This window comes from Thalassophryne amazonica, chromosome 7 (genome assembly GCF_902500255.1).
Source record: "Thalassophryne amazonica chromosome 7, fThaAma1.1, whole genome shotgun sequence".
In the NCBI taxonomy this organism is placed as follows: Eukaryota; Metazoa; Chordata; class Actinopteri; order Batrachoidiformes; family Batrachoididae; genus Thalassophryne; species Thalassophryne amazonica.
Window position 1 is genome coordinate 104,218,173 of NC_047109.1, and position 144,179 is coordinate 104,362,351.

The 144,179-nt window shown below is 41.2% G+C and overlaps 2 protein-coding genes, 1 long non-coding RNA gene and 1 other non-coding gene across 5 annotated transcripts; 3 read left to right on the top strand and 1 right to left on the bottom strand.

Annotated features, from left to right (window-relative positions):
- Nucleotides 1–12,858: 12,858 nt before the first annotated feature.
- Nucleotides 12,859–12,930, bottom strand: trnae-cuc. Its single transcript has one exon. It is a non-coding gene; the product is annotated as a tRNA-Glu (tRNA).
- Nucleotides 12,931–13,425: 495 nt separating this feature from the next.
- ice1 (KIAA0947-like (H. sapiens)) lies at nucleotides 13,426–41,175 on the top strand. The gene is made up of 19 exons (XM_034175259.1): nucleotides 13,426–13,620; nucleotides 13,759–13,817; nucleotides 15,568–15,679; nucleotides 15,841–15,911; nucleotides 23,559–23,596; nucleotides 23,723–23,805; nucleotides 24,184–24,260; nucleotides 24,367–24,466; nucleotides 24,686–24,722; nucleotides 25,013–25,069; nucleotides 28,658–28,741; nucleotides 28,920–29,332; nucleotides 29,902–32,484; nucleotides 33,715–33,880; nucleotides 36,365–36,525; nucleotides 36,991–37,181; nucleotides 39,356–39,456; nucleotides 39,584–39,682; nucleotides 40,394–41,175. Exons 1-19 carry the CDS (start codon nucleotides 13,531–13,533, stop codon nucleotides 40,570–40,572), a joined length of 4,701 nt encoding a protein of 1,566 aa, XP_034031150.1. The 5' UTR covers nucleotides 13,426–13,530; the 3' UTR covers nucleotides 40,573–41,175.
- Nucleotides 41,176–42,912: 1,737 nt separating this feature from the next.
- Nucleotides 42,913–84,365, top strand: LOC117514698 (terminal nucleotidyltransferase 4A-like). The gene is made up of 12 exons (XM_034175260.1): nucleotides 42,913–43,781; nucleotides 62,240–62,363; nucleotides 70,023–70,069; nucleotides 73,116–73,236; nucleotides 74,042–74,149; nucleotides 74,239–74,367; nucleotides 75,647–75,860; nucleotides 76,166–76,292; nucleotides 77,896–77,999; nucleotides 78,475–78,695; nucleotides 81,429–81,566; nucleotides 81,761–84,365. Exons 1-12 carry the CDS (start codon nucleotides 43,132–43,134, stop codon nucleotides 82,199–82,201), a joined length of 2,424 nt encoding a protein of 807 aa, XP_034031151.1. The 5' UTR covers nucleotides 42,913–43,131; the 3' UTR covers nucleotides 82,202–84,365.
- A 21,591-nt stretch (nucleotides 84,366–105,956) lies between these two features.
- On the top strand, nucleotides 105,957–117,002 carry LOC117513370. 2 transcript variants are annotated; one of them, XR_004561590.1, is made up of 5 exons: nucleotides 105,957–106,370; nucleotides 113,073–113,184; nucleotides 115,279–115,536; nucleotides 115,659–115,921; nucleotides 116,031–117,002. It is a non-coding gene; the product is annotated as an uncharacterized LOC117513370 (long non-coding RNA). The 2 variants fall into 2 exon arrangements; XR_004561591.1 differs by having other exon boundaries at nucleotides 105,957–106,312.
- The last annotated feature ends 27,177 nt before the right edge of the window (nucleotides 117,003–144,179 follow it).

Consider the following 144,179-nt stretch of genomic DNA (forward strand, 5'->3'; position numbering starts at 1 on the left):
AAATAAGGGAGAGACACTCCTTCTTGTCTCCTTCTCCTGTCTGTCTGGTCTCTTTGTTCTCTAGGACTTCTGCACTTTATCCAGGGACCATCGTGGGTACCCACATACTGTGAGGGCTTTCCATACAAGTTGTTGTTCTTTAGCTCTTCCCTCTGGACTTCCCTCTGCAGATAAGACAGTATTCCAACCGAACAAGACAATGATTCAGGTGTAGATATAGCTCAAGACCACCTATTTTCTTTGGGCCAAATTTCGGTCCATTGTTCGAGACCCTGATCCGAGGTAGCTTTCACACTTGCTAATTTGAGTTACACCAAAATGAAAAGCTCGAGGGACCAGACCAAGCAAGGTCCATGTGAAAGCGCTCATAGACTCTCACTTGCTTCACACTACAGAATCCAGGATTAGACTCTCACTTGCTTCACACTACAGAATCCAGGACCAAGTACCGGCACCAGTGGGCATCAACCTATATAGGACTTCCTTCTTCTGACCTACAAATGTCATTGCACATCTGGTCAATAAATACATGTGACTCATAGAGCTCCTGAGTTGATGGAACTGCGAATTTACATGAGTTTTGCTTCTGGGCTGGACTGAGGATACTGTTTGTACTTTATTTAAGGTGTATTGATGGGGTCTCCATCTGACAGGGAAATTTACAATAGGAAATAAGGAGTGTAAACAAAGGCAAATGTGGGTGTGCATCAGTGACGTTAGTCCAACCAGAAACCCTGAGTCCTGCAGTTTGTGATATACAGTATAGTCAACACCTACTTTTTTAGCTCCCACGACTTAAGGTACTGCTGTAGTCATGTACTTCCTTCTGAAACTATATTAAAGAAAGGGTGATAGTGCCTCACTGCAGAGTAGGATTCTCTCCATATCATGCTAGTGGAATGCAGATTCACAGTCTCTGAACTGACAGCATACGTCCATCATCATCATTGGACTGTCGAAAGTAGCTGGAAGTCCTCATTTAATTGATTAAAACATAAGTGGCAGTGTCCAAAATGTTTCAAAAATGTAGTGTCAGTGGTATTTTTCTTACGAAGACTCAGATTTCAAAATATTAATTTATAATCAGCTCATCAGTATAGGAAGTAGCTTGTTGCCCACTGCATCATTATTAGGAAATGTGCACGTACTTTTAAAAATGTCAGCTTAAGCACATCTCTCTGCTGTTAACAGTACGCTGACTTTGGCAATGCCTCCTCCACCACACTACCACTCGTTGGTCCCTGTCTGGTGCTTGGGGGTGTAGGCTCCTCATCCCTCTCTCCTTCCAATGGCAGGATTCAAGGTCTGTGTACGCCGATGATCAGTTCTTTGATTTTATGAAGAATCAATTGCCCATGTCCTCTGTGGTGATTGAAGATCAAACTGTAGAAGTGGTAAAGCAATATAAATACTTGGGCATCCTCACTGATAATAAGCTCACTTTGGAAACCCAGGTAGATGATGTTCTTAAGAAGACCCATCAGTAAATGGGCTTCCTGCATAAGCTTCATAGTTTTAATGTTGCCAGTGCTTTTACAAAGATGTTTTATTCATGTTTCATTGAATCAGTCCTGGCCTTGTATCCTTGGTGATCTGTCTGAGTCTGTTGACACTAAAAAACAGAAGCAAGCTCAAGAGTATTACGAAAGTATGCAGGAAGATCGTGAGCATACCCTGAAGTAACCTGACAAGTTTACGCGACATCAGGTCTTTGAAGATGGCTAGAAAAGTTTTGGCAGATTCAAGCTGTCCACTGTTCAAAGACTTTCAGGTGCTTCCTTCTGGCAGGAGATAGAGAAGATTTACAAGATTTTATGTAAGTTTAAGGGTTTTTTTCACCAATGGAAGTGTGTGTGTGTGTGTGTGTGTGTGTGTGTGTGTGTGTGTGTGTGTGTGTGTGTGTGTGTGTGTGTGTGTGTGTGTGTGTGTGTGTGTGTGTGTGTGTGTGTGTGTGTGTGTGTGTGTGTGTGTGTGTGTGTATCTAAACTGTTGACTGCACATTATTTACACTTTGGATACACAATAAAGCTTTGAAGTTGTAGTTCATGACGGGGACCTCCAACAAATATAATTCCAACATATTCTGTTCATTATCACAATCATTAACTTTATTTTTGCATCCTGACTCTGATACAACTTTCTAACTGTGACATCTACAGTCACAGCTCACTTATGTCTTTCTTGGCCAAGGTTCTGCACAGGTGCCAAAGTCCATAGACAGTTGTGTTTTTTCTTGAAAGCCTGTCTTGATCTTTAATTGCGTCATTTCACCTGAGGTTGCATATAAAACAACAGCAAACAACTGATCATGAAAAGTTGATTTCTGCTGGTGGATGTGTCATTCTACTCTGGGCGCTACCACCAAAATAAATAAATACAGAGGCCTTTTCCACCTGGTTGGATGAGCTTTCTTCAAAGCAGTGTGCTGCTCCCTTTTCCTTAGTGTTACATTTTAAAGTTGATGTAAATTGCAGCATGTAAACCAAGACTTCAGCTAATGTCATTGTGGTATGAGTGATTTCAACACCTGTGACATACGGCGTCTCTCCTTACCCTTTACTCAATTTTCAACAACTCAACAAAACCACCATTGTCATAATCCCTGACAAGCAACATGTGAAGGAAGAGTGAGAGAGTATAAAAGATGTGTTGGAAGACAAAAAGTAATTGACGCTAGAGGTGGGCGATACTGGGAATTTTGGTATTGATCCGATACCAAGTAAATACAGGCTCAGTATCGCCAATATCGATACCGATACTTTTTCATATTTAAGCTTAGATAGATCCAAAGGATCCAAAAGACCTAGGATAGAATTTCACCAAACATTGTACAGTAGTGTTCAGAATAATAGTAGTGCTATGTGACTAAAAAGATTAATTCAGGTTTTGAGTATATTTCTTATTGTTACATGGGAAACAAGGTACCAGTAGATTCAGTAGATTCTCACAAATCCAACAAGACCAAGCATTCATGATATGCACACTCTTAAGGCTATGAAATTGGGCTATTAGTAAAAAAAGTAGAAAAGGGGGTGTTCACAATAATAGTAGCATCTGCTGTTGACGTTACAAAATATGACGCTAAAATATCACTCAACACAACTTAAAACAAAATCTCCTGAGGTAAAGGGCTGACTGGAGGAGAACGCTGAGTGGGCGGGCCAGGTTGAGCCTACCTGCATGGCTGTTGGCTGGTGCCGCTGAGCCACGTGACGGAGCAGCAACAAAAAAGCAGGGGGGGTGCTGCTCCGTGTTGTGTGACAGCGCAGCGCTGCTCTTACAGACAGAGAGTAGACTTTGATGAATCTGCGTGCGCAGCAGTCAGTGCGTGCGGGAGAGAAAAAAAAGGTTGAGTATCGAGGATTGTTCAATATCAATACCAGCATTGGTATCGATATTATCGATATTAGGATCAATCCGCCCACCTCTAATTGATGCAAGAGAAAATTAAGAAGAGAGAACATCTGTGTATCTGTTGCTGTCAATGAAAACTGCAATAAGGGCAATAAGGAGTGAGTCAGAGGGTGCAGAGAAACTCAGAGAGATTTCTCCTTCTCACCTACTGATGAGGCTGAACTGCAGCTGATCACCGCGTACGTATGTAGCTCAGCATCGGGGCACTTATGCTCACAAGCAAAAGTGTGCAGGAGGTTGCAACATACAAAAATATTTGAGGTTTTTGTGAATGGTTTCAACAGTTGTGCTGCATTGTGGGACTTCAAATTCCAGACAGACAAGCAGCTGCTGGCCAACCAACCAGACAAAGTGGTGGTTGAGAAAGGACAAGGTAACCTTGTTGTGATTTGGCACTATATAAAAAATAAATGAAAGGGAACGAAAACCACAGTTGTGATCGATGTGGCAATCCCAGCTGACAGCAACATCAGAAAGAAGGAGAATGATAAAATAGAGAAGTAACAAGGGCTCAAGGAGCAACTGGAACAGATGTGTAAGGTAAAATCCAAAGTGGTCCCAGTGGCAATCGGCGCGCTAGAAGCAGCATCCCCAAATTGAAAGAGTGGCTCCAACAGATTCCAGGCACAATACCAGAGGTCTCTGTCCAAAAAAGCGCAGTCCTGGGAACAGCTACGATACTACGCCGAACCCTCAGACTCCCAGTCTTCTGGTAGAGGACCTGAGTTTGAGGAACGAACAAACATACCATCCTCCCTAGTGGGGGTGAGAGAGAGATTGTGTGTGAGTGTATATATATATATATATGTGTGTGAATTTTGAAGTTAAAAATCAAGTTTTTCAACAGCAGCAGGTTGATTGTTTCTACCTTCTCCGCTAATCTCTTCCTCCCATGTCGGCACCTACTGATTAGCTCACTAAAGCTTAAACTTAAGGTGGAAACAATTGACTATCCCGGCACTTAAAGACACTAACATGAGTGAAAAGTTCCAATTAGAACTCACCATTTGTTTTGCAGTCCTCCAACACTTCCAGGATATCGAAGAAGAATGGGAAAAACTTAAGAACTGTGTAAATGAAACTGGCAAACACAGAGGCACATGACATGAACAGTGGATTAGCCAAGAGACCTGGCAACTCATAGACAAATGAAAGGAAGTAAAAAAAAAAAAAATCAAAGGGCCCAATCAAAGACAGACGAGGACAGAGGCTCTCTATCTGAGAGGTAGTCCACCATTGATGAAAGGGGGAAAAGATACTGTAGGAAAGTTAAAATGTCCTGGCTACACAAAAAGGAACAAGAGGCAGCACACAGAAATGACTCAAAAACTGTGCAGGCTCACTAAAAAACGCTGGTATCTGAAGAAAATCAAAGATGGGTTGAACACTTTCAAGAACCAACTGGACCCACCAGCAATCCAGCAGTTCAATTTTTTGGACACTATGGACCCCCTTGGCATGGACCAAAATCAGATCAGGGATGGTGAGGTCTCAAAGCCATTAAAGCATTAAAATGAAGCAAGGCACCAGGAATCAACAAAATTCTGCCAGAGCTGATGAAACAGTGCAGAGACTGACCCACCTTTTTCAACATGAGCTGGAATCCAGAGCAGGTATCTGCAGAGACTGGAGGAAAGGAGTGATATTAAAGCTACCTAAAAAAGTAGACTTGAGGGACTGTAACAACTGCAGAAAGATAACACTTACATCTACCCCTGTCCAGGTATTTTGCACAGTGCTTCTAAACAGGCTAAAGGATGTATTGGACAAAAGGCTGCGGGAGGAAAAGAGGGTTTCTGCTCAGGAAGCTCTTGCACTGAGCAGATCTTAACTCTAAGGAATATCATCAAGCAAACGTAGAATTCAACACAAAACTGTACATGAATTTCTTTGATTTTAGAAAGGTATTTGATAGGGTACACAGAGATACTGTTTGGAACACTGCAATGACATATAATGACATAAAAGTTCATCAATATCTTTCAAAGTCCGGCTCAGGACTCCGGCGAGGGAGGTCGTATCTCATCCTCTCTCCTTTCCTCCTGTTTTGTCTTTATCTCTGCTCCAACCTTCAAAAGTCCCAACTTCACCAGACTGTGAATTCTTCAAACTACATTTGGAATAACTATGGAATTGATCAGCTGGACTCTCAACGCTATTGACACAATTTTTTCAACAAGGAAATCAGGGCTGGGGGATCCTGAGTGTCCAGATGGAACCTATCCTGCGGGCTATGTTCTTGACACCTGGGAGAAGTGGCGCATTGCGTGCTTGGCACCACTCTCCATGGAAGACAATGAGGACTTATTTTTATTAGTTTTTATGGGAGGGGTGCTGGTGCATATTGGCTTATGCATTGCCCTGACCAACCGGAAAATTGGCAAGACGGTTGCTACCAGAACCACAACCCCACACTTGTCCATCATGATTAACGAGGTGGGCAAAGTGGTCCAGTCTCAATCTTGTTTCTGTCCACCCCAGCCTCCGCACTGCCACTCCTTTCCCCCACTGGAAGGCAGTGCGGCTCAGTTGCTGCAGCTTTCCATTTCCCCCCGAGTTTGCGGCTGTGCGGGATACTGCTGCGGCCACCCCACACTCACATTGCCTCAATTCAGATGACAGACTGTCTTAAAGTTTAGCGTACATAAACAATCAAAAGTATATGCATGGTTGTTTTAATTCTGATGTGTGCCATTATTGCATTCAACTAGTAATAATTGTGGATTAATTGCTGTATTTTTGTCTGAGGTGATTGGGTGTGAAGATAATTTCGTTGTACTTGTAACTTTGTTGTACTTGTTGTAATGACAATAAAATCTATCTATCGATCTATCTATCAAAGCCTTGACCTTGACTTATCCTGCTGCATCCGAAATGGCAGAAGTCACACAGATTACTTCAGAAATGTTTCCAGCATACGACAAAGGTGTATCCTGCCACCACTACTTTTCCTTCTCACCACTGACTTTGTAATGTGGAGATCAGTGGCACATCCATCCTTTGGGCGTACCGGGGCATTTTCCCCCAGAAAAATTTTAAACACTATTTCCTGCACTTTCAGTGCCAAATTTTGTGATGTAAAGCCATACTTTTTATTTTATCTGTGTTACAGCCTTACTTTAAAGCCAAAAGACACGAGGCATCAGAAACAGAAGAGTGTAGAAATGTGGGTCAGGAGCAATGAACCAGGTGTAGAGACCTCTGGCACCCTCTTTTGGGTGCCCTGGATCTGTTCAGTAATTCTGCCCTACAGCATTTTTGTAAATTAAAAATACTAGTCTTTCATTCTAGGAGGGGGATTGGTCCTTGTCATTTTCACCAGTCTTATAGCCATCATTATGTTGCGGTTTTAATTGATACCCAGCCCTAGTCTTGATTGACATGGGAAAGACCAAAGCAATGTCAATCAAAGAAGACCATCCAATCTGTGGAAGAAGTGGCAAATTTCACATACTGGAGTAGCAGCATTTCCAACAAAGGAGATGCCCCAATAGTAGACTAGGTAAGGTAAGCAGTGTTTCCTGAAGACTACAGGAAATCTGGGTGTCCAAGCACATCAGCCTCAAAAATAAAACTGTATTGTATAGTTCACTTGTCATACCAGTTGCAATATAGGAGGGCTGTCCGTAAAGTATAGGTCCTTTTTATTTTTTTCAAAAACTATATGGATTTCATTCATATGTTTTTACGTCAGACATGCTTGAACCCTCGTGCGCATGCCTGAGTTTTTCCACGCCTGTCGGTGACGTCATTCGCCTGTGAGCACTCCTTGTGGGAGGAGTCGTCCAGCCCCTCGTCGGAATTCCTTTGTCTGAGAAGTTGCTGAGAGACTGGCGCTTTGTTTGATCAAATTTTTTTCTAAACCTGTGAGACACATCGAAGTGGACATGGTTCGAAAAATTAAGAGACGTCGCTCAGCGCTCTCAGGCAGCGTCATCAGCCTGTTTCAAGCTTAAAACCTCCACATTTCAGGCTCTATTGATCCAGGACGTCGTGAGAGAACAGAGACGTTTCAGAAGAAGTTGGTTTCAGCATTTTATCCGGATATTCCACTGTTAAAGGAGATTTTTTTAATGAAAGACGTGCGGACGGGTCCGCGCGTCGGGACGCAGCCGACGCGGCGCGGCGGCACAGGAAAAACACCTCCGTGTTGATAACCATTTGTTAAAATCCAGTTGGCTTTTGATGGCTTTCAGTGGAGTGAGTATATGAGAAATTGTTTATCAGCTGGAGATGTTCCAACTTGTCCTCAAGGCTTCCAACAGAGGTGTTTTTCCTGTGGCGGAGCGTCGTGGCGGCTGCCGACGCTGCAATCCTCCCGCACGTCTTTCATTAAAAAAATCTCCTTTAACAGTGGAATATCCGGATAAAATGCTGAAACCGACTTCTTCTGAAACTTCTCTGTTCTCTCACGATGTCCTGGATCAACAGAGCCTGAAATGTGGAGGTTTTAAGCTTGAAACAGGCTGATGACGCCGCCTGAGAGCGCTGCACGACGTCTCGCTCCATGGGAAGTCCTTAAAACGACAGAATCACCTCAAAATCTCTCATCAGCTGTTAAAATTTTCACTGAAGACCAGCTTAATTTTTCGAACCATGTCCACTTCGATGTGTCTCACAGGTTTAGAAAAAATTTTGATCAAACAAAGCGCCAGTCTCTCAGCAACTTCTCAGACAAAGGAATTCCGACGAGGGGCTGGACGACTCCTCCCACAAGGAGTGCTCACAGGCGAATGACGTCACCGACAGGCGTGGAAAAACTCACGCATGCGCACGAGGGTTCAAGCATGTCTGACGTAAAAACATATGAATGAAATCCATATAGTTTTTGAAAAAAATAAAAAGGACCTATACTTTACGGACAGACCTCGTATGTTAGAGAAATGTGGAAAATGACTAAGAGAACTGCAGGCAGGCTTGACATGTTTCATCAGAGATGTCTCTGGAAAATCCTAGATGTGACATGGAGAGACAACGTAACAAATGAAGAAGTCCTCCAAAGAACAACCCAAAGATCACTCAGCCTAACTCAAAGAATGCAGAGTTAAGATGCTGGGACACGTCCTCAGGATGAGAGAAGAAAACATCCCAAAACCTCTTCTTCTTCTTCTTCTTCTTCTTCTTCTTCTTCTTCTGATGGCCAGAGGGACAACAGAGTTTTTCAGTCTGTTGCTCCTGCACTTGGTCCTGTAGCTTCTTCTTTGTTTTGTGCCTGCACAAATACCAACACATTGGTAGTAAAGGTCCACACAAGTATTGCTTATTTAAAAGCTGCTGTGTATGAGTAGCCAAGATAGATCTTAGACATTCTCCTCACGCAATCAAACCACATGTTTCTTCACCTGAACCATAATTACCCCTGCGTGCAACTGTATAGTAGTTGCTACGCAAGGCAACTGGGAATTAAGTTTGAAACAAGTTGAATCTTAAAATTCAGGCATTTTAACTTTAAGATACCTGCAATCATACAGGTTCCACATCTGTAAGATGTTGTGTGAAAGAGAAGGTTAGAATGAAGAAAGAATGCACAGCCCCCTTCCCACTTTAAAGAAACTATGCTATCTCTCAGTCTATCTGTTTGCACAGAGACAGGTCTTGAGCCTTGAGGCGGTATTCCTAAAGTTACAGGAAATTTATGATCTTTCTAACGGGATGCAACTTTAGTTTCTTCTTTGATGTCTTGGAAATAGGCTGGAGACAACCTGTTATCATAGCAATCAGGACCATTTTGAGTTCACTGTGAAAGAGATCAGGTCGCTGTTTAAATGGAGAAGACAATGTCAACAAGACGTTGGGACCAACAAATCCCCACCACTGGGAAAAATTCTCCAGTAGATGACTTCAGGACCTAAATGGTAGGACTATTGTGTGCCTTAGAGTCAGTTGTAGATTGTCTCTAAACAACATAATTGATAAGTATTATATCATAGGTATTAAAGGCACTGCGCTGCGGTGGTTTAAATCATATTTATCTAATAGATTACAATTTGTTCATGAAAATGGGGAGACTTCTTCACAGACTAAGGTTAATTATGGAGTTCCACAAGGTTCTGTGCTAGGACCAATTTTATTCACTTTATACATGCTTCCCTTAGGCAGTATTATTAGAAAGCATTGCTTAAATTTTCATTGTTACGCAGATGATACCCAGCTTTATCTATCCATGAAGCCAGAGGACACACACCAATTAGTTAAACTGCAGGAATGTCTTACAGACATAAAGACATGGATGACCTCTAATTTCCTGCTTTTAAATTCAGATAAAACTGAAGTTATTGTACTTGGCCCCACAAATCTTAGAAACATGGTGTCTAACCAGATCCTTACTCTGGATGGCATTACCCTGACCTCTAGTAATGCTGTGAGAAATCTTGGAGTCATTTTTGATCAGGATATGTCATTCAATGCGCATATTAAGCAAATATGTAGGACTGCTTTTTTACATTTGCGCAATATCTCTAAAATTAGAAAGGTCTTGTCTCAGAGTGATGCTGAAAAACTAATTAATGCATTTATTTCCTCTAGGCTGGACTATTGTAATTCATTATTATCAGGTTGTCCTAAAAGTTCCCTGAAAAGCCTTCAGTTAATTCAAAATGCTGCAGCTAGAGTACTGACGGGGACTAGAAGGAGAGAGCATATTTCACCCATATTGGCCTCTCTTCATTGGCTTCCTGTTAATTCTAGAATAGAATTTAAAATTCTTCTTCTTACTTATAAGGTTTTGAATAATCAGGTCCCATCTTATCTTAGGGACCTCTTAGTACCATATCACCCCAATAGAGCGCTTCGCTCTCAGACTGCAGGCTTACTTGTAGTTCCTAGGGTTTGTAAGAGTAGAATGGGAGGCAGAGCCTTCAGCTTTCAGGCTCCTCTCCTGTGGAACCAGCTCCCAATTCGGATCAGGGAGACAGACACCCTCTCTACTTTTAAGATTAGGCTTAAAACTTTCCTTTTTGCTAAAGCTTATAGTTAGGGCTGGATCAGGTGACCCTGAACCATCCCTTAGTTATGTTGCTATAGACTTAGACTGTTGGGGGGTTCCCATGATGCACTGAGTGTTTCTTTCTCTTTTTGCTCTGTATGCACCACTCTGCATTTAATCATTAGTGATTGATCTCTGCTCTCTTCCACAGCATGTCTTTTTCCTGATTCTCTCCCCTCAGCCCCAAGCAGTCCCAGCAGAAGACTGCCCCTCCCTGAGCCTGGTTCTGCTGGAGGTTTCTTCCTGTTAAAAGGGAGTTTTTCCTTCCCACTGTCGCTAAGTGCTTGCTCATAGGGGGTTGTTTTGACCGTTGGGGTTTTTCTGTAATTATTGTATGGCTTTTGCCTTGCAACATAAAGTGCCTTGGGGCAACTGTTGTTGTGATTTGGCACTATATAAATAAAATTGATTTGATTTGATTTGATAAGTGATACAGTCTATATATAGTCTATAAGGGAAAACATCATTTGGCAGTTGTTGACCCTGTGATCTAATTAATAAACAAATCAAGTCATTGCTACTATACTGATGGTTATCCCCATGCACCAAGGATGTCTGCCCTAGTCAGTCACTGTGGAACTAGCCTGGGTGCTGGATGGCAACCACTCAAGTATACCTCGTATACCCACCTCCAAAAAGTAGCCATCTGTCACAGCCACTCCATACATGGACAACCTTTAGCCCTTTCCAATTAGTGGGGTCCTCAACACTATGGCACCTGTTCATTAGATCATGGCCAGAGAAGCACTCCTCATGTCCAAAAAGCTGTAGCTGACATTCCCTTAAAATGCAAGTGATAGCCCTTGTCTGAGACTCAAGCAACCACTCATTGGACACAAAGTTGTCCCACTGGTACCAAAGCATCCTCTGAAGAGACCAAGCACCAAGAACATCCAGTCGTCACAGGTCACTGGTTAGCGTGCAAGTCTCACAAATATTACACTAAGACTAGAAGCACCAGGACCTTTGACTTTAGAAGGACAAGGTGTGACCATTCTCCATTATGTATTGATGGCTCCGCTGTGGAGATTGTCAAAAGCACCAAATTCCTTGGAGTTCACCTGGCAGAGGATCTCACCTGGTCCCTCAACACCAACACCATAACCAAGAAAGCCCAGCAGTGCCTCTACTTTCTGCGAAGGCTGAGGAAGGCACATCTTCCACCTTCCATTCTTACCACATTCTACAGAGCAACCATTGAGAGCATCTTGAGCAGCTGCATCACTGCCTGGTTTGGGAACTGCACAGTTTCGGATTGCAAGACCCTGCAGTGGGTAGTGAGGACGGCTGAGAAGATCATTGGTGTCTCTCTGCCCACCATCACAGATATTTACACTACACCTTGTATCCGCAAAGCAACTAGCATTATGGATGATCTCACACACACACGCCTCACACACACTCTCCACTCTTCTACCGTCTGGAAAAAGGCACTCGGGCCCTCAAATCCAGACTATGTAGCAGTTTCTTTCCTCTAGCTATTAGACTCTTCGATAGTCTGGTCTGAATAACTGCATACATTGTGACTTTTTTAGTGATTTGCGTATGGCATTTGGTTGTTTGTAGTGGTCTTGTGTGCTTGTTGTGCTGGTGATCGTACTTGTGTCTGTTGTGGGTCGCCTTGCATCAGCGAGTATGCTGCTGCAGGTGTAGTCTTGTTGGAATTTTTGATGGTTTTATGAGGCATCTTGGTCCTGGAGAAACAGTGTTTCGCTTCGCTGTGTACTGTATATTGCTGTGCATAGACAAGATGACAAATAAACTACTTCTACTACGACTACTACTACTACTATTACTACCGTAAACACTTGGACCTTTGTTCTCCTATTGCCAAACACCACCGAGTACTTCATGACTCCATAAGATCTCCGCAGAGGACCTAGAAACATGAATGTCACTGACTCTACAAGTTGAACACTTTGCAAAAATCAACACAGACTGAAAAGAAGTGCTGCAGATACACACACTTGAGTTCAATGAGTACCCTTCAGACAAAAGACCCTTGATGCTTTCTGGTGGTTTTGTCTTTGGCAGCAATGAAGCGCCAAACTGCCTCAGGGCCTCTACAGGACCAATGAGAACAACATCCATCATAAATGCATACAATCACAACTTCGGCAAAGGACCTGACGCGTTAAGTCAAAACAGGGCGTTGAAATGCAAGATGTTGCTGTAAACCTTAAATTTATAGTTAAAATGCAACAAGTTGTATTTTCTGTGGCGTTATATCAAGTAACCTGCAGCTCCTGAACTGAGGTTCCAGAGGTCAGCGTTCAAAAATATATTTTTTGTTCAACAGTGCCCTCTTATGGTTGTATGTAACAATCAAAAAGCCACTTTTCTGCATTGAAAATAATATCCGTGGATTTTCTCAACTGTCATAATTAGTTTACTAGTGTAAATATATCAATATATTACAATGAGTAAAAGCTTGTCATGAGAAAAAAAAAAAAGTTCTTTTCCCTGACCGGGAATCGAACCCGGGCCGCGGCGGTGAGAGCGCCGAATCCTAACCACTAGACCACCAGGGACCAACTGCAAATATCATCGCAATCTAATCTATTTAAAACTGTAAGATATATCTAACATACTGTAAATACGCAGAAACTACAATTCAAACATACATCAATGAAATTCGAACATACGGATACGATATTACGCAGTAGATGCAGTAGATTGTACTGCCGCCTCTGGTCACTGTGAGAACAGCAACTCTTTGCTGTCCAATCACATGTAATCCATGTGATCCATGAGTCCATCACAACGAGGAAACACCTCTGTATGCCTAAAAGAGCTGCCTACACAAAACAACGTAAATAAGCACACAACAACAGGCAAAACACATGAAAATTAAACAACTGTTTTATTCAGATTCACTTGAATAAAGATGAATATTGACTCTGCTTATACCGTAAAAGTTAAAAACATTTAATACTCTTTTTTTGACGGGCTTTTGTCAAAGCTACCTCAGATGGGTCCTAATGTGGGTCCTTAGTCAACGTGGGAGACGCGAAAGTGAGGATTTTTGTTTTGAGCCTGAGTGGAAAATACTGCGGAGCTGTTCAACAATTTGTGTGCTTAAAACAAATCAGGATTTTTATGCTTCACGGTGGCATTTGTCTGATGTTGTCATGATGCCTGGAGAGAATCAGTCCAACGCTGTACCGATCGCAGCCGACGCGATTGTTGGAAAGTGTCAGAATTGCTCTGTTTTACACCAGGTAACTGTCACGGTTAAATCACAAATTCAGTTAAACATAGCTGCTTTTAAAATGTCAACTTTGGATTTTTCCCTTAAAGAATACCAACCGGTTTCACTTTGTTTGTCCTTTGTTTTTGTTTTCCTTGTGTTCTGTCAGAGTCTGACGGAGTACGGCGCGTCGCTTGTGGCTCTGAAACAGAAGATCACCGTTTCGGAGTGAGTAGAAACAAATCCTTCCTTTACTTTGAGCTGAGATTTATTTATTTATATGCAAAAATCAGAGCAGCAAGAACAACAAAGACAGAAACGGACCACAAGTGATTGATTTTTGTCTATTTCGGTTGCTGCCGTTAGGAGTCGCCAAAGCAGGTCATCTGTTTCCAACAATTTGGTAAAAACTCATATAGAAGTAACACAAAGTACTTATTTCCAGTGTGGCCCTCTTGATGACAGCAGATAATAAACAACAACAAATATATTGAATAATAATTTGTATTGTGTTATCCATGTATTTTAATGTCCACTATACATATTTATGTTTTGTACATTCTTGCACTAAATTAAAAAAATAACCAGATTGTGCAGGTGATATTTAAAACCCTTTGAGGTTTGTAAGCGGTATCTCACCTCAATAAACATAAACAAATATAAAAGTATTGAAATCTACTAGAGCCCAACCGATATGGATTTTTTGAGGCGATGCCGATAACGATATTTGGATGAAAAAAATGCAGATAATCGATAAATCGGCTGATTTGCCGATAGCCGATAAATCAGTCGATATTAGTATTATTATTTTTTAGTGAGTTAATGAATAGTGAGTTAATAAAAACTCCAGGTACATCTTCTGGGTTCAAACTTGGTTAAGAAGTACCGCATCCCTCTATATTTACATCCATGAATGCCCTCCGCCCTGCCTTCATTGCCCATGCGTTGTTTGGGACCACAGCAGCAATTCTGAGACGGACTTTCTTCAACCAAAGCGATCAAAAGGAATAATGTGATTATTAACCATCAGATGACAAGGTAAAGCCTCTTAAATCATTCTAAAGTCAGTTTTAAGCAGAACGAGGCTGTTTTAAGCAGAAACGTGGAAATAATCACCTCATTTCGCTACTGACACGCTGAAATGACGTAGACAAAGCTGCACGTCACACGTCTGCCGTGCAGCTGCTGTAGCGCTGTGATCGGTCTACCGTCTTTTATTATGAAATAATGCTGAATTTATGTGGAAATTATTGTTGTACTAAAGTTTCAGATGTCTGTTGCTGAGATAGATGATCGCAGCTGATGCTTAGGGCCCCTTCACACATAGTACGAATAATCACAGATCAGGGCGAATCACGGCAGAACAGCTTGTATGAGCGAACCACGAAAACATCGAGCCGACGGGCGGGCGTGAGTGATCCTGCTGCAATGGTTTCGTGCATGCGACAGTGTCATGCGAGCAGCTGGGATGTGATGCACCACATCGCGCCACTGATGTGGAGAAAAATAAAATAAAAACCAGCTGTAATAATTAGTGAATATCACTGGGTTGATATAAATAATAAATAAAAGGGGACGCAATACACAACCCCACAGTTAAATAACACTGCTTAATTAAAAAATAAATGCCACTCAGGGGATTCAAACCTGCAATTTACAAACACTCTGATTATCAGATGGAATCTTTACCACTGTGCTAGCAGGATGATGCAGAATTTTGTAGATAAAAATACAAGTCAGTCACTGCATATTCGACTGTGAAACTTTATGTTCTGATGGATATAAATGAAGACCAGTCAACCTCCTATTTTGTCCCATGTTGGCATCTTTTAACATGCACAACACCCATAACATACCAAGACACACAATTACAAAATTTTCAGTGTTTCAAAGTCTGACATCAGAGCCTACGGTGCTTTTGTGTTAAGTTACACAGCATTAAACTTGTATTTATATGTCGAATGTGTTTTTTGTCCAGTGATGCCATCAGACTTCAACAGCAGCTAGAAGAGCTGCAGATTCAGTTAATTAGTTTGCAGACAAAAGCAGCTGATGAAGAGTTACTGCGAGCAGAACTGGATAAAAAGAAGGTATGGCAACACATTTAAAGGATATTCTTTATTCTGTTCATAAACCTTTGAATTTAATTTCCCATATGGCCTGTACTCTATTTTATTGCATGTTACATCACTTGCTTTTCCTGGAATTTAATTCTCCCCTTTGCCATATATGCATTTTTTTTCTTTTCTAGAGTCAGGCCTATGAACAAATGTCACAACAGATGGATAAGTTGAAGCAGGATCTCAGTAAGACATCTGCAGAGTAAGTTTGCGCTGGTGATTATACATACTTTGGATGTAGGAAGACTAACCTTGGGCTTTTACACTTTTTAATTCCTTTATGCTATTAAAAATAGAATACTAATTCTGATATCTCTGTATTAAAATTGCAAAAATAATCACCTTTTACACTCACACACCAAAGGCAATATCTACAACATGTTCTGAATTAAATAAAAAAAAAATACCAAAGCCAACATAATGGGTTTCATATGTAAAGACACCCTGAATTATAACATAATGAAATTGAAAGTTTTCATTAGATAACTAAAGAAATGGATACATGAACATTTTCAAGTGACTGTATATGTATTGGGATTTAAATTTAATTTTTTTTTTTTTACATTTTAGCTTATTTGAAGGTGGTTGTGAGGAATTGTGTGCTTGCTACGGGAAACAGTTGGTGTCTTCTGAGTAATTTTACAAGGTTGTGGTGGATTATTGTAGCCGGTTCGAATGGGGAAGCTCCAAACCACCGGTGGAGTCATGAGGCTGCACCTGCTGCTGCTGCTGTTTCTGCTACTCTGGGCAGTGAGCGAAGCCACTTGCAAGAGCTTTCCATCGGCACTCTCAACAACATCAAACTACGCCCGACAGTAAATCTACTCGAGAGAGTTTTGGCTGGATTTTCGGTACAAAGGCACCTCGCCCCCAAGTGGCTTACCAGCGGAGGTAATGTGCAAACCTGCTGCCGGTTTGAAGAAACAGCGAAAGAGAGGTAAACGGGGGGTGTCCGGCAGCGGCTTCGGAGGAGAGGGAATAAACCACCGCTCCCCTCTATGATTTTAAGTAATGTGCGGTCATTGTCCGGTAAGATTGATGAGCTGCATCTAAACTGTCGTTACTGTCACGAGTACAGGGAGTCATGCGCTATTGTGCTAACAGAGACATGGTTAAAGCCAGAAATTCCAGACAATTTAGTTGACATCGATGGCTTTTTTTGTGTGCGCGCAGACAGGACTGCATCATCGGGAAAGACCAGAGGAGGGGGGCTCTGTGTCTATATTAAGAGTGAATGGTGCAAACAGTACACTGTCTGTGAACGGTCATGTGACCAGGACTTGGAACTGCTTTGTTTGTCCCTGCGTCCGTTTTATTTACCCCGGGAATTTGGTAACATCTTAATCTTAGCAGCTTATGTTCCGCCTGATGGGAACGTAAAAAGAGCTGCAAATCGGTTGTCTGAGTGCGTACAGAATCAGCTTCAACATACCCCTGCAGCCGCTGTCTTTATTCTGGGTGATTTTAATCACTGCCACCTGGAGCAGGCTTTGCCTGGTTTTTATCAGTACGTTAAATGTGGCACTCGGAAGGACAAAGTTTTGGACAAATGTTTTGGAAATATAAAAAGTGCTTATAGAGCAAAGGCACTTCCTCCACTTGCAAACTCAGATCATGCCACTGTCCAGCTAATGCCCACATATAAAACTGTGCTTAAATCATCAAAGCCACAGCACAAATCTGTGCTGGTGTGGACTGAGGACAGTGTGGAGACACTGAAAGCATGTTTTTCTTGCACGGACTGGAGCATTTTGCACAAGTTGGAGTTAAATGAAGCCACAGAAACTATTACAGACTATATAAATTTTTGTGTGGACATTGTTGTATCAAAGAAACAAATTACACACTTTGCTAATAATAAGTCTTATGTAACTAGTGAAGTAAAAAACAGCATAAACAAAAAGCGACTGGCTTTTAAAAACAAGGATAGAATAGCAGCAGCTGTAGCCCAAAAGGAACTAAATGTTGTGCTTAAAAATGCAAGAGAAAAGGAGCGTGAATGCTTGGAAAGGAGCCTGAGCACCATGGACAATAAAAAAACTTTGGGGCTCAATGAAGAGGATTATAGGCATGAACACAAACAAACAGCACTTGATAACTGTGAATGATGAGGAATTTGCTAACAGTTTAAATGATTTTTTTCTGAGGTTTGATGTTGAGAATGACATGAACTTTGCTTTTGATTTAATGGTGGACATGGATATTAAAAGTTTTGACATTGATTTACATGAGCCTCAAGCTATTTTTAGCAAAGTCTCCAGTAAAAAAGCTGCTGGTCCAGATGGTCTGTCAGCCTTTCTTCTCAAAAACTGTGCAGCGCAGCTAGCTAAGGCCTTTTGCCCTATTTTTCAGATGTCTGCCACAAGTTGTTTAGTTCCACAATTCTGGAAAAAGTCAATTATCATACCTATACCAAAGATTTCTTGTCCAGCCACAAAGATTATAGACCTGTGGCCTTGACAAGTATTGTCATGAAATGTTTCGAGAAAATTATGGTGAACAGGTTGAAATCAGAAGTGTCTCCTCACCTGGATCATTTTCAGTTTGCATATAAAGAGGGTATTGGCACGACTGATGCCATTGTTAGCATGTTGCATATGATCTGTAAACATCTAGAAAAGCCAGATGCTTATGCACGTGTTCTATTTGCTGACTTTACATCAGCTTTTGACACAGTTCATCCTTACTTACTTATGCAGAAATTAATTGACCTAAATGTTAGCCCTTTTCTTCTAAAGTGGTTTTATTCTTTTTAACAAATAGGTCACAGCAGGTGAGGGTAAATAATTCTTTATCTGAAGCCAAAACATGTAGCACTGGAGTGCCCCAAGGAGCTGTAAGTTCTCCTATTCTTTTTTCATTGTATACAAATGAGTGTAGGAGTGAACAGTCAGATTACAACAAAATTTTGAAATTCTCTGATGACACAATCATTATGAGTTTGCTGACATCAGGTGAGAGTCCGTCCATATACATGGATGAAATAGACTCTTTTCATTCATGGTGTGTGAGGCACCACTTGACTCTTAATGTTGTAAAAACTAAAGAGATGGTCTTTGACCCCAAAGGGCTCCTGTTCCATGACCCGGTCATTATTGGAGGTAGTCTTTTAAATATCTTGGTGTCTATGTGGACTGTTTTCTCAAGTGGAATGCGCATGTGGATTTTTTATGCTGCAAATTGTCCCAGAGGCTTAATTTTTTAAGAAGACTCAGATTGTTTGGTGTGAGTTCAACAATATTGGCTTCCTTTTATAATGCTGTGCTGGAGAGCCTAATAAGATATGGCATGGTAGCTTGGTTCGGCTCTCTTACTGTCCAGAGCAAATCCAAAATTGAGAAACTAGTTCGATAAGCCATGAAAATTATTGGCAAGAGAGCGTATCCTTCTTTAAAAACTATTTTTGAAACCTTGGTCCTGGTGCAAGCTAAAAATATTCTTAAGGAGCCTTCCCACACGCTTTTCAGTGAATATGAGCTCTTGCCATCAGGGAGAAGGTATCGGGCTGTCAGGTATAAGAGCAATAGATTTAAAAAATCCTTTGTTCCTTTGTCTATTGCTCTGTTGAATAAATCTAGATAATACCTACAGACGCATTACCGGACATTGAGGGGCCTCACTGAAGATTATCTCATTTTATCTGACTGTTTCCTGTGATTTGTTTTATTTATGTAATGGTATATTATGTGGTTGTTGCATGATTGTGTGTGGTTTTACTTTTTAATTATGGCATTGCAAGCTCAAGACAAATTTCCCTTGGGACAATAAAGTAAACCTTGACCTTGTCCTTAAATCCATCATTAACCATCTGGAGTCTTGGCTATTTTGGGCGTTTTTGACTACTGTTGGTTTTACCTTCATAATTTACCTTAAAAAAACTGTTTACCTTGTTTAGTGTCATTTTTTTTCAGCACAACCATACCTGTGTGACTTTAGCTTTTCTTTCATTCTGACATACTGCATTAAAACAGTGACTTAATATTCACCCCAAAACATAAAATTCGAATCAGAAAAAAGTTAGTTTTTTACTGTGAAAACCAGAAATATTTTTAATGAACCATTTTCATAACTTCAAATGTAAATATAAATTGTAAACTTCAAAAATATATGTAAAATGTAGCATAAACAAAGTTATATACAACAGTTCACATTAAAATGGAGGAAATGCTTCAGGTGTTATTTGTGGCTATTTACAGTTGTATGTAAAAGTTTGGGCTCCCCTGATGATTTCCATGATTTTCCTTTATAAATCATTGGTTGTTTGGATCAGCAATTTCAGTTAAATATATCATATGGCAGACAAACACAGTGATATTTGAGAAGTGAAATGAAGTTTATAGGATTTACAGAAACTGTGCAATAATTCTTTAAACAAAATTAGGCAGGTGCATAAATTTGGGCACCCCAACAGAAAAAATACATCAATATTTAGTAGATCCTCCTTTTGCAGAAATAACAGCGTCTAAATGCTTCCCATAGCTTCCAGTGTGAGTCTGGATTCTGGTTGAAGGTATTTTGGACCATTCTTCTTCACAAAACATCTCAGGGTTGTTGGTTTCTGAGCATGGACAGCCCTCTTAAAATCACACCATAGATTTTCAATAATATTCAGGTCTGGGGACTGAGATGGCCATTCCACAATGTTGTAATTGTTGAACTGGAATGCCTTAGTAGATTTTGAGCAGTGTTTAGGGTCGTTGTCTTGTTGAAAGATCCAGCCCCAGCGCAACTTCAACTTTGTCACTGATTCATGAACGTTGTTCTCAAGAATCTGCTGATATTGACTGGAATCCATGTGACCCTCAACTTTAACAAGATTCCCAGTACCTGCACTGGCTACACAGCCACAGAGCATGATGGAACCACCTCCAGATTTTACTGTAGGTAGCAAGCATTTTTCTTGGAATGCTGTGTTCTTTTTCAGCCATGCATACCACCCCTTCTTATGTCCAAATAACTTTTAGTTATTTCATTTCTTGCAAATAAATTTTAGTTTCATCAGTCCACAGCACCTTATTCCAAAATGAAGCTGGCTTGTCCAAATCTTGCATTTGTCCAATGCTTTTGACAAATACTACAGATTTTATTTATTTTTATTTATGTCCAGAGATCAAGGATACAGTGACCAATTTAAAATGTTGTTGACATAAAAAAACCTGTAAAGCCTACTTTTAGTACACAGAAAATTCACAGTAGGAATCGATAAGGAATCGGATCACTAAGCGGAATCGATAATGGCATCGATATCAATAAAATCTTATCAATACCCATCCCTACTCATGATTGGATTCACCTGTGTAAAGAGGTCAAGGGTCAATGAGTTTACCAAACCAATTTTGTGTTCCAGTAATTAGTGCTAAATGTATTCAAATCAATAAAATGACAAGGGTGCCCAAATTTATGCACCTGCCTAATTTTGTTTAAATAATTATTGCACACTTTCTGTAAATACTAGAAACTTCATTTCACTTCTCAAATATCAGTGAGTTCGACTGCTATATGATATGTTTCACTGAAATTTCCGATCCAGACAACCAATGATTTATAAAGGAAAATCATGAAAATGATCAGGGGTGCCCAAACTTTTGCATACAACTGTACATGCAATAAGATGCCACACAAATTATAGTTGTGTCACTCAGAAAAATAATTCCTGTTCAATGCACATCAGAAGCTTGTAGCTTGTACAGATATTCCACCTCAATATCCATGTGTATTTTTCCCTAATTCCTTGTTTTTGTAGCATTTTTATTGGTATTATCAGTTATCAAGTTGTTCACCAATGAATATGGCTTTATACACCCTTCAGAAAACCATACACCCTGAGGCTGAAGGTCGAAGGGTGTATGGTTTTTGGCCGAAGGGTCTATGGTTTTCTTAAGGGTGTATAAAGCCATATTCATTGGTAAAACAACGATAACGATTTTATCATATACCTATAAATGATAAATGCACGCAGAAGACAATGCGCGTGCTCTCCCTTCGCTCACTGCCTCCGGGGGTACGGATGCAGGACCCGCAAAGAATCCAAGTCATGGCCACGGAGCTCTGCGACTGCGGTTACCGGGACCATGCAGTGGGCGCTGCGCATCAAAACAGCGAGCGTAGTCTCTGGACCTGTTGCTGCATGCAGCTCGGCACAGCAGACAGGGGGGGCGGTGTGAGTGGCCCGCTGCGGCGCTTACCGAGCCCGCAGACTCAGTAAGCGCATCGGAGGCAGTGAGAGCAATCGCGGTGATGCTGAGCGGTGTTGCTATTTATTCTTTAGTGTTTTATCCAATCATATTGGCGTATCATTTATAGGTATATGATAATGGTACAGACTGTCCTGGTTGTGTTAGTGGCCAAAAAAAAAAAAATAGAATAAGGTGTTTTGGACTTTGGGGGGGAGGAAAGTGTCGACCTGAACTCCTGTGTTCTCCGCTCCTGGAGCCTGCTTAGTGCTGGGACAGTGTATGTGTTTGCATTCTGCTGTGCTCCAAGACTCGGCGCTGGAGCAGAAGGAAGGAGAGGCACGCGGTCTGATCCATTGAGCTGATCTGTGCACACTGATCAGTGAATCCACCTGCTCTCGTTCGTCTCGACCAGAACAATAAAGTCCACTTCATCATCAGATTGATTACGCTCTGGTTCAGACTCTGATGACACGCTTCGCAATTCGATTGTCTTCATGCAGTTCAACAAAAAGAGAGACTTTACGCGCTGTTCCAAGACGCCTGATTATTTTGACGCACTAAATAAATCAAAAAACTATACCACACACTAACTGCACACGGTAAAACACTCCACCACACATACTAAAACACACTCCAAGTACGGCAAATATCACAACTTTCAAAACTGTTTTTGTCTGCTTTTCGCTCCACACAAAACCACAATTTTCTTCTCAGCAAGCAAATTATGTGGATTGGGGATCATTGTTTAGTTGGTAATATATTTTACACCAGTGATAAAGAAAAATTCATGTATTTTTGTTTTTTACTTCTTTCCTGTCACAGACAGACACACACAGAAGAAAAGTCCTGTTCGCAAAATGCACACACACACAGACTCACCCACGTGGGGTCTGTGCGATGTCATCAAACCCACGTGGAGTTGGTGAATGTGATTGGTTAGCTTCTGTTTTTTCCACCAATGGTAACACTCCTGCTGCAGTTGAGGGAGTCCTGTTTCATTCTAGCCCTCTCACTCGTCTAGCTGAAAGGAGAAAATGAGTCGTTTTCTCTGCAAAATGCACAGCGAATATGATAATATTATCCCCCCCAAAAAACTTGCATATATTACGAATCATAATTCAAGTTATACTTGGCCTATTAACAAAATTTAAAAAGTGGTTTGGAGGTTGAAGTCTCCACGTTCAACACACATTCAAACAGACACTCAGTGTGGAGCCGGTTGTGTGCTCCTTCCGCTTAATTAGGTCATGTGACTTGGTATGTTAACTCTGTCTGTAGTAGGCAGTTCACAAAAACTGAGTGACTGTGCAAGAAGGAGACTGGTGAGGGAAGCCACCAAGACTCTGAAGGAGTTGGCTTCTGTTATGATTAGAGAAATTTTGCAGAGGGAAACCATGAAGCTGTTACAGAGAACCCCCCCAAAAAAACCCTCCTGAACTTGAAATTTCAGTTACTATTTCCCAGAAGGCACATTGGAGATTCTAGACTAGATTTGATTGCTTTTCTTGGAAGAAAGTCCTTTTGTGTAGAATTACACATTTTTCCAGTGACATAAAAAGCTTAAAAGGTGTAAAAGCCCAAATATAGAAAAATATCATCTTCTTTTTCCCCACTTTCCATAATGATATGTTTATGTTAAATGTTAATTGTGATTTTTTTTTCATATGTGTTAGGAATAAGAGGCTTGAGGACCAGCTAAATGATATAAAAGGTATTTTGTACTCGCCTGTTGCCAGCAAATAAGAGAATAATTTCCTATTATTGTGACTAAAAGATTACAAGAAATGGATTTGTTATTATTATTTTTAAATGTATCTTATTTTATGTGTGGGTTCAGAACTCACAGAAACACAGGCCCTGGAAAATGCGCAGCTGAAGAGGGAAAAGGCGATGATAGAAAACAACTTGCTGAAAACGCAGGTAATTATTCAAGTGTTAAAATTGTAATGAAATGACATGCACATCCGAGTCTGTATTGGCGTGCAGGGTGAAGCAGACGAATAGCACAAAAAATGAAGTAAAGATCCGCCCTTCATCAGACATGTCTGATGAAGGGCTAGGCCCGAAACGTCACCCTCGGTGTTATTAAAGATTTGTTTGGGAGCTAACCGGCTGTGCGGATCTTTACTTCATTTTTTGAGTTATTCAAGTGTTGCCATTATACTCAGGGTACATTTAAAATTGAAAAAGGAAGCCAACGTGCAAGTGCCAAATCCTGCAGTTCCTTGAATGGCCACTTGAGGCATGCCAGTTCCCATAGAACCTCATGTTAAAATGTCCAGCTTTTCTTTTTCTCAGGCTTCTTTGAAAATCTCTCAGGCACAAGCAGATCAAGTTGAAAAACTGATAGAGGAGAACACCAAGAAAACAAGCTTGTAAGATCCTTTTCACATTGCAGCCGTGACTTGACACAAGATCAGTGATTGGTGCACGATTGTGTTTGTGAAACAGAGTTAAATAAGTGCTGTTCTCACTCAACAGAAAAAACAGCCTTGAACATAAAGTTAAGCTTCTTGATGGTCAAATATCCCATTTAATGAAGGAGAAGAGCCAACTGGAGAGAAACGTTGATGACCTTCAGGTACTCACTCACTCATCTTCAACCGCTTCACAGAGCAGTCATAGAGCGCGAGGCAGGGTACACCCTGGACAGGATGCCAGTCTATCGCAGGGCCACATATAGACAAACAAACCCATCCACACCCGCACGCACACCTACAGACAATAGAGGTTCCAGTTTGCAGTGAAATTGCAGAATTGTGATTTCAGAGATGATTTAAATTCATTTTCTTCGTTGCAGGTACAACTAACGAAACTGGAGAGAGAACAGAATAAAGGTAAGTATGTTTTAAAATTTGTTTCAGCAGCAAGTCATCCTTTTAGGAAACAAAAACTAGGCCACACTTTACTGTACAAGTTAAATAATAATTCATTTAATTTATAAAGTGCATTGCATTAAAACAGAAATCTCAAAGTGCTACACACACAAATTAAACAAAAAAACCTCATAAAACATACATTAAAAGAATGTCAGTTTGATGGGTTGTTGTATCATACCAGTTATTACAGGACAACAGTGTGTCTATGTCATCAAGCTGAAGCACAATGTGAACTTGTTTTTGCACAGAACGTCGAAGTTTAGCAACTCAAGCAAGTGCACCCGAGGAGCCAAAAGTGGACAAAGGTATGCCGTGGATGTTATTGTGTATAACATTAATTGGATGAACGTATCACATGCATTAAATGATAAATTCGTTTTTTTACAACCTTCATTACTGATCACTTTGTGAGGATTTTTTTTCCACCTAAATTTAGCTTCAGAAATTGATCTGTGAAAGTTGGTCGCTCAGCTTGGTAAAGATCCATGTCATAGTAGCAGTGAAAGAGCCCATGCAAGCTCCTTTTTTCTTCTTCTTTTTAAGTCATCAATAATAATAATAACAGACTTTATTGTCATTGTACATATTCAAACATACAACGAAATTTGTGATCTGCATTTAACCATCCTAATTGTAGTTGGACACAATCCAACCACTAGGAGCTGTGGGCAGCCACGGTCTGGTGCCCGGGGACCAACTCCAGATGTAGAGACGCTGCCTTGGTCAGGGGCAGAGAAAGGAACAGACCCTAAATAAGCATGTTTTTGATTGTGGGAGGAAACCAGAATGCCCAGAGGAAACCCACACAGACATGGGGAGAACATGCAAACTCCACACAGAAAGGGCGGGAAGTGATCCCACGACCTTCTTGCTGTGAGGCATCAGTGCTAACCACTAAGCCACTGTGACACCATTAATTAGTGGTACATGAAGCAATAATGGTACAAAAAACATCCATTGAATTATGGCCAGTTAGTTTGTATATACAGTGCTGCTTGAATGTTTGTGAACCCCTTGAGCTTTTACACGTTTGAAATTTTTAGGACATCAAAAAAAATTCAGGCTTTTTATATTAAAATTCCTGAAATTCTGCCTTTTAAACTCAGAGTGAAAAGTAATCTCTACACCATGAATTAAAAGAAATAAAAATCTAAAAGCCAAAATAATGGTAAAATAAATGGTAAATGGACTGCATTTATATAGCGCTTTTCCATCTGCATCAGACGCTCAAAGCGCTTTACAATTATGCCTCATATTCACCCCAGTGTCAGGGTGCTGCCATACAAGGCACTCACTACACACCGGGAGCAATAGGGGATTAAAGGCCTTGCCCAAGGGCCCTTAGTGATTTTCCAGTCAAGCGGGGATTTGAACCCATGATCTTCTGGACTCAAGCCCAACACCTTAAAAACTAGACCATCACCTCCCCTTATGGTGTGAATAAGTAAGTGCCCCCTTTAGTAGAACACATATAAACAATCACTTTTACATCCAGTCTTCTTCAGACAAGTCAAGTGATGGATACATGAACATTTCCAAGACAGTGATTATGTGTTGAACTTTATTTACATCAGTCATGAAGAAATATAAACAGTCTGGCACACTATAATAAATGTGTTTGGAGCAGACACTTCTCAAAAACTATAGGAGATAAGTGAGGAAAGCTACAAAGACACCCAGGCAACCCCAAAGAAATTACAGGCTTCCGTGGCTGCGACTGGAGAAATTGTGCATAGTGCAAAGTTTTGCATTTTGCATCACCACTCTGAACTTCATAGTGGAGTGGAGCAGAGAAGAATTTTCTTTCACCAAAACAGATCGTACATAGGCTTGATCTCTGATGTGTCTTCTGGCAAAAAGCAACCTTCTCTAGACCACTTCATCAAGAAGCTGGATAAGTTCTTTTTGACCACTTCATTCAGTCCCCCTCTGCAACACCTATGACTATTGAGGATAATTGATAAGATTTTATTTTATTGATTCTGCCTTTTTAATCACACCAGTTCTTTGTTAATTCCCTTGATAATTGCTGATCGAGTTGCTGTGTTGAAAATTGAAAACCTACAGAGATTTTCAGTGTCAGTGCTGCTGTGTTTCCTGTTTGAGAGACGCAGAGTTTGACATCATGACTGTAAATCTGAAACTATGATTAGATTAGACAGAACTTTGAGCCATTGGGAAGACTCCATCAGAGAAAATGAGGTTCCAGCAGCATTGTATACAGACAGGGTAAGAAGCACACAGAGTATCAAAAGTGTAAGTAAAAAAGAAAAACAGTATAAATACCAGACATACTGATCAATACTGGTTTACTGTCTACTACTGTTACTCTCCTTCCCATCCTCTGTCTTCCTGTTACTCCTCCTTCCCCTCGAGTGAGGAGTTGTACAGTCTGATGGTCTAAGGGACAAAGGAGTTTTTTAGTCTGTTGGTCCTGCACTTGGGAAGGAGCAGTCTATTGCTGTGGCAGTCTATGGCACATGAGCTGGCAACACAGAACTGTCAGAATAATCCATGCTGGCATTGATTACCTCGATAATGTTTAAGACAAACAATTCCAGTGGATTGAAAAAATTTCAAAGGGTTCCTATCCCTAATGACTGCAGTTTCATGCTGCGTTTACACATAATGACAGCAAGTCACAAATGCCACGAAGTACACATTCTTGGCCGTTGATCACGAATGTGATGATTTGAGGCAGAGGCATCAGGTGTCCTCAGGAATTGCTGCAACCTGTTACCACGCGTTACAATTAATGGCACGTGTTGCTGGAGAATTATAGGAACCATTACGCATGGTCAAGAATGTTCCACATTGTTGCGCACTATCGCACGTAACAGCGCATCATTACGTTCTGTCACGTTGTGAATGAGGCGAATTGTCTCCACACACACCCCCATATTCATCCCACTGTCAGTTTCTGAACAATTCAGATCGCTCCAGTTTGCTCCTCAAAATCCACAGCACAAGAACTTTGTGACTGCATGCTTAGTTGGGCTCTGTGCCGTGGAGTGGTGCAAAGAAGAGAAGGAGACTGAGAGCCAGATGTGTGGCTCCACGCAGCTCTCGTCTCGCCCGTTTTCCCAAATCAGGCACAGCAGCAGGTGGAACACCTGCAGGAGCGCGCTGATGAGCATTGGAAGGAGACTTTTAGCTGACTTGGTGTCACTGTCCTTCACCATACTGCAGCAATGAAACTGAATGCGGTGCAGCAGGGTTTAATTGTGCACACGTCAGAGCAGAATGCTGTCACGCTCTATTAAGGATCACCACTAATCAAGACTGATCAACAGACATGCTCAGTTGCGACTTCCACGACATGAGGCGAAATGAAGGTGGTGCGTGACATTCGTGGAAAATTTTTTGACAGCCAGAAACATGCTCCATGAAAATCACGAATATCACGCACTATTAAGAAACCTATTCAAATGCATTAAGTCACATTAAGAATGTCACAAATGTGCCAAGAATGACACAAATATGACATTCATAACGCGTTTTGCCTATGTGTAAACACACTGTTAGTCATTTGTTTTGGTTTTTTCCTGTGTGCTTGGGGTTGCGGTGTTGATTTGGCATGTTTTCCTTCTCGTGCCCTTCTTAACGCAATGTTAAGGTTCAGAAAAATCCAGTTGAGTTCATTTAGGACTCTGCTGAAGGTGCCCTGCTCACACCCCTGTATTTACCTTTCTGCAAGTAGTTTGTTTGTTTGTTTGTTTGTTTTTGAGAGCAAGATTTCTCTCATGATACCTAAATGTGTCAGCAGTAATTACAGCACTCTGGGGCTTTTTGCTAATAATCTTTAAAACATGACTATGGTTTCTTACAAATAATGTGATGTTAGATACATTTTCCAGATATTTTGCCATCACACAAATGTTTGTTTTTCACAGAAAAGATCAGGACGTTACTCGAAACCTTGTGGGCTTGTGTTCAACCTGAAAAGCAGCAAGCAGCAATCCTGCTGCACCTCCCTGGTGAGGCATTCTTCGGTTACTCTGCAGTCTTGTAGCTTCTTAAAGTGCATCAGTGGTTTATTGCTGGTAGAATTTACAATTTTGTGGGACTTTTTGGTCACAATTTGGTATTTCTTTCATCTTTTTCACATCAATATGCCTCTAATCTTTTTTTTTTTTTTTCTTCATCTCATTTCAGTCACCAGTTCCAAGAAAGTTCTAACAACCTCTCCAGCCATCAGTTCGGACTCTGGTCTGACTGAGTCGAGCCCGTCGCAGTCTCCCACTAACAGGACGCTTGAATCCATGCGTCATCCCACACAAACAAAACTGTCTTTTTCAAAGTTAAAAACTTCTTCACATGGGGAGAAAGGCACCAAGCACCAAACATCTCATGTGTGCCCCAGTGGTGAGAGGCAAACATTCACTCCCAAAAAGGACAAGCAGTCATCCAAAGAACAGGAAAACGAGAACTCGTCCACTCCCTTAGATAATCCTGAATTATCCACTGAGGAAAAATCCACTCCCTCAGCTAGTCCAGAATTATCCATCGAGGAAATATTGGAATTATATAAACCGTTGCCTCCCTGTCTATCCCCTTTACGAGTCTTGGTGAGTGCCGATATAATTTACATAAATCCTATTACTAATCATAAGTGTAAGATAATTTTACACACATTTCAATTATGTCATGGTTACTTCCATGGTCATATGGACTAGTCATTTTTACTCTTTGTGCTTGGTGCATACGTGGTTTTTATGCAGTGGTGTCCAGAATATTCCAGAAAGGGCCAAGAGGGTGCAGGTTTTCTTTGCAGCCACTGACTCCAGCACATGATTTCACTGATTAACATCACTTTGAGCAGATGGAATGAGATCATCAGTGAAATCACCTGCTGGAGTCAGTGGCTGCAAAGAAAACCTGCACCCTCTTGGCCCTTTCTGGAATACTTTGGACACCACTGTTAATGCAGTTGTAAGGTACCCTGGTTGTTCTCATAGTGCCATGAAAATTCAGTAAGGTACATCTTCTATTATGCATTCCAAATCTACGGTGGAACTCCACTAGTGTATACTAAGGTACATCTAAATATCTAAAATAAAAAAGGGTAGAACCACTTAGGCTCTACCCTTTGATCAGTTGTCAACAAATGACATGCATGAATTCTCATTTCTTGCAGGTGAAAACTGTGGAATCCATGGAGACTGAGAGCATAGATGGTGAAAACCACCCAAAAGCATCTCACAGTCTTCTTCCTTTTCAACAACAGGAGTCATTACTCACCACATCATCAGCATCCAGTCATCCAAAATCCATTGAACACACAAAAGAGGACTGTGCAGACTTGCCAGAAATTGCATCAGGAGAGGTGGAACAACTTTCAAATGGAAAACAATCCCAACATTTGGGAACTATTAACTTGAGTGGCATTACTGAGATGGAGTACAAAAGACACAGAATTGATGAAGAAACTCATCTTCAAAAAAAGCAGAAGATTGAACAGGAGCCAGCAGTTCCACAGTTAACACCAACAGTGTCGTCTTCTGCATCAGACATAACGGGTCTGTGTGAAAAAACCTCAACAACTGCTGAGAGCCAAGAACCGACCCCCAGTGCAAGTCCAAATAGTGGTGTCAACAGCACGTCTGAAACGCCACATGACACAGAAAGTCCAACAAGAGTATCATCAGAACTTCCTCAGAGAGAGACGGGTGAGGATTTGACAGCGAGTATTGAAATGGATGCTGTGGCATGTCCTGGTGATGACAGTGATGTTACATTAATACCTCCTGATGGTAGAGAATCACTAAGAGAAAATAATTCTGCAGTTGTCTCTGAAGAAGCATCGGCTGTACCGCCGGATAATTCCAGTACTCCTGACTCAAAAATCAATGACTCTTTGCAAAATGGCAAAGGTACGTGTACTGAAAGTGGTCCAGAAATGGGGATAACACATCAGGAACCTTGTGATTTGGGACTGGAGAATCAAGACACCACATTGTTCAAATCCCAGGAGGAGATTGCAAGTTGTTTGAACGTGCAACAAGGGAGCCCCTGTTTGTCAAAGGAAGCTGTGAGCAGCAGCATCCCTGTTGCGTCCACTGAAAATGGCACATCCATTCAACTTGATCAGAAGGCAAATTTGATTGAACCACAAGAAACCGCCACAGAAAATAAAACGGCTTTGCCCTCAGAATGCAGCCTTGATGCAAGTCATCCTGGATCTGTATCCCCTTGTAAGCCTTCACTGTTGAAGAAGGCAGATGAAGATCACCAGAAATCTGTGAGGGCAAGCGATGAGCCTCCCTCAACAAGCCACAATCACATAGAGACAGTGAACAGTGAAAGCATAACCGATCATCGTGGTCCTCCTCCTTCTGATTCCCAAGAGACAGAGACGTTAGACTGTGAATCTGTGAAGGAAAATACGCATTCTCAGAGTCTGTTACCGCCTGTGACGCTTCCATCTTTAAAAACACAGGAGCAATCAGATCATGTGAGCAAAGACGTCAGCAGTGAAAATATGGCAACACATGAACAAACTGAGCAGCCTGAGCCTGATTTAATGGAGCACAGTGATGTGGAAAAAACAAATAACGGTCAATCACCACAGGACAGAATGGATTCAGATGACTCTGGGAAGCTCATGAAGGCAGGAAAATTGTGTGTTACATCCAGCGTTAGTCAGGATAACGCTTTTAATGGGCAAAATAAATCTTTAGATACATGTCAAGAATGTTCTGAAAAGCAAAGCTTTGCAGTCATGACAAGTGATGCCTCCCTAGGAAGCCCAGCAACACATTTGTCTCCCGAAAGTAGAGCTCAGCCACCAGAGTCCATTAGTCACCTCCGGTCTAAAATGGGCCCACCACTTCCACCTGCCCTGACCCCCCTAAAGGCAACACCTCCAAAAGGTGTGAAGCCAATCAATCCAATGCAGGCAGTTGAGAAAATCTCTTTTCCATCGCCCATGAAGACATTGGCTTCTCCTACTTCTGTTCAGTCTCCTGTAACATCCAACAGGCAAAAGCTGAATTCCTCATCTGTTAGTAGTCCAGTCTCACCAAACGGAGTCCCTTCATCTCCACTTCAGTTTGGCTCTGCCACTCCCAAACACGCTGTGCCCGTTCCAGGCCGCCTGCCCTTAACAGCTGGTAATTCTGCCTCTTGTTCTTCATCCAGTCCATCTCAGGAGAATTCCATGAGGATTCTGGACACCATGTACCCAGAGCTCTCCGCCCGCGCAAGAACTCTGAGCATTCTCAGAGGAAACGTCAGTCTCAACATGTGTTCATCAGAGAGCGGAACATCACCCACAACAAGTGACACTCAGGTGTCTGGCTTTAAAACAGTCAGTTCCACTTCAACAGCTTTCATGAAGACGGAGATGAGATGTGAGAAAAGGCCTGCTACCAACTTGCCCCAACCAAAAAACAGCAAACGTCTCAGGCTTGAAAGCTGCTTCCCAAACCTCACCCCGAGATCGATGTCTTCCTCCTCCTCCAACAGTGGAGAGGACAGTGCCTCACCTCGGACTTCCAGACCTGCGCACCTTGAAAATGAGATTTCCCCTCAATTAGTGGAAGATGGAAAGCCCACAGGGCAAACGCTAATAGATGATGCCTTGACTAAAATTGGAAACTCGTGTTTTGACCTGTTGCCTGTGATCAGGAGCCACCTGCATGTTGGTAACCTGCCCAAAAAGCCTGTCCTGAGACAAGAAGAGAAGGAGGTCATCTCAGATATCTTTCAAGCCAACTTGGTAAGTACACAACATTATTGTGCTTGTTCCTCTTAATGTCTATTTTTGAAACGTATTTTGGAAAGTACACATTTATTTGACACCTAACTGTTATTACTGAAACCACAAAACATCTTGCCAAGCTTATTGAGCCAATCACTGGCAAGAATATTCTAAAACTTCATCAGAAACTATACTGATTGTGGAGTGCAGTCAGTCTTTATCTCCGAGAGCATAAACATACGTGCATACATTACTGTAATATAAACAGAGCTAAGACTTTGGTTGCTAACTGAAATAAAATAATTCTCACTCAGATTCTGTCCAGTTCTCCTGCAGTGACAACCACAAGACGTGTAAAGTTGTCCATGTTAATTTTCTGTTAGATGGAAAAAGCAAAAGAGGCAATGTAAAAATATATATATATATATATAAAAAAAAAAAGGCAAATAGGTATCGGTATGTACCAGATATACTCTACAGTGCCTTGCAAAATTATTCACCCCCTTAGGCTTTTACATATCTTAATTTGTTTATGCCATTTCGAACACAAATTCAGGCCTCTCTGTTTTAAAATTTCTAAAATGATCCCCCTTAAACTCAAACTGAAAGCAGATCTCTACACCAAGATCATGGGTTGCATAAGTAAAGGCCTATTTTGGTGTAACACATGTAAATCATCAGTTTTATGGCCAGTTTTCTTTAGACAAGTCGGGATGGATACATAAACATGTTCCTTCAGTTAGTTATTTTTTACAAGATCAGGTCCCAAAGGCTTCAGGTTCACAGACAAAGTAACCCTCACCATCTTATAAATGTCTGTTGTCACACCTGTCCAGGTATTTATGGTTTGTCCATCCTGTATCATCCACCTTGTAGAAGTAACTATCTGCCTCTGTAGCTTTGACTTCCTGGGAGATGTATCCTAAACACATGGTTTTAAAATCTAGCAGCAAATGTGTGTTAAAGATGTTTTGTATTGCTTCATGTGTTTCTTTCCAATCATTTTTTTCTGTTTTGACAAAAAGATCAAATTCAGTGAGATCTACGATGTGACATGATGATGCTGTTGCAGCAAATTATATTTTCTGATGGACGAAATGAGCCTCTGGTACTTTTGTTAATATAAAATTGAATCATCTCAGGAACTGAAGGGAATTATATTCCACACTTATCAAAGCAGTGCTTGGTTGTTGTTTTTTTTTTTCTTCACACAACATGAATGTCGGCTTTTGTTTCTTTTGTCTGCAGGTTAATGCAGACGATATGATTTCAGCCATCTCGAAAAAACTGAAATCCGAGAAAAGGGTTCTCAGCAATTATCACCTACAGGCCTTATGTCGTGTCTATACCGGGATCTGTCGACAGAAGAGAGATTGGGAGAAGGCCCATATTCTCGCCTACATGATTCTGACTGGTGATTCATTTTATGCCTGAATTATCCAAAACGTTTACACATCTGTGGTGCAAAACTTTTACACATCTGTGGTGTACTCACTTCACTCATTGTAATCTTTCTTTCTTTGTACATTAATATAGGGGTGGTCCATACAGGACACACATATATACAGTGCATCCAGAAAGTATTTACAATGCTTCACTTTTTCCACATTTTCTTATGTGACAACCTTATAACAAAATCAGTGAAATTCTTTTTTTTTTCCCCTCAAAGTTCTACACACAATACCCCATAATGACAATGTGAAAAAAGTTTATTTTTATTTTTTTAGATTTTTGCAAATTTATCAAAAAGAAAAAAAAGGAAATCACATGTATATAAGTATTCACAGCTTTTACCATGAAGCTCAAAATTGAGCTGAGGTGCATCCTGTTTCCACTGATCATCCTTGACATGTTTCTACAGCTTAATTGGAGTCCAACTGGAGTAAATTCAGTTGATTGGACAGGATTTGGAAAGACACACACCTGTCTACATATAAGGTCCCACAGCTGGCAGAGCCTGTCAGAGCACAAACCAAGCATGAAGTCAAAGGTATTGTCTGTAGACCCCCAAGACAGGATTGTCTTGATGCACAAATCTGGTAGGGTACAGAAACATTTCTGCTGCTTTGAAGGTCCCAATGAGCACAGTGGCCTTCATCATCCATAAATGGTCAAAGATTGGATCCAACAGGACTCTTCCTAAAGTTGGCCACCCGTCTAAACTGAGTGATCGGGGGAGAAGGACCTTAGTCAGGGAGGTGACCAAGAACCCGATGGTCACTCTGTCAGAGCTTCAGTATTCCTCTGTGGAGAGAGGAGAACCTTCCAGAAGGACAACCATCTCTGCAGCAATCCAACAATCAGGCCTGTATGGTAGAGTGGTTAGATGGAAGCCACTCCTTAGTAAGATGTACATGGCAGGCCACCTGGAGTTTGCAAAACTATGCTTGAAGGACTCTCAGACTATGAGAAACAAAATTCCCTGGTCTGATGAGACAAAGATTGAACTCTTTGGTGTGAACGCCAGGCATCGTGTTTGGAGGAACCCAGGCACCATTCCTACAGTGAAGTATGGTGATGGCAGCATCATGCTGTGGGGATGATTTTCAGCAGCAGTAACTGGGACACTAGTCAGTATTGAGGGAAAGATGGATGCAGCAATGTACAGAGACATCTTGGATGAAAACTTGCTCTTGAGCGCTCTTGACCTCAGACTGGGGCGACAGTTCATCTTTCAGCAGGACAATGGCCCTAAGCACACAGCCAAGATATCAACTTAGTGGCTTCAGGACAACTCTGTGAATGTCCTTGAGTGGCCTAGCCAGAGCCCAGACCTGAATCCAATTGAATATCTCTGGAGAGATCTGAAATTGGCTGTGCACCGACACTCCCCATCCAACCTGACAGAGCTTGAGAGGTGGTGCAAAGAGGAATGGGCAGAACTACCCAAAGATAGGTGCACCAAGCCTGTGGCATCATATTCAATAAGACTTGAGGCTGTAATTGCTGCCAAGGGTGCATCAACAAAGTATTGAGCAAAGGGTATGAACATTTTTCATGTTGTCATTATGGGGTGTTGTGAGTAGAATTTTGAGGGAAAATATTAATTTACTCCATTTTGGAGTAAGGCTGTAACATAACAAAATGTTGAAAAAGAGAATACTTTGCAGATGCACTGTGCATGCGTGCGTGTTGTATGTATGTGATGACAGAAGAATCTATGTCGCTTTGTGTTTTTTGATCCATTTGGATGCAGCAGAGGGATGGGAACATCTTGTGTTCTGACTGTATCAAGCTTTTTGCAATGGGTAATAATTGGTTCCATGCTGAAATTAAAGCCCTGCTCGTGTTCCATCCTGAAACAAGACAACAGAAATGAAGCTTTCAGCATTGAAAACTATGACTTATCAGACTCTGAATATCACAGGATGCTCTTTAAATAAACTGGAACCAATCAGCTCCTGTTTGTGAAGTAAAGCCATCATTCATTGGTTAATTCAAGTCATGTGAACACTGACCATGAAACACAAGTTCTATTTGTTGTTTGAGATCTTGCTGTATGTTAGTAACTGTCTAGTGTACATTTAGTGCTGGTGTGTGTTTTGAATTCAATTAATTTATTTCATTTATATACCGCCTAACCACAACAAAGTTGCCTGAAGGCACTTCACACATGTAAGGTCTAACCTTACCAACCCCTAGAGCAAGCACAATTTCTGTAGATATTCAGAATTATGTATTTACATATCATGGTTGTCAATTTTTTTTTTTTTTTTTTTCCACCAGTTCTGCATAGAATTCAGTTGTTTTCAGTGTGATGCTCATTTTATTTTGGAACACTGACATACAGATGAATGTTCACATACAGTCTGAACATTCTTAACAGCCCCATCTTTTGGCAGCTTTTAAGATTACTTATAAATGTTATTTTTCAATCTCTTGTGTATTTTTTGTGCAGATTTTCCTGATTCTGCCAAGTTGATTTTATTTATGGTATCATCTTGGCCCAGTGTTCTGTCACACAGCAGCTGTCTCTGTCAGGCCATACATGCTGTCACCAGACTGAAAGCTGCAGAAGACGTCCTCAGTTGCCTCTCAGCATACCTTGGCTGGGAGAAGGTAGGGATTTTATTATGATGCAGTATTTCAACAGCATTTTTATTTTTTTGCCTCTGTTCATCAACACAGTGGATTTGAAATGAAGCCATCAAGATATAGGTTTAGTGTAGACTGTCAGCTTGGATTCAAGGGGTTTAGCAAAAATATTTCACAATTTCAGCCATTTTTATACACAGTCGCTCTATTTTTAGAAGCCATAATTAATTTATCTGTTTCCTTGTTATTTGATGGTGTATAAAGGAGATAAAAGGTCTGGAGTGTTGAATTTCCATTTGATGTGTAACTCTCAAAAGAGGAGATGATGCAAGGGAAGGAGGCCATAATTAAGCTTAAAAAAAGAACTCACAAAGATAGCCGAAACATTATGAGTGGCTGATTTGGTACATTCGTAAAACAAAAAACAGAATGGCCTTAAATTAAAATTAGACAGAATGATTTATTTAAAAACTGCCCATGTTTCTGCAGAGTCCTCCTCGTGACATTGACCAGCTGATCTACCAAACACTGTCTGAGATCCGGTCTGGGTCAAGGTTGGCGTTCACAAAACGCAGCCGCTATGGAGACGACCTGGGGGATGAGGCCTGGGAGCGTGTCTTTGCACTTGAACTCCTTTGTTCACACAAGAAGTGGAAGTGGACTTTTGAAAACCTCCTGGGGTATGTTATTTTCTTTGACTGCTTCTTTTTTAGTTAAATATTACATACATGCCAACACTCTTCTCCAGTCATGTCGGCTGTGAAGGTGTCGTAAATGTTCACTGTTCCCTGTGCTCTTTCAGTCTATCATACAGTGTAAAACGTGAGTATGTCCCCTTACTGGCTTCCCTCCCTATTCCAGGGATTAAAGTTCTCCGTTGCTACAATGGATTTCCGTCAATTGGGCTACCAAAAGGCCCTGACGACGTCCTGATGAAAAATCAAGGCTGGACGCAAGATATAAATATTACCACGTTCAGAATATTCAAAAATGGATTTTTAGAATCACACTTCTGTTTTTCTTTTGTTGTTTTCCTCCTGGCAGAGAGTCCCTGTGTCTGTTCCTGTGTGTGTTTGAGTGTCTCACAGCACAGTGACAACCAACAGCAAGCAAAGAGCGGAGTTTTACAAACAAATTTTTTAACTTTGCTATTCCTTCAAAGTCTGCTCTGAGTGTCTCTGTGAATGTCCTCGCTGTGGTTAAACTAAAAACACAGCTTCTGACCCACAACACAACAACAAACACTAACACTTTTTTCTCAAAACAAGCTTAAAATCTCTTCCTGAGGTCGGCATGACATAAAATATTTTCATAAAACCTTCTTACCTTTCAGTCAGGTCAGCTTTTCACACAAATACACAAATTCTTGATTGTTCCTGCTCAGGGACTGCAAACCAGGGGCACATCCACACGGAAAGAGGGCATTGTGGGGGCAGGGGGCTGCCCTCCACAGCACCCCTTCATTAAAGGTCCACTTTTGAAGACATTCTTCATACTACTACTACTACTACTACTTATTATTATAATAACAATGATGATGATGATGACAATTTGGGGCAGTACGGTGGATTAGTGGTTACCACTGTTGCCTCATAGCAAGAAGGTCATGGGTTTGATTCCCACCTGTGGCCTTTCTGTGTGGAGTTTGCATATTCTCCCCAGGTGGTCTGGTTTCCTCCCACATCCAGAGACATGCAGGTTAGGTGAATTGGAAACTTTAAACCGTCCATGATTTAATCAGTATTACCCTGGGGCTACGTTTTACTAATTTTTACTTAATTTAACTTTTCTGCATAACAGAAGTGGGATGTGAAGCAATGTCTTTTTTTACATAATGTCTAAGCTTGATATTACTGGGTCTATTTAGGGTTCTAGCTTTAAAATCAGGTTAATTAGGATGAGGGAAGCCAAAAATATGAAAGTGAGTGCAGCTCTTGTGGTTAGTAATCTTATCAAGCAAACATGTAGGGTTGCGATATAAATTTTGGTTAAAGGCAAAGAAAAGGTGAAAATGTGCAAAAGAAAATACAAATACAACACACATTAAGCAGTACAGCTAAACTGAGGGGGATTGGGGGTAAGAAAATAGTAATCAAAAAAGGTCGATGTGGCCACTAGTTGATGTGGAGGGCTGCGTGTGTCGTTTTGAGCATTTTAATGACCAGTATCTCGAAAAATAGGGCTTGTTGTGTGGTGAAACGTCCTAACATCTAAGACATCCCTGCTGCAATATTCACACTGAGTGAAATTCTCATCTTATTTAACATTGTGTAATAATGCCATTAGCACTTTTAGCAGCTGGCGGTAGCTTCAGCCGTTAAGTCCTGTTCATGCGCAGTTACTGGGAAAATAAGGGGCTTAATGCCCACACATGTATCCATTCCCTGACATCCCTGAAGAAAACTGGCAATTAAACTGATTATTTACAGGTATTATACCAAAGTGGCTGATTACTTATGCAACCCATCACCTTGGCTTTTATATTTTTTAATTGATTTACATCAAGTTTTACAGATTTACTTTCAGTTTGAGTCTAAGGAAGATAATTTTATACATTTTTATATTGAGAAGCCTGATCTACTTTTTTGTATTTGAAATGCCATAAACAGATTAAAATGCATGAAATACCAAGGAGCTGAATACTTTTGCAAGCCACTGTTATTTGGAATCATGTGACGTTTCGGTGATATTGCACAGGGGGCGTACCTGCTTCTGTTGTGTATTATAGCTGTCTTTGCTTTCTTCATACCTTCCTTCTGTTTATTCCTTCTCCTAATTACACTTGGTTTAACATAATTCCTTGTTTTTCAAACAACCAAACTTCTTGTGCTGACTTGTACATTGTGCTTAACAGCAAAGAGTTGTGGCCTTTGATGAACACTTGGGTCACGCAGCCCCGAGACCAACAAGCCCCAATTTCTGACGTAACTGTTGCGACTGTCCTCCGACTCATTGGTTAGTTGTTTTTATTCCCATATTTACTGATTTTTGCACACAACTCGATTTTTGCACATAAGTAATGTTTAACTCAATAGTTTGTGAGCATTTCCGTAATTTTTTTAAATTACTTTTTTTTTACTAGGACGTCTTGGTGTTATTGGAATAAAAGAGAGGTGCATTCCCACTGTGATAACTGTTGCTAATGTCATCAACACTTTTGGTCGTCATGGACATACTGAAGGTATGAAATAATATTCGCCTTGTTGAATAGTATGTTCCATCTTTGACCTTATGAAACATTCGTACCATTGAACTCATTCATTGTTTATATATAATGGCGAAAATAGATCCTTGTCATTTGATATTTTAATAATTTATAAACAACAGTAAAGGGACTTACATTTTGGTCTTCCTCACTGGTGCTTAACAGTCCAACATGAACTTTAAATAGGAGTCCAAAGTTGTTCTCAGTAGTCTGTAATGCCATCCCCTGACTTTGTGTGCAGACTGCTGTCTGCTTTCCTCACTTCAGTGAAAAATCGCATCAGAAATTTGTCTAGCTTTTCATCTTAACAGCTCTTTATGCCTCCAGACAGCTAACGGCATGGTGGAATTGTTTTGTGTGTCATTTCGCTCCTTCAAATCGTCGCCCGCCAGCAAAACAGATTCCGCTATGTTTAGCTAAACACCTCCCCCGGTAGTGGGAGTATGCGCGATAGCACATTTCCTATTGTGCACTAAAAAGAACTATTGCACGGTCAATGAAACACAATGGCAAATGGTATGAATAATCCATGTCACGTGACATACAAGCCACCAATCAAATGACAAGGATCCACTAAGCCATTATATAAAAGAAACTTGCTCAATACAGAATAATTTTGTTGAATAAAGTAAAATGGATCTCATGAGACAGAAGGTGATCTCACCATGTTATGCCTTGTCACCCCAGGTGTGCCGTGGGAGGTGCAGTTAGCAGCCGTCTACTGCATTTTTGACCTGTCACCTTCAAACCCAAAACAGGCCATGGAGGCCCTTGCAGGGTGGCGAGGAGAAACGTCCTGCATTGTTCCCCCTGCTGTAACAAGCTGCCTTAACCAATTAGCGTCTGTCTGTAGACAAGTGAAGTGAAACCTGACTATGCATATTTTGCTTTTTGTTAAATCACAGAATAAATACCAATGCCTCAAAATACCTCAGAGATGAAACGTTTTTAAGTTATGTTTAGTTGTCATAGTTCAGCGGTTCAGTCACCTCTTTAAATGTATTAAATTGTTTATAGTGAGGGTTGAGGGATTTCGTAGTTGTTCAACTGAGCTTTAGGATCATAAAAGTGGTTTAAAAACACTTTTTATGTATTTCTGTCTGAAATGAACATATGTAATTATGTGTCGATTCTGATATTGTAACAGATATTTCCAGCATGTTTTATTCTTATAAATGTATAAACTCTCTTCTCAAACTTTTAATTAATTTGCTGTGTCCATCTCAAATCATATAACAGATGTAGCTGCAATAACATCTTGCCCTTTTTCCTGTACTTGGGTAGTTACTCTAAAAATATTGTAAAACTTGTACATGATTTAATTATGGTGCTACAGTTTTTCATTCATGCTTGTAAATACAAGGTTTCAACATTTGTATAGATGGAAAAATAAGGTATTTAATAAATGCCTTGTACAGTTTATTTCAGATGTTATTTAATTTTTGACATTAAAATTTAAACATTTAATAAAATTGAATTTGTATGTTTCTTCTTACCATCATTCTACAATTTCACATTCTGTATGTAGTTTGAATTGACTAATAGAACATTTCACCAATTTTTTTTTTCTTCTTGTGATGTCAACTTTGACCACCTTCAACTTATGGCTTTGACATGACCTGTGTTGCGAGTAGACAGTCCTCTTGACTTCATCCACCAAGTTTGATTAAAATTGCTCTTTGTGTTTTAGAAGAACCACTGCAGACAGTAAATTATGTCCTTTGATTTCACCTCAACCTTTGACCTATGACATTGACAATACCTGTGTTGACAGTAGACAGTCTTGTCAAATCAAGTGTTTGTACTCCAATAAGACTTAATTTTAAACTGTGAGAGTATATTTAACTCTATTTGGACTGGGACCAAATGTTATGGCAGCAGAGTAAATTTTACTCTGTAAAAATAAAATTTACTGTGTATCCATGTTTAATTCCACCGTGGTCACGTTTCAGGTGCCAACCTGACCATAAACTGCCATTTACAAAAAATCTAAAGTGCTTATCGACTCCACTTTGAACAGGATCAATTTATCTTCAGATCTGAAATGGTTATCCAACATCATGCCAGTCCTGAGAATGTGAACATAATGGCAGTGTGACCATTTAACCTTGGCCAATGATTGGATGAACTCTGGTGCTTTGGAGGTCCTTGATTACCACTGGAATCACTGTTTTAACTGTTACTTAGGGAGACTCAGTTGAGGTGTACCATTTGCATGGTGAAGGAACATCAGATACAATATTTTGGCGAGAGTGTACCAATGTTCCAAGGGCCCTACATTCCCAGAGTTTGTGATTCTGCAGTTCAGTTTTCTGTTAACACACACTAGGGGGATGCTGACCTTTTTTAAATACTTTTTTTTTTTTAATAGAACTGAGAAATGTAGGAGCCTGGGACCATAGGACCCTTTGTCATGATTATTTACTGTAGGTATTAATCTGAAAAACATAGGCCCTGGGAACATCCAGGCCTTGGGGACATGGTGTGTTTCTCTGGTATGAACCAGCATGCAGGTGCATCAGTGTTGATGCTGGGCTCCGAAAAAAAAGCCAACGTGATGCCCACCTTTTCATGTGTTTGCGGTAGAAGGCTACTTTCAAAAGATTGTTTGGTTGGGCGGTTGCTGTCAGGACCCAAGGCACTTCTAGTAGTTAACAAGAGCTCTGCTCTTGGGGAGAGGTCTGTTTTGGTTAAAAACTTGACCCGGGCTAGGTGTACGGTTTGCCCAAGCCCAGTTCACACCTGAAGCTGAGTTTGCACTGGGCCGACTTTTCCTATATTCATTACAGTGTAGTGAATGCAGTGATCCCAGTGCATGCTCCCAATCACTACATTTAATCTTGACATGAATTACTAAAAAATGTTTTATATTAAAAAAAAAAAATTGTTCAAAAGTACCAAGTTTTTTTATTAAACCTCTAATACAGAAGACTTAATTTTGCTAGCAAAGAAGCAAACAAGCTAATTGGTGCGAGATACTTTTTCAAAAACCTTTCAAGATATATTTCATTAATAATGTACACAAATGTGTAAAACCTGATGGCAAGTTTTGTCACTAAGATCTTTTTAGCATTTTGAATCACAACAAAGATTGGAAAGTGGATAAATCAGGTTTTGGCCGTTGTTGGTTTTTTTCTTTCCGCGGGGGGCGCGCTCAGCCTGAAGGGGCGTGTTCAGCGATTTAAATCCCAGGCGCATGCGCAGACGCTCCACCGTACTGCTCGCTGCGCCATGTTAGCTGGCTGATACGGGGAGTGGAGTTGGGCAAACCGCTTGTAAAAAAGAAGAAGAAAAAAACCAAACCACTTTCCCAGACATGAAGCACTCCGAGAGCCAGTAAATCAACGGGGTAGGATTTCTTTCTTTCCTTCGCCGCTCCGCGTCTCGTTGGCCGGTTCGCTCGAGGCGTTTGTCGGCGAACTCCGATGGATCTCAGGACCGCTTGGATCCAGCCTGAGCAGAAGGGACCTGCCAATTCCCTGTGGATGCACATTTGGGAAACCTCTCAGGGATTCAGAACCAACTCCGGCGTCGACGTCGACTTTCGCCAGCGTAACTTTACCACCACGCCGATTTCAAACTCCTCCGAGGCGAAGGGCGAGTGCCGTAAAAATGTAGCGGCGGAGGCGGTGTTCGGGAAAGTGTCGGAGCGAGGAAGCGTCCGGAGGAAGGGCTCGCTGTCGCCGTCCTCTTCCTCTCAGGACTCGGAAGCTGAAAGCTCTTCACCCGGCGGCTCCTCTCTGCGAATCGACGATCTGAACGTCGCAGAGGAAGCCAACCGGTTTTTACACTACGGCGACTTTAAGGAGAACCACCTTAGACAGCAGCAGCAACCGCCTCTTTTCCACGGGGTCCACTGTCGCAGCATGCAACAATCCGGCGGCCACACCCCCAGCGGGATGAAAAACCAGCATGCCAACAAGCACCACCATCAGCCACGCAGGAGGCACGCCAACAGGGCCAACACTTTCCACGGCTTTAACCCGCTCCTGTCGGCCGGCTGCAGCCCTCACCACTGCGCCGACTCCTGCTCCAGTCTGTGGAAAACCAGGAGGTACAGCCCGGGCGTCAATGGGTAAGGAGATATACACGGAATTATTGACTGACAGTAAGAATGACCAATCATCAACCCATCTAGTCATCTCTGCAGGTGGTTTGGGTTCCAGGCCTATTTGTGTTACTTACCGGCTACTGGCACTTTATATGAGCAGTCGGTGTGTACACCAGCACATGCTCAGATCTCTACCAGACACATTACATGTGACTGCTGCCAGCCTATGTTTGATACAGCAAAAATGCCGCCCCCAAGACAGAAAAACCTAGGACAGTATGGAGAAAGCTAGGGGGTGTAACTATGCACTAAGTCCAGGATAGACTGCAAGTAATCAGGTTCCTTGTGTAATTTTACTTATTTGGAGATTTGCTAAATGATGCATTTTTAGAAAGCTTATGAAATAAGAAATCCACAAATTAACCCCGATGTCTCCATTTTTATTATTTTTTTTTTCCCCCAAAAGGTTGCTTTGGCCACCATCTTGGATTTCCGTAATTGATTAATTTTTTATTTTGCTGACATATGATTGCTTGTGGGGGCCATACTAAAATACGAAATGGGCACTAATCACAAAATGGGGTAAAATGTAACGAACTGGAGCAGAGTGAACCAGACTGACCCCAAATAATTACTTTAATTTAATTGTTTAGCTGTTGTGTTTTTTTTTTTGTTTTTTTTATGAGATGCTCTCAGTACATGTAGTAGGGGCAGGTGTGCCATCTGGCTCTCTGAAATTTCAGTCAATGGGTCAGTCTGCTCCGTTTTTACGTTTTAACCCCCATTCCGTTATCAGTCCCCATTTTCCTAAAAAAAAAAAAGAAAACGGAATAAAAGTGCTTATTTGAATCATATTTTGAGTCCGTCTGTTCCATTTTGCTACGTTTAACCCCCGTTTCGTTATCAGTCCCCATTTCGCTTAAAAATTAATGAAATAAAAGTAATTAATTGAAGTATATTTAATCATATTTGGAGTCCGTCTGTTCTATTTTGCTACGTTTAACCCCCGTTTCATTATTATCAGTCCCCATTTCGCTTAAAAATTAATGAAATAAAGTAATTAATTGAATCATATTTAATCATATTTGGAGTCAGTCTGCTCCATTTTCTTACTTTTTTTTACACCCATTTCTTGATTATTAGGCTCCATTTCTTATTTTAGTATGGCTGACTTTGTGGTATGCAGTTAACAAATGATGGCGCCATTCTTGGTTTAAGGGTGCATTTCACAAGGTGCTCCATTTTTTGAACATTCCTGGTTTACTTTATTTAAAATGGTAGTTCTAGCTTCTTCTTTTTTTTGTGCTACAACAATAATCTATACATCAGTGGAAAGCTACCAGCACACTCTAACTGTCTCACAGTTGCTGAGCTAGGTAAATTCCCCTGGGCAGCAAACTAGCTCCAAACTTTCTGTATGATGTCATTTTAGAATGTCCCATGTTGTGTGCTGATGCACAAAACAACCAAATAAAGTTAGAAAAGTCTAAGTCCTCATGTTTTTGTTATTTGAAAAACTAAATAGTGTAATGTCTTGTTATTCAGAAAACAATTAGTGTTGCTTTTTCTATTCTACTGCATAAATGCTCATAGCAGTTAGCATTGATTGATATATTAAGTAAGTAAGGCATTTGTCTAGCAGACTCTTCATTTCATCTTAAACCTATGTAACGCTGTACATTTTTAACAAACTTTTAGTGTTTCAGTTTACTTTAATTCCTCTTTGCTTTACAAAGAATATTAGGGTTCATGCAAGGATGTGAACCAAATGCTCATTACATAAGCTTTATTTTGGTGTATAATATGCTTGAAATAAAATATATACTTAGTTTAAGCATTTTAAATAATCTTAAACTTTTGTAACACTACAGTTTAATACAGGTCGAAAAGTAGTTTTGTAAAATATTGATGTTAATGTTTGTTTTTTATGAGTTATTGTGATAGTTTTCAGGGCATTTATTTAAAATGAGTGTAAGGATAGAGATGTGGAGAGAGATGAAAGCTGAAAAAAAAAGGAGGGACGAGAGCAAATTGGCTTATGAAAGCAAAAGGAAGAACATTGAGCCAAGGCAAGGGCGAAGAAAGCAAAAACCAAAACTGCTACAGTCAAACATAAAGTAACCACAAGATGAGAAAGTCAGAGTAAAAGCATTGAGAGAGTCAGAGGACACAGGGAGAAGAAAAAGATCTCACTGAGAGGGACAAAGGACAGTATAATAGCAGTTTGTCCCACAAAGAACTCGATCCATGACTGTTTCTTGTTCAAAGTTACATGTGCAAGTTCTATTCTCTTACCAGATGAGGTAATGAATGACACAGTGACACTATTTCCCAAAGGTTCAACTGTGTTTAGAGGTCACTTTGATTATCCTAAAGAAATGAAATCGGGATCTCCGTTTAAGTTAAGCAGGAAAGAAGCTTATATCCATGCGGACTCTGTGCTGTATGTAGGCATAAACTTCATGATTAAAAAAACGTAATTACCTCCGCCAAGGAGGTTATGTTTTCGGTCGAGTTTGTTTGTTTGTCTGTCTGTCTGTCAGCAGGATAACTCAAAACATTTTGAACAGATTTTGATGAAATTTTGTGGAGTGGTTGGAAATGACAAGAGGAACAAGTGATTAAATTTTAGTGGTGATCCGGATCACGATCCAGATCCAGGAATTTTTTTTTAAAGGATTCTTCACCGTTGCAGGATAGGGGGAATTTTGACATTCTGGTTTCTAACTCCACAAAAACAAGGCAGAAGGGCTTGAAAAAAATTAGGGTGTAACATAGTCAAATGTTCTATCAAACAACAAAGTTTGGTGATGATCAGATCCAGATTCCTGATTTGGTGATCCAGAATTTGCAAAAATATAGGGAAAATAGAAAATGTGTCAGTGTGAGGTGACAAATGAAGCTAGAGATGCACAACTAACACCAAACTGTAGTTGAATCTGTACTGATTCAGTAAGGTGTCATCAGATTTGATGTAGCTTTAAATGTTATGGAGCCAGAGCCAGAAGAAAACTGTCATTACCGAAAAATCGTTTTTATACAATAACTTTTGAACTAATAAAGACATAAAAGTGATTCCAAGTTCTAGTGGTATGTTTTCATGGTCAAGCATGTCAAATATAAAGGAAAGAAAAGTGTATGTATCATAGTTTTGGTTGTAACACTAAATTGTTGAATAGATCACTGTGCCAAGGAGGGAATCTCTTTAGGGTCAGTGACAGGGGCAGAGAAGTGTTTCATAAATGTTAAAAAAAAAATTCATATATTTGCATTTTAGTTGAATAATAAATTGAATTTTGTCTATTTGTTTTTGTCTATAAGCAAATGCAATATCAGTGCTCAGATGACAGTAGCTTCTGGGAAAGGTGCAAGTTGCAATAAACTGTGATGCCAAGCATTAAGGATACATGCTATCCAGTCACAGCAGATGAAACTTTTTTTTACTACTGAGCAAATATCATTGTTAGACTTTTTTAGGTTCAGTGATTCCACGGCGTGTAGATGTTATGGCGTCAGTGACCCCATGGCCTTGGTGGAGGTTTGCACTCTCCGAGTTCTTCTAGTTACTTTTTAAACAATGTTGACCACCAACACATAAAATCTGTGTTGTTTTAAAGTGTGTGTGTGTGTTTTGTTTTTTTTGTTGTTGTTTTTTTTGTTGTTTTTTGGGGGGGGGGGTTACAATTTAGAGAATTTAAAACAGCAAGTTTCCGTCCCTGTTTTAACAATGCCATTTTATGTTTTCTGTTGACAAACCTCATTATAACTACTCGCTTGTCTCCATCCTCTCTCCTGGGCAGGGGGTGGGACGCTTCAATGTTATTACAGTCCATTTGAATACCTTTAGATTGCAGGAAGTCAGCCACCTGTTGTTCCACTGAGCTGGCCTCCTGCTCACTGGCCTCTCCTCCGCTGTCTTCTGACACCGCCCGTGTGTAGGATCGAGGTTTAATATGAATTCCTGTAATAATAACGTCGTTCATCCTTGTGTACTGTTCCAACTCCGCAACACGGTTCTCCAGGTGCACCAGACGCCGGTCTTTCTCGGCATTCTGGATCCGGAGAGCCTTCACTTCTTCCACCAGCTCCATAATGGATTTCTGCTGCATTTTAACAACAGAGATTTCCTCAGACAAAAAGTCCAGGGACTTCTTGATATCGTCTCTGGTTGAGCTCTCTCTCTCTCTCTCTCTCTCTCTCTCTCTCTCTCTCTCTCTCTCTCTCTCTCTCTCTCTCTCTCTCTCTCTCTCTCTCCTCTCTCTCTCTCTCTCTCTCTCTCTCTGTGTGTGTGTGTCTGATCGAACGTGTGACGCATTAAATAAAAGCGCACTCGCTGCATGTCGGTGCGATCATCAAACGCCTTGTTCGATCAGTCTGGTCAAAGCTGAAAAGAGCTGTGAGTCTTTAAAATAAATGCACACTCGCTGCAAAAAAAAAAAAAAATAATAATAATAATGTTAAATGACTGTTTGTTTGTTTTTGAGCCACACCATGTAGTAGACTTCCACAGAGACAGAAAATAGCACTGAACTGGTTTAGTAGCGGCATGGTACATGCGACTTGTGCACACACTAAAACGCGGACACACGCAGCTGCAAGTATGAACGAACACTGAAAAAGGCTGTGTACGCACGTATTTCGGGCATATTTAAATGAAACACAACGCCGCAATGAGCAGCTCTGCGAATACGCCAATGTGAAAGGGGCTTAAGGCAAAGACATTCGCATGGATCATGTTCCTGTCCCATAAGCCATTGGCATCAACTGCACACAATAAAAATCCAAGTTGTCAACACACTCCATCACTATTCATCAGCATTTGCAATTAGTATCTCTGGATCCTTGCCCTCCAAGATTCTAACACAGGACACCGTTTTATTAAGATCCCCCACGATCCAGAAAAAGTGCGAAAACAGGATGAAACAGCTTACTCCAGCACGCGTCCTATCAGGCTTAGAAAGTGCAGAACAGGCACCTGGCTGGCTTAGAAAGTGCAAACCTGTCAACTCACTTAAACAAAAGTAAAGCTCCACTCAGCTGCATTCTCAGCCAGAACCACACCAAATGCTGCTTTTGCTTCAAATTTGTACCCCAATGGAGTACAATCAAATAATACACTGACTAGGACTACCCTGTTTAAAGATGTCTGAACATAATTGAAGCTGTTAAGACTATGAACACCAGGAAGTGACCGTGTAATAGCACAGATTTGTCGAATCGGAATGAAATTTTTTGAACATCTCCATTATTTATCACAGATTTCAAAACTGGTGCCGATGATGGCCGTAATGACTGCGTATTACCAAGTTAGTTCAAGCTTGATAAAAGATGGGTCCAGGCATTACTGTGATTCTTCAAAGGCATCCTGATTTTATTTTTGGATTGAAATGGGAAGCAACGGTGCTCTGTGGAATAGGGCAATCAATTTAGTCACTTCATTCATAATCCTAGGTTAACCAGAAGTCGAGAAAGTGAAGGTTTCTTCCATTTTTAGTTGCCATATCAACCTTTCAAAAAAAGTAAAGAAAAATGAAATATATATTCCTCATTTTATAAGCTTTCTAAAAACATAAAGTAGTCACCTAGTTTACCAAATCTCCTCCAAAAACTTACAAAGACGAAATTACATATGGAACCTGACTATGTCGTTATGGCCGCCAATTTTGAAAATCCAAGATAGTAGCCGCGGCAACCTTTGGGGGAAAAAATGGAAATGTTGCTTTTTGGATTCCTCATTTCATATGCTTCCTAAAAGGAATTTATGAATTATTACATTAAGAACCTGACTAATATCAGGATACGCCCATTATGATTCAATACGCTTTATATCATTGTTCACACTAATTATGGGGAATGTAATCTTGTGAATGTTTTAACTTTGAAGGAACAAATTACTCAGCATTTTAAATTGTAATTCTATGTTACCTGTTTCCTATTTGTATATTTTAATGAATAATTTATGACGGGAAGCGTATCCGACATAATACTTTTGCAAAAATGGACATCTTGGCTCTGCTGTGGCAACCCTGAGTGAAACAAGGAAGAAGTTGATGCAATTTATTTATTTATGAATGCTGTGCAAAAGGTTATTCATTGTGTGTCTCCCAGCCCACCACAAGGAAATACAAATTCAAAAACATAAAATGCATTGATTCTTTAATTTACTTTGATTTCTGTCATTACAGACAGTATGAACCCAAAATAGTTTTTGCTTTGTATGGTCAACTTCATTTAATTGAATACATCTATTCTGCATTTAAGGCCTGCAATACATAAAAAATGGGGTCAAGAGACTGTGAAGTCCTCTAGACAAAAACAGCAATTTTGACCAAATATAGGGAAAGTGGTGTTAAGTGAGACATTTTTATGTATTCACCTAAAATTGTTTACCCTTTGAGGGGGCTCACAGGGATTAAGTCCCATTTACCATGGCAAGACTGTCACCCAGGGAATGTCTGTACCATATTTCAGAAAAATGCTACAAACAAACTTTCAGTAATAAATCGAACTGTGCAAAAAACTGATTTTTTTTTTTTTTTTTAACTGGAAATAGTACACCTGGGCTGGAACCTTCAACTGCTTCTCCTAGTGGTTGTTTGCAGAGGACAAGTCTTGTTATGGACAATGGCAGTACAGGCCCTTCGTTCTTCACATGTCCGTACCTATACCACTTCCTTTGCAATAATGTGCAGTTGTCACACCAACAGCTGCTTTCCTTCCAGAAATTGATTCACTGCCACAAAAATGAATTCCCCTCAGGCCATGTAACACATTGAAGTGTCCTGGGTCTGGCTCACTTCCAAGCAGTATTAGAATTGGAACCTAATTTGAGGCACAAAATAAATAAATAACATTGAACAGGTGATAATGATTTTAGAATTGATCATTTCTTCTGAGTGGATTTAATTAAATCTCTGTTTAATTCCATCAGTTCCGTACTTCATGTTCATGTCAGCATATTGCCAGAAGGCATTTTCCATGATAAACATTAGAATGTTATGAGTAGGGTCTCTCTTTTTGTGGCCATTTCCTCCTGTTCAAAGTATTTTTCTAAAGGTATGACTGACATGCATTCCAAAACTCTGGAGAAAGAACCTTGTATAGATAAGGTTGTACATCTTGCAGACAGAGAATTGTGGGACATTAAGTATAATGAATGTGAAACCCAATTTGTATTTAACTGTAAAGGGAGATAATTAATCAGTTTTTCACAATATGACTGTTTAGGGATTTTTTTTTTTTCCTGGAACATGCCCAAAGTAATCCAAACTCTCCATGTGTGCAGGTAAAATACACTCAACAAAAATATAAACGCAACACTTTGTTTTGCTCCCATTTTGTATGAGATGAACTCAAAGATCTAAAACTTTTTCCCACATACACAATATCACCATTTCCCTCAAATATTGTTCACAAACCAGTCTAAATCTGTGATAGTGAGCACTTCTCCTTTGCTGAGATAATCCATCCCACCTCACAGGTGTGCCATATCAAGATGCTGATTAGACACCAGGATTAGTGCACAGGTATGCCTTAGACTGTCCACAATAAAAGGCCACTCTGAAAGGTGCAGTTTTGTTTTATTGGGGGGGATACCTGTCAGTATCTGGTGTGACCACCATTTGCCTCATGCAGTGCAACACATCTCCTTTCGCATAGAGTTGATCAGGTTGTCAGTTGTGGCCTGTGGAATGTTGGTCCACTCCTCTTCAATGGCTGTGCGAAGTTGCAGGATATTGGCAGGAACTGGTACACGCTGTTGTATACGCCGGTCCAGAGCATCCCAAACATGCTCAATGGGTGACATGTCCAGTGAGTATGCCGGCCATGCAAGAACTGGGACATTTTCAGCTTCCAAGAATTGTGTACAGATCCTTGCAACATGGGGCCGTGCATTATCCTGCTGCAACATGAGGTGATGTTCTTGGATGTATAACACAGCAATGGGCCTCAGGATCTCGTCACGGTATCTCTGTGCATTCAAAATTCCATCAATAAAATGCACCTGTGTTCTTCGTCCATAACAGACGCCTGCCCATACCATAACCCCACCGCCACCATGGGCCACTCGATCCACAACAATGACATCAGAAAACCTCTCACCCACACGACGCCACACACGCTGTCTGCCATCTGCCCTGGACAGTGTGAACCGGGATTCATCCGTGAAGAGAACACCTCTCCAACGTGCCAAACGCCAGCGAATGTGAGCATTTGCCCACTCAAGTCGGTTACGACGACGAACTGGAGTCAGGTCGAGACCCCGATGAGGAAGATGAGCATGCAGATGAGCTTCCCTGAGACGGTTTCTGACAGTTTGTGCAGAAATTCTTTGGTTATGCAAACCGATTGTTTCAGCAGCTGTCCGAGTGGCTGGTCTCAGACGATCTTGGAGGTGAACATGCTGGATGTGGAGGTCCTGGGCTGGTGTGGTTACACGTGGTCTGCGGTTGTGAGGCTGGTTGGATGTACTGCCAAATTCTCTGAAACGCCTTTGGAGACGGCTTATGGTAGAGAAATGAACATTCAATACATGAGCAACAGCTCTGGTTGACATTCCTGCTGTCAGCATGCCAATTGCACACTCCCTCAAATCTTGCGACATCTGTGGCATTGTGCTGTGTGATAAAACTGCACCTTTCAGAGTGGCCTTTTATTGTGGGCAGTCTAAGGCACACCTGTGCACTAATCATGGTGTCTAATCAGCATCTTGATATGGCACACCTGTGAGGTGGGATGGATTATCTCAGCAAAGGAGAAGTGCTCACTATCACAGATTTAGACTGGTTTGTGAACAATATTTGAGGGAAATGGTGATATTGTGTATGTGGAAAAAGTATTAGATCTTTGAGTTCATCTCATACAAAATGTGAGCAAAACCAAAAGTGTTGCGTTTATATTTTTGTTGAGTGTAATTTGTCACAGGTGGAAAAAGTGTTAGAAAGTTACATTTACGTGATGTGATGACATCACTTCCCAGTGTAGCTAGGTGATAACTTTGCTTTGTTTTTGGCTAAATATAACACCTTTCCTATATTATGTAAAAGATATAGAAATAAACACTTCTAAAACTGGAAACACTGATTTTGTAACCAGACAACACTTGTGGAGTGCTTTACAAGACATCTAGCAGACGTTAGCAGTGTTGTATAAAGTACCGGAAAAATCACACTTAAGTAAAAGTACAGATACCCATTAAAAAATGACTTTGGTAGAAGTTCAAGTCACTGATTGAAATGCTACTCAAGTAAAAGTCTTAAAGTATCTAGTATTTATTGTAGTTAAGTATGACAAGTAATGTACAACTAAATGTACTCAAGTATTGAAAGTAAAAGTACAAGTAAATGTTAATAATCAAAAACGGACTGATTTTATATATATATATATATATATATATATATATATATATATATATATATATATATATACGAGGGCTGTCAAAGTATAGGTCCTTTTTATTTTTTTCAAAAACTATATGGATTTCATTCATATGTTTTTACATCAGACATGCTTGAACCCTTGTGCGCATGCGTGAGTTTTTCCACGCCTGTCGGTGATGTCATTCGCCTGTGAGCACTCCTTGTGGGAGGAGTCATCCAGCCCCTCGTGGGAATTCCTTTGTCTGAGAAGTTGCTGAGAGACTGGCGCTTTGTTTGATCAAAATTTTTTCTAAACCTGTGAGACACATCGAAGTGGACATGGTTCGAAAAATTAAGCTGGTTTTCGGTGAAAATTTTAACGGCTGATGAGAGATTTTGAGGTGATACTGTCGCTTTAAGGACTTCCCACGGTGCGAGACATCGCGCAGCGCTCTCAGGCGCTGTCGTCAGCCTGTTTCAAGCTGAAAACCTCCACATTTCAGGCTCTATTGATCCAGGACATCGTGAGAGAACAGAGAAATTTCAGAAGAAGTCGGTTTCAGCATTTTATCCGGATATTCCATTGTTAAAGGAGATTTTTTTTTAATGAAAGACGTGCGGACGGACGCAGCCGGTGCGGTACGGCAGCACAGGAAAAACACCTCTGTGTTGATAAATATTTGTAAAATCCAGGCGGCTTTTGATGGCTTTCAGTGGAGTGAGTATATGAGAAATTGTTTAACAGCTGGACATGTTCCAACTTGTCCTTAAGGCTTCCAACAGAGGTGTTTTTTCTGTGGCGGAGCGTATGTATGTGTGTGTGTGTGTGTATATGTATATATATGTGTGTGTATATGTATATATATGTGTGTGTGTATATGTATGTATATATATATATATAAGGTCTGTTAGAAAAGTATCTGCCCTTTTTAATTTTTTTCAAAAACTATATGGATTTGAATCGTGCGCTTGCATCAGACAAGCTTGAACCTTCGTGTGCATGCGTGAGTTTTTTCACGCCTGTCGGTTGCGTCATTTGCCTGTGGGCAGGCTTTGAGTGAGCACTGGTCCACCCCCCTCGTCGGATTTTTATTGTTTAGGAATGGTGGAGCGAATCCAATTTTAATGGTCCTGAATCCGTGTGATACCGATAGAATCTTCACCGAAAGCCATCTGACTCTTCCAAATGGTTTCCATCTGGCTATCTGGCAGAGTTTCTGAAAAAATTTTCATGGAACAAAGCGGCAGTCGCTCCGCCATTCCTAAGCGCGCGCACACACACACACACACACACACACACACTTTGCACTGGGATACCAACTAAACAACTGCAAATTATAAAGAAGACAATGCTTATACGGCCGAGGGTATTTTAGCATTGCATTATATTTAAAGGAGACCTGCATTGAAATAAATGTCGTCAGATTTCAGAAAAGAAATAGCTGATATGTATTTATAAGACCATTGTGAATGCAGTAAAGTAAATCTGTAAGCCCAAATTTGTAATTCAGCGGAGAAATATTCGTTTAAAAATGACAAATTTGCAGCTAACATTTAGCCCTCTGTGAAAACAGTTTGTACATCCGGATCATTTCCATGACGTCGGTGACAAGACGATGCACTCCCGCCTTCAGTCCGATCCCGCATTTTATCTCTTAGTAATGTTACTGTTATACACATCCTGGTTTCAACATCCAAAAGTAAGCTGCAATGAATGTGAGATACAGCTCTGCTTGCTCAGATCCAGGGATCAGATCAGCGGCGGCATCGACAGCGGGCGACATTATTCCCCGACGCCTCGCTCTCACTGCCCCCGATACACTTACCGAGTGCATGCGCTCGTTAAATTCCGCCGCGGGACTCACACTCCCCGTGTCTGCTGTGCAGCCAGCACCACCTCTCTGTCTACTGAATGGAGTTGCAGCCAACTTGGCACAAGTCCAGAGACTACGCTCGCCGTTTTAATGCAGTGCGCGCGGTGACACCTGTTTCTCGCAAGGACAGACTTCTTGCTGCAAAATCCGCGGCGCCGCACGTCTCGGTAATCAGAGCCGCAGAGCTCTGTGGCCGCTGAGAGAGGCTTATATATTTTTAATGACTTGAATTCTTTGCGGGTCTCGCCTCCGTAGCCCGCGACAGTACACCGGAGGTGAAAGACAGTAGATTTTCAATGCGACACCACTCAATCAAACGGGCGTATGAAAAAGTCCACAAAAATACTTTTCAAGCACAAATAAAATAAATGTGTACTCACCAAGCATACCGCAAGACAATATGAAGTTTTAAAAAGTAGATCCTTCCGTATAAGACAAGAAAAAAGGTGCAGATGCAAACTGACGTAAATCCACAAATTACAGTTGCCGCACGCAATGCATGCTGGGAGAGGGTCTTGTCCATGACGTCTCGGCAGTGTCCATGATGAGAGGGACAATTTGCGGAGGGCTAAATGTTAGCTGTAAATTTGTCATTTTCAAATGAAGATTTCTCTGTTGAATGACAGATCTGGGCTTGCAGATTTACTTTACTACATTCAGAAGGATCTTATGTGTAAATATGTCATTTTGGTCCAAAGATCTGACTGCATTTATTTCAGTGCAGGTCTACTTTAAGGATGTCTATTCATATAGTGAATCAAATACTTTGCATTGTGCATTTTCGAGGTCACACTGGAGAAACACCGAACATTAGTGACATGGGATTCTATCACCCACAAAGTCAGGTTACAGACGCCGGCTGACGTTAAATGTATTCCTGGGGCCAGACCCCCGACATTGCATCCCATCTTAGGGTGCTGACGCTGCAGAAGGGAAGACAGATGAAGGAACATGACATGAGGTACAGTCACATAGTTATTCATGTCGGCACCAATGATATCAGGATGAAGCATTCAGGGGTCACAAAAATGGACATAGAGAGGACTTGTGACCTTACCAGAAAGATGTCGGCATCGATTAATAGTCTCTGGTCCCCTCCCCTCCCGGGGTACTGATGAGGCGTTTAGCAGGCTGACATTAAATAGGTGGCTGGCGCAGTTATGTAGACAGCAAGGCTTTAGCTTTATTGATAACTGGCCTTCGTTCTTGGGCCGCCGTGGCCTGCTGATGCCGGACGGCCTCCAACCTACTGGGGAAGGCGCCGCCATCTTGTCTGCAAACATAGATAAAGGTGTACAGGGAGGGTAACATTAGGAATCTACAGCAGGCCACGGAGCAGGTGATTAGAGACCCTGCAAGGCTTATGACAAATGTGGGTATGGAATAAATTAGCTTAGCGGGGAAATTAGTGCAGAAAATCCACTATGGTGATAGTGCAGTTTATCTGCCAGGGAGGGAAATTCAACAAGTTGAGACTGTGGCCTGCTTCCGTAGACGTGTCCATAAAAATCATAGAGGAATATGCTTTGCAAACGTAATACCCATCACTGTATTGGATGATGTTGAAATTGTGGATGGCCCAGTGGTTGTTCCAGCAATTGCAAAGATTTTGTGTCTGCTACCTACAACGCGCGTGGAATGTCTCAAACCTAAACCTACTTCTAGGCATCTTATATATGCTACTCTGGAACCACCCCTAAACCCAAACAGTTCAACTGTCAACCTCACTGAGGTCCTTCGACTGGGTCTCATTAACATAAGATCACTGTCCTCAAAATCATTGTTGATTAATGATTTAATTATTCATCATCACTTAGAAATGATTGGGTTATGTGAAACCTGGCTTAAACCTACAGCTGTCCTCCCCTTAAACGAAGCCTGCCCACCAGCATATACATTTAGTCACATCCCTCGTGATACGAAGCAAGGCGGGGGTGTTGCTCTTGTTTATAAATCTAGGTTTAGCTAATTAGCTGTTGGGGGTCATAAATATAACTCGTTTGAGCATCTGATTCTCCGCTTTGCTCAGGATATTACGCATTGCCAAGGTCAGAAGAATAAAATCAGCCGTATTACTTTGTCACTGTATATTGGCCTCCTGGCCCTTATTCTGAATTCTTAGGTGAATTTGGTGCGTTCATGTCTAACTTGTCAACTAGTGCAGATAACATTCTGATCATTGGTTACTTTAACATTCATATAAATAAGCCTTCTGATCCCCTCTGATCTTTAACTTCTGGATCTGTTGCTAAATGTTTCAAATCTACAGTGATTAAACCATTACTTAAGAAACCTGATCTTGAACCTAGTGTATTGAAAAACTATTGGCTGATATCACATCTATAATTTTGCTCTAAAATTCTGGAAAAGGTGGTGTCACGGCAGCTCGTAGACTATCTTACTGAGAATAATCTCTTTGAGCCACTGCAGTTTGCTTTTAGAAAATATCATTCCACAGAGACGGCTCTCACTAAAGTGGTGAATGATCTTCTGCTTACAATGTATTCGCACACCACTACGGTTCTGTTGCTGTTAGATCTCAGTGCTGCATTTGATACCGTGGATCATCATATTCTACTTGATAGGCTGGAGAATCATTTTGGGATTACTGGGAGTGCCCTTGCATGGCTGACGTCATATTTGACCAGTCATTCTCACTGTGTTTTGTACAGTAACACTACCTCTAACCTTAGTGACATGAAATTTGGGGTTCCACAGGGGTCTGTCTTAGGCCCCCTGCTTTTCTCCCTTTATATAGCACCCCTTGGGTACATATTGTGGCGTTTTGGGATTACCTTTCACTGCTTTGCAGATGATACTCAGTTATATATGCCAATAACTGCTGGTAATCTCGTTCACATAAAATCCTTAGAAGATTGCCTTGCAGCAGTGAGAAGTTGGATGTCTAGAAACTTCTTACTTTTAAACTCTAAGACTGAAATGATGGTTCTTGGTCCGGTGAGACATCGGCATCAATTTGACCAGTTAACACTCAGCCTAGGCTCGTGTGTCATACATCACACTGACAAAGTGAGGAACCTTGGGTTGAATTTTTGATCCTTCGTTGTCCTTTGGCCTCCATATTAGAAATATTACTAGGACTGCTTTCTTCCACCTGCGAAATATAGCAAAGATTCGTCCCATCCTGTCTATGGCTGATGCTGAGACCCTGATCCATGCATTTATCTCTTTCATTGGACTACTGCAATGTTCTATTTTCTGGTTTACCGCAATCTAGCATTAGGGGTCTACAATTGGTTCAAAATGCTGCAGCCAGACTTTTGACACGAAGCAGAAAACTCGACCACATTACACCCATTTTGGCGTCTCTTCACTGGCTTCCTGTCCCAGTGAGATCAGATTTTAAGGTTCTGCTACTAACCTATAAAATTATTCATGGACTGGCACCTCTCTATCGAGCTGACCTAATTAAACTGTACGTACCGGCCCAGGCTTTACGTTCTCAGGGTGCAGGACTACTTTGTGTCCCTATGGTGAATAAGAATTCTGCGGGTCACAAAGCTTTCTCTTGTTCTGTGGAATGATCTCCCTGCGTCAATAAAACAGTCAGATTCTGTGGAGACTTTCAAGTCCAGACTTAAGACGCACTTCTTTTCCCTTTCATATGGCTAGCATACTGGTACAGTTTTATTTTACGCTTTTTACTCTTTTAATTCATGTTATTAGTAATTGGGGCGGGCCGCGGCCTCAACTTTACCTAAATTCTGGGTCTTTTAATGAAGCTTAGGGCTAGTGGCCGGCGATTACATTAGTATTTCTTCTGTTTTTCTTGTTGATTAATGCTGGCAAATTATACAGTATTTTTTTTTTTTTTTGTCTTTCTGATGCCTGATTCTGTTTTTTCTCTGTTTAAGATGCAGCTCCATCCAGAGATGAGAGTTGTATTTGTGTTGGCGACCCTCCTGTCCTGTGCACCAACAGCAATTATTTTATATTCGTCCGTGAATTGTTTCTGTAATTTATGTTTGTAGCATAGCCCAAGCAGAGGGTCACCCCTTTGAGTCTGGTCTGCTTGAGGTTTCTTCCTCAGAGGGAGTTTTTCCTTACCACTGTTGCTCTGGGGGTTGGTAAGGTTAGACCTTACCTGTGTGAAGCGCCTTGAGGCAACTCTGTTGTGATTTGGCGCTATATAAAGGAAATAAAATTGAAATTGAGAAACAAATTTGATTTAATTCGAAAAGGCCTGCAGTATAAGGGTGGAAGTGGTATGTATTTTAAGCAGCCAGGTGCACTGCATGTACAGATTTATTGTGTCGTCTTAAAAAAGTACTTCTGCAGTGGCATTAAACAGTCTTGTCTAAAACCTGAGGTATTGGGGTTGTAATATTGCTTATTGAAAGGCAGTTGTTTGTGGACCTCTGAATTACAGACCTGTCTGCACAAATGAATGGATGAAATAGTTTCCGACAGGAAGTCTGTTTTTGGTACAACACTGGTTAAGCAAGGCCCTGGGTCACCTTAAACAAGGTCACTTCAACATTGGCATTTACAGTATATACAGTATTGTCAAATTTCTGACTGCGTTCTGTCTGCACTTTCATTGCAGTGACAGTCTGTGAACAGAAAATGCACACCTGTTCAGTGTTACACATTTCAATCATACGGTCAATAATCAATGTTAACATTATGAAAAAATTGCTCACACTTACCAATTTAGTGAGGTGTTGATTTGGCTCTGTAGCAATTTTGCAGTGGTATTGCTCAATTATTTGGTTGCATTATAAAGTGGTGTGTTTTTCAGTGTCTTTTGCTTTCTTCAATATATGTAAACAAAATGGGTAAATATTGGAAATGTTTTTCCATTACAACATACTGGTGTTTATGTCAGTCTATCATCAATTTGAGTTGCAGTTTAAATAACTGGAATATCACTCAGGAAGTAATTTGTTGGAAATAACAGACTAGGAGAAGAAATAATAAAAGTGAGAAATTGCTTTAATGAAAATAAGTTGTCTTTGAACTGGGACAAAACAAACTATGATTTTTTTTGGTAATCAGACAAAGAGTCTTGATGCAAAATTGACAATTGATGGAGTTATTATCGAAAGCATTAATGAAGTTTCCTTGATGTTGTTTTAAATGAAAAATTAAATTGCAAAGGCCATGTAGATATAAAAAGGGCTGTTAGTAAAAATATTGGCATTTTTGATTGTAACTCATTATGTATACTGTATTGCTCAATGATGTTACTGTACTGAAGTCTGAGTTAACACACACATACAGTTGTATGCAAAAGTTTGGGCACCCCTGATGATTTTCATGATTTTCCATTATAGATCATTGGTTGTCTGGATCAGAAATTTCAGTTACATATATCATATAGCAGACAAACACACTGATATTTGAGAAGTGAAATAAAGTTTCTAGTATTTACAGAAAGTGTGCAATAACTAAACAAAATTAGGCAGGTGCATAAATTTGGGCACCCTTGTCATTTTATTGATTTGAATACATTTAGCACTAATTGGAACACAGAATTTGTTTGGTAAGCTCATTGACCCTTAACCTCCTTACACAGGTGAATCCAATCATGAGAAAGGTTATTTAAGGTGGCCATTTGCAAATGTTTCCCCTCTTTGCATCTCTTCTAATGAGTGGCAACATGGGATCCTCTAAACAACTCTCAAATGACCTGAAAACAGATTATTCAACATCATGGTTTAGGGGAAGGATACAAAAAGCTATCTCAGAGATTTCAGCTGTTAGTTTCCACTGTGAGGATCATAGTGAGGAAATGGAAGACTGCAGACATAGTACTAGTTAAGGCCTGAAGTGGCAGGCCAAGAAAAATCTCAGTTAAGCTGAAGCGAAGGATGGTGAGAACAGTAATGGTCAACACACAGACCTGCTCCAAAGATCTACAACATGATCTTGCTGCAGGTAGTGTCTCTGTGCATCGTTCAACTATACAGCGCACTTTGCACAAAGAGATGCTGTAATGCAGAGGAAGCCTTTTCTGCGTACACGCCACAAATGGAGTCGCTTGAGGGATCCTCAAGCACATTTGGACAAGCCAGCTTCATTTTAGAAGAAGGTGCTGTTTAATTATTTAATTTAAATTTTAATTAATTTATTTGGACATAACAAGGGTTGGTATGCATGGCTGAAAAAGAACACAGCATTCCAAGAAAAAAACGCTTGCTACCTACAATAAAATTTGGAGCTGGTTCCATCATGCTGTGGGGCTGTGTGGCCAGTGTAGGTACTAAGAATCTTGTTAAAATTGCTCTGAAATAAATGAGAATGGCAACTGGTTCTACATTGAGAAGCTTAACCTTTTAGCCAAAATGTATGTAAACTCTCATCCACAACTGTACATCTAGGCAATCATCTCATTACGTCATATAACAAACAATTAAATGGCCATTCAATGAAACTTGAGAAACATTTGGGACCACTAATATTTATTACCCACCAACAAATTGAAGGTTATGTTTTTGTCTCTGTTTGTGAACAGCCTGGAGCCCACAGTTTTTCATATATGGTTAAGAAATTTTTACTGATGATTCATATCCTGATAGGCAAGAAATCATTCAATTTTCAAGGTCAAAGTCAGGAAAAAGCATGGAAAATTGGAATCTCAAACATACGATGCTTGCAATGACAAAACTAAATTATTAAACCAAGGCCACAAATACTGGTGTTATTAAGTAGCTGTCAGTTATGATCATCAGCTAATTATTTTGGCTCTGAGCATTTGTTAATGAATTTACTTGTCCTAATATCTATTTAAGGTACTGTCAGTGGTGTTGCCTTATGATGGAGTGGCAAGGGAAGGATTTTCTTAAAAAGATGGGAAATTTCAGCTTTAGCTTTATCAGAAGGCACATCAAGCTGAGATTGGATCAATTTTTCTTGTATGAAAATCTTTCGCTGTTTGACTTCACCATCAAGCTGTGTCTGATGGTACAACAGATAAGTTGTACTTGACACAGTTTGTCCAGCTACAGTCACAGCAGCCTTATAAGTCCTTCAGTTGTCATGGGTGTACACTATAACTGCATCTTAATTGTGAAGTCCTACAAAGATATTACCAAGTTGTCTGTCTATTTGACATACATTTTAATTGTCCACTTGTGTTTTTATTATATATATATATATATATATATATATATATATATATATATATATATATATATAAAATGATACCATGTTTCTTATCACTTTAAATGCCATTATTTATATTTGCTTTAGTAAATCTGTCTGTGATTCTGTTATTTGCTTTCAGTCTCCATGAAGAGATATTGGACTTCTTTAACTTCATGTCGCCACGGCCAGAAGAGGAGGCAATGAGAAGGGATGTCGTGAACAGAATCGAGAATGTTATCAAGGACTTATGGCCCACAGCACAGGTGAGTGTGGCTCGCTTGGCCTGGGTGCCTCAGTAGCAAAGTATGAAGTCAGGGTTTTTATAATAGTAATAACAGTCATAGTTTTATAATAGTAATAACAATGTTAGTTATGTTTAAACAGCCAACCTAGTCTACTTCAAAGCAATGCAACACAAAATGTGAGAACAGATCTGTAAAGAAATCTTATCTTGTATAGGCCTCATGATAATTTGTTGGCTGATATAAATTTATTAGAAATAATTGCAATAATAAGTACTGTAATTTAAAGAATACGAGGTCTGTCAATAAAGTATAGGTCCTTTTTATTTTTTTCAAAAACTATATGGATTTCATTCATGTTTTTACGTCAGACATGCTTGAACCCTCGTGCACATGCGTGAGTTTTTCCACGCCTGTCTGTGACATCATTCGCCTGTGAGCACGCCTTGTGGGAGGTGTGGTCCAGCCCCCTCGTCGGAATTCCTTTGTCTGAGAAGTTGCTGAGAGACTGGCACTTTGTTTGATCAGAATTTTTTCAAAACCTGTGAGGCACATCGAAGTGGACACCGTTCGAAAAATTCAGCTGGTTTTCAGTGAAAATTTTAACGGCTGATGAGAGATTTTGAGGTGATACTGTCGCTTTAAGGACTTCCCACGGAGCGGGACGTCGCGCAGCGCTCCCAGGCGCCGTCGTCAGCCTGTTTCAAGCTGAAAACCTCCACATTTCAGGCTCTATTGATCCAGGAAGTCGTGAGAGAACAGAGAAGTTTCAGAAGTCGTCGGTTTCAGCATTTTATCCGGATATTCCACTGTTAAAGGAGATTTTTTTTTAATGAAAGACGTGCGGACGGATTGCAGCGTCGGCTTGCAGCCGCCGCGACACGCCGCCACTGGAAAAACACCTCTGTTGGAAACCTTAAGGACAAGTTGGAACATGCCCAGCTGTTAAACAATTTCTCAGATACTCACTCCACTGAAAGCCATCAAAAGACGCCTGGATTTTACAAATGGTTATCAACACGGAGGTGTTTTTCCTGTGGCGCGGCGGCTGCGAGCCGACGCTGCAATCCGTCCGCACGTCTTTCATTAAAAAAATCTCCTTTAACAGTGGAATATCCGGATAAAATGCTGAAACCAACTTCTTCTGAAACTTCTCTGTTCTCTCATGACGTCCTAGATCAATAGAGCCTGAAATACGGAGGTTTTCAGCTTGAAACAGGCTGACGATGGCACCTGGGAGCGCTGCGCGACGTCCCGCTCCGTGGGAAGTCCTTAAAGCGACAGTATCACCTCAAAATCTCTCGTCAGCCGTTAAAATTTTCACCGAAAACCAGCTGAATTTTTCGAACCGTGTCCACTTCGATGTGCCTCACAGGTTTAGAAAAAATTTTGATCAAACAAAGCGCCAGTCTCTCAGCAACTTCTCAGACAAAGGAATTCCGACGAGGGGCTGGACAACTCCTCCCACAAGGAGTGTTCACAGGCGAATGACATCACCGACAGGCGTGGAAAAACTCACGCATGCGCACGAGGGTTCAAGCATGTGTGACGTAAAAACATATGAATGAAATCCATATAGGTTTTGAAAAAAATAAAAAGGACCTATACTTTATTGACAGACCTCTTACTTTTGTACCACTGGTATGTATATATATATATATATATATATATATATATATATATATATATATATATATATATATATATATATATATATATATATATATATATATATATATATATATATATATATATATATATATATATAGCTAATTGCAGGGGTGGTGGCCAAGTGGTTAATGCACTTGGTTTCAGTTCAGAAGGTTCCGGGTTCAAATCCCACCCCTGCCACATTTCTCCATGTAATGTGGAGCTGCGTAAGGAAGGGCATCCGGCGTAAAACGTGTGCCAATTCAACATGCAGATCCACCTTGGATTTGCTGTGGCGACCCCAAGTGCAAAACAAGGTAGCAGCCGAAGGTACTTTTTTCTTATATATAAGGCTAATTATGTAAACACACCCTTTCGATTCCTAAGAATATTTAGACATTGTGATATGCACATTTAAAAAAATATTCTAAATCAATATGATGAAATCAAATTGTACACTCAAAACAGTCAATAAAATGAGCTTTCATGCTCTGTGAATAAAAGTTGCACTTTAATCAGTTTTAAACATGGGAATGCTGTGTTTTAGCTTTTACAACACTTGCCACGTTTTTTTGCGACTGTTTTTAAGTAGCGTCGTCGCTGGTTTGTTTCAGTTAATGGACTGTTGTTCTGCTTAGACATAAAACATCCTGCACAGAAGCTGTGGAGTGCAACTTTGAAACAAAAGTCCATTTATATTTATATTTTCTGTCTGTAATTCATGCAGTTTTTGGTGAAAACACCTGTTGTCCTTGAGTGTCACATTGTGTTCATTTCAGCTGGTTCATTGTTTGTCAGTGTGTGTGGAAGCTGCTGGAGTCCGCTCATGGTTTCACTCTGTCACAGAGTAAACAAGAGCACAGAAGCATCACACCCAGAAATTTAAGCAAAAGTGTCTCAAGATTTGTGTTTTGTCCTCCACCAGGACAACTGAAGACATAGAAATGCTGTCCATCTGTCAGTGTATGTATGCATGCGTCCAAGCCATAAAAAGTATTTGCGATAACTTCCCACAGGTTTAGTGCAGACATCAAATTTGCACTATATATGCACGTCTTGACAATTTTTGTTGAGTTTTATGATAAGGGAGCATAACTTAATTTTCAAAGTCACAGAGCAAAAAAAAAAAAAAAAGACAGTACTTTCCATTGGTTGGGTGCAGGGCCACCAAATTTGTGCCACTTGTGGACCTCGTGGAAGGCTTGGATGAGTTCAGTGATGAGTGACCTTGACCTGCTTTTCAACATCACACAGCGAAAACCTCAAATACAGTGCATTACTCGCAATAAGTTTCCACAGTTAAAGTGCACAGCCGCTAAATCTGCACATGTGCATCCCTTCGGTGTATCGCAGTTGTGAAATCTCGTGCCGTCTGGCGGTCCGTGACTCATGCGGGAGGTCATTTCAGCAGAGTTCTGGTTTAGGGCACAATGTTAACCCCCCCGTGAAGCGTGGACAACAAGACAACATCGGGGCACAGCAGAAGTTGATCACAGGTGCTACGCCTCCTCTAGATAACCCTCTCAACATGAGAGAACGTCTCATCATCATAATCGCTGGTGAACGCGCTGAATCTGCACCATTCACATCCTCACTTTTCCATTGCACTGTGGGTTCACCACTTGCAGAGGGGGGCATGGGGGTCGGGTGCAGAGAGGATTGGGTGGTGGTCGAGGGCGGGTGGCCCGGCGGCCCGGTCCACGCTCACAGCCCCTGGCTGTTGGGATGTGGAATGTCACCTCACTGGGGGAGAAGGAGCCTGAGCTTGTGCGAGAGGTTGAGAGATACTGACTAGAGATAGTCGGGCTCACCTCCATGCACAGCTTGGGCTCTGGTACCCAACTCCTGGAGAGGGGCTGGACACTCCACTTTTCTAGCGTTGCCCACGGGGAGAGGCGGAGAGCTGGGGTCGCATTGCTTATTGCTCCCCAGCTCAGTTGCCATGTGTTGGAGTTCACTCCGGTGAACGAGAGGGTTGTGTCCCTACGCCTTCAGGTCGGGGACAGGTCTCTCACTGTTGTCTCAGCCTGTGGGCCGAGCGGCAGTGCAGAGTACCCAACCTTCTTGGACTCCCTGGGAGGGGTACTAGATAGCGCTCTGACTGGGGACTCCATTGTTCTCCTGGGGGATTTCAACGCCCACGTGGGCGGCGACAGTGAGACCTGGAGGGGGGTGATCTGGAAGAACGGCCTCCCCGATCTGAACCCGAGTGGTGTTCAGTTGTTGGACTTCTGTGCTAGTCACAGTTTGTCCATCACAAACACCATATTCGAGCACAAGGGTGTCCATAAGTGCACGTGGCACCAGGACACCCTGAGCCGGAGGTCGATGATCGACTTTGTAGTTCTATCATCTGACCTTCGGCCACGTGTCTCGGACACTCGAGTGAAGAGGGGCTGAGCTGTCGACTGATCACCACCTGGTGGTGAGTTGGATCCGCTGGGAGGGGAGGAAGCCGGTCAGACCTGGCAGGCCCTAACATATCGTGAGGGTCTGCTGGGAACGACTGACGGAACCCTCTGTCAGCGAGGTCTTCAACTCCCACCTCCAGGAGAGCTTCTCCCAGATCCCGGGGGAGGTTGGAGACATGGAGTCCAAGTGGACCATGTTCTCCACCTCCATTGTCGATGCGGCCGCTCGTAGCTGTGGTCACAAGGTCTCTGGTGCCTGTCGCGGCGGCAATCCCCGAACCCGGTGGTGGACGCCAGACGTAAGGGATGCCATCAAGCTGAAGAAGGAGTCCTACTTGTCCTTGTTGGTAGGTGGGACCCCGGAGGCAGCTGACAGGTACCGGCAGGCCAAGCGTGCCGCAGCCCGTGCGGTCACAGTGGCAAAAACTCGGGTCTGGGAGGAGTTCGGGGAGGCCATGGAGGAGGACTGTTGGTCGGCCTCGAAGAAATTTTGACAAACCGTCCGACGCCTCAGGAGGTGGAAGCAGCTCTCCACCAGCACTGTCTACGGTGCGGGTGGGGAGCTGTTGACCCTGACTGGGGATGTTGTCGGGCGGTGGAAGGAACACTTCGAGGATCTCCTCAATCCCATCGTCACGTCTTCCAAAGAGGAAGCAGAGACTGGGGACTCAGAGGCAGACTCATCCATTACCCAGGCCGAAGTCACCGAGATGGTTAGAAAGCTCCTCGGTGGCAAGGCTCCTGGGGTGGGTGAAATCCGTCCTCAGTACCTTAAGTCTCAGGATGTTGTGGGACTGTCTTGGCTGACACACCTCTGCAACATTGTGTGGCGGTCGGGGACAGTGCCTCTGGATTGGCAGACCGGGGTGGTGGTCCCTCTGTTTAAGAAGGGGGACCGGAGGGTGTGTTCCAACTACAGGGGGATCACACTCCTCAGCCTCCCCAGTAAGGTCTGGAGAGGAGAATTCGACCAATAGTCGAACCTCGGATTCAGGAGAAGCAGTGTGGTTTTCGTCCTGGTCGCGGCACACTGGACCAGCTCGACACGCTCCATCGGGTGCTCGAGGGTTCATGGGAGTTCGCCCAACCAGTCCACATGTGCTTTGTGGATCTTGAGAAGGCGTTCGACCGTGTCCCTCGGGGCACCCTGTGGGGGGTGCTCCGGGAGTATGGGGTCCGGGGTCCTTTGCTAAGGGCTATCCGGTCCCTGTACGACTGCAACAGGAGCTTGGTTCACATTTCCGGTAGTAAGTCAAACCTGTTTCCAGTGCACGTTGGCCTCCACCAGGGCTGCCCTTTGTCACCAGTTCTGTTCATTACCTTTATGGACAGAATTTCTAGGTGCAGCCAGGGTGTAGAGGGGGTTCGGTTTGGGAACCACAGATTCTCGTCTCTGCTGTTTGCGGACGATGTGGTTCTGTTGGCTTCGTCAAATCAGGACCTTCAGCGTGCACTGGGGTGGTTTGCAGCCGAGTGTGAAGCGTCCGGGATGAAAGTCAGCACCTCCAAATCCGAGGCCATGGTTCTCGACCAGAAAAAGGTGCTTTGCCCTCTTCAGGTTGGTGGAGTGTCCTTGCCTCAAGTGGAGGAGTTTAAGTATCTTGGGGCCTTGTTCACGAGTGAAGGATGGATGGAGCATGAGATCGATAGACGGATCGGTGCCGCATCTGCAGTGATGCGGTCGCTGTAATAGACTGTTGTGGTGAAGAGAGAGCTGAGTAGGGGGGCAAAGCTCTCGATTTACCGATCAATCTACGTTCCGATCCTCACCTACGGTCATGAGATTTGGCTCATGACCGAAAGAACGAGATCGCGAGTACAAGTGGCCGAGATGAGTTTCCTCCGCAGGGTGGCTGGGCGCTCCCTTAGAGATAGGGTGAGGAGCTCGGAGTCGAGCCGCTGCTCCTCCATGTCGAAAGGAGTCAGTTGAGGTGGCTCGGGCATCTTTTCCGGATGCCCCCTGGACGCCTTGTTGGAGAGGTGTTCCGGGCACTTCCCATCGGGAGGAGGCCCCGGGGAATACCCAGGACACGCTTGAGGTACTACGTCTCTTGGCTAGCTTGGAAACGCCTTGGGGTTCCCCCGGAGGAGCTGGGGGAGGTGTGTGTGGATCGGGAGGTCTGTGCGGCTTTGCTTGAGCTGCTGCCCCCATGACCCGACTCCGGATAAAGCGGAAGAAAATGGATGGATGGGCTTTGCTATTGTTTACATGCGCTGTGAGACAGCGGAACTCTGGGAAGTGCAGGCGGCTGCCAGGGGCACTATGGGAAACCCTGAAACACCAAATGGAAGTCTTGTTCTTTAAGGTGACTTCAGCATGCCACCAGACAAATATTCTGCTCCTGCACTTTGTGATAAGCATCAGCTTTGTCACAAAGGTAAATTGCTGTCATGGCAACATCCTTGACCTTACGGTCACCTCACCCTCCCCCCCATCAGCTGTCATTTTCTAAAACCCCTAGTCTGTGCATACAGAGACTACTTTTTCACATGGATTAGCACCCAATAGCACAGGTAAGTAACATTCTGCAGTACTTAATATCATGAAGAACTATCAAACTGCCACGTGCTCATGCATTTGGTCATTCAAGCACACATCAGCCATGGCTATTCATGGACTTTATACTGAAAAAGGACATCTCAATCACTCAGTGACAGGGGCCACAAGGCCTTGAGGTTAATATCCCATTTTGTATTTGTTGGTTATTTGACTTAGTCTTATATTGGTAACCCTGCTGTTTATTCTGGTATCATTTTGGCTAAAATGTTAGTGATATTCATGTTAGCAAACAACCATGGAAACACAGCAGGCAATGTCCAAGTAAGTACAATTATGTATGTCATAACCATACATCTTGCAGCATAGAAATGTACAGTGCATCCAGAAATTATTTACAGTGCTTCACTTTTTCCATATTTTGTTATATTACAGCTTTATTCCAAATCCAAAATGGAGTAAATTTAATTTTGTCCCCCAACATTCTACTCACAACACCTCATAATAACGTGAAATTTTGTTGTTGTTGTTTTTTAATTTTTGCAAATTTATTAATGATTAAAAAAAACTAAGAATTCACATGTAGATAAGTATTCTCATCATCCTGCTGAAAGATGAACAGTCACTCAAGTCTGATGTCAAGAATGCTCTGGAGCCACACTCATGACTGTGGAGACGAGCACTGGCAAATGGGCAGGAGGCTAAAGTAAGCTGCGTTTATTCCTCAGTGTTAAAAAGTTTAATAAAAACTTTTGAGGCAACCCTACACACACATTTACCTCCATAGAGATCCTCTCCATGCTACCAAACACTGACATTTCTGCCTGTTCAGTGGTGACAAGAAGAGGTTTACTGAGTTGTTATAGCTTGCTTTATACAGTTACATTGTGTAGCTCTTTAGCTGTGATGGTGTTTGTCCTCTAAATCAGTGCTGGACCATTTGAAACTAGTTTTTGTCTCCTGTGAAAAAATGCAATACAACATCTGATAATAATAGTCCACATTGGGGGAAAAAATCCAGATTTCCTCTTTAATTGTTGTGTGAAATAATTTGATATTTATTTGTACTTGTTAAAATAATTTCAATGCTTAAGCTCGACTTGTGTTAATATGTTGTTACAGGTGGAAATATTTGGCAGCTTCAGTACAGGACTATATCTTCCAACAAGGTAATGAGTGTTCTCTACTTTTTTTTTTTTTTTTTTTTTTTTTTTCATTGTTTGATGGGGCCTGCACCCACAGATTTTGGTATCTTGCTAAAACTTCAACAACTGTCAGTCTAGTGAAATGGTCATCTGGGGTGAATGTGAGGGGTGACATCAAGGGTGAATGTGAGGCATTCAACATGCGATTCATCATCTTTCTGATGGATTGTGTCCAATGGCTGCATTGGTTCTTCCTGGCTGTTGAACTTTATTTGTACTGTTTATTCTGTGTTTGACCAGAGATAACTGCAACAAGTGCAGGTTTTCAAACGCTATATGCTCATATTTTTCTAGCCTGATTCATCAAAGGCTTTTCGGCCAGTGTTATGATTGTGTTGTTAAAATAACATCTTTGAGGGAAAATTTGATTTGCAATCAATCACACATACTTTACCCACAACATGAAAAATAAAAAACCCATAAAGACGTGGGTGCATTCCTTGCAGCAGAACTGATAACTGCAATCAGAATTAAAATTTTGCTTCAGGTTTATGTAATCGCTTCAGTTGTATACATATGGCATGTGTCTCAGGTAGTTTTCTCTCATCTGGAACGCTGCTTAGTGCCCCTTCACACATAACATGATTGAAGCCGACTGGCGCACGAAGGAAGAATCGTATGCCACTCGTGAAAAATTGGAGCCACCTCGAACGCCTCATACAGCAGTCACTATAACCATTTGAGCACAGCACATGCACTATGCTTTGCATGCCGCTCGCAGCGGAAACCCATTCAGAACGGTATGCAAGATGAGGCCACACTGCCATCTCATCTTGTTTGCAGAATTCGCACAGTATGTCAAACGCAGGTCAGACATATTGTGCAAACACCGAGGAGCTGAACAAAATCATCGGCCATGTCGCACCATGGCCGAATGGCGCGATCGCGGCAGCCTTCACACCTGTGGCCAAATGTCAGCGAATCCCGGACGAATGGCCATCTTGACCCATTCTTGGCCGGAGTTGGCCATAGTCCAGGTGCCACCCACGAACATCCAACAATACTCGCTGGGAACTTAGAAAAGGTGTGGCTGTTCATGCAGCCGGCACGAGAGTAGAGAGCAGGTGACCTCTTTCGACCTGACTGTGCGAATGGCCACTCACATTCTAAGTGCCTCACGAGTGTGCCATTACCAACTAACACAAATGTCATGCAAGTGCCCCCCCGCAACACATGTGGCACACACACACACATCATGATCCATCATTGTCGGGTACAGCTGAGGTGGCTGGAGTGCGATCACTGTCTAGAGCAGTGCACATCTGAGCGCTGTCATGTCAGCTGGAACCGCTGACTGCTGTGTACTCGCACTTCACCTGGAGAATATGTCGTGCCATGAACAGCACTCCACACAGTGTGCACATGTGTGGGCGGGCTCCCATGATATGCTGATAATTATGTACAGACAAGATCACATGGGGACCGGCCAGCCATGTCGGAGCGCACATAGCACGGTGTGAACCCAATAAGGCGGCCGCCCAGGCTAATGTTACTCCCACCAAGTAAATTGTGGTCCACATGACAGACAGACAGAGTGGAAAATACATAAAACATACGATAAGGGGAAAGGCGTGAACTCATTCAGGTGTGATTGCTTTGCTCGTAGCGCTGTGGACACACAGGGCATTTCAGCTGATCACCAGCCAGTGGCTCAATGCCAGCTGGAACTAACAGTGCACACGACATGTTAAATCAAATTCCTGTGTATATGAGGAACCGAAGGATGATGCTTGTATTGATCACTTTTTATAAGAGGAATTATATAATGGCTGAGTGGATCCTTGTCATTTGATTGGTGCTTTGTATGTCACATGACATGGATTAATTCATTCCATTTGTGTTGCATTGCATTCAGAGTGTGGCTTGGTTCCATTTAGAGTGCAAATTTGGTTCCATACGTTTGGTACCATTGCACGCGTGTGCACGTCCTCATGCATGCACGCACATGTGACCACACACTCGTGCACGTGCATGTCACACACACTCATGCTCACGCACGCGTATGTCTGCACCCACGCAACCTCGTGCACGCACTCACACCCACACGTGAGTGAGTGCGCGCGCACGCACACACAAAACCAATCCACTGTGCTGCCTGGAGGTTGTTAGCAGGAAGAAAGAAAAGCTGGACTCATTTCTGACGTGACTTTTTTTTTTTTTTTTTGCTGCATTGAGGAGGGACACAGCTGGACCGAGCCGGTTGCGTCTGTGCGCGCGCACGGGACAGCGACATGATGATTTGATTGAGTTAACTGACGCTGCTACACACACAGACACAAAGTCCACTCCACTGTAAGCCTCTGGATGCATGAAAGGCTGATGTGATTTTTGACTGGACTGAGAAACTACACAGTCTTTTTTTTTTTTTTTTTTTGATAATGGAAGCCTGAAGCCAATGCACACCAAAATGTAAGTCCATTTTTCTGTTGTTTATAAATTAATAAAATATCAAATGACAAGGATCTATTTTAGCCGTTATATAAAACAAATAATGAATGTTTTTGCATTCTTTCAATGGTACGAATATTGAATGGTATGTTCCAGTTTTCACCGAATTCATTATTCACCAATTCATTATTTGTATATTAAATACTAGAGATTGCGGTGGGATTTGTGTGTGTGTGTGTGTGTGTGTGTGTTTCTCCCCCCCACAGCAGCGGAGCAATATAGCACAATGTGGTGTCATACTTTCCACAATCTTGCACTGTGTTCACGCGCGTGCACAAAACAGTCACGTGTCTGACTGTGTATCCCTCTAGACAGCAGATGGAATTTTTCGCGGTTCCCCAGTTTGTTTTTTTCCACCTTTATTCAGCCGTTCTCAGCTTCTTTCGCCCAACTTTGTGTTATGTGTGAAGGGGCCATTAATGTACACCATTATGTGCACATGATTGCATCAAGCGTATCGCTTGGTCGGTCTTATTTAAAGTAGTGTCTGGAAAGATTATTTGAAGACGTCTACTAAAATCTCGAGATCTAATGTTTTGTTGTTTGTTTTTTTCCTTCCTAGTGACATTGACCTAGTGGTGTTTGGTAAATGGGACCATCCTCCACTGCAGGAACTGGAACAGGCTCTGAAGAAGCGTAATGTGGCTGGACCATATCCAATAAAGGTCCTTGACAAAGCAACAGTAAGTCACCAATAGCTGGCAGTGTCTTTTGTTTTGCACCCAGACACTTGATTTACTATGCCACACTCAAATATTGATAATAAGGGGGCACTTCTAGGTTATTGTATTACTGTTGGAGGACTAGGTTGTATACTAAGGTGAGGAAAAAGTACTTACCCTAATTAGTTTTAATAAAGGGATTTTTTTTTTTTTTTTTTTTTATCGAATCCGGAATTTCAGACTGTTCATTATTTTAAACCAAAAAGCTTTCTCCTGACCAAACAACAAATGTATACCATAATGGTGGACCTATAAGATGTCAGTAATAACTGAGAGATGGTACTCTGGTGATGGGTGGTAATAACAGTAAAAGAGAACTCATTCTTAATATTTATGACAGTAACTTACTGAAGGGCCTGATTGAACAAAGTGGGGGTGATGCTTGACATGAAGGCTGCCAGTTGCCAGACTCTGTTCTGTCTAATGGCCCAACTGAACCAAATAATTATGAAATGTCTCGAAATCTGTCATCCAGATTTTCTTATCATGATAAAAGATGATTAATTTTATCCCCTGTAAGACTGTTGTTGATGAATGCAGCAGTCAACTGCATTATCACCAATTTTTGACAACTGGTGCAGTTTTAATGTTTTACAGTAGGTGATCGATGACCCTTCTCACATCATATTACAAAATAGGCTGTCGATCAGAAACTGTTTCTCCACCCATCCCCATCAACTTCATGTGACTTTAGGTTTTAGATACTCTCTTCTTTTTTCTTTTTTTATATATGGATGAATTTCAGTGGTGTTTCTGACCTTGTCAGGTGCCAATCATCAAGCTCACAGACCACGAAACAGAAGTGAAAGTGGACATCAGTTTTAATGTGGAGACGGCTGTCCGAGCAGCACAGTTGATAAAGAGCTACCTTAAGGTAAGCCTGTTATAATACAGTCAGGTTTTTAAGTGAAGGTAGTTCAAAAGCAGGCTGTTTGTTGTATTTGATTTGCATCTTTCTTGCAGAAGTACACTGTTCTGCCGCCCCTGATCTTTGTACTGAAGCAGTTCCTCCTGCAAAGAGATCTGAATGAAGTCTTCACGGGAGGCATCAGCTCTTACAGCCTTATACTGATGGCCATCAGCTTCCTGCAGGTACAAATTCATTTGTACATTCATTGTAGCCTTCAGCTTCTATTTTTCCCACACAGTAAATATTTCAAACCTGTTTTGTATATAATTGGCAGATGTTGCTAAATGGCCAAGCTTATTCAGGCACTGTTAAATTAAAGGGTCTTAAGGTTCACATTTTCATGTTTTTGATGCCCCTGAATTTTGAGTACATCATAAATATGTTCAAATTAATGGAAATGTTTCCATTTCATTTTATGCCTTAAATTATTGAACACAAACAATAAAAATGAGTTAATATGCTGAATTAAAAGAAATACAAAGAAATGTGTGCTCAGCAGTTATTCTCAGTTACATTTGATCATCGCTTTCATGTCTCATTTTCTTTTGACAAGTCAGAAGATGGATACGTGATGATTTCCAAATCATTGAATGCATCTTGGACTTTATTTGCATCAGTCATTAATAAGAAAGTACAGACTGTATGGTGAATGTTTTTGAAGTAGGCGGTCCTTAAAAAAAACAAACAACTGAATGACCATGCAAGGAGACAAGTAAGGGAATCCACCAAGACACCTATGACCACTCTGAAGGAGTTACAGGGTTCTGTGCCCGGTGCAACCTTGTGCGTGGTACGTCATTGTTACACATATTTAGGATAAAAGCAGAACAGGGGATTTTCATTTAAAAACAAAAACATGAAAGAAAGACAGGAAGATTCACTTCCAGTTTTTCAGAACGTACAATAAAGTCCTTTCCTGTTCTACTCTGCCATTTATGTAGTTACGGAACTGGTGGGGCAGCAGACAAAAAGTTGCACTATGCACACTTTTTGTCACATCTATGGAAGTCTGACTCCTTCATTACTGTTGTGGATGTCTTGGTGGCTTCCCTCACTACGCTGTCACTTAGTTTTTGAAAACTTCCCACAGATTGAGGTGTGCCCCCTCCCCTCCTCCCATATATAGAAGCATTTTGTGTCCGTCATTCATTAACTGGATATTTTGTGAACTATTATACAAAATTGTTTAATCAGGACTGTATAATGTACTGAAATGACTACAGTCAAAAAGCTGTTTAGGTTTTTGTGCTGGAGTCATTATGTTGACTTAAAAAAGCCAAAAATGAAATTTATTATAATGTCATATAACACTGCCATTTGAAGTTTGGCCACATTTCTAGTTCTTAAGTACTGTTATTTAATCCATAAATTGGTTGAAAATTATAGCTGCTGTTGTTGATGAGGGAAGTCCATCAATGGTTACAAAGCAGAATTTGTCTATTTTTCTTGTCTGGTGATCAGTTACACCCTCGGATTGATACACGACGTACAAACATCAATCTGGGCATCCTGCTGATCGAGTTCTTTGAGCTGTATGGCCGTGATTTTAACTACATGAAGACTGGCATCCGTGTGAAGAATGGAGGTGCTTACCTCTCTAAGGAGGAAATGCTGAAGGCCATGGGGAACGGAAACAGACCATCTATGCTCTGCATAGAAGATCCAATACAGCCAGGTTGGCATTCAATTTGATTGAGTGGGCGCATGAATGAGGTTATGCTTGGGGGGGGTGTTTTTCCTTTTTCTTTTCTCTACCTCCTTCCACACTGCAGATACCTGCTGAGATACTTGAAAACTGGAATAACTTTGACTCTGTTCTGTATCACTGGACTTTTTTAGAGTGGAGTCAGGCTTTTCGGATACTTTATACCGCATAGTTAGAAATTTAAATTGTCTAGTCTTTTATATTGTGGCTCTTCTGTTGTCTAACACTGTTCTAATGTGTGACCTTTGCCTGTTCTGTTCTGGCGCTCTTCACAGGGAATGACGTGGGCAGAGGGTCATATGGAGTCCTGCAGGTCAAGCAGGTTTTTGACTTTGCTTATATGGTGCTGAGTCATGGTGTGTCTCCGCTTGCACGTGCATACCCTAATAAAGAGTATGACAGGTTGGTGTTTCTTTTAAATTTTGACTTACTGGTTCAGAATAAAACATTTTACCTATTCTTTGCTGTTGAAAGTATTGGGTCACAAGCAGTGGTGGGCACAGTTCCACTAATCCGCTAATGTATGATATAACTGGGGTCAAAATGCATAGAACACTGCCATCTACTGGCACCCAATTGTATCACACTGTTGGCAACCATAATCACAATTTGACAGACGTTTTGGTTTTGCAAATGCCTTTTTTTTTCTACAAATGGAAAAAAATGACATTTTACAAAAGCACATTTATTTGTAGACACCAACATGCGTTACATTGATTCACTTGTGTTGGTTTTTTACATAGAATGAATTAGTCAATCAATCAGTATGAGTGGAGGCTAAGTTTACCTATAATCCCTTTGGGCACCTGTATGTTAATGTTCAAATCTTCAGAATTAGTGCATTATTTTAAAATTAACAGATATGTGTTATATTTTCACTTTATACATTTTAAGAATTTACATTAATGTAGTTATTCTATCCGGAATAATTTGATTTATAAATCAAAACCATAAGTCAAACCTGCTTTTCTTTTCAAGACGTCTGCCTCACAGCTGGACCACTGTATGCTGTCAAGGTAAATGATGCTTCCCTACAGCAGTGGGCAGGGTGCACAAAGGCAGAAGCGCTGACTCATTGGCTGTGTTTCGGTTTATGATCGCCTTTGATTCTGTCAGAAGTGTTGGCGGTGTTGAAACTCAAAATCAGCTTGTTAGTAGCTGAGAGTGTACTGGAGGCAATACCGAAAGTTAGCGGTTAGCTGTAGCTTCCGATAAATTTTTTGTTACTATCAGTTTAGCTTTATAAAAGCTAACTTTTCAGTTAGCTAATTAGCAGTTATCGAAGCTAACTTTTTGGATAACTGTGCCACCACCGGTCACAAGGCAAGGATATATTTTGTGTTGGCATGCCTGTACAGAACGTGGTAGTGTTTCTTTTTCAGGAAGCAGATTTCTATATAAAGTGTTCTTGTGTATGTTTCTACTGTAAGAACATAACATTTTACTGTCAAGTCCATAAGTATTTGGACAATGGAGTGTGAATGATTGAAAGTATTCATGTACCTGTCCCCGGACGTGCCCAAAGAAAACTGGCTGTAAAAGCAATCGGTAAATCATGGTTGTTTTATTTCAACTCTGTGGTGGTGTACAGAGTCAAAATTACAAAATTAACACTCTCCAAATGCTTATGGATATGACTACATAGTAATGCTGAAAGTGGTCTTGGGGAGGTGGGGGATTTTCTGGATACCTCAACGTGTAATGCATTAGTATTTATACCAGACACATTTGACGAATGATGCACTATACTGAAGAAAAATCTTGGCACTATCCACGGTTAGTGTGACCACATATGCTAACCACAGTTGGTGTGTTCTTTAAGATGATCCATCATTAGTCACATGACACTGAGGTAATGCCACACTCCAAGTTCAGACTCTCATACACCAAAATGTGGGTTATAGTATTGTTAGTTACATGAATCCTTTGAGTTTTTACCTCTATGCTATAACACTGAGTTTGTCCTTTTAGGATTACAGGTTTTGACTTTGTGTTTGTCTTGCAGCACCTTAGGACGCATCATTAAGGTCAGCCCGGAAGTGCTGGTTTATAGGGATTGGACAATCAAGATGTGGGGAGCCAGGAAATATACAAAGCTGGAGAAGCATGGTAATAATATATCTATTGTATTCAGTTGATAGATTTATTTGATTTGTGGGTCTTGGTGAATGTAGACATGGGAAACATTAGTTATTGGTCCTGTAATTGTATGTATTTAAAGATTGTATCTAAAGTTCCAATCTGGTGCTCTCTGCAGAATTTTGGTTTTCAGTTTGGTGTTTTTAATAAATTAGCGGTGTCGCAGATCTCAACCTCAGTTTTACACACATTCACTGACATCTGCATTGAGATTTACACAGTTATGCCAATAAATACAAGTCACAATGATAATAAATTCTGTACTTCAGACTATTATTATCCTTTGCAATTAATCCATTGCAATCCATTGCGTGCTGAACCACGAGGGTCATTCTGCTTATCATGGATCAACTATGATCCACGATGCTACCAGTTCTTACAGTGTATTATTAAGCTGTGAACTCAGTTCTAAGTTACTCAGCAGTCTTGTTCTCTTTGTGGATAGATGTGGAAACCTGTGAGCACGACCTCGCCAGAATGATGCTGGTGTCGGTGGAGGATCAGAGAGACACGTCGTCTCCCCTCAGTGCAGACTCTCCCCTCAGTGCAGACTCTCCCTCATCATCTCCAGTCTTCCTGCCCAGTCCTCAACACCATTCTTCAGCTTCCTCTTCGTCATCATCATCCTCTGCATGCTCTCTCTCATCTTTCTCTGGAAGTGACATAGTAAGGCTCACAAGATCTGAGAGCTAAATCTTTTTGTGTTTTATGAATGACGGTGGGAGACGTCTCATTTGTAAAACAGCTTGAACAAGTTTCCATGTTTTAAGATTTGACATTTTTTTGATACTCTACATGAGATGCATATATAAATACATTTTTATTTTTTGGGGGGGGGGCTATGGCTGTACAATTTTTAATAATGTTTCAAATGTGGTAATTCACAAAATACAAAGTGCAGTGGTTGAAAGTTTGTGAACCCTTGGGCTTTAACAAGACAGAATATTTGTATTGACATCACATTTAAAAATAAGTAATAATAATTTGGGCTTCTTTATATAAAAATTTCAAAAAGTATGCCGTTTAAACTTCCCATGAAAACTAATGCCTACAACATGTGCATGAAAGGAAATGATTCCATTCCTACTTCTTCAAGGGAAGATAATTGGACTTTTGTGTTTAATTGATGTATCATACTCTGATATTGACATTGCATGTGCAACTTCTCTGAAACACTGGACTTAATTCAAACTTGACATAATGGTAGCACACCACATGAAGACATGAATGAAAAAAAATAATTCTGACACCTTCAAGGGGAGATAATTGATTTTGAATACATAATGTTTGTGAGTTATTTGCACATGTAGTCGAGTTATTACCCAGTCGTAATGCCAGGATTTCAACAAATAAGTCAACTTGTATGTATGCGCGTGTGTGTGAGATCACCCAGAAAGTACAACGCTTCCCTTTTTCCATATTTTGTTAGTCTTGTTCCAAAATGGAGGAAATTATTTTTTTTCCTTCAACACTCTACATACATGTGAAAAAAGTTTTTTGTTGTTTGGGTTTTGTTTTATGTTTGTTTGTTTTTTGTTTTGTTTTTTGTTTTGTTTGTTTGTTTTTGCAAATTTATTAAAAATAAAACAAACTAAAATCACATGTACCTAAGTATTCACAGCCTTTGCCATGAAGCTCAAAATTGAGCTCCGGTTCATCCTGTTTCCACTGATCATCCATGAGATGTTTCTACAGCTTAATTGGAGTCCACCTTGGGTGAATTCAGTTGATTGGACATGATTTGGAAAGGCACACACCTGTCTACATTTAAGGTCCCACAGTTGACAGTGTATGTCAGAGCACAAACCAAGCATGAAGTCAAAGGAATTGTCTGTAGACCTCAGAGAAAGGATTGTCTTGAGGCATAAATCTGGGGAAGGCTAGAGAAATATTTATGCTCCATTCACCATCCCAGTGAGCAAAGCGGCCTCCGTCATCCATAAATGGAAGAAGTTCAGATCCACCAGGACTCTTCCTAGAGCTGGCTGCCCATCTAAACTGAGTGATCAGGGGAGAAGGGCGTTAGTCAGGGAGGTGACCAAGAACCCGATGGTCACTTTGTTGGAGCTCTGGCATTTCTCTGTGAAGAGAGGAGAAATTTCCAAAAGGACAACCATCCAACCACCTCTGCAGCGATCCACCAATCAGGCCTGTATGGTAGAGGGGCCAGACGGAAGCCTCTCCTTAGTAAAAGACACATGGCAGCCTGCCTGGAGTTTGCCAAAAGGCACCTGAAGGACTCTCAGACCACGAGAAGCAAAATTCTCTGGTCTGATGAGACAAAGATTAAACTCTGGCATGAATGCCAGGTGTCATGTTTGGAGGAAACCAAGCACCATCCCTACAGTGAAGCATGGTGGCAGCATAATGCTGTGGGGATGTTTTTCAGCAGCAGGAACTGGGAGACTAGTCAGGATTGAGGGAAAGATGAATGCAGCAATGTACAGAGTCATCCTGGATGACAACCTGCTCCAGAGCGCTCTTGACCTCAGACTGGGGCGACAGTTCATCTTTCAGCAGGACAATGACCCTAAGCACACAGCCAAAATATCAAAGGAGTGGCTTCAGAACAACTCTGTGAATGTCCTTGAGTGGTCCAGCCAGATCCCAGACCTGAATCAGATTGAACATCTCTGGAGAGATCTGAAAATGGCTGTGTACTGATGCTCCCCATCCAACCTGAGGGATGCTGAGAGGTGCCACAAAGAGGAATGGGGCAAAACTGCCCAAAGATATGTGCATCAAGCTTGTGGTGTCATATTCAAGAAGACATGAGGCTGTAATTGCCAAAGGTACATCACCAAAGTGTTGAGGAATACCTATACTTATGTGCATGTGATTTGTTAGGTTTTATTTTTAATACATTTGCAAAAATTGTGGGGGGGGGGGATCTTTTTATGTTGTCATTATAGGTTGTTAGTAGAATTTAAGGGAAATTAATTTACTCCATTTTGGAATAAGGCTGTAACAATAACAAAATGTGAAAAAAATGAAGCAGTGTGAATACCTTCTGGATGCATTGTGTTCATCAATGTGTCTGTACTTGTATATTGGTTGAATTAACTGTTGAAATATTGTATGGCAGAGTGGGGTATTTTTATTTTGTGACTTTGATCACAGTTTTCTAGTTCTTACACACTTTCACAAAGATCATTGTCTAAATGATTAGCCATTCAATACAAAATTAAATGTCAGATGTTCAATCAATGGTACTTTTCTATTGTTCATGAAAAAGGTACTACATTAACTATTGGAATTTGTGAGGCCTTGTATTTTTCTTTTTTATTATATGGAATGTCTTTTAGCTCTAGAGGCTTGCATGGGGGGGAAGTAATTTCATAGATGTATTTGGTTCAGTGGTTCTTTCTGTGCTATTTAATCCCTTTTGTATTTTATCAGGAGTCAGATTCTCCTTCGAGCAGTAATGCTGCTATCCAGCTCCACACACTCACTTTGGCATCAGTCCCTTCAATAATCCAGCTGGCGACTGATTTGAGGGCCACACATACTGCTGGCTTTATCACCACCACACCTCAGGTTGGTTTGAATTTTTCCCTTCACTGGTTGCAGAAAGTTTGACTTTACTGTTTGCTTAGTCAACATGGATTAAAAGTTTCTTTCAAGTCATGTTGTGAAATCTTTTTTTAGGATTAATGTTGCACTCTGTAGTTTAACATTCTTCACCCTAAGTAGAGTCCTCTATGCAGTTATTTTTGTCTTTCTGTATCCAGATGTCTCTTCCAAGGAACATGACGATTCCTTCACTTCCTGACTGCCACTTCTTCCACGAGAATCTCCCCACTATCAATATTATCCACCGCCACGCATCACAAACTGCACAAGTGTCTCAGCCGATGAACGGCCCAAGCCCGCTACCCAGCCCTCTCCATCAGCTCCACCACCATCAGGTCGCAGGGCAGCAGAGCCACAACTACATTATGAGATCAAGTCCCCGTGGCTGCATTGAGCCACACAAATTTGGCTTCAGTCACAGCCAAGGTGGTAGCATCCAAGGTCAGAATCATGCCCCAAGTAGCTTCAGTCCCCAGCGTCACTTTGTTAACCAGGGTACTAACTTGACGCCAGGATTCAGGAATCAACAGCAGTATAACCGCAACCCATGGCGACGCAGAAAGAGGGACAGTGTGTCTGTTCTAAACCAAAGCAGATGAAAGACTGAAGCTTCATGATTTGACTTGATTCCTGCTGGTCGATGAAGGCCTCATTCAGACAGCTCGTAGCTGACTGTCCCAAACCGAGAAATAAACGTGTGGTTTTAAAAGCCATCAAGACACACCTGTCAACACCATGGAAGCCCCAAGTCAGTCATCTTCTGTTAGACGAGCTCTTGATTGGTCAACAGGTCAAGCTGGACTGATTGCAGAAGGCTTAAATTGTTAACTGAGCTCCAGTTGGGATGTTGGTCAGGTAGAAGTTAGAGCTCCTCCTCAAACTCACCAGCATAGACTTGAGTTGATTGAGCACTATGAGTGGATGGATATAAGTGTCATTGCCCAGTGAATAAAATGGCTGACTGGTTAGCTGAAGACCTGAGAGGTGTTTGAAATAATTTGAATGTCTCCAGAAGCAGCCCGATGTGCCATAACCCCAATCTCTCCCTCACCAAACCTTGTTGGTCTTGGTCAGTGGTTTGGTCCTGCTTGGCTTTGCAAGACATAAGTGCTCCCCTCAATGGGACGTTGCGATCAGGCTTGTTGGGTCTCCTGAATGGTTATCCGTCGTGGCTTCGCTCTTGATTTTGAGCTCTTACATCTCGACTGTTTCAAAGCACTACCTTACCTATGCAGTGCAAGGCTGATTCAACGTTATTGGTGTATTGGCACAAAATTGACCTTGACTCAAGTGCTTGAACTGTGATGACTTGTTTGAATGTATGGGTACTGTTTAGGTTGTGTCTTACTCTCTCACACACACACATCCTAGTTGAAAGTATTTCACCCATTGTTCTTTTGTCCAGTTTAGTTTATGCCTCTCTTTGCAGAGCCACTCGGAAATGACACACATCTGTTAATACTAGTCTTCCATCAATGAGAGGATTCCCCCCCCCCCCCCCCCCCCCCCCCACACACACACACACACACACACTGGCGCAGTCAGTGTTGCTTGTAGCACAGCTGTTGCCGTCTCATTTTAGTTTGTTGCATTTATGTGCAATATTGAATTGATTTAAATTCATCCCGGTTTTAGTTTATTTTAGGACTTTACCCAATTAAATCTCCTCCCAGTGTTGATTTGTGCAATAGATGGATTTAATGGCCTTGAAAGGATGTGTGTGCATCTTTCCATCAATAGGGGGCACTGTGGTATAGCAACATGAGGGATGTGCCAAAAAGTCAACGTGCCAACATTTTATTCCACATTTGATTCGCCATTGCATTACAGTCACTTGAAGTTTATATCTCGTCAGTATTACAAGTTTTATTTGGGGTCATTTGTTGCCGCATAAGTGAACTTTAGCAGTGTTGACTTGTGTAACACAAAACCAGTTGGTGCTTCTTTATTACCAGCAAAGTGCTTGTTTTATGCCTTATATCTCTATTGATTCTGTTAGTGCAACACGTTAATTGTCTTCCTAAATGACCAAATTTGTCCCTCCACTCCCGATTGTGGTTTTTTTTTTTTTTTCTTTTTTCCCAGTGCTGCTTGCTTTACCCATTCATCTCTAAGCACTGCCAGTTTTACTTGGCTTTTATTTTGACTTTAGTTGTTCGCTGTTTATTACTGTATTTAACAATCATATGTTTAGATTTTTTCACATAATTGTCAGGTAACAACATAAAACTTCATATGTAGAATGTATAAGAGCCCTGTGCCATTCCACAAAGCATTTTGATTCCTGTGTGGTTATTCTTTAAACAAGGTTTCTTTAGTCTGTAATCTACACAGCGATCCATCAGAGGACCTGAAGGTGGGGTGTCACTTACAAAACTACTCTGCAGTGGTTTTAAATTCAGTGACACAACGAAAACCTGCTGAAATGTATTTTTAAGGAGTATCTGTCTGACAGCTTGTGAACAAACTGTCAAACTTTACTCAGATGCATTGTATTATCCCCTTGTTTTGTTTTTTGTTTTGTTTTTTTATGCAGTTTTTCTTTTTTAAGTTAAGCTACAGAATGGTAACTGATTAGTTGCTGCACCTGTTGCCATAAACCAAATTCCCAGCTCATGTCTGTTTGTAATCAACGATGGGTTGAAATATGTAAACGAGTGACTTCTCATTTGCCCTGGGTTCCCCAATCTGCCCCCTCTCCCTCCTTTTGGCGTATTTTTATGTAAGGTTTCTATTTTTTTAATAAACATTTTAAAATTCTCATCTGGTTGGGTAATATTTTGATGACTTCCGACAAGCATATTATATTTTTGGGGCTGAGGTAGTTGTTCAAAATTCAATAGTTTTTCATGAAACTTGGCAGAGGATTCATGTTTTGCTCAAAGATGTCAAGTTCAGAAGCAAATCATTGGTGCCACTAAAACACCAAGAAACAGCCTTTTATTCTGGATGGCAACCACCCAGACAGACAACTAGTCCATTCCCACATCTCTAAAATTGCCATCTGCCACAGCCAGGTGAAGCCTGGGTTTCCCCTTGACCTTCTCCCTCCACTGGGGTCCTCCTGTATTTAAAAGCACTAATGTGCTGGCTGCAAGATGTAGTTTTGGAGGAGGATGGAAAAGATCAGCTGGAGAGAGCACATGAGAAATGAAGAAGTACTGAGGAGAGTTGGAGAAAAGAGAAGCCTACAATCTGGAAAAGGAAAGCGTGATGGATTGGCCACATCATGAGATCAGAAGGAATGTTAAGAACAGTGCTGGAGGGGAGAGCAGATGGAAAGAGGGAGAGGAAGGAAGAGGTTGGCAATGCTGGACAACATACAAGAAGGGCGTGGCTATCACATCATAAAGGAGATGGCGATGGATCGAGAGAGATGTGTGGCGGTTATGCATGCTGGACCTGCCCAAGAGCAGACCACCTAAGAAGTGCTGGCTCAGAGAATGCGCATGTGGCCATAATGTCCAAGGTGCTCCATTACAATACATGTGATCCTCCTCATCTTTAATCTCACTTAGCAACTGCTCATTTGACACTGTACCCAGGATCCTCCTAAGAACCTACTACCAAAGACCTCCACTCGTAAGTAGTTGGTGTTCAAGTCTCACAACCATACAGTAAGACAGCACCAGAACCCAAAAGATTTGGACCTTCATTCTCCTGTCAAGATACTGGCATTGCCAAACACCACTGTCCAGTCATCTCGTGACTACATACAGTCTTTCCAGGCATCTCTCAGGAAGGTGAGTTTCTTGACAACTTCACCACATACAGAGTCCAGGAAGATTTTTAAAATCCTGGATCTCTGGCTTGATCCACTACACTCACAAACCCAGACACTCCAATTATTGAGCTTCTCAAGTGCTGGCATCCATTGATTTCCTCAAATATTGAGTTATTGTCTGCGAAGTCGAGGTTGGTAAACCTTTCCTTGTCAAGAAAAGCCTCTTTTGACTGGTCATGCTTAGGGCTTTCACTACTTGACTTGGTAGATTGTTGCATTTTCTGATTATTCTGTGTGAAGCTGTGGTTAGTGTGTCTAGTTTCAGTGCGGAAGGTTCCCGGTTCAAACCCCACCCCTGACACATTTCACTACGTAATCTGGAGTAGCCTCAGGAAAGGCATCCGGTGTAAAAAATTTGTGCTAAATCAACGTGCAGATCCACCTGGGTGTTGTGGTGACCCAGAGTGGAAAGACAAAGCTGAAGGGACTTACTTACAGTAGTGTTCAGAATAATAGTAGTGCTATGTGACTAAAAAGATTAATCCAGGTTTTGAGTATATTTCTTATTGTTACATGGGAAACAAGGTACCAGTAGATTCAGTAAATTCTCACAAATCCAACAAGACAAAGCATTCATGATATGCACACTCTTAAGGCTATGAAATTGAGCTATTAGTAAAAAAAAAAAAGTAGAAAAAGGGGTGGTCACAATAATAGTAGTGTGGCATTCAGTCAGTGAGTTTGTCAATTTTGTGGAACAAACAGGTGTGAATCAGGTGTCCCCTATGCAAGAATGAAGCCAGCACCTGTTGAACATGCTTTTCTCTTTGAAAGCGTGAGGAAAATGGGACGTTCAAGACATTGTTCAGAAGAACAATCAATCAATCAATTTTTTTATATAGCGCCAAATCACAACAAACAGTTGCCCCAAGGCGCTTTATATTGTAAGGCAAGGCCATACAATAATTATGTAAAACCCCAACGGTCAAAACGACCCCCTGTGAGCAAGCACTTGGCTACAGTGGGAAGGAAAAACTCCCTTTTAACAGGAAGAAACCTCCAGCAGAACCAGGCTCAGGGAGGGGCAGTCTTCTGCTGGACTGGTTGGGGCTGAGGGAGAGAACCAGGAAAAAAGACATGCTGTGGAGGGGAGCAGAGATCAATCACTAATGATTTAAATGCAGAGTGGTGCATACAGAGCAAAAAGAGAAAGAAACACTCAGTGCATCATGGGAACCCCCCAGCAGTCTACGTCTATAGCAGCATAACTAAGGGATGGTTCAGGGTCACCTGATCCAGCCCTAACTATAAGCTTTAGCAAAAAGGAAAGTTTTAAGCCTAATCTTAAAAGTAGAGAGGGTGTCTGTCCCCCTGATCTGAATTGGGAGCTGGTTCCACAGGAGAGGAGCCTGAAAGCTGAAGGCTCTGCCTCCCATTCTACTCTTACAAACCCTAGGAACTACAAGTAAGCCTGCAGTCTGAGAGCGAAGCGCTCTATTGGGGTGATATGGTACTATGAGGTCCCTAAGATAAGATGGGACCTGATTATTCAAAACCTTATAAGAAGAAGAATTTAAATTCTATTCTAGAATTAACAGGAAGCCAATGAAGAGAGGCCAATATGGGTGAGATATGCTCTCTCCTTCTAGTCCCCGTCAGTACTCTAGCTGCAGCATTTTGAATTAACTGAAGGCTTTTTAGGGAACTTTAGGACAACCTGATAATAATGAATTACAATAGTCCAGCCTAGAGGAAATAAATGCATGAATTAGTTTTTCAGCATCACTCTGAGACAAGACCTTTCTGATTTTAGAGATATTGCGTAAATGCAAAAAAGCAGTCCTACATATTTGTTCAATATGCGCTTTGAATGACATATCCTGATCAAAAATGACTCCAAGATTTCTCACAGTATTACTAGAGGTCAGGGTAATGCCATCCAGAGTAAGGATCTGGTTAGACACCATGTTTCTAAGATTTGTGGGGCCAAGTACAATAACTTCAGTTTTATCTGAGTTTAAAAGCAGGAAATTAGAGGTCATCCATGTCTTTATGTCTGTAAGACAATCCTGCAGTTTAGCTAATTGGTGTGTGTCCTCTGGCTTCATGGATAGATAAAGCTGGGTATCATCTGCGTAACAATGAAAATTTAAGCAATACCGTCTGATAATACTGCCCAAGGGAAGCATGTATAAAGTGAATAAAATTGGTCCTAGCACAGAACCTTGTGGAACTCCATAATTAACTTTAGTCTGTGAAGAAGAGTCCCCATTTACATGAACAAATTATAATCTATTAGACAAATATGATTCAAACCACCGCAGCGCAGTGCCTTTAATACCTATGGCATGCTCTAATCTCTGTAATAAAATTTTATGGTCAACAGTATCAAAAGCAGCACTGAGGTCTAACAGAACAAGCACAGAGATGAGTCCACTGTCCGAGGCCATAAGAAGATCATTTGTAACCTTCACTAATGCTGTTTCTGTACTATGATGAATTCTAAAACCTGACTGAAACTCTTCAAATAGACCATTCCTCTGCAGATGATCAGTTAGCTGTTTTACAACTACCCTTTCAAGAATTTTTGAGAGAAAAGGAAGGTTGGAGATTGGCCTATAATTAGCTAAGATAGCTGGGTCAAGTGATGGCTTTTTAAGTAATGGTTTAATTACTGCCACCTTAAAAGCCTGTGGTACATAGCCAACTAACAAAGATAGATTGATCATATTTAAGATCGAAGCATTAAATAATGGTAGGGCTTCCTTGAGCAGCCTGGTAGGAATGGGGTCTAATAAACATGTTGATGGTTTGGATGAAGTAACTAATGAAAATAACTCAGACAGAACAATCGGAGAGAAAGAGTCTAACCAAATACCGGCATCACTGAAAGCAGCCAAAGATAACGATACGTCTTTGGGATGGTTATGAGTAATTTTTTCTCTAATAGTTAAAATTTTGTTAGCAAAGAAAGTCATGAAGTCATTACTAGTTAAAGTTAATGGAATACTCAGCGCAATAGAGCTCTGACTCTTTGTCAGCCTGGCCACAGTGCTGAAAAGAAACCTGGGGTTGTTCTTATTTTCTTCAATTAGTGATGAGTAGAAAGATATCCTAGCTTTACGGAGGGCTTTTTTTATAGAGCAACAGACTCTTTTTCCAGGCTAAGTGAAGATCTTCTAAATTAGTGAGACGCCATTTCCTCTCCAACTTACGGGTTATCTGCTTTAAGCTACGAGTTTGAGTTATACCACGGAGTCAGGCACTTCTGATTTAAAGCTCTCTTTTTCAGAGGAGCTACAGCATCCAAAGTTGTCTTCAATGAGGATGTAAAACTATTGACGAGATACTCTATCTCACTTACAGAGTTTAGGTAGCTACTCTGCACTGTGTTGGTATATGGCATTAGAGAACATAAAGAAGGAATCATATCCTTAAACCTAGTTACAGCGCTTTCTGAAAGACTTCTAGTGTAATGAAACTTATTCCCACTGCTGGGTAGTCCATCAGAGTAAATGTAAATGTTATTAAGAAATGATCAGACAGAAGGGAGTTTTCAGGGAATACTGTTAAGTCTTCTATTTCCATACCATAAGTCAGAACAAGATCTAAGATATGATTAAAGTGGTGGGTGGACTCATTTACTTTTTGAGCAAAGCCAATAGAGTCTAATAATAGATTAAATGCAGTGTTGAGGCTGTCATTCTCAGCATCTGTGTGGATGTTAAAATCGCCCACTATAATTATCTGAGCTAAGCACTAAGTCAGACAAAAGGTCTGAAAATTCACAGAGAAACTCACAGTAACGACCAGGTGGACGATAGATAATAACAAATAAAACTGGTTTTTGGGACTTCCAATTTGGATGGACAAGACTAAGAGTCAAGCTTTCAAATGAATTAAAGCTCTGTCTGGGTTTTTGATTAATTAATAAGCTGGAATGGAAGATTGCTGCTAATCCTCCGCCCCGGCCCGTGCTACGAGCATTCTGACAGTTAGTGTGACTCGGGGGTGTTGACTCATTTAAACTAACATATTCATCCTGCTGTAACCAGGTTTCTGTAAGGCAGAATAAATCAATATGTTGATCAATTATTATATCATTTACCAACAGGGACTTAGAAGAGAGAGACCTAATGTTTAATAGACCACATTTAACTGTTTTAGTCTGTGGTGCAGTTGAAGGTGCTATATTATTTTTTCTTTTTGAATTTTTATGCTTAAATAGATTTTTGCTGGTTATTGGTAGTCTGGGAGCAGGCACCGTCTCTACGGGGATAGGGTAATGAGGGGATGGCAGGGGGAGAGAAGCTGCAGAGAGGTGTGTAAGACTACAACTCTGCGATGAACAGCGTGGTTTGATTTAAAAAAGTGTGCTGTATAGGTCTTATAGGAAGGGGAGGGGATGGCCAATAATTTTCTGCGCGGTGTTAATGACCCTCTGTAGTGCTTTCCTGTATGCCATGGTGCAGCTGGAGAACCACACAGAGATGCAGTACGTCAGCACACTCTCAATGGAGCAGCGGTAAAAAACGGTCAGCAGCTCCTCCTTCAAGTTGACCCTCTTGAGGATCCTCAGGAAGTGGACCCGCTGTTGAGCCTTCTTCACAATCACCGACGTGTTAGATCTCCATTGGAGGTCTGCATCTACCTGCACACCCAGGAACTTGAAACTGGGCACCCTCTCTACATACTCTCCATTTATGCAGATGGGCTGCAGATCAGTCTTTCTCCTCCTGAAGTCCACAATCACCTCCTTTGTCTTGGAGGTGTTGAGGACCAAGTTGTTCTCCACACACCACCCGACCAGCCCCTGAACCCCCACCGTGTACGCCGTCTCGTCTCCTCCCGAGATGAGTCCCACTAAGGTGGTATCATCCGCAAATTTAACAATGACGTTGTCTGGGTGGGTGCTGATGCAGTCGTAGGTGTACAGAGTGTAAAGCAGGGGACTCAATACACAACCCTGTGGAGAGCCGATGTTGAGGCTGAGGGCTGTGGAGAGATGGTTACCGACTCTGACTCTCTGCACACGGTCAGAGAGGAAGTCCCTGATCCAGCAGCAGATGGTGTTAGGGAGCCTGATGTCCATGAGTTTAATTATCAGTCTGTCCGGGAGTATGGTGTTAAAGGCAGAGCTAAAGTCAACAAAGAGCATCCTGGCATAGATGTGGTGTACTCCTCTAGGTCCTGGTGTTCAAACACACTCCAATCTGTGCCCTTGAAACAGTCCTGCAGCTGATGTAATGCCCCCTCTGGCCAAGTTTTTATAGTCCTTATGGTTGGGGGAGCTCTCCTCCTGAGGGGGGTGTATGCAGGATTCAACAGCATAAACAAGTGATTTGACAGTCCCAGGTGTGATAATGGTCTTGCTCTATAGCCTTTCTTTATGTTGCTATATACAAGGGTGATTCTTAGACTACGGGCAGTTATTATGTCCTTTGATCATATTGTATGAAAAACAGAAAAAAGGGGAAATTTCACACTTTATAGTTATCTTTACAATGAAAGTGTGTTAAGAAATTTGTTCTAGTAGTCTATGATGACTTTTTCACCTTTTTTCAGCATAATTATATGCAAATATTGCCGTTTTGTGCTTGTCCCACACCCAGACTTTTGATCTTCAATGATAAAAATGAATGGTAAAGAAACATTTTTTCTAATGTTTTAAAATATCTCTGAATAAAATATCAGTAAAATAATCAAAACATAATTGAGGTATTCAATGTCATACAACTGTTGTGATTTTTTTAAACAAAATGTAGTTGTCCCACACTATTGCTGTAATTTCCACCACAACACTGTAATGTCCCTAAACAGTTTGTATGAAGGATTGTTTGGGTAGTTTCTATGGAGATAAACAGTGACATCAGAGCACATGTATATAGCGCCAAATCACAACAAACAGTTGCCCCAAGGCGCTTTATATTGTAAGGCAATGGTGTGGTGGAAATTACATTTACAAGGCCAATAGTGCCCGTAGTTAAAGAATCACCCACAAGTACTTTGTCCAGCGTTTTTACACCCCTAGTTGCACATTTAACATGCTGATGGAATCTAGGGAGTACTGACTTAAGTTCAGCATGGTTAAAGTCCCCTGCTATGATGTGCACGGCTTCAGGGTAAGTGCTCTGCTGGCTGCTAACCGCTCTATGTAGCTCCTCCAGGGCTAAGTTAGCATTAGCATCAGGTGGAATGTATACGGCTGTCACCATGATGACGGTAAACTCGCGAGGAAGATAAACGGGTCTGCATTGCACAGTCAAATATTCCAAGTCCGGGGACTTGGAATATTTTACTAATTTAAAAAAACAGAGACGCGTGGAACAAAACGGAAAACAACCATCAAAATGGATAGAAGAATAACCAGAATGGCAAAGGTTCACCCATTGATCAGCTCGAGGATGATCAAAGCCAGTCTGGAGTTACCTGTAAGTGCTGTGACAGTTAGAAGACACCTGTGTGAAGCTACTTTATTTGCAAGAATCCCCCGCAAAGTCCCTCTGTTAAATAAAAGACACGTGCAGAAGAGGTTACAATTTGCTAAAGAACACATCAACTGGCCTAAAGAGAAATGGAGGAATATTTTGTGGACTGATGAGCAGTGATGCCGGTAACGCATTACTCTAACCACTTTTTTTAGTAACAAGTAATCTAACGCGTTAATCTTTCCAAATCAGTAATCAGATTGAAGTTACTTCTCCAAGTCACTGTGCGTTACTATTATTTTTGCATTGTGGGTCGATAGCAGCATTAAACTTTGTCCGTGGGCAGGAGGTCGGGATTCGACTGAACTGCCTACTTTAAGTGAGCTGTGACCTTTTCATCCGCGGTTTTCTGCAGCAGCTACGACTCGTCCTCACCTCTTAAAGCACGGTGACAACAGCACACCTGCGCCGAGCTTTACAAAGACATTTTTATGCTTTTTTTTTTTCTCCTTTATTTAGAATTCTGACCTGAGCCGCTCAGTATCTAAAACAGCTGATCCTCCGCCACGCGTCAACAACTAACACTATTTTCCACTCAAATGCACATAAACTCTCTTTCTGAGGACCACATGATGTGAAAACGTAATAAAACTTTCTTACCTGTAAATCTGGTCATGTTTTCTGCATAAATAAATGTAATCCATTCTTTGTGCTCAAACGCCAAAGCAGGGGCGAATCCAGATGGAATGGGGGCATGGGGCAAGGATGTGCCTCCCCACAACACCCCCACATTAAAGGTCCCGTTTTGAAGCCTTTTTTTTACAACTACTAATACTACTTATAATAATAATTTTGACAAGTAAAATGTTTAAAGAGAATTTAAGTGTTAGAAAAATGTTAGAATTTAATAGTTACATTTATAAACAATGTAGGTTAGAAATTGCAGGTTTTACTGTTACAGTGCTGTCAACAGTTAAATATGAGGTCAAGAAAGAGGTCTTTATTTTACTTTTTATAAAACAAGTATTTATTTTCATTGAAGTCAAGAAAGGGTGACTATAAAGTGAGTTTTGGCAAACAGGTATCATTGTCATGTTGAGGTGGCAGAGGGTTATTGTCGGCAGCTGGGGAAAGTAACTAAAAAAGTAACTAGTAATAGTTACTTTTAATAGTTACTAACTAGTAATAGTTACTTTTTAGTTACTTTTACAATTGAGTAATCAGTAAAGTAACTATGTTACTTTTTCAAGGAGTAATCAGTAATTGGATTACTTTTTCAAAGTAACTGTGTAACACTGCTGATGAGAGTAAAATTGTTCTTTTTGGGTCCAAGGGCCGCAGACAGTTTGTGAGACGACCCCCAAACTCTGAATTCAAGCCACAGTTCACAGTGAAGACAGTGAAGCATGGTGGTGCAAGCATCAAGATATGGGCATGTTTCTCCTACTATGGTGTTGGGCCTATATATCGCATACCAGGTATCATGGATCAGTTTGGATATGTCAAAATACTTGAAGAGGTCATGTTGCCTTATGCTGAAGAGGACATGCCCTTGAAATGGGTGTTTCAACAAGACAATGACCCCAAGCACACTAGTAAACGAGCAAAATCTTGGTTCCAAACCAACAAAATTAATGCGTCGCAGATGTGAAGAAATCATGAAAAACTGTGGTTATACAACTAAATACTAGTTTAGTGATTCACAGGATTGCTAAAAAAGCAGTTTGAACATAATAGTTTTGAGTTTGTAACATCAACAGCAGATGCTACTATTATTGTGAACACCCCCTTTTCTACTTTTTTTACTAATAGCCCAATTTCATAGCCTTAAGAGTGTGTATATCATGAATGCTTGGTCTTGTTGAATTTGTGAGAATCTATCGAATCTACTGGTACCTTGTTTCCCATGTAACAATAAGAAATGTACTCAAAACCTGGATTAATCTTTTTAGTCACATAGCACTACTATTATTCTGAACACTACTGTAAGTTCAGCACTTTTTTGTTTTTTTCTTGATTTAAAGTTTTTGACAAATAAGTGCATTATTTATTACTATTCACACAGTCTTGGACTGTTTCATAGCGTGGTACCAATGCAGGAAAGACATGGCCAGTGGATCCACGGTGCAGGTTGGAAAAAGGACATTAATTCATTCATTGTCTTTTAATATGCAACATCTATTTCATTCAGGAAGATCATCAACAATGTACAACTTGCAGAGTGACAATAGCAGATGATGAAAGCAATGCACGTCCAGTGTGGGTTTGCACCGACGCAAAAATGGCGATGATGTTCCACTGCCAAGTAACCCGGCTGTCCAGGCAGCCCTATATGTGCTTGTTTCGAGGTTTTCATTAAATGTGTCCTATTGTTTTATTGAAAGCTGCTGCAGTTCTTTCCAGTGTCTGATGGGGGCGCTGGTGAATCATTAGTGTGGTGAGCAGTGCAAAGCTTCACTCCATTGCCTTTTAGATTGGCACCAGGTGGCTGCTGGGCAGTATGATTGCAGAGGCTGCTCCAACAAAATCACTCTTCTCAAGGTTCAGCTGTAAGAAGGTTAGTGGATGTAACCGGAATGAGTGTCCTGAGAGTATGTTTCCCTTTTTCTGCACTCAGAATAGCTGACTGAGGCGATATGAGGAACCTTCCCTTGAATTGTTGCGGTCTTTCCTGGATGTGTAATAACTCATGACATAAACGATAGTGATTGCTTGGCTCTGGCTGTAGTTCATAATGTAGTTAAAAGCCTGCTCTTTTGTCCCGAGAGTTACAATAAGCACATTAGTCGAGCAAGGATTCATTGACCCTGTATTGATATTCTGCGCACACACACACACGCACAGGATGCTCAGACTCTGGTCCCATTCATAGACTGCAGAAATTGGACACAGTCTTTGTGACATCATAAACAGGTTTTCTGCAGAGTGGGATTCGTGCTCAAACAGTGACAACACAAATGGTAAAGAGATGGAACATGTGCAAGACGGGCCTGACCTGAGTGGGATGATTGAAACATGAACAGGCCCACCTACACCCAAAGACGCTGAGCTAGTTTAGCCAGACAAGCTTGGTAACCTAGGTTCAGATATTTAACCCATGTTTGCGTGTACAGGTAGCTTGGGTGAAGGGATTAAAAAGACTGGTATATAACCTTAAGAACCACTGCACAATCAGTGTAGCTAACCTTATGTAGATATCGATACCTACTAACACATGCTAATGGTGCTAACATAGAAATTATCGTCTTTTTTGGAGGATATGTCACATGTTTTTTCTGTGTTGTCAGCTCTTTAACTTAGAATTTTTGTGAATTCTTGTAATGTACTTAATTAATTGGCATTTATTCTTTTATTATTAGTTTATGGTGCCTTGATTCCTGGTAAGGTCCAGTATAAATAGCAATTATAATTGTGAATAATCAATGTCTGATTTTCATTATATAAGTGACACCAGACTATAAGTCACAGGTCTTTCCAAACTAGTAAAAGAAAGAAAGAAAAACCTGACGATAGTCTGAAAAATACTGTAAAACATTTCACTCAACAAAAATACTGGAGCACAGACCTCTTAGCTGACCTGTTAATACAATTTACTGCGCAGAAAGCTATATTATCTTGTTTTTTGAATAAAATCCTCCTAAAGAAACTAGCGGCCTTCCAAGCCCAGGATATCTGGAACATAACAAACATTCATTCGGCCATAATTATGCGTAACTTTGTCTTAAAATGGTTCAAACTAATGCATTATACAAAATTCACCAACCATACAGTTATCGTGAATGGAGAAATGACCTGTACAGAACAAAAACAGTTTTTGTACCAGAATGTAATCATGTTTATTTCTGCTGTGAAGTTGGACAATTTAACACATGTGGGTTGACTCACCTTTAGAGGCTGCCTCAAGTGGTGATTTGAGGAACCGTAGGAACTTCCGTGGCGGAAAGTCCTAGAGTTCCTACATCCTACTGGATGCTTCCAGTCAGCATCCTCGTAATGAGAATTGCATTTAGTACATTCTGATCAGGGTTTTCAACCTCCTGCCAAAAAAACAAACAGATGGCGTATGTCCTTCATACTGCAGGAATATTTTGAATTTATAAGCACGACAAAGTTACGAACTTCTCAAAATCTCAACTTTGAAGCATCACAAAGTGTGTGTGTCTTACATTGTTAACTCATCACTCTGACCTCACTGCCCAAGGAGGAAATATTTCATAACTTGTGAAAAATATAAATGTGAAAACCAGGAAATATGTCATTTACAGACAATCTATTTCTTTCTGAATCTCAGTGCAGGTGTCCTGAAGAAAAGGTCGGCTCATACCTTTAGGCTGTTTGTGTTCGTCAGTGTCTGATGAACAGTAAGTAAATCTCTGTTTTGGTCCCACAGCCCCGTGACAAAGCAGTGCAACAACTGTAGGTACGTGGGTGTAATTAGTGTTTTGTGTACAAACATGTTTCTAATTCTTCTTTCTTTTTTCTTTTTTTTGTTTTGTTTGTTTTGAATGACAAGTCATGAATGCAAGGACAAAGGAGGCATCTTTCACATGTAAAGTGTTGCCAAGTTACTTGGCAACTACTGAATGACAGATACTCTTGTAAACTAGAGTGTTTGCTGAACATCTGTTTTTTCCACAGCCCTCGACAGGACTTAAGGTACAACCCCAATTCCAATGAAGTTGGGACGTTGTGTAAAATGTAAATAAAAACAGAATACAATGATTTGCAAATCCTCTTCAACCTATATTCAATTGAATACACCACAAAGACAAGATATTCAATGTTCAAACTGATAAACTTTATTGTTTTTGTGCAAATATTTGCTCATTTTTAAATGGATGCCTGCAACACGTTTCAAAAAAGCTGGGACAGTGGTATGTTTACCACTGTGTTACATCACCTTTCCTTCTAACAACACTCAATAAGCGTTTAGGAACTGAGGACAATAATTGTTGAAGCTTTGTAGGTGGAATTCTTTCCCATTCTTGTTTGATGTACGACTTCAGTTGTTCAACAGTCCGGGGTCTCCGTTGTCGTATTTTGTGCTTCATAATGCGCCACACATTTTCATTGGGCGACAGGTCTGGACTGCAGGCAGGCCAGTCTAGTACCTGCACTCTTTTACTACGAAGCCACACTGTTGTAACACGTGCAGAATGTGGTTTGGCATTGTCTTGCTGAAATAAGCAGGGGCGACTCTGAAAAAGACGTTGCTTGGATGGCAGCATGTGTTGCTCCAAAACCTGGATGTACCTTTCAGCATTGGTGCTGCCATCACAGATGTGTAAGTTGTCCAAGCTAACACACCCCCACACCATCACAGATGCTGGCTTTTGAACTTTGCACTGGTAACAATCTGGATGGTCTTTTTCCTCTTTTGTCTGGAGCTCACGACATCCATGATTCCCAAAAACAATTTGAAATGTGGACTCATCAGACCACAGCACACCTTTCCACTTTGTGTCTGTCCTTTTCAAATGAGCTTAGACCCAGAGAAGGTGGTGGTGTTTCTGGATGTTGTTGATGTATGTCTTTCGCTTTGCATGGCAGAGTTTTGATTCGCACTTGTAGATGTTGCGACGAACTGTGTTAACTGACAATGGTTCTCTGAAGTGTTCCTGAGCCCACACAGTAAGATCCTTTACACAATGATGTCGGTTTTTAATACAGTGCCACCTGAGGGATCGAAGGTCACGGGCATTCAATGTTGGTTTTTGGCCTTGCCGCTTACATGTTGAAAGTTCTCCAGATTCTCTGAATCTTCTGATTATATTCTGAACTGTAGATGATGGAATCCCTAAATGATGGAATCCCTAAATTCCTTGCAATTGAACATTGAGAAACATTGTTCTTAAACTGTTGCACTATTTTTTCATGCAGTTGTTCACAAAGTGGTTCCTCACGCCATCTTTGCTTGTGAACAGCTGAGCTTTTTGGGGATGCTCCTTTTATACCCAGTCATGACACTCACAATTAGTGTCCTCAGTTCCCAAATGTTTGAGTGTTGTTAGAAGGAAAGGTGATGTAACACAGTGGTAAACATACCACTGTCCCTGCTTTTTTGAAATGTGTTGCAGGCATCCATTTCAAAATGAGCAAATATTTGTACAAAAACAATAAAGTTTATCAGTTTGAACATTAAATATCTTGTCTTTGTGGTGTATTCAATTGAATATAGGTTGAAGAGGATTTGCAAATCGTATTCTGTTTTTATTTACATTTTACACAACATCCCAACTTCATTCGAATTGGGGTTGTAATCTATTGTCCACCTTAATTTACACAATTAACACCGTTTTCATAATTGTGTCTCTTTACACAACCACATTGGAGATAGAAATTAAAGAATCAAGATGTGCTTATCTGCTACCATAAGCAACGGGTTCTTTATTATGTCCTACAGCAGCCTCTACTCAAGGTTCTTGAAATGGAGTAATATATCCACCTGGTAGATAGTTGCCGTTCATGCAGGTACAATAGAATTTTGTCACGAGCTTTCTCATAGTGTAGCCTTTCAGCTCAAAAGGTTCAACAAAAATATGCATTATCCATGTAGATTTCATGGCCTTTATACATAGTCTTTATGTATTTCATTTCACACCATTGTGGTAGCATATCAGCCTTTGACATTGGGAGATCTCTGGGAAGAGCTTTTGGAGTTATGAGGTGTTTGGTGATGCCAAAATCATTGCAGGAGAACAAACTCCAAGTCTTTAGGGTCCTGGTACTTCCCATCTTACTGTATGGTTGTGGGAATTGTACATTAACCAGTTTCCTAAGGTGAGATCTGAATGTCTTTGGTAGTACGTCTCTTTGAAGGACCCTTGGCTACTGCTAGAATGACTTTGTGTCAAAAGAACGGTCACTTTGGGAGACTAAGATGAGGCGTTGCATTTGGAGGAAGCATAAGCTTTGACATTTTGGCCATGTGCAGATGGATTGCTTGCCTGCCTGCGTGGTTGTCATCCAGGACCTGCGGCAGTTCCAAGGTGTACAGGGTGCGGTGACATGAGATAGCAGCCTAAGCTCTGACTTGATACTGTTGAATGTATCTCTATTTTCTTGAGATTTATATTCTTTGACGTGGAGATTTATTTACATGCTCCAGTATGTGGTATAATCCCTTTTTACCCTTCAGCCTGGGCAGTTTGACACAGAGATACTGTTGTGCACACATACATGCACAAATGCAACAGTTTTCCCCCCATTTTCATGAAACTGTAGTAAACCATCTAAGATTTCTTCAGTGTACACAAAAAGCTTATTTCTCTCTCATTTCACAAAGTTGATCAAATCCATGTCTACTGAGCACTTCGCCTTTGCCTATGTGCCTTTGATTGGTCACAATCAAAGGTCACTCTAAAATGTACCATTGACCCTGAAAAAGAGACATGTATTAGGCACTAATCTCACACAGGGCTTCAGATACTGTATGATTTTGGCCGGGGGCCGACACCCACTGTTACCAATTTTTCAATTTCAATTCATTTTCATTTATATAGCGCCAAATCACAACAAAGTTGCCTCAAGGCGCTTCACACAAGTAAGGTCTAACCTTATCAACCCCGAGAGCAAGCACACAGATGACAGTGGTAAGAAAAAAAACTCCCTCTGATGATTTGAGGAAGAAATCTCAAGCAGACCAGACTCAGAGGGGTGACCCTCTGCTTGGGCCATGCTATCGACACAATAGACAATAAAGGAAATTATACAGGAAATTTTGGGAGTCCATGCTGGTGTCCAGGACGGGAGGCCTGCAGAGGAAAACAAACACACCCATCTCTGGATGGAGCTGCACCTTAAACAGAGAGAAAAAAATCAGGCAGCGGAAAGACAACAAATGCAGTATAATTTATAAGCATTTAGTAACAAGAAAAAAACAGAAGAAATACTAAGGTGATCACCGGCCACTAGTCCTAAGCTTCACTAAAACACCCAGAATTTAGATAAAGCTGAGGCTGCTGCCCGCTGTGTTTACTAATAAAATTAATTTAAAAGGGTAGAAAGCAGAGTAACATACTATGCCAGTATGCTAGCCATACGAAACGGAAAATAAGTGCTTCTTAAGTCTCAACTTGAAAGTCTTTTCAGAATCTGACTGTTTTATTGATGCAGGGAGATCAATCCACAGAGCAGGGGCATGATAAGAGAAAGCTCTGTTACCCACAGACTTTTTATTCACTTTAGGGACACAAAGTAGTCCTGCACCCTGAGAACGCAAAGCCCGGGGCGGTACATAGGGTTTAAGTAGGTCAGCTAAGTAGGAAGGTGCCAGTCCATGAATAATTTTATAGGTTAGTAGCAGAACCTTAAAATCTGATCTGACAGGGACAGATCAGAGGCCAATGGGTGTTGGAGTGTTCCAGGGCTGCCCCTTGTCACCAATCCTGTTCATGATGTGCATGGATTGATGGTGATTTACCAGTCATTTTACGCTCCTGTCCTCACCTATGGTCATGAACTTTGGGTAATGACAGACTCAGATACACGGATACAAGCGGAAGAAGCTCAGATATCCGGGAGGGACACTGAGTAGAGCCGCGGTTTCTTTCTTTGCATCAAAAGGTGATGAAGTGGCCTGGCATCTGGTGAGGATGCCCTCAGTTGCCTCCCCATGGAGGTCTTCCAGGCATGTCCAGCTGGGAGGACCTAGGACATGCTAGAAGGATTACATCTCCCTGCTGGCTTGGCAATGTCTTGGAAACCCCCTGGAAAGTTACATAACTTGGGTGAGGATACCGAAGTGTGAGATAGCTCCTTGGTGACATTGACCCAGGTAAGCGGCAGAAAATGAGTGAATGAATTCATATGAATATAGATAAGAATAAGCATATATTCATATAACATGATTGCATTTTACAAATTAGACACATATGTCCACTGTAGTTACCATAATATAGATTTTGTTTGTTTTCTGTGTGTATCCGGCCACTGTTAATTATCTAAAATGTTTTATTTCACCTAAATGTATGAATTCTATGTATATCATCATTATAATGGGAAACAGTTACAATCTGATATGTTGCATATAACACAAACATCTGTTTGTCCTTTATTACTGTAATATCTTGTAGCAAAAAAGCAAGACAAAGCCCTTTTACCAACAATTATTTCCACCATAATTAATCTTAATCAAGAAATGTGAATTCCCCCCACAAAGAAACAACTCCTTCATTTCACAATCATTTTCTGCCAGGATTCATTGAACAGATGCTCACTGGAGCATCATTATGAATCCCTTTTGTGTGTGAAATGTCTGCTCAGCAAGTAAAACCGTTCATTCTGACAAAAAGCCATTCCTGTGAATCTTATTGTGTGGGCAAAAAAAAAGAAAAAAGATTCATCTAATTGCTGTAATTTCTTTGCAAATTCGGTTTTTGAGAACAATAGGGTGAGCTCTAGTCTGCATAAGAAGGTCATCATCATCATTAAGTAGGAAACTGTAGATTTTCAAAGAGTTCTCCCAAGGTCAAAAAAAGCATTTTATATTTGAAGATTGTCAGCTTAAAACTGCATGAAATATAAGCTGGTGTGTTGTAAATTTCAGAAATGGAATTTCAACTTCTCTCCCCCAGCAATTATTGCATGTCATGACTTTAATAAACAAGGTCAATATTACAGAGGTCAAACTTCTATTCACAAATCAATTATACCTTTTTGTGCACTTTGCTGAAAAAATATCAAAGCCCCAAAGGATTTCAGTGGTGTTTGGTTTTTTTTTTTTAATACTTGAAACGCACTCGTGCAAATATGCATTAATTTGAAGCAAATCTTCAATCTGAAAGGTGCATTCCTCCCTGACCTCCATGCTTTGCTTTCTGTATTACTGCAATCACAGATGTTGCTGGTTCATATATCTTTGTACAGCAGGTGCTATGGTGGCTAGACTGTCAATATATTCACTTAGGTTTGATTCCTAGCCATGCTACTTGTCTGTGTCTTTGGAGAAGGCTCTTCACCTGCATTGTCCCAACTGTAAACAGGCACCACCATTAGCTGGGGAAGTAACTTACCATGAGCTGGTATCCCATCTTACTCTCATCCGCTTCCTGTGATGGTTTCTGGAGACAAGCACCAATGGGACTCGGGGCATGTATAGGACTTTTTTCCTCTTCATTTACATGTTAAGATTCATGGTGCCGTATGCAACTACACAATATTTTACGCGACAATTAAAAGGAGCTTGGAACCAGACAAACTTTTAAGGTCCAAGAGAACCATAGGATCACAGAGGCTCAGATCAAAGTGTGACACTGTTCAACTTTAAGAGAGCATAACTGTCTCACACACATACACACACACACACACACACACACACACACTCACTCATCTTCACCCACTTATCCAAGATCGGGTGGCGGCATAGGTCGCAGCAGTCATAGGGCGTGAGGTAAGGTATACCCTGGGCATGACACCAGCCTGTCGCAGGGCCACGTATGGACAAACACATTCACACTCACGCGCACACCTACAGACAATTTATAGTTCCCAGTTCACCTAACCTGCATGTCCTTGGATGTGGGAGGAAGCCGGAGCACCTGGAGGGAACCCACGCAAACACGGGGAGAGTAAAGCCGCAGATGGGAATCGATCCCATAACCTTCTGGCTGTGAGGCAACAATGCTAACCACTAAGCCACCGTGCTGTCCGAGAGCATAAATATAACCTAAAAATTTGTCGACCAATAAGGACGCAATTAATGCAAAATGGATAGTGAAAGATAGGCTTTTGTCGAGGTGATCAACTAAAAAGCTAGTAGGTCGTTTCCCTTTGGCTAGTAGTGTGTTCGTCTTAAGAATGGGAAGTGTGGCGTTCAAACGCTCACTGGAGGCATACTATGTCAGCTCTGTTACAGTGAAATTACTCTGTTTTTTAGCTTTTTCATACTATCTGTGCTTCACTAGACCAGTGACCATCATCTCAGTCTTCCCTGAATGTAGATTTAATAAATTAGACGGCATCCAGTTCTTCATTGAAGTGTCCAATTTCCTAATATGACAGATTATATCCATATAAAGATGAGCATCATCAACATAACATTGAAAATTAATTCCATAGTATTGTAACATCTGTGGCCTTTCTGTGTGGAGTTTGCATGTTCTCCCTGTGTTCTTGTGGGCTCCCTCGGTGTGGTCCAGCTTCCTCTCACTTCCAAAAACATGCTAGTTAGGCGAATAGGTCTAGTGCTTAAGGCGTTGGGCTTGAGAATAGAAGATCCTCGGTTCAAATCCCAGCCTGACTGGAAAATCACTAAGGGCCCTTGGGCAAGGTCTTTAATTCACTATTGCTCCCGGTGTGTAGTGAGTACCTTGTATGGCCCATTCACCTTCACATCGGGATGAATGTGAGGTATTATTTGTAAAACACTTTGAGCGTCTGATGCAGATGGAAAAATGCTGTATAAATGCACTCCATTTACCATTTACAGGTACATCATTCATCACTTCAATGAGTGCAGGGTCCATAGCATGATAATGACCTATATGCCCCTTTGGGGCTTATCCCTGGATGCCGCAGGGTGAAGTGAATGAGAATCTACAACTATTACTGGGTGGGATGCCAATTTGCTGCAGTTTACTTATCCAGCCAAGGTTGGTGTCCATTTACACCTGGGTCAAGTGTCTTCTCCAAAGACAGAAACAAGTAGTGTCGCTAGGAAATAAACCATGGTCTGCATATTGGTAGACCAGCTCCTTATCTCACTGAGTTACATCCATCCATCCATCTATCTGTCCATCCCTGGACGGGATGCCAGTCTATCGCAGGGCCATCTATAGACAAACACATGCACACCTACGGACAATTTATTTTCCAATCCACCTAACCTGCATGTCTTTGGATGTGGTAGGAAGCCGAAGCACCCAGAGAGAACCCACATGAACATGGGGAGAACATGTAAACTCCACACAGAAAGGCCCTAGGTGTGAAGCGATCCCATGATTGTCTTGCTGTGAGACAGGAGTGCTAACCACTAAGCCACTGTGGTGTACTGCCCTCAGGGAGCTACCTGCTCTGCATGATAATGACAAAATTATTTTTGCAAGAAGTTTTGAAATAAAAGGTAAATTTGAGACACATCTATAAGTAGCCAACAATCCAGGGTCAAGAAGAGTGTTTCATCACTGATATTTTATATCGAGCTGGAATGGCGACAGTCATAAGCAGCAGGTTAACAGTACTCAACACAGAGGGTCCGAATCACAGCCACAAAACGTTCAACAATTTACAGTCGTTGCAATTTACAGTGATCAATTCAAAACATATGTGAATAGATTTATGTAACACTCAATTCCAGGAGAAGTCAGTTTATTAATTTTCAGTCACAATTAAGATGTTATACATGGAATTTGCCCAATGCAGCGTGCATCATCCCTCATCTTTCCCATCAAGCAGTTTGCAAAAGACACCCCACCCCCAGGCATTTTTTAATAAAATGGATTGTTAAAGTTAAACATTGCCATGCTTTTCCTTTGCTTTCAGTGGCTCTTTGCATCTCTTATCTCTCCCTTTGTATTTTTCTTTCAAACACAAAGAGAAGTGTGATCAAAGGTAGCGTCTGAACCCCTGACGGGCTGTTTTTTCTTATTACTATGTTCTCAGGATGGCCGGCAGACGCGTTTAGGCTGTTGTACTATTTACAGCAAGGAGCCACCTTGAGACAAATAATAAAGAGCCAAAGAGTACAAAATGGAGGTAATAATGACACTTTTGTTTCAGGTGAATGAAAAGAGGAAAGTCATAGATGATCGAAGAGGAATGAAAATAAAAAGGAAGAAAAGACAAAAGTGACACTCTTTTGACATTATGTGGTTCTATGCGCTTGAGCAGCGAATGCTTAACGGTACTGAATGGAACATGTTAAGATTGACTGAGATACCAGACAGTCACAGACATGACATTTTGTGTTAGAGTAAAAAAAAAAAAAAGTATTATAATAGTGCATTTGGCCCAAAATAATATGAGCAATAGAAATATTTTGTCATGTTTGATTACTTCAGGTGTTTGTGGGTTTTAATACATAGAGACAATCTGAACAAATAAAAAGTACATTTAATTTGCAATATTTATGCCCAAAATACATTATCCATCACTATCACCTCCCATGAACCTCTTAAAGGTACCCAGTTCATTTCTATACATATTAAGTATAGGTAAAATACAGGATTTTCTCAGAAATATAATGGTATCTGCCATTATTTTATTTTGAAACCATTTCCTTAAACTTGTAGATGAGCAAAAAAGATAAATTAAAAATTATAAATAACTTGGCAGAGGTAATAAGATCACAACATAATGGTTATTCATTAGTCTGTTGAAAACCACAACTAATAAGTAAATCAAATACCCCAAACCCCCCATGGTACTGAAGTTTTTGGCTGACAGTGTTGCTCTTCCACTGTTTATGATTTACAATGACACCCTTTGTCAAGACTCTATCCCACATCTTTGGTGTCAAGGAACTATTGTATTGTATTAGAAAAGAAGCAAACACAATGCCAGTGATTACAGACCCATCAGTTTACCTGTTGTCAAGACGGGCGGCTGCCCGGCACCAGGAGCAGCTGGACCTGCAAAGCAGACTCCCAGAATTGGTTTAGGTGTGTGAGAAATCATGGTCTTTATTCCAGGCTCAGGTTCAGTACACAGGTGATCAGTCAGTGGAGCAGAGGCACAATACGGGTTAGGCAAAAATGCAGTCATGTTTAGGCAGGGTTCAAAGGCACAAGCAAACACAGTTTTCAAGGATGAGGCAAAAAGGCGTGGTCGAGGAGGACAGAGCAAAACACGGTACATGGCAAGTGCAAGAAGGGTGGAATGTGTGCATAGAGTGACAACAAACTGGCAAATGTGTGGTGGCTGGGAGAAGGGAGAAGGTCTCTTCACTGGAGACTGCATCGGGCCAGTGGGGTGGCAGTGACGGTGACGGTGAGCAGCAGGAAGCAGCTGGCTGTGTTTGCAGCGTCCTTGCATCGTCTAAAACGGTGAAACAAAGATGAGCTGAAAACAACTTTTCTCGTGCTGAAAAGCGGAGGTGGTTTATCCAGGCCAGCGGTATCAGTGGAGGCAGTTCATCCAGGCCCGCGGCAACGGTGGGGGGGGATACATCCAGGCCCTAGGCGTCGGCTACATCCGAGGCTAACAGCGGTTACGTCCGCGGCTAGCAGCGGCTACATTCGGGACTGGCGGCGGAGGCATCGCTGGAGGCGGTTCATCCAGGCCCGAGGCGTCGGCTACATCCGAGGCTAACAGCGGCTACATCCGCGGCTAGCAGCGGTTACATCCGGGGCTGGCAGCGGAAGCATCGGTGGAGGAACCTTCATCCAGGCCCGAGGCATCGGTGGCGGGGATACATCCAGGCCCAAGGCGTCGGCTACATCCGCGGCTAGCAGCGGCTACGTCCGCGGCTAGCAGCGGCTACGTCCGCGGCTAGCGGCGGCGGCAACCGAGGCCGGCGGCGGTAACATCTGAGGCCGCCTACGGCTACATTCCTGGCTGATGGCGGCTACATCCGTGGCTAGCAGCGGCTATGACCGAGGCTGGGGGCGGCTGTGAACGAGGTTAGCAACGTGGAGGGTTTGTACGCGGCGACTGGACCTGTGGTGGTGGAGGTTACGGGTGAGAATTGATTTTTGCAATTAACAGTGGCCATACTAAGCCACGATAGTTAACATGGCACCACCCAAGAAAACGGAGAAACTAGAGGAAAATATAGAGGAGATAAAGACCTCAATAAACCAGATATTAAAAGACATGTCTAATTTAGACAAGCTGACGGTGGAGATTAAAGAACTCCAAAAACTGGTTAAAGTGAAGGACAAGATCATTAAGAAACTTGAACAACGTGTAGATGAACTTGAACAATTCACTAGAAAAGATGATGTTATAATATCTGGACTAGAAACAAGGCATTGGACATATGCAAGGGTGGTGGATTCTGGTGGAACCAGTGGGGAGAATGCACCACCTGAAGAACAACAATCATTGGAACAGCAAGTTACAAACGTCCATCAAGACACGATATCAGACTGCTATACTGTTCCAACTAAAGATAGAAAAAATAAACTGTCTAACATTGTTATACGATTTACAAGCAGAAAATATAAAAATTAATTATTAAGACAGGCAAAGAATTTGAAAGGAACGAGTGTCTACATAAATGAGCATCTAACAAAAAAAAAATGCAGATGTTGCTAGAGAAGAAAGACTATTAAAAAAAACAGAAGCACATTGTTGCTACATGGGTCTGGAATTGTAGAGTGTGGATTAGAGTAAAAGAAGGAACAAACGGTATACAAATCAAAAACATGGAGGACCTTACAAAATACAGACCTGAATAGACAATCAAATATGACGTCTGTTGGTAATTGGACCAACAAAAAAAATCTGATCAAACATGGAAACAAATGATAAAATATATGACATAGACACTAATATTGATGAAAGTATATTTGACTTAAAAACGATTGGTTGTGAGTATTATACGGTAGAACAGCTAAATAGTGAAAAAATTGCAGAAGATACCCTGTCACTCTTACATATAAACAGTCGAAGCTTGTATTGTAAAATGTCACAAATAAAAGATTATTTAAATCAGTTTAAAAATAGATTTAGTATTGTTGCAATCACTGAATCTTGGCTTAATGATGATCTCATGACTGATGTTCAAATAGAGGGATATGAGCTGTATTTTGTGAACAGAAGAGATAAAAGGGGCGGTGGTGTTGCTCTGTACATAAAGGCAGATCTGATATGTACAATTGTAGAAGAAATGACAACTGTGGATGATGTCATAGAAATTGTAACAGTGGAACTTGTACATGAAACATCTAAGAATATTTTAATCAGTTGTGTATACAGAGCACCAGACACTTGTGTTGTGAAATTTACAGATAGAATAATAGAATTATTCCATCAAATTAAAAACAAAACGCTTTTTATGTGTGGAGACTTTAACATTAACATAGAAAGCTCCAGTTGGCAAAGAATAAGTGATTTTGTGAATTCAATGTATAGTTTGGGGTTATTCCACTTGATAACAAAACCAACCAGAATTACATCGCAAAGTGCAACGGTAATCGACAATATATTTACAAATAGAACAGATGAAATTATCAGGAATGGGATCTTGATGACAGATGTTAGCGATCATTTACCAGTTTTTTCAATATTTAAATATAAAAATAGGTACAAGAAAAAAACTGTTATAAACTTTAAAAGAGATAAGTCAGTAAAAGCCTTAGAGGCATTGAAATATGATCTTAAAAATCAAAATTGGGAAGAGGTTTATGTCAGTGATGTTAATGTAGCATATAACTCATTTATGAAAATATTGATGAAATCATATAATAAAAACTGTAAATTAATAGAAATGAGTAAGAAAAGAGTAAATAAACCATGGCTGACAAAGGGAATAAAAAATGCTTGTGCAAAGAAAAACCATTTATACAGGTGCTTTTTAAAAATGCAAACAAAGGAAACAGAACACAGATGCAAAAAAAAAAAAAAAATATAAAAATAAACTATTGACAATAATTAGGAAGCAAAAAAAAAGATTATTATAGTGAACAATTAAATAAGAATAAAGATAATATGAGGGCAACATGGGGAATTATAAAAAGTGTGATTGAAAGTGATGGAGCGAAAACAACTTTTCCAAATTACTTTGTCAAAGAAAATAAAGAGATATATGACATAAAAGAAGTGGCAAATGGGTTTAATGATTATTTTTCAAATGTAGGATCAAGTCTGGTGGGAAATAAACCAATAGTACAAGATACATTACATACACTTGTAAATACGGTCAATAGTATTTTCCTGGACAATGTGGAAAAAGATGAAATAAGAAATATTGTAAAAAACTATGTAAGCAAAAGATCAGCTGACCATGAAGATTTAGACATGACTGTAAAAAGTATAATAGAAACTGTTATTGAACCATTCACTTATATTTGCAATCTGTCTCTGTCAACAGGGATTTTTCCAGACGAAATGAAAATTGCCAAGGTACTCTCATTATATAAAAATAGAGACAAACATAATTTCTCTAATTACAGGCCAGTATCATTGCTTCTACAGTTTTCTAAAATTATGGAACAAGGTTGGATAAATTCATTGAGAAACATTATATTTTAAATAATGCTCAGTATGGATTCAGAACAAAACATTCGACAGCTATGGCAATTATGGAATTAATAGAGAAAATATCAACAACAATAGAAAATAAGGATTATTTTGTAAGTATTTTTATTGACTTGAAAAAGGCTTTTGATGTTATTGACCACTCAGGATTGCTTCACAAGTTACAACAATATGGAATAAGAGGTATTGCACATCAGTGGGTAAAAAGCTACTTAGAAAACAGAAAACAGTTTGTTCAGATAAATAATACCAAATCAGAATTGTGTAATATTACTTATGGAGTACCACAAGGATCGGTATTTGGACCCAAACTGTTTATTTTGTATATCAGTGATTTTGTGAATGTATCTAATGTGCTTGGTAGCATTTTATTTGCTGATGATACAACGCTGTTTTACTCTGGATCAGATATACAGGAAGTAGCACAAGTGATAAATACAGAATTGGAAAAGGTTAAACATTGGTTTGATATAAACAGACTGTCACTAAATATTAATAAGACAAATTTCATATTGTTTAATGACAGAGCAAAAAAAAAAAATAACGTGTCATTACAAATAGATGGAATGGATATACAAAGGGTAAAAGAAACGAAATTTTTAGGAGTCATGATTGATGAAGATCTTACATGGAAGTCACACATAAATTACATAAAAGGAAAAATAGCGAAAGCCATTGCTGTTTTGCATAAAGTAAAATATTCATTAAATAGTTATGGTTTATTAACATTGTACAATTCATTGATTTTCCCATATTTAACTTATTGTGTAGAAATCTGGGGATCAACATATACAACTTATATACAACCTTTGATTATTCTTCAGAAAAGGGCTTTAAGGGTGATTAGCAACAGTGGTTTTAGAGATCCATCTAATCCATTGTTCATTAAGTACAGGGTACTTAAATTTCGTGATTTGGTTGATTTGAAAATATTACAATGTACCAAGCTAATAAAAATGCTTTACCAACAAACATTCAAAATATGTTTGAGAAAAGAGTAAGTAGTTATAAATTGAAAGGAATAGAAGTCTTTAGAAAACCAAGATTTAGAACCAAAGTAAAGGAACGGAGTATTGCAGTAAATGGTGTAAAATTATGGAACAATCTCAACAAAGAAATTAAAGAATTAAGGTCGCTTAAATTATTTTAAAAATGTATTAAACTAGATGTATTAAGTAAGTATGAAACTATGAAATAAGTCAGTGGGCTGTAAGGAAGTCAAAAAGGTAATTTGTTAATAATGTTTAAAATGTTTTAAGTTTAAAAATGTAACCTGTCAGAGATGTAATCTATTAAATAATGGTCATAATTATGAAATAAGTCAGTGGTATGTGACAAGTTAAAGAAATACAATCTGTTAAATAATGTTGAATAATGATGCTGGATATTGAAAGATTGTATTGTAAAAAGGGGCAGAAAATATAAGACTTGTTCTTCTCTCTGCTCCTTTTCATTCTGATAATTGAGATGCTTTATTTCTGCTTTTCTGTTTTGTTGTTTTGTTTTTTAAATGAATGAAATAAATATTGAAGAAAGAAAGAAATAGGCAGGTGTTAACAAGGTGCACGTGAGGAGAAGGATCTAGAAAGGGGGCGTGGCTGGTGAACAAAGAGTAAGGAAGGGACAAGATGGTGAGGAAGGGAGTGCGCAAAGTGGAGTGATGTAATAGACAAAGATATGGATATGTGAGCAGGTGCCAAGAGCATGAGTAAATGAAAACACAAAGCAGACTGGGACAAAGTGTGAGAGGAGGGCACAGACCTAGTGGAGTGACAACACAGACAGAGTTGCGAGAGAGATGAAAACATAGAGCAGGTGCAGGGTGTGGAGTGAAACAGAGAACTAAGAACAGAGCTACAACTGAATATAATATTACTATGAACAAGAGTAAAACTAAAAACTGAGCACACCATCAGTGCACACCAAAATTCATATTTGTCTCCTTTCGCAACTCCAGTTTTATCCGTTCTTTTGTTTCTTAGCACTTGATTTTGGACTTTTCCGCTTTCTTTTTGAGCTTCAAATCTGTATTTTCCGACTGCTACTGTCCCTCTTGGTTGACAGTTGTCACCCATACGTGAACTCATACCTCCCATCTGTTATGGCAAACAGACACAGAACTAAAACAGTATGTTTAAGAAAATGAGGTGAATAAGAGATAGTAAGCCGTTGTCGGGGTGGTTTCATTGGGGAAACTTTGTATAAAGACAAAATACAAACAGTGGGAAGTGATTGAGTACATTTTATTAAGTGGTAGGCCCACTTTTAACAACAACCAAACATTTCAGTAACCTGGCATTTCTTCTTTGCAGAATTGCTTTATTTCAACACGTTTTCAAGCACTAACTGTTAGCTGTAAAGTCTTTCTAACAGCATCCCGATGGGAGTTCATCAGGACTTCGAGTAGACCTTTACAACATCTTAAATTAGTTTGTTTTGAACCATTCAGAGGTGGACTTGTGTTTCAAATCGCAGACTGGTGATCATCATCAAGACAACTGAAGCAGAAAAACATCCTCACACCATCACAGTAGTACAGTACCACAACCATGTTGGACTGTTGATTATAATGTGCTCATTGCAGACATCAGCTGTAAACACATCAAACAGAACATTATCTGAAACGTCCTGCTTGGAAGTCCATAAAGTGTTTTGTGGGAAGATGTGAGTGAAGCCTTTGTTTCTCTTGGTTAGCAGAGATTTTCATCTTCCCATGCTCTCCCATGGATACGGTTGCCATGGCAGTCACATGATAACCTGGAAGAAGAATTATCAGTCATGTTAACTCTTTGACATATTGGCTAAAAGTGACAGAGGTACTGTGGAGTTTGTCAGTTTTTGTGCAGTTAACAGGCTGCAAAGGCTTCAGTGGAACAGACGTCCACTTATAACTTTGAAAGTGACTCTGGCCACAGCACAGTTGTACTTTGACAAAAATGCACAAAAGAGGTCTGTCTGTACAGGTACAGCACACCAGAAGCCAGTAAGACAAAGAATTCATAGCCAAAACTGAAGAGCACCACTTTCCTTAAATTACTACAGTGACACAACATACTCAACTTGACCGCTCAACTAAAAATGAGATTGAGGCTTTGAAAATGAAAGAAACTATCAGAGAAGCTCACTTCAAGCTACATTACCTTCTAAAGCACATGTTAATCAGAGCGATGGAGAGAGAAGGCAGAAGAGTCTGCTGCGGTTAAACTTCAGCAAAATCCTTTCTATGGGAAATCATTGTTAAATAACTAGAAAACTAGACACTCGCGCTCGTTGACTGCAAACCTCCACCAACACTAGTTTCCAATTCAACAAATTTTAATCTTGGAGTAAAATTGTCAAGGTCAAAGTCTTGTGAGAAGTAGCTTTTCATAAGTTAAAATAGATGTTGTCATGATTTGGGTTTGGTTTGCTTTTATTTCTTTGTTTGGTTTCTCAGTTACTTTCTGTTTTGTTTGTTCTCTTGCTGGGGTTTTCCGTTTGGGTCCGGCTGTCCCTTTCTCTCTTGTCTGTCTCTGCTGGCTCTTGGTGTTGGGTGTTTCCCTCTCTTTGGCCATGCCCACTTTCTGATGTGTTCCACGCACACCTGTTCCCAATCAGCACCTCATCACCTGGGTGTATTTAATGTGGAGTAAGCAAGTCTAGAAAATGGCTGGATGGATGTGCCATGTGTAGACGATGAACAGAACATGTGACCAGTTACCAAAACGTGGCTGCATAATGGGAACAATGTCATAAAACATCTCCAGCTGGATGTTTGGTTTTGACCTCCCTGCTTGATCTGTTACCAATCAATAGACTTCCTGACCTGATGAGATTTGGAAGAGAGTGAGACTTCATTTACAGTATAAGTGACTTTATAGGTGACTTTTGAGAAATGACCTGATGGACTGTGTTCTGTGCTGAGGCTGAATGACCCCTCAGCTGAGAGCAATGAGGTGGTCTCACTTAGCCGAGCACATGGGGCCTGTCAGTTCCATTCCAGGTCTGTCTGTGCACAGCCTGAATGTGCGCTAGCTTACATGCTGTGCGAGCGCAGTTTGATTTACAGTCATTAGTGCTGCATCTTATCGACTGATAACAAACCTGACCCCTAAAGGCTGTTGAATAAAATGTCAGTAGTGTCAAAGAAAGTGATATAATGTTTCTAATATCTCTTTTCTCCTCTTTGGTGCTCTGCAGATTCCACACACTCTCACCATGATTGGCCAACATAAGAGGAAATTTGAGGAGCTGACTGAGGATCAAGGTTATTCTTCACCACCCACTTTGGATTCCAGTCCCAACAACCCAGGTACACCAACAACAAATTTCAATGAGTGTCCTCATCTGACAAAAACACAAAATCACCAAAAGAGCTGAGGCTACATGTGCTTATTTATATGTGTTAATTTTTAACATGGTTGACTGACTCATCTTTACCGCTGCACCATGGCTCTGATCAGTGGCGGTTTTTAATATGGGCAATGCGGGCTATCGCCCTGGGTGGCATTAATGGAGGGGCGGCAACGTGGGGACGAGCACTTAAAAAAACATCCCCAGCGCAAAATGGTTTTCTTGTGTGTGTACAATTGGCAAATTGGCACCCCCTGCAGGCAGCTGCAGGCACCCCGCTTGCTGAAGCAGTGAGATAGTGAAAGAAAGTGGAGGGGTGCACCACGCTCAGGGAACAGTTCACCTTTGGGTTTCTCTAATTCTCTAATGGGAGGGACAAGTGGGGGGGGTTCATGGGATAAAGTCAGTTACACCTCGAATTTCTTCCAAATAACGCACATCTCATTCATAAAATTGTAAATACAGGATTAAAATTCCTGCATGTTTTTTCTGAATTGTGTGACATGTCCTGCTGTACACGGAGATGATTCAGCTTAATCCCCAGCTGGGCGCAGCCGAATTCTCTCCGTGTGCGGCAGAAAACCGTGTACAGTCGCTCTCCTCACGTGCGATCTGCTCCGCTTTGGCTCCGTCCACTGAGGACGCAGCACAGAACCAGAACTCTGCGCCACATTTCTCTGCGGATCACACAGCAAACGAGGCAGGCAGCCAGTTTATGAAATAAAAGGCATTGGAAAACAGACAGACAGGGTGTAAGAACGGGTTTGAATCTGCCCCCTGTGGAAAATAGTTTGCAGAAAGGACAGTCTACCTATTTGCAAAGACGGCTTAGAACTTATTCTGTGTTCACATTACAAGCTGAAGTGACTGAATCTGACCCTTTTTTCTGTGCCTGCAAGAGTGTGTGTTTTTACAATAATTTTCCAGCAGCTGGCAACTCTTTTTGTTGTCATATACACTGATAAAATACTACTAATAATAATAATAATACAGTTGTATGCAAAGGTTTGGGCACCCCTGATAATTTTCATGATTTTCCTTTATAAATCATTGGTTGTCTGGATCAGAAATTCCAGTTAAATATATAATTTAGCAGATGAACACACTGATATTTGAGAAGTGAAATGAAGTTTCTAGTATTTACAGAAAGTGTGCAATAATTATTGCTGCCTATGCTCTGATGATATTGAGGAAGAAACCTCAAGGAGACCAGACTCAAAGGGGTGACCCACTGCTTAGGCCATTCTACCAAAAACATTTACATTACAGAACACAATACAACAACTTTTCATGATAGTCCATGCAGGCGTCCAGCCCACCGTCAGGGGTTGTGGAGGGGGGTCGTCGACCCCCTCGTTGGATCAGCTAATCCAGCACATGGCTCAAGCTGCATCTCAGACAGAGAAAAAAGAAAACAGAATCAGTCGGCCAGAAAAACTACACTTAAGGTATAATTTGTCAGCATGAAGCAACAGGAAAGCAGAAGAAATACTAAGGTGATCACCGGCCACGAGCCCTAAGCTTCACTAACAGACCCAGACTTTAGATAAAGTTAAGGCTGAGACCCACTCTGTTTACAAATAAAATGAATTTAAAAGGGTAGGAACCATAGTAACATACTATGCCAGTATGCTAGCCATACAAAAGGGAGAATAAATGTGTCTTAAGTTTGGATGTGAAAGTCTCTACAGAATCTGACTGTTTTATTGATGCAGGGAGATCATTCCACAAACATGAACATGAACTCAGAAATAATTACTGTACTAGAGAACACAAACTTAACCAAAACTGGAATTATTTTATACACAAAACTGAGAACACACCACGAGATACTAAAAACCACCAGGGACAGACAGCAGGGACATGCGCTTCAACACAATCCATGTCCTTTTTCAGTCTGTTTAGCAAAGTTTCCACTCACCACAAGAATTCAAGTGGCAGAGTGTTGTGCCACCTAATGTATGTATGTATGTGTATATATATATATATATATATATATATATATATATATATATATATAAAAAATCAGTTCACATTATTTCTCCATCCACAGCAATGCCCAGTCTTAAGAGGACCAAGAAGACACATCAAACCAGGGTGGCCTTTGGCCAGGTGACAATGTTCCTCTTCAGTTGGTGTCAGGACTTCACTGCAATTCCGTCTGAGGGAGGCTGCACCCTGGGAATGATGCCGCACCACAATGTCCAACAAACATACACAGTTGACCATTATGACAAGAAGCAGGATTACAGGCGGAGGAAAATACTCTGGTAGGGACTCACGAGAATCGAGGAACGGGCGTCTGCCAGAGGTGAGTCTTCTGCTTGTCATTGTTTTACTTCATCGTACATTCAGACTGACAGTAAAATTAGTTTCTGGTTAATATAAGTGAATCGTTACATTACGACTAATGTCCTGTTTTTGTCTCACCAGGTGAAAGAACACCAACAGGGCGGGTTTGCTGAGCATGCTCTGAAGATGAAGGCTGGATACTGGGAGAAACGCTTTTTTTCCCAGAGATACAAATCGGAGAGACGTTATTCTCTGCTTAAGCAGCTGGTATCGAATTCATCGACAGGGAGGAGGAGACACAGCTGCAGGACCTGAGGAGCTCTAGGAGGAACGTTGGATGTGACTGCAAGGGCCACTGCGATCCTCTGCCCTGCAGCTGCAGTCTGGCTGGCATCAAATGTCACGTAAGAACAGTTTGCCTGTCAAATTTCTGCTCTGTCGGATTTAGTGATTCAGTACAAGCACCACCTGTTTTATGTGTATTTGAGTAGTAATCTAAGTACTTCTTCACAGGCAAAACATACCGCATTGGTATGCAACTGCACCGAAGACTGCTGTAGGAACATCCAGGGTCGCACCCCGTCCAATAAGCTCGGGGTGCGAGCCCATTACCAGCGCACCATAATGAGACTGAAGTCAGAGAGGAGGACGCTCTGAAGACACCAGACTGATCCCTACAGCCACCCTGGAACAACTGAGACTTTAAATTTGTTTTTTTATTATTCTTTTGTGAATTCAAACATGTTAAAATCAAAACAACAATTTAAAAAAAAAATCAATGAATACAAGTTTTTATTTTCAAAAAACTTTTTTGGTTTTCTGCTTCCGTTGCTTTTCACTTTAACTCAAAAACGATCTCAACTAACAAATAAGACTTCAGGCAAAACAAACAAAAGCATTTTGTTCATAATTTCAGAATCTTCACTATGTTGCATCTTTTTTAATTAATTTCTTGAGGTGGACATTTTCTGGTTCTTATTTTAATTATTTCATGAACTGATGCCTTTGACTGTAACACTGTGATTTGCTGGACAACATGGATGTGAGCCTCTCTTCAGAGTCGGACCTGGAATTCTTCCATGGATTTCCATATCTGGGCCCAAACTCGTTCAAGGTGTCCTAACGCATGGACAACTGTTTTCAGGTTCAGTTGCTGAGCCCAGCGTCCCATCAGATGGTGTCCCCCTGGACGTGCTTCTTGGAGTCATTAATTTTCACTTTCAGAATCGACCCCAGAACCTCCTTCTGCTTTTACAGGCAATCAGTTGTTGGAAGAAGCTGAGAAATTGTCTTTGATGAAAATTTGTGGACAGTCTGACAAAACAGAAATGGTTCAAAGTACGGAGGGGGACTGCATGTGGACATAAGATATCAGTGTCCACATGTTGGATTTGGAGGAAGCTGTGATTTTTTTTTTTTCCAGGTTTGCATGATGTTCATCTCAGGGGATTTATTTATTTTCTATTCTGGCTCAGTCCAGTCAAGGGTTACGGGGACGCTGGAGCTCATCCCTGCAGTCACAGGGCATGAGGTCAGGGACATCCTGGACAGGACACCCATCTACTGCAAGGACACATACAGACAGATAAACATATTCACCCACCTACGGTCAGTTTAGAGGAACCAGTTCACCTTCTTTTTTGACATAAATCTAATTACTGGCGAATCAAACTATTTTATTAAGAAAATTAAATTATTTTCAATCTGGGACAACTTTTGCACCTTTGTAAAGAAATGTGTACTTCTGAAGGCTGTTGGTCTCATTCCAAAGCATTTTTTTTTTCCACAGGTTATCTTATGATTAGATATTTTAGCAAAATGCCACCAAAACTAAGTGGAGTGCAATAATCAAAATTTTGGTAGCACTTTATATTAATGACACCTTATTTAGCCTTATTTAAACATGAATAAATACATAATTAGTAACAAATAATTAAGAACGAAGTACCACAAATCCTTTTTACATGATGATTAAGACATGTATTAATGATTAAGGAGGAATGTCTACATGATCTACTAATCCTGCTTTGCATTAGTAATTCAGGTAAGTACTTTTTTGTGAACAAGACTATGTCTTATAAAGTATTTGTTAAGGTAGACAAAACACTGAAATTCCACAAACCCCTTTTCAGTGTAAAAATAAGACCAAAATCAGTATAAATAAAACCACAAGACATCAATACGGAAGTTACGTATTTGCAAAACTGTACAGAAAATCAATGTACGAGGTCTATTAGAAAAGTATCCGACCTTATTATTTTTTTCAAAAACCATATGGATTTGAATCACGTGTGATTACATCAGACATGCTTGAACCCTCGTGGGCATGCGAGAGTTTTTTCACGCCTGTCAGTTACGTCATTCGCCTGTGGGCAGTCTTTAGGTGAGGAGCGGCCCACCCTCTCGTTGATTTTTTTCATTGTTTAGGAATGGCTCAGAGACTCCTGCTTTGATCAAAATTTTTTCAAAAACTGTAAGGCACAACTGAGTGGACACCATTCGATAAATTCAGCTGGTTTTTGGTGAAAATTTTAACGGCTGATGAGAGATTTTGGTCTGTTAGTGTCCCTTTAAGGACGACCCACGGCGCCTGACAGTGATCTGCGCTCCGAGGTGGCAGCGTCTCGCTGTTTCAAGCTGAAAACTTCCACATTTCAGGCTCTGTTCACCCAGGTCGTCGTCAGAGAACAGAGAAGTTTCAGAAGAGGTCGGCATGAGGAGTTTATGCGGACATTCCACTGTTAAAGGAGATTTTGTAATGAAAGAATGTGCGGGCAGATTCGCATGTCGGGCCGGACCCGACCGCGGGGGGTCGCGACAGGAAAAACACCTCCGTTGGAAAACTTAACGGACAAGTTGGAACATGCCCAGCTGTTAATTTCTCAGATACTCACTTGTTGAAAGCCATCAAAAGCCGCCTGAATTTTACAAATGGTTTTCAACACGGAGGTGTTTTTCCTGTCGTGGCGCAGACGGATTTGCGGCGGCGTCACGGAACCGACTCGGCTTTAAATTAGGATGTTTTCAGCTCGAAACAGCCAGACGGACGCCACCTCCGACCGCGCCGCGCCGATCTGCTTTGTGAGTTGTCCTTAAAGCGAAAGAAACTCCACAATCTCTCATCAGCCGTTAAACTTTTCACCGAAAACCAGCAGAATTTCTCGAATAGTGTCCACTCGGATATCCCTCACCGGTCCTGAAAAAATTTTGATAAAGCAACGTGTGCCGTCTCCAGCAGCGTCTCAGACAAAGGATTTCAGCCGAGAGGGCTGGACCAGTGCTCACTCAAAGCCTGCCCACAGGCGAATGACGTCACCGACACGCGTGAAAAAACTCACGCATGCGCACGAGGGTTCAAGCATGTCTGGTGTAATCGCACGTGATTCAAATCCATATAGTTTTTTTTTTTTATAAAACTGCCGGTTAGTTTTCTAATAAACCTCGTACATATGTACACACTTACATATGTTATTAAACAATAAAGTGCCACAAATGTGCCGTTAACACTTGGCCGCACAACTGCAAAACCTGTGTAGGCTGCTTAAAATCACAAAATATTAACAAACAAAAATATCTTATGAGTGCAAATACTTGTAAACGTAACTCTGAAATACTTTTCAAAGGCAACAAGGTCTTATCAGTGCAAACTTTTCTATCAGAAATAGAACTGAAATGCTTTCTGAAACAATGAACAGTCAAGAATATAGTCCTTCATGACTTTATCTTAAAAGACAGTAGATCCTGCAGCTCAAACGTTTCCAGTTTGTGCCGCCCTACATGATTAGGAAAGTGCACACCCCAATCGCACTCTCACTGGAACTAGTGATCAATGCAACATCCACAAGTCCTGAAATGGTAAATGTTGACCCTTTTCAATGAATGTTGACTGGTTATAATTCAGTGTGTATGTAACTAACTGCTGTATGATTTTTTTTTTAGGGTGCTGTACATTACTCTCTTATGAGTGTCATCAGTCATTTCGGAAGCACGTCTGAGTCAGGTAGGTGTTTGGCACCTCTTATTCTTTACTATGAGTCAAGTCGTAGCATTTTCATATTCAGTGTATCCTCAGTTGTCTAATGTCACAGTGTGTCCTCTTCTCATAGGCCATTACATCTGAAACAGGTTCTGTAAGACAAAAAGTTCCGACATGACCTCAGATTCATGGCTCACGTGGAATGACATCATGGTCAGTGAGACCATGAGTGCTGTGGTTTGCCAGGATCGGAAAAAATCATGTTACATCCTCATATACCAAAGAAAGGGCAGAAGACAGGACACATAGGATAAAATATTTATGATAACGGGTAAATGCTCAATTACGAGCAAATTCCTGCATGCGATCAAAAGACGTAAAAGTTTGCTGCTGATATATTCTCAGCTAAAATGTCTTCCACCTCATTAACACCTCAAAGTCTTCAAGTGAACATCTCCCAGAGCAGGACCAGCCAGCTCCATCACCTGAAGCAGAGTGGAAACCATTCTGCATTGATGATTGATTGGGAGGTGATGGTCTAATGGTTAAGCAGTGGACTTAACACCAGAAGATCCTTGGTTCAAACCCTCCATCTGGCCAGAAAATCACTGAAGACCCTTGAGCGAGGTCCTTTATCTGTGTGAGATTTGGTTGTACACGGTAGAACCCTGGCATCGGGGGGTGAATGCGTGGCATTATTGTAAAGTGCTTTGAGCTTCTGATATTGATGGAAAGGCTATATAAATGCAAACTTTCTTAACATGGTGAACACGCCAAAGGTTAAAAGTCATGCAATTTTAAAAGAAGCTAGTAAGTTTACATGACAATATCAGTGTTAAAGGTTTAGAGCTGTATCACATTGCACTCTGTTGTATTGTACAAATGTTCTACAATGCTACCATCTAATGGACAGCAGTAAGCTGCTTTCAGATGTGTGCTGGGTTCACTGCAAATAAATACATGTGCAAAGTGCATCATGTTGACTTGATTTCTTGACCTTCTGTGCTCGCTGACTGACCCTGTCTCATTGCTACCAGGATTTGATCCGCATTCTCTCTTTTGTATCATTATAAACAGATTATAAACATATTGCAAACTTCCGAGGGCTCTCTAAGCAAATGCTACCTTTCTCGCTAATGTCTGAAGTCTATGCTTTACCTTAAGGCCAAATGTAGAGATGGAAAGGCGCTAACATTACCGTTTACTTGTAGACACTTGACAAGCTAATAAAGTGCATTAAACAGTGACAATAAAAAGTCTAGATTCTACGTTGGAATGATGCACGCACTGAGGTGCACAGGTCAACAATGACATTATAGAAATGGAATGGTCCACTTTACGTGGCATAAGAAATAGTTTCACAAGATTCTTCCAAGCAGGAATATAATAAATGTGTTATATTTATTGTTGCAAATAAAAAGGAATATTGTATACATATAGTTCAACTAAACAAAAAAAAGCAGCAACTTTTATTTTTGTCTTTTTTGGACAGTTTCTTCTAGAATAGAAAATAATTTCAAAATAAGGTTATTTTTTTTAGTGATGATTATGTACTGTTATCATTAGAGCCATGTGGCCTTGCAGTACTACATCTGTGCACTGTCTTCTGCCTCAGCAGCACGCCTGCCTGGTGAGAGCTTAAGTGGATAAATGACTTTGAGTTGAGAGCACGTTGAAATGTGCATGCTGGGGCATTACCACAAGCATGTAACCAAGAAAAGGCGCAACACAAACCAGTGCATTCAGCATGTAGTCATGTTGTAGTCATCCACCCTTTTCAGGTCTCAAATCCCGCAAAACCTTGGAGAGGTCGCCGCGCTTCGAGATCTCAGTAACACTGAGAAATGCACTGAGACACTCTGATCACGCTGCACTTTAACCGATGCACATGGACAACAGCATTAACATCACAACATAAAACTCTTTTTATATTGTGCTTAAAACTCTCATGAATATATTCTCTGGGTTTATAGACATTGTTATTGCGTTTATTTTATGTAAACATGCAAGAATCACAGGCTGTCTCTCCGTTATTTTCAATGGGAGCTGCTGTGAGCTATAATCATTTCCTGATCATGTCGTTCTGGGGGAAAGTGAAGTTTGCTCTTTAACATCTTGATTATTGTTCTTTACAACACTGTTTGTCCTCTTTGTTCCAGACTAATATATATAATATGCCTGAAATTCAGTTTGCGTTTATTAAATTCCACGCAGATTAAACGTAGCAGACACAGATTATTTGTTATAATTGTTTTAGCAAGTTTTCAGGGTATCATGCAGCAGTCTTTTATTAATGTGATGAAAAGCATAAAAAAATACATTTTTGTAGTATAATATTCATTTATAATTGTCATCGTGGATTCTCTGTTGTTTTGACGGCAGCGACTCTCTGGCACGCAAGGGATTATGGGATACAGGAAAACCCTGGATAGTGCTGATCTAGTTCATTGTTTCAATATTATTTTCTTTTCTTTTATGAGAATAAAGTTTTTTCAGGTGTGAACACTGTGGTTGCTCTAAGTTCAACAATAAAAAAGTAAAAAAAAAAATTATTCTTGAGATTAACACTGACAAGTTATAACTTCCTCATATAAAAACAAAATAAAATGATGAATTCTGAATGGAAAAGCTTGTCTGATGATGCTCAAATGGAATGGCACAGAAAAATTAAACTATCAGAAAAATTTAAACAAACTTACTTTTAAATATATTTATAATTTGTCATCATTTTCTGTTAAACAGTTCACAAACACATGGAGTTGCTGTTTAAACACAAGATATAACAATGTATTTAGTTCTTTTGAAAATTGAAAATATCAGAAACTGTTCATCTAGCAAGCTAGTAGCCATAAGCTAGACACAAAAGGAACAGCACCCTGCTCAGAGTGCAGCTCTCACTGGACTGACATCTCTGCTTTTTTGGCATTGTGGGATCGCTCGTGCCCACAGATTGAGCTCGCTGGACTACTTTTGCCACCCTGCTCAGCGTGCCACTCTCATTGGAGCGACAACACACATTTTACGGCCACTCTTAAAACTTAAGTTATCTTTATAATTTTATTACTGGTGGGAACTACTTTTTGTGCAGAAATTCATCAAGCACATCGGCCGTGCACACATACTAACACAGAATACTCAGAAACTGGAGAGTTGTTCGACCGAGAGCGTCCACTTTTAGCTTGTCATAAGCTAAGCTAGTGGCGCTCGTGAGAGTGTGAAGGAACAGCTGCTAGCTGTCCTTAATTTTTTTTAAATATAACACTAATTCACTTTGAAAAAAAAAAAGGTGAACAACGCTAACACCATCTTCAATGCTTATTTAATTTAAACAGTTTGAGGACCAACAAACTAGCATCTTTAAAAGAGACATCCATGATACTCTTGAACATACAAATGAAAGACCTACCTACAAGCTAATCACTGCAATGTTCAAATTTAACACCAACACATGAATAAAACAGTGAACAGCATTAACATTGCCTTAAATGATTTTGGGGACAAAAAAGTTCAGAATGCATAAGTTTCATATCTAGTTGTGGAATCACTGATCTCTATATAATACTGGATCGCTCATTGGCCAATATTTCTGAAGCAAACCAGCCGCCATATTATCACTCCAATGTTCCACTCCTGAACACTCTTTTCTATTGATCTTTAATGAGGCGCACGCAACTTTATTCTTTGTAATTTTGTTAAAAATATCTTCATGTGCAGCTACAAACTGCTCAAATCGCCAGATCAAAGGCTGTGGACCAACATTTCACCTATGAGCATGATTGAAATGGGAAATAATGAACAATATTTGAATCACATCAACTTACCATACAGGGTGTATGGTTTTCTTCAGGGTGTAAAAAGCCATATTCATTGGTAAAACAACTTAACTGATTTTATCATATATCTATAAATGATAAATGTTGTATGGTTTTCTGAAGGGTGTAAAAAGCCATATTCATTGATGAACAACTTGATAACAATTTTATCATATACAGTGGTCCCTCGTTTATCGCGGGAGTTACGTTCTAACAATAACCTGCGATAGACGAAATCCGCGAAGTAGTCAGCGTTATTTTTTACAATTATTATAAATGTCTTAAGGCTGTAAAACCCCTCACTACACACTTTATGCACTTTTCTCAAACAGGCTTTAACATTTTCTCACTTTTCTCCCCTCTGTAAACACTCAAAGTTTAAACCTTAATAGAAAAAAAATAGAACATTTTCCTATAAATTACTCGGATGGTATGAAAAATATTACCTGTCCGCGAAAAGGGTGTATTGCTATTTATTCTTTAGTGTTTTATCCAATCATATTGGCATATCATTTATAGGTATATGATAATGAACAATATTTGAATCACATCAACTTATAAAGACGTAAAAGGTCTGAATTGAAAACATTAGAATTTCCTGAATTGTTATGTCTCAAATACTGGTCTCAAAGTTGATTATTACGAAGAGGACAGACAGACCGATCTTTTGACACTCAGACAGTTTTGTGCAAAATGTTTCTTTGGAGGAAAATCGCGAGCTTCTCCAAAGCTTTCAGGGGGATTTTTAGTACAGTTTGGCAATCTTTAAAGCACATTAAGGGCCTCATCAAAACTATTTTTTAAAAAGGTACAGATGCAGAAACATGATCACAAATATGTTTGACACTTGTTAAATGTATTAGAAATACTGTTAGAAGCCATTTTCAGTAGGTACAGACAAGATACATAACACTTAAAAAAGGCAGTTAATAAAGTCACCAGTGTGAATTTGCACTGAGAGGATTAGACCTGAAAAGGACACAAATGAGCTCAGTATGACTGTCTCTGGGCACTTCTGGAATCCACCTAATTTGGCACAAACTGAATTATTACTGCATATAAAATACATTTATTACCAATGTAGTCCTTGTGTTAATAAGTATGACCTTGTCCAGTGTTTTGTTTTTTAAGTGAAACTCTCACGAAAGGAAACCACTAGTCTGTGAAAAATGCAAACATGGCAGGTTAGGAAATATGTGAATATGTGAAGGTTTTTTTTTTTTTGGCTCTGCACACCAGCATTCATGAACAGTATTGTATTCAGCTATATGACGCACTTATTTTCCCTTTCGTATGGCTAGCATAATGGCATGGTGTTTCTATGCTCTTTATTCTTTTAATTCATTTTATTAGAAAACGGAGTGTGTTGCGGCCTCAACTTTATCAAAATTTTAGGTCTTTTCATCAATCAACTTCAATCAACTTTTTTCTTGTATAGCGCCAAATCACAACAAACAGTTGCCCCAAGGCGCTCCACATTGCAAGGCAAGGCCATACAATAATTATGAAACACAGTCTACGTCTAAAGCAACATAACCAAGGGATGGTCCAGGGTCACCCGATCCAGCCCTAACTATAAGCCTTAGCGAAAAGGAAAGTTTTAAGCCTAATCTTAAAAGTAGAGAGGGTATCTGTCTCCCTGATCTGAATTGGGAGCTGGTTCCACAGGAGAGGAGCCTGAAAGCTGAAGGCTCTGCCTCCCATTCTACTCTTACAAACCCTAGGAACTACAAGTAAGCCCGCATGAGGCTTACTTGTCATGAGGCTTAGGGCTGGTGGCCGGCGATCACCTTAGTATTTATTTTGTTTTTCTTGTTGCTTAATGCTGACAAATTACACTGTATTTGTTGTCTTTCTGATGCTTGCCTCTGCTTTTATTCTTTTCTCTCTATGAGGCGCAGCTCCATCCAGAGATGCGTGTGGTATCTGTTCCAGAAACCGTTCTGTGCACTGGCAACATTTCCTGTATGTTCGTTTTGTGAATTGTTTTGTAATTTGTATCTGTAACATGGCCCAAGCAGAGGGTCATCCATTTGAGTCTGGTCTGTTTGAGGTTTCTTCCTGAGAGGGAGTTTTTCCTTACCACTGTTGCTCTGGGGGTTGTGACTTGGTGCTATATAAATGAAAATAAGTGAAGCTGAGATATGTGTCCAGATACAAATCTGGTCTAGATGCTTTAATGATGATGTCACTATAGTCTGAAAAGCATGTATCTTCATTTCTCCAATGCCAAAACCTGTAGATATTTGGCCCTGTGAGAATCATATTGCTCTTTTCAGTTGTATATTTTGTTCCATATACTCAAGTCTTCACTTTACCTGCAGCATAACTGAATGTCAACAGTAGTTTTCATCATCAGCCAAGTTGTGCACTTTGTAATACTGATATTGTTGGGAAGGGGTCGTAGCACGGACCCACAACAGGGGGCACAAATGAACGGACAATGAATAAGCCAAAAAGGTAACAATTTAATGTTGTGATAATACACAACGAAACGTACAGTAATTTGCACAGTTGATGTAAATCCAGGTGACGTGTGGGCAGGCTCGAAGATAGGAGACCCCAGACGAGAGAGAAGCCGCGTCCCACACGGCTTCCACCACCAACGGCCTGAAGAACACCGGAGCCGCCAAGTCCCGAATCCCCAGGTGGCCTCTGTCTTCGGCTGTCGACCCTGGTACTGCTGGCAGAAAGCAGAAATATGATGAGTGAGTGTGAATCCGCACACTCAGTAATTCTCAGTCCGAACACAGTTAGGAGGGAGCACCTCCACCTCCAAATCACACACACTCGTGCAGCTCCTGGTCAACCACTTATCTGAGTTGGGGTGTGAGGCGAAGCCGTCGCTATCACACCAAACGCCAATCCTCCAGATAAGGCAACACTCCAGGAAAACGGCTGCAATAGAAGTTCAAGTTATTACACACACAGTGTTAGTCAGCAGAGAAATTACCTCGGTAATGGTAGTCGATTTCTCGGCGGGGAGGTGGAGTTGCAGTCCGGCTTTTATGGTGGTGATGATGAACGAGTGACAGCTGGTGCAGAGGATGAGTGACAGCTGTCACTTCTTCTGGGTCTGGCGCCCTCTCGTGCTTGGAGCCCGCACTCCAAGCAGGGCGCCCTCTGGTGGTGGTGGGCCTGCAGTACCTCCTCTTCAGCGGCCCACACAACAGATATCCTTGCATTCATGTTTACAAAAGATAAAAAAACAGTCTAAAGGATGCCTCGGTGGGATGCAAAAGCCTGCAATCCACAAAGTAACCTTCAAATGGACAAAAAAAAAATAATAATAATGGGTTAGCAAGAGCCCTCTCACCAAAGCTCAGACCAATAGCACACCTCGTGGATGGTCACCAATACCGTTGAAAACCACATGGGGTTTGAGATGCTGAGCACCAGGATCTGCATTTGGTATGCCTGAAAATTTCTCCATTTTGACTCAGCACACTAGATCTTGGACGGTAGCCACTTGTCTGAAATGCGTATTCACCAAGACCTGCTTTCATTTCAACCCTCCCTTTAATTCTCCAGGTGTGGTCGATGGTCATCCACAAACGGGGAGTACACACATCTCTCCTTGGACATTGAACACGATGCCTCAGTCAGCAATTTGTTGCAGAATTACTTTGTGGTATGTCACTTTTGCATTGGCCTTCATAAGAATAAATACAATTTAATAATTTAAGGTGTCTCCAGTTTAGGCCAGGCTGTCCAAAATACCATTTCTCTAACATTTGACACCTTATAAAACAAAACACATGGATTGAAATCCATGTTGCCAAGAGCATTGGTGTCTCCCAATGCAAATTGGTGTCAGGCATTTGGACCCAGAGTGATTCCAAGACTCGCCGACCAAGACTTGCCAACTTATGTGTCAGCAAACAAGTGTTTCATAAAGAGTATCCAACCTTCATCAAGATTGTTTAAGAAGAGATTATGTTTTGTCTGTTGTCTTCTGTAGGAGAGTCGAGTGGAGTACCCCAGCCAGTGTGATTCCCAGATATCAATAACAGATAAGTTCTTCTCATCCCTGCCAAAGTGAGTAATTCAGACTCCCTTACACTGACCAAAAGAAAAACTAAAATAGAAATTGCATTGTCTAAGCCCTCCCAGTTGTAAATGGGTACTGGCTAGGGATGGGTATTGATAAGATTTTATAGATATCGATTCTGCTTATCGATCCAATTCCTTATCGATACCTCTTGCGAATTTTCTGTGTACTAAAAGTAGGCTTTACAGGTTTTCTATGTCAACAACATTTTATTGAGTCTTAAAGTAAATAAATATGAAATTGGTCACTGGATTCTTCGTCTCTGGACATAAATAAAAATAAACAAAATCTGTAGTTTTTGTCAAAAACATTTCCCTTCAGACATTTTGGCCTGAATGTCTCTCCATACCTCTGAGCTGAACTCAGCCCATTCTGACTGGACTCTATTGTTCTAATTTGACTCGGCAGAGAGCCGCACAGCGTTTGGAGCCGTGTGAACATAATGGAGGATGATTCTTGTTTCTTTCTCGCAACAAGACAGGAGTCCCAGTTAGTGACTTTAATCCGCACAAAAGTGAGTCTCGACTGACATATTCAGGGATGAAAGTAGTGAAAAACAAAAAAAGCTGTAACCCAAAATTTCCCCCCAACACCACCCGCATGAAAATGTTTGAATTCTAGAAGCTCTGAAATACAATCTGGGACTATTTCAGACAATAAACTGCAATGAGTGCAGCATCCATTTTGGTGAAAAAAACCCCCAGCTTTACTTCAAATTCATTCCAGTAGTATTCTGCTCTTACTAGGATGCAACAGTTTTGTAGCTTGGCAGATAGTTCTGGGGGAAGTCACTCAAGAAATTAACAAATTGAAAACATGGTTTGACCGAAACAAACTATCATTAATCTTAAATAAAACAGGGATGAAGTGGAGGTGTAAGAGTCACTAGGTGTTCACAGGAAACACTTATTTATTTCTGTATGTATTTATTTATATTCATTGTTAGTTGGTTTTATATTTTCTGTTGTGTTTTTCATCAGGTTCCTTTTGTCTCTTTCTCTAAAATTGTATTGTAGCATTATTAGTTATTATTACTGTTACTGTTGCTGTTGGTATTATTATTAATAATAGCAACAATTTGGAATACATTTGACTCTTTTATGACAACAAATGCTGAACTATTAATTATTATTCAGAAAACAAATGCACACAAACGTGCTGAGTTGCGAACTGCTTAATGCTAACTTTAACATTGAAAACGTCATAGATATGCTAATGCCTTAGCATCGGTCCCATTTTTAAGTTACAAAATACATCTATCAACTGTTTCAGAAGACCATAACAGGTCAGTTTAACATTAAAAAAAAAAGGTAAATATCACTCACAGACATATGCTCTTTGGGGTTTTAGCAGGGAATAATTAAGATAAAGCAAAATAAAACAAAGAGCCAACAAAGCAGCGGGTCGGATCAATGCTTCATTGCTTCAAGCTTCAAAGAAGAGCCACGCTGCAGAAATGGTTGATTGACCCTGCAGAGGTTCTGTAATTGACATAGAGACATGATCATTTTCCCGACAAACAACGTCCGCTCTGAAAAACCGATAAGGGAATCATTAAGCAAAAAGAATATTGATGTCGGTGGATCAAATCATTTCTTAACAATACCCGAAAAGAACTGGTTCTCGATACCCAACCCTAGTACTGGCCTTATATGGCAACCTGAGATGGACTGGCGTCCCATCCAGGGGAGAATTGTCATCTCTGATATGCCTCTTGCTGTGGAATTTGGAGATAATTACACCACAAACAGGCCTCAGCTCCTACTTCTCAGATTGACCTTCTAGCCTTCTCATCGCATGTCTGCATGTGTTTTAATTTTCTTCTCTCTCTCTCTCTCTCTCTCTCACTGGCAACAGTGTACTGATCCTGCAGCTCAAACATTTTACGTTTGTGCCACCCCTACACAATGTTTTCTGTCTTATCTAAATTATTTTCATATTTTCTTTTTAAAATATCTTTTAATACATTTCAAATCAAGACAGTGACAAAATTTTTGTAATTTTAATTCTGTACACATTCGGACAAAATGTCAGAATGTGCTAAAGCACATTCGGACAAGCCAGTTTAATTTTGGAATAAGGTGCTGTGGACTGATGAAACTAAAATTGAGTTATTTGGACATAACAAGGGGCAGTATGCATGGCTGAAAAAGAACACAGCATTCCAAGAAAAATGCTTGCTACCTACAGTAAAACTTGGAGGTGGTTCCATCATGCTGTGGGGCCAGTGCAGGTACTGGGAATCTTGTTAAAGTTGATGGTCACATGGATTCCAGTAAATATCGCAGATACTTGACAACAATGTTCATGAATCAGTGACAAAGTTGAAGTTGCGAAGGGGCTGGATCTTTCAACAAGACGACGACCCTAAACACTGCTCAAAATCTACTAAGGCTTTCATGCAGAAGAACAAGTACAACTTTCTGGAATGCCCATCTCAGTCCCCAGACCTGAATATTATTGAAAATGTGTGGTGTGATTTTAAGCGGGCTGTCCATGCTCAGAAACCAACAAACCTGACTGAACTGGAGATGTTTTGTAATGAGGAATGGTCCAACATACCTTCAGCCAGAATCCAGACTCTCATTGGAAGCTATATTTCTGTGTAGGCTCTCAGTTGTCCAGGTGGTTTCCATAGTAGAGAAGCTTGAATCTTCGACTTCCTTGTCCTCAAACGTGTGGTTAGTGTCAGTTCATCTCCACCTTAAAGACACTAACCACACGTTTGAGGACAAGGAAGTTAAAATCTTAGCCAGAGAGAAGAAATGGTTTGAGAGAGTGGGGTCAAAGAGGCATTCTATGTGAAATGGTTGAAACCCAGCCTTAACCAGGGAGGGGGTCTGAGACATGCTTTGTCCCCTGTTTACAATGGGGTACTCAGGTCAAAGCAGTTTCAGTCTTTTGTTCATGGTAATGAGTCATTCACATAATCAGGAGAGTCGTCAAGGGAGCCATCAGGAGAGGCTTCTGTACCATCATTAGGAGGGACAGCTGCCCTGTCATTAGGAGGGTGCTTACTAGAGCACAATAGGTGCTAATTAGAGCTATTGTTTAGTCACCAGACTATAGCAGTCGGCCTCTGTTTTATTCTTCTCTACAAAAGTCAAGACAGAAGTCAGACTACCAGAGCAAGAATTTTAGCTGAGGAAGCTTCTGCGATTTGAAGCGAAACGTCCTCGCGTCAAGCAACCCAGTCCAGTCGAAGATTCAAGCTTCTCTACTATTGGAAGCTATAGGAAGCATTTAGAGGCTGTTATTTATGCACCTGCCTAATTTTGTTTAAAGAATTATTGCACACTTTCTGTAAATCTGTAAGTAATGGTTTAATCACTGCAGATTTGAAACATTTAGGAACAGATCCAGAAGTTAAAGAAAGATTAATAATTTCCAGCACAGTTGGCCCAAGAGGGGGCCACAGGCCCTTAAACAGTTTTGTTGGTATAGGATCAAATAAACAGATTGTACTTTTTGTTGACATTATGAGTTTCGTTAGTATGCCGAGTGAGATGCTATCAAATTCTGTAAATCTAGGTAATACCTCAGTAATGGTGCCCACCTCAATAGCAGGGCATAGTGGCTGGGTTAGGGCATGCTGGGATATGTTTAACCTAATGTCTTCAATTTTCTTCTCAAATTAATCCAGGAAATCTTGTGCTGTAAAAGGAGAGCGAACTACAGGTGGTTGTCCATGAATAAGTGTTGCCACTGTGTCGAACAATAACTTTGAGTTATGCTTGTTTTTGTTGATCAAATCAGAGTAATTGTAGCCAATAATGCATGCTTATAGTCTAAAGGGGCTTTCACAGTGGCATATTCGTACAGCTGCTCATTGCGGCGTTGTGAGTCATTGAAATATGCCCCAAATATGCGCATGCTCGGTTTTTTCCTTTGTGCATTCCATTAGTAGAGCTGCGTATTGCGGCGTGTGTGGCTATTTTAATAAGCCCGGAGTGCGCGCGTACCTCGAGTGTTCATTCCGTTCGTATAGCTGCGTGTTTATGTGTGCACAGCGCGTTTTTCTTTTGCCGCTATAAAAAGACACTTCCCCTTTTTTTTCAGTTCTCTCCAGACGGCTGAGCAGAACACATCGCTGCACTTGAAAATCAGTGTGATTTTAACATGAGCTTTTTAAGCCCTCGCCTAGAAGCTGCAATCTTCCAACATCTGGATGTCCTGGAAAGATTGATTAATTATGTGGCAGAGGTTGAGCGCTTGACGAGAAAGCAGGAGGCAAGTGTGCAAAACACATGGAAGCTTCTTTTTGAGCGTCAATTTCTTTTATACACACACATACAAACATATACTGAGCGGGGGCGAGCACACACACCGAATGTTTTGGCGGGCAAACACACTTTTGGCACGTGAAGCGAGGCGCAAACACTTGGTGCGCACAGCGCACAAAACACATAAAAACTGCTTTTTGAGCGTCAATTTCTTCTATACACACACATACAAACACATACTGGGGGGGGGGGGCGAGCACACACCGAATGTTTTGGCGCGCAAACACACTTTGTTCAACTTGTTCACATGACAGAACTATTACGTTCTTAAAAGCAACAATTACTACATTTTAAAAATACAATACTCAAAAAAGAATGGCATGTACTTACCAATCCACCGACACTGGTACAGATGTTTTTAACGTTCCAGTATTGATGAATCCAGCCAAAGCATTTCAGGAAGCATGCATTCTCCGTCGTCATCCCGACCGCGCCGCTTCCCGAAACTCCTTTTGCCGTCTTCATCAATCGGCCAACTTTGTCTTGCTGGGTTTTGACCCAGGTCTGCAGATGCAGAGCTGGTTCATCACCGACACCTTCCACGCCCAAGTCCCTGGTCTTTTGGGTGTATAACTGCAGTTTGGCCTCCCGGTTACAGAAGTTGTCCGAAGACTCGTATAACATGGGGTGGAGCTGAACCCACTCCATGATCTCGACACGTTCCCGCTACAACGAAAATTTAAGTGGCAGGAATTTCGCCTGCCGTTTCCTCTTTGCCAGGGGTGCAGCGGGTGCCGCTCGCTCAGAGAGTGGTGGCGATGACAACTCCACATCGCTGGAGGCCGAAGGAGCAGGAGATGTGGGCTTGTTCTGCATTTTTTCGGATATAATGAAATGCAGCCCAAGGGAGAAATTAAAAAAGTGGCCCAGAAGAATAAAACGCGGGCAGGAATAAAAACAAAACAAAACTGTGGGACACAAAAAAGCTGCCCAAAAAATAAAAAATGACCAGAAATGAAATGACGACAGTCAGCTTCGCAACGGTGAACAGTCCTCAAATAATGAGTCCAATAAAAGTGCAGCAATGATCTTGCAGTATTTATAGTGAAGAACAATGGAGTCCGGCAGGAGGTGTGAAGTGGCGTCCAGTACCGTGTTGAAGCGTGGGCGGGCTCACAATAGCGGACAGAAGCACGGCGTCGCGTGTTCTCGTGTGAAGGCTCCATGCTGTGCTGTACGCTGAAGAAAATTAAACAGGTTTAATTTCTTCCATCCAACGCGCGTAGCCCTCAACATATGGCTGCGTATTGAGAAAAAACTCCTCGTGAAGTGGGCGGAGAGCTGCTCATTACAGCGTAGATGATACGCTGTAATGGGCAGCTGTACGAATACGCCACTGTGAAAGCCCCTTAAGATAGGGTCACACCACGCAAGGTGGAAAATGTCTACTTTTGAACAACGCCATTTCCGTTCTAGTCCTCCAGCCTTATGCTTGAGGTCATGCAGGTAATCACTGAACCAAGGTGACTGTGTTTTGGGGGAGTGCGGTTTTAACACAGGTGGGACAATCATGTGGAGTGTAGTTTTGAGCACTAAGTTTAAACTATCCACAAGACTGTCTACTGATTGGGTACTTGCCAAATGTGAGGCTAAGACATCAGGCAGTTTAGCTTCAATTTCAGTCTTAGTTGAGGAGTTGATGTATCGCCGTAGTGATATATAAGGTTGTTGTTCCACTAAACACAGCAGTGACACTGTAAACTTAGTGAGTGATCAGAGACCACTGATGTAAGAGGCATGATGTCAATAATCGTGACAGCAATACCACATGCAAGAACCAAATCCCAGGTATTTCCACTAATGTGTGTCAAGTCCCGAATGCACTGCCGAAATCCTAATGCATCCACAATTTCCATAAATGATTTGCAGAGGGGATCAGAAGGCTTATTTATATGAACATTAAAGTCACCAATAATCAGAATGTATCTGCACTAGTTGACAAGTTAGAGATGAATGCACCAAATTCATCTAAGAATTCAGAATATGGGCCAGGGGGCCTATATACAGTGACAAAGTAATACAGCTGATTTTTATTCTTCTGACCTTGGCAATGTGTAATATCCTGAGCAGAACAGAGAATCAGATACCTATATGAGTTATATTTGTGACCCCCAACAGCTAATAAGCTAACCCTAGATTTATATATATTTATAAGAGCAACACCCCCGCCTTGCTTCGCATTACAAGGGACGTGACTAAATGTATATGCTGGTGGGCAGGCCTCATTTAAGGGGAGGACAGCTGTAGGTTTAAGCCAGGTTTCACATAACCTAATCATATCTAAGTGATGATCAATATTTAGATCATTAATCACCAATGATTTTGAGGACATTGATCTTATGTTAATGAGACCCAGACTAAGGACTTCAGTGGGGTTGACAGTTGAAGTGTTTGGGTTTAGGGGTGGTTCCAGCACTGTAGCATACTGTATATACGTGCCTAGAAGTAGGTTTACGTTTGAGACATTCCACGCGCGTTGTAGGTAGCAGACACAAAATCTTTACTATTGCTGGAACAACCATTGGGCCATCCTCAATTTCAACATCATCCAATGTAGTAATGGGGATTAAGTTTGCAAAGCATATCCCTCTATGATTTTTATGGACACGTCTACGGAAGCAGACCATAGTCTCAACTTGTTGAATTTCCCTCCCTAGCAGATAAACTGCACTATCACCATAGTGGATTTTCTGCAATAATATCCCCGCTAAGTTAATGGATTCCACACCCACATTTGTCATAAACCTTGCAGGGTCTCTAATCACCCACTCCGTGGCCTGCTGTAAATTCCTAATGTTACCCTCCCTGTAGAGCTCTATCTATGTTTGCAGACAAGATGGCAGCGCCTTCCCCAGTAGGGTGGAGGCCGTCTGGCATCACCAAGCCACGGTGGCCCCAGAATGAAGGCCAGTTATCAATAAAGCTAAAGCCTTGCTGTCTACAAAATTGCGCCAGCCACCTATTTAACGATGTCAGCCTGCTAAACACCTCATCATTACCCCGGGAGGGGAGGGGACCAGAGACTATTAATTGATGCCGACACATCTTTCTGGCAAGGTCACAAGTTCTCTATGTCCATTTTTGTGACCTCTGAGTGCTTCATCCTGATATCATTGGTGCCGACGTGAATAACTATGTAACTGTATCTCATGTCATGTTCCTTAGTCTGTCTTCCCTTCTGCAGCATCAGCACCCTAAGATGGGATGCAATGTTGGGAGCTCTGGCCCCAGGAATACATTTAATGTCAGCTGGCGTCTGTAACCTGACTTTGCGGGTGATAGAATCCCCTATCACTAAAGTCCGGTGTTTCAGCCTGGAGACAGAAGTGGAAGTCACTTGTGGGCTCAGAGAATTCACATTAGGCAATTCCAAGGGGGAGAACCCATTCACAGTTCACAGTGGTGAGTGTGCTCGGGGTACCACAACTGGGCACCAAGCCCTACAGGGCTTCCTCTGCCTAGCCACAGTCCGAAAGCCGTCCTCCACAGCCGGTGTTTCTCGGCTGATGCTAATGGGTTTGCTAGCCGGCCCAACACTAACCTCACCTGGAGTGCCCGTAACATCTAACTCCATTGGGCTAAGAAGCTGCTCTAACTTACGGACACAGCTCTCTAAGAGAGCCACCCTATCTTCCAACATCACGCAGGATTTACGGACGGTGTAAAGTAGGTAGTGTACTTTGTGCACTAAGAAATTCAAGAGTATAGCCAAGCAAGCACGAGCTAACCAATAATGGATAAGTTAACCACTCCTAAGGCTCACACAGGATTTACACAGACAGATTTACACAGATTCACAGCCGTTACACTGAAAAAGTAGCAGCAGTATTAGACTTGTAGGAACAGTAACAGTAAAAAAAAAAAAAGAAATGAAATGAAACAGGAGGGGGGGTTTGAAAAACCCTCCTACAAGTAAACCACTCCTTAAGCCACATTCACACCGGGTGCGATCAGACGCTACAAATTTGCGTGGGTCGCCAGGCGATGGACGCGCCTCCTTCGCCCAGTGTGTTGCTCTGCTTGGGTGGACTTTCGCTGCAAAAATTCGCCCCGGTGCGTCATCAAATAGGAGGAGCTTCCATTCCGCTCGCCGGCTCCAGTTGTCAGTCAAGCTAACATGACGGACCTTGATCACACGGAGCAAGTTGCTGTGGAAAGCTCCCAATACAGAGAGTATCATTATTTGCTGCAGGAGCTGTGTCTGGGTGATGGCCGCTTTCAGCGGTCCTTCCACCTCTGCGGGACCCAGTTTGAGGATCAACTGTCCCGTTCGGGTGCGCACATGTAAACAATAAAAAAAAAAGAAAAAAAAGAAACTCCGCTGCTTGCTGCAGCTGGCTCTTCCCCTAAAAAACTCATTCATTCATCATAATTGTGTTTAGAAACCAGTCACCATTTGTTTTATTATTCATCTGTGTAGTTAATTAATAAAATATTCTCTACAGACTATTCACTCGCACACGCACATAAAAAAAAAAAGAAAGGGAAAAAGCTCTGCTCCCGCTGCTGCGAGTAGGGCTGCTGCTCGCTCCAAAAACTCTGTCATAATTGTGTTTAGAAACCAGTCACCATTTGCTTTATTATACAGCTGTGTAGTTAATAAGTAAAATAATCTCCAGGACGATTCGCACGCGCGCACGTAAAATAAAAATAAAAAGAAACTCCGCTCCCCGCTGCTGTGGTGCTGCTGTTCGCTCCAAAAACTCTGTCATAATTGTGAAATAAAGGACAAAAGAGACATACGTCCTGCTCACAGGCTGCTACCAGATACAGGACATGTTCACATCTTCAGTCAAACTCCAGACATCTCCACGTCACTACATATTGGTCATCGCGGCACAACGAGATGAAAAAGTTCAGATTTTTGAACTTGGGGAGGAGGGCAACGCGACATGACGCGACATAATATCGCACCACAAACATGCAAAACGCTCAAAATCGCACATGGCAAGCTGTACATGAAGTTGAACACTAATGAAGGAGAAAAGGACTTGTAGCCACTGGCCAGACAGAAGGAGCAATCTGGAAAGGATGTGCAGCAGGTTAGGATGATAAAGGATGCCAATGGAAATGTGCTGACAAGCAGGGAGAGTATGTTAAGAAGGTGGAGGGAGCATTTTGAGGAGCTGATTAATGAAGAGAATAAGCGAAAGAGAGGCTGGATGATGTGGAGCTAGAGTAAATGGGGAAGTGCAAAGGATTTGTAAGGATGAAGTGACGATGGCTATGAAGATGATAAGGAGTAGAAAAGCAGTTGATCCACGTTACATGGAGGCATGTTAAGGAGAGGCAGTGGAGTTTTGTACTAGATTGTTCAATAAAACAATCAATATCCTCAATATCATCAGAGAGAGTTTTTCCTTACCACTGTCACCTATGTGCTTGCTCTAGGGGTTGGTAAGGTTAGACCTTACTTGTGTGAAGTGTTTTGAGGCAGCTTTGTTGTGATTTGGTGCTATATAAACAAGATTTAAATAAAATTCTGGAAAGTGATGGGAAACAGCAGCAGGAGCTAGGCTTAGAAAACAGGTGAAGCTCTGTGAGCAACAATATGGTTTCATGCCAAGAACGAGCAGTACAGATGCAATGTTTGCTGATGGACGAGTACAGAGAAGGCTAGAAGGAGTTACACTGAGTGTTTGTAGTTTTAGAGAACGTTTTAAAGAGGGGAAGAGCTGTGGTACTGTATGAGGAAGTTTGGAGTGGCAGAGAAGAATGTGAGGGTGGTGTAGGATGTGTACAAGGACAGTGTGACAGTAATGAGATGCTCAGTAGGAATGATAGATGCGCTCACGGTGGAGGTGGGATTACACCAAGGATCATCTCTGATCCCATTCTTGTTTGCAATGATGTTGGACAGGTTTATGGACAAGATCAGACATGAGTCTCCATGGACTTTGTTTGCAGATGATGTAATCTGTTGTGAGAGCAGAGAGCGGAGAGCAGTTTGAGACTACTCTGGAGTGGAGTTGATATGCTTTGGGGAGAAAGAGAATGAAAGGTAGGAGGCCCAAGACTGAGCACATGTGTGAACCAGAAAGAGAACAGTGGAATAGTGTGGTTACAAGGAGTAGAGGTGGTTATGGTAGATGAGTTCAAATATTTGAGGTGAGTTATTCAGACTAATATAGTACGTATGTGTTAGATAGGTCAAGAAGAGAATGGAGGCAGCATGGAGTGGGTGAAGAAAGATGATAGATGTCATTCGTGACAGAGGGGTCTCTGCAAGAGTGAAAAGGAAAGATTACCTGATGGTAATGAGACCAACTATGTTAGAGGCGGTGGCGTTAACAAAAAGACAGGAGGCAGGAGTCACATGACGCGCTTGGCAAGTATGGCTGCTTGAGAGTGATCTGTGCCTCCCCCGCACCTTATTTTACATTTTAATTCAACGAGGAGCGACCATAACTATGCAGTAGTACTCTCATTTTGCTGCTAATATGCCGAACAACACGAGAAGCACAACCAAACCAACCATGACTACGGGAATCGGGAGTGGTAAAAGCTCTGAGGTTGCCAGTGCGAGTCAAGCTAATGCTAATGCTAACCCAAGGGCTCCCCCTTCTCCACCAAGCTCTGTAGTGGAGGAGGCGCACACGCTGGAGTCTCCCAGTGTCCCTGGTGAGGTAGCACGGGAGCTCGCTAAGCTCACTGCACTCATACTGGAGAAGTCAGACAGTCATGATAAGAAACTTGAGGAGATTCGTGTTACAACAAGCGCCACAGAGAGTAAGCTCGCTGACATTGCTAACCGTATCAGCAACGTGGAGAGCCGCCTGGGATTTCTGGAGGACGCACAGGAAAGGCCCCTGGCTACCAGCAAGGAGGTTGAGGTGCTCAGGGAGAAGCTGGATGATGTTGAAAATCGTGAACGCAGATGTAACTTACGTTTCATTGGATTCCCGGAATCTTGTGAGAATAATGATGCAGTCTCTTTCCTGGAGGGGATCATTCTGACGCTATTTGACATCAGCTTCGCCAAAGGTCTGGAAGTTGAAAGAGCATATAGACTTGGAGCCATGCCTAGAAGCCAGGATGGTGAGCAACCCACTCGCCCCAGAGCTATAATAGCCAGTTTTTTTAGACTTCAGGATCGGGAGCGCATTGCTGAAGCTGCACGGAAGAAGGGGTGTGTAATTTGGGGAGGACGATGCATTATGGTCTTCCCGGATTATTCCAAGATGCTGAACGAAAAACGGGCGAAGTTTAAGCTTCTGCAAGACAAAAACATTCGTTTTGCATTGATCTATCCAGCTGTGCTCATTGTGAAGACAACGCAGGGACCCAGGAGCTTTGAAGACCACAAGAAGGCCATGTCGTTTATCCATTCACTCGACTGAGGTACTCCCGGCTCATGGTGACACACGGACTCCATGAAGACACACTACTGTGCAGATTCTGACTTTTCGTTCGGCACTTCTGCCAATAAGGTTTGTTACTGTGATGGGATGAGGACTTCTAGAGGTGAGAGAAAATGTTTCATTTTTTTGGTGGTTGTTTTACAATTGTTATTTTGATAAATGCAAAGCTCTTTGTTGCAGCTAAAGTTATTATAGGTTGGGATGTACAATATTATTTTACTATATAATAACCTGTTACCAACCCGCACGTGTGGGGGGAGGGGCTGGGATGCCGTGGACAGTGTCAGTTAAGTGTATGTTGGCGGATCTTGATAAGGGAAGTTCTGGGGGGAGGGGGAGGGTGTTTCTTGTTGTTGGGGGGGTTTTTTCTCTTCAGTTTTGTTTTATTTTTACTTTTTCATTTGATGCCAATACAGTTTTATTTACAGCACCACTTGCTGCTTGTCCATTTGATCAATGACACCGAATAATTTAAGTTTGATGAGCTGGAATGTCAAGGGTCTCAATAATGCCATAAAGAAAAGGAAAATTTTATCTTTCATTAAATCTAAAAAGTGTGATATTGTCTTTGTCCAAGAGACACATCTATCTCGACAAGAATCTGAGAGGCTCTGTTTTGGCTGGGTGGGTTTTGTTGGCTCAAGTAGTGGAACCAGCAAAAGTAGAGGCGTAGCAACGTTAATTAACAGGAATTTACAATTTAAATGCCTGAAACAGAGTGTAGATGAGGTGGGCAGGATGTTAATTATGCTATGTGAAATTTAAGGCACAAATATTATTTTAGCTAATATTTATGCTCCCAACATTGATGATCCGTCTTTTTTTGGCCAGTTAGAAAAAAGATTTCAGATCTGGGGGACTATCCTGTTTTGTTGGCAGGTGATTATAATGAGGTGATCGATAGGACATTAGACCGAAACAAAAGTCTTACTCGCACAACAAGAGGAAATCACTCACTTAGAGCAATGTCTGATGCCTGCGCCCTAGTAGATGTTTGGCGGTTACAAAATCCAATGGGCAGGGACTATACTTTCTATTTCGCCCCACATGCTTCCTTTTCGCAAATAGATTTCTTTTTATTTTCCCAATCTTTAATGCCAGCTGTTGTTAATAGCAGTATTGGTAATATAATATTATCAGATCATAGTCCAATTTATCTCTCCTTGATTGCGTTTAATGCTATCACTAGAACTCCTAGGTGGAGATTAAATTCCAGTCTGTTAATGGAGGACACTTTCATAAATTCTCTTAAATCACAAATTAATTTGTACAAGGAGACAAATATTCCTTCTGCCCCCTCAGCTAGAGTGGCTTGGGAGGCACTGAAGGCTTTTTTGAGGGGCTATATTATTCAACAGGCGGCCTTCAAAAAGAAAGAAAATATTAAACAGCTTGCTGATTTGGAGAAGATCACTGAGCAAACTTTTAAAAATGATTCCTCTTCAATCAACTTGGTCAAATTAACAAAATTAAAATATGAATATAATACAATAATGTCACAGAAAGCTGAATTTAGTCTTTTTCGGGCAAGACCAAAGTACTTTGAGGAGGGAGACAACACAGGAAGGTTACTGGCGAGGTATATTAAACAAAGAGAGGCCATGAGTGCTATCTCTACTATTAAGGACACAAATGGACAACTCCACACAGAACCCCAAAAAATTAATGCTACTTTTACAGATTTTTATGCTCATCTCTATAGTTCAGAGTCACAGGCTTCAGAGGAAGATATCACCAAGTTTTTGCAGAGCTTAGACCTTCCCCAAGTAACCCAGGACCAAATCGAGAGTTTAGACCAGGGGTGGGCAATCATGTGCCATGAAGGGCCGAAACACTGCAGGTTTTCCTTTCTACCAATCACCTCAGCAGGTGATTTCATTAAAGATCAGGTGTCTCAGCAGGTGATTTCATTGACTATCAGGTGTTTATGTTCAAAGGAGAAGCTCATCAGCACCCACCTGCTGAGGTGACTGGTTGCAAGGAAAACCTGCACTGTCTCGGCCCTCGTTGCCCACCCCTGGTTTAGACAGACCAATCACTGTAGTAGAAATAATTGCAGTAATTAAACACCTTCCCTCCAGTAAAGCGCCGGGCCGAGATGGGTTTACGGCCGAATTTTATAAATCTTTTTCTGAAGAATTGGCCCCAATGCTCCTAGAGGTTTATAATGAATCATTTAAAAAACAAATGCTCCCACCATCGCTATCTGAAGCCATTATAACACTTATTCTAAAGAAAGACAAAGACCCCTCAGATTACCACAATTATCGGCCTATTAGTTTGACTTCGTACGACAGCAAAATATTATCTAAAATTTTGGCCAATCGATTATATCATATTATGACTCACCTGATCCATCCTGATCAGGTGGGTTTTATACGCTCCCAATGCTCAGCTGATAATGTTAGAAGGTAGCTGGACATTATGTGGGCAGTTCAAGATTGTCAGGACCCTATTGCAGCCATTTCATTGGATGCTGAAAAAGCATTCGATAGGGTTGAATGGCAATACTTGTTTTTAACGCTCAAATACTTTGGTTTTAGTAGTAATTTTATTAATTGGATACAGCTTATATACATATGTCCAAAAGCTTCAGTCATCACAAATGGTATAATTGGTCCATCGTTCAAATCAAATCAAATCAAATCAATTTCATTTATATAGCGCCAAATCACAACAAACAGTTGCCCCAAGGTGCTTCATATTGCAAGACAAAGCCATACAATAATTACAGAAAAACCCCAACTGTCAAAATGACCCCCTGTGAGCAAGCACTTGGCGACAGTGGGAAGGAAAAACTCCCTTTTAACAGGAAGAAACCTCCAGCAGAACCAGGCTCAGGGAGGGGCAGTCTTCTGCTGGGACTGGTTGGGGCTGATGGAGAGAATCAGGAAAAAGACATGCTGTGGAGGGGAGCAGAGATCAATCACTAATGATTAAATGCAGAGTGGTGCATACAGAGCAAAAAGAGAAAGAAACACTCAGTGCATCATGGGAACCCCCCAGCAGTCTAAGTCTATAGCAGCATAACTAAGGGATGGTTCAGGGTCACCTGATCCAGCCCTAACTATAAGCTTTAGCAAAAAGGAAAGTTTTAAGCCTAATCTTAAAAGTAGAGAGGGTGTCTCTCTCTCTGATCCGAATTGGGAGCTGGTTCCAGAGGAGAGGAGCCTGAAAGCTGAAGGCTCTGCCTCCCATTCTACTCTTACAAACCCTAGGAACTACAAGTAAGCCTGCAGTCTGAGAGCGAAGCGCTCTATTGGGGTGATATGGTACTATGAGGTCCCTAAGATAAGATGGGACCTAATTATTCAAAACCTTATAAGTAAGAAGAAGAATTTTAAATTCTATTCTAGAATTAACAGGAAGCCAATGAAGAGAGGCCAATATGGGTGAGATATGCTCTCTCCTTCTAGTCCCTGTCAGTACTCTAGCTGCAGCATTTTGAATTAACTGAAGGCTTTTCAGGGAACTTTTAGGACAACCTGATAATAATGAATTACAATAGTCCAGCTTAGAGGAAACAAATGCATGAATTAGTTTTTCAGCATCACTCTGAGACAAGACCTTTCTAATTTTAGAGATATTGCGCAAATGCAAAAAAGCAGTCCTACATATTTGTTTAATATGCGCATTGAATGACATATCCTGATCAAAAATGACTCCAAGATTTCTCACAGTATTACTAGAGGTAATACTGTGAGATTACTAATCACTGTTCAAATTAGGAAGGGGCACAAGACAAGGGGACCCCCTGTCCCCCCTTCTTTTCGCAATAGCCCTTGAACCGCTGGCGGTGGCTATTCGAAGAGAAGCTAAAATCCCGGGCATCTCTGTCGGTCAAAGCTGTCATAAGCTAATGCTATATGCAGATGATATTCTTTTGTTTGTGTCTGATCCTCAAAATTCCCTTCCTGCATTGTTCTCTCTAATCATTACATTTTCAGATATTTCAGGTTATAAGGTCAATTGGACAAAGTTGGAGGCCCTTCCACTCACTGTTCACTGTCCCAAAACATTTTATTCCTCCGGTATGTTCTCCTGGCCCATAAAAGGTTTAAAATATCTAGGTATCACATTTCTCCCACAATTATCTAACCTTATAAAAATTAATTTTGATCCTCTACTTGAGAGCATGAAGGTGGACATAGAACGCTGGAATCAACTGTATCTTTCAATGTGGGCAAAAGTGAACATTATTAAAATGGTTTGTACTCCCAAATTCAACTATCTGCTGTAGGCTCTACTGGTGTATATTCAACCATTATATTTTAAAAAGTTTGATAGGTTGTGTAAAGAATTTATATGGAACTATAAAAAACCCAGGCTCAATTTGAAAAAAACTACAGAGACCGGTGGATAGTGGAGGACTGGGAATCCCTAACTTGCTGTATTATTATTATGCCTTCTCTCTCAGGCATTTATCCCACTGGTTTATGCCCCCAGAGAGAGCACCCCCTTGGCTTGCTCTTGAGAATGAGGTCTCTGCTCCATTCACTCCATTCTACTGCTTGTCCACTAACCTTGCCCCTCAAAATAGGCTGCACCCTGTCATGTCACACCTTCAAATAGTGTGGAAAAGAATATCTCAGATTTTTAAATTTAATGCACACCTTAATCAAACTTCAGGTCTGTGGCACAATCCAAAACTCTGTATCAACAAAACCCCATTTCTTTGGAAATCTTGGCTTTTGAAAGGTGTGTCAATATTGGGAGAGCTATATGACAATGGCACATTAAAGTCATTTGAAATCCTGGTCACTCGGGAGGAGCTTGGAGTCGAGCCGCTGTTCCTCCACGTCGAAAGGAGTCAGTTGAGGTGGCTCGGGCATCTTTTCCGGATGCCCCCTGGATGCCTCGCTGGAGAGGTGTTCCGGGCATGTCCCATTGGGAGGAGGCCCCGGGGAAGACCCAGGACACGCTGGAGGGACTACATCTCTCGGCTGGCTTGGGAACGCCTTGGGGTTACCCCGGAGGAGCTGGGGGAGGTGTATGTGGATTGGGAAGTCTGGGCAGCTTTGCTTGAGCTGCTGCCCCCGCGACCCAACTCCGGATAAAGCAGAAGAAAATGGATGGATGGATGGAAATCCAGGCTGGGGAATTCAATCTGCCTAGACAGGATTTTTGGAAATATTTGCAGATGCGACATTTATTAGTTAAAACTTTTGGGTCTGCTGCG

Excerpts from the sequence above, each read along its gene's own strand:
- LOC117514698 (XM_034175260.1), top strand. The coding sequence starts at position 43,132 with ATGGATCTCAGGACCGCTTGGATCCAGCCTGAGCAGAAGGGACCTGCC. Across the intron at positions 74,150-74,238 it reads TGATAAAGAGCTACCTTAAG|AAGTACACTGTTCTGCCGCC; the intron begins GTAAGCCTGTTA and ends TCTTTCTTGCAG. Across the intron at positions 78,696-81,428 it reads CTTTCTCTGGAAGTGACATA|GAGTCAGATTCTCCTTCGAG; the intron begins GTAAGGCTCACA and ends GTATTTTATCAG.
- ice1 (XM_034175259.1), top strand. The coding sequence starts at position 13,531 with ATGATGCCTGGAGAGAATCAGTCCAACGCTGTACCGATCGCAGCCGAC. Across the intron at positions 33,881-36,364 it reads CGCCTACATGATTCTGACTG|ATTTTCCTGATTCTGCCAAG; the intron begins GTGATTCATTTT and ends TTTTTTGTGCAG. Across the intron at positions 39,457-39,583 it reads GACTGTCCTCCGACTCATTG|GACGTCTTGGTGTTATTGGA; the intron begins GTTAGTTGTTTT and ends TTTTTTTACTAG.